Raw genomic sequence first — 144179 nt, forward strand, 5'->3', positions numbered from 1 at the left:
GCAGAGAAGCTCTTGATTATACTCATTACTATAACAACCAATCTCAGCGAATTTTATTTGCCCCGTTAGAGTGTTAGAAGCAGAAAAGCATAGAGGGGTCCCACCTGCAGGGAGGAGCAGACAGGACAGATGACCCAAAATTGACCAACAGGGGTATTCCATCCCATCTGCCCCATGCTCAGTATAAAAACTGAGGGATCAAAGGGTCAACTCTCTTCCTTCAATGGCTGACGTCTGAGGAGGACCCTGTCTGTTCATCTGCCTTTGATGCCAGTTGGTGTGTTCCTGACTCCAACTCTGGAACCCGGTTCCCACTCATCGCTGAGTCCAGCCTGAGACTTCTCCAGTGCCTGCCGGTGATGTCATCCTGGGAACTTAATACGGTTTTGTATATACTGTATTTATTTCATTATTTTCCTTTTTTATTCTATTCTTAATATTTCATGAAAGTAGTTTAGTTTCTTCTAAACTCATAAATCTCTCTTTATCTCTCCCCCTCCTCCCCGTACACAAGAGGCTGGGGGGGGAGCATCTGTCGCCGGCCATTGGGCAATTTGGCCAAAACCACGACAGAGGCTGATAAAGTACCTGCCTTTAACATGATATTTTGGTGTCTCAGAAGTAGGTGGGTTATTTCTCATCCAATCAATAAATTTGGCTTAGAGAGTCCAGGTAGCAAAGAGCTAGATACTCTATCCAATCTATCTGATTCTAGATGAAGTACACCTCAAAGAAATACTCTGCTTTCCAGAGGCTGGCCATTTTTAGTCTATGTCAGGGCTGCCTAACAACGAAGATGAATCAGAAAATGTTTAGGTCATCAGTCTCACCACACTGCAGACATAAGGCAGGTGCAGAGACATTTCAGCTCTCTCAAACTTTGAACACTTCAGAACAAGCCTGGCAACTGGCATTTTATTAAAAAACAGAGATGTCTAGGGAATGTCACTGCTCCTACGGAAAAAAAGTAAGACTTAAACAAAACAAGAAGCTACTTGTTGCCCCCACTGACCTTGTCTATATTCTGCAATAGCTTGAAAAAGGTACATGAATCAGACCACCTATCTCACAGTGATGGGATTTGCAAGTTTCCAAACCTAAATGATTCCCTTTACTAGGTTTTTCCTTCCAGTTATGACTTGGACAGCTAGCGCAGTTATGAAAGTACTAAATTGCATGTGCAAAAGCTGCTAATAAGTGTTTCAATTAATTTTCTGACACTTGAACAACCCCCAAATTTTTATACTGTTGTGCTGCCAGGATCTCAGTGGTGGTCTTACAGCCTATGCAGAAGAGGAAAAATAATGCTAATTTCTTTTTTTCTCCAGAAGCATTTAAGAGTTAATTACCTATGCACAAACTTTGTACTGAGGTGAGTGAAGTGTGACTGCAGCTCTTCTCCTGGGGAATGAGTTAAGACTTTCAAATTATGTTGTAATTTAAATGAATTTCCTCCAAATATAAGTAAAAGCCTTCACCTTTAAAATTTTATGTCCAATATTGAGTACATAAATCAAAGTTTTCCGATGTATTTGTTGTTGCTTGTAACATAAAACTTTAACATTAATATCATCCCTCAGAGTAATATGTATGGGTTGTGTATTGGGCGCAGTCATTGAAGATGTGAAGTATTTTTAGAATGTACGTACTTTTTATATTGGCTTTCTCAATTATCTTTGTTCTTCAGGGCTGATGCAGGGCACTGTAAAATGTTTTAGAGTGATGTACATTACAGAGAAACATCAATTGTCATAAAAAGTATGTAGGTTGATGCTTGAAGGCTTTGGCAGAAGCTGTGAGGAAAATGTATTTTCACGGTCACTGGATCAAGTCAATGGCACTGAGTCTTGCTTCAAATGGCCAAGATGTTACTTAAAAATCCTGGAGCAGCAGCTATTAATCTGTTCAATGTAAGTAAGTTTGCAAAGCAAGTAAGTAAGTTAATGGGCTATACCAATTTTTGAGCACAAAGAGAATAGGTGGCTTTATCTGGAGAGATTTGTGCATCTAATGATACTTTTCGTGCTCAGCTCAAAGTTTTGGGTTGTAGTCTTGTGTTTAGAACTTAATTTTTAAACTCTGGTTAGGAAAAAGAACAGGAAGTGGTTTCAAGGACAAAGAAAAATTTCTGTCCAGGTGACTTCCAACACTTAAAGCCTTCCTCTTGCTAACTGCATTTTGCTTTTTCCATTTTTCTATTGCATTATTCATTCTTAAAAATTGATCTACATTGTCAGGACCTTGAGGACACCAGCAAATGTTAATGGCCCTGAGCAGCCACATCTGGGCCCCCAACCCATACCCCATCCGTGGTCCCAGGATCCCAATTCCGCTCAACCCAGGGCCATGAAGTCCCTGCCCCAGCGATTCTGTAGGATGCAAGTTTCAAGCTCTGCCAAAGCCCTGCCCTCACCACCCTGGTCCTACTGAGCTGGCCTGGACCTGTTGGCTGATGTCCAAGCCTGGCCTTAGCCTGTCCCTGTACCCAGGGAGATGCCTGATGCACTGGCCTTGGAGATGCCCCCAGCTGTCCCCCAGCCTGCCCTGCTCCCTGGCAGTGGGGTGACCCCTGCCTTGTGGGCCCCTGTGGAGACCCTCTGCTGCTCTCACTGCTCAGCCTAAGGGATCTGCTGGCTCCGCTGCACCCTGGCATCCATTATTTCATAACTAAAATTGGAGGCAGAGATGTTAATTTTAGCTGTAGACCAAACAAATATTCACCCATCCGTTACACAGTTATGTGCTCCTATGAATCTTAATGTCTGTCTCTGTAAAGGAAGGCTTTTGTAAGCTGAATGTTTTAAGATACAAACTATGGAGCAGAATGATAAGAAAAATGTAGCTTTGAAATTGCTTAGCAGTTGGAAAGTAATACTTGAGTAAATAAGTGCTTTACTGGTCTTACTTTCAAATGCTTTCTACAAGACATTACCCTGACCATTTTCTAAGAGATTTTGAAAGTAAATCCTATGGTGTATTTGCTATTCAAACAAACAAACAAAATCTCTGTTTTGGCTAGGTGAAAATTTTCCAGTTTATAATACCTTTCTGAATATTTACACACACTTCATTTAATTATCCGGAGCCATCAGTTTTACCAGTAATATACAGAAAAGCAAATTTCTATCGAACTTATAAAAGTCTATTATTTCTTCAGAAATCAATTGTGGTACATTTCTGTATTATGGTCACTCTTTAGAGTGTTGTTACTCTTTAGAGGAAACAGCAGAGCATTTTATTTACAGTTGCTTGCAAGCCTGGACCTAAATGAAGCCCTGCCTTTTCAAGACGCACTGAAAGGGTGCTGAGCGCTGCACTATTAGTAGTCCTGGCACAATGAATCCTCCAGAGAGGCCAAACATAAGAGGAGGGAATTTCCATTTCCATCCTTCAGAACCCGTCTGTATTTGGATTTATTTTCAGATACCTTTGGAAAGCAGAAATACATAGGATGCTATGCTTTTTGGGGAGGATTATTTAATAGGTAAACAAATAGGTTTGGTTTTATGTCCACTCACAGCATTACTATTTTTAGCATTAAGGGCTGGTACTAATCCTTTCATTGTTCATCCTGAAGCTACTTTTTGATTCTAAATCTACTCTGTGCAGAGGGGATCCTTGGAGAGTGTCAATCCTGGCATTCAGCATGTACCTCTGTAGCCTTGTAGATTTTCAATGGTTGGGTTCAATATCAGGACAACCAAGGCCATCTTTGCAACCCTCCCTGAAGCCACAGTGCCAAGATTTCTATTGCAGGCAATGTAATAGATCACATAAAATATTCTTAGCTGCCAAACTATTATAGGTTTTTTTGGGAATTATGCAAAGTTTGAGATAATGTCAAAGTATTTTTCCACTTATGGAATAGAGTCTTTCTCATCTGAGGATCTCAGTGTGCTTAGAAGACATTAATTGAAGACAGGTATAGATCTGAAATAAGCCTAAATGCATTTAAACCTAACACAGTTAAATTTTTTACTAGATTTAGTCTTATTATACAACGGTGTCAAGTTTGTTTCACAGAATATATTTTTCAGGAAGCATTATTGACCAGTATTGGTAATATTTTCATTCTTTCTGGAAGTAGTCTAATACCCTTAATGCTAATTATTTCTCCCTATATACAGAACTACCTTTAGGAAATGAACTCTAATGTGGGAAATAACAGGCTCCAAAAAGATCATTGAATCTGCTCAATTGAAACAGCAAGTGATATTTGACAAACATCCAACATGATCTTTGATCTAGAAAGATTTTCTTAAGAAGGAAGAAATTATATTTCATGAGACTATTAAAGGAAGACTATGTCTCGTTGTGGTATTGATAGCATACGAAGACTTTTTATATGTGTTAAAATCTTGGTGAATATTAGAATAGCTACAACTACAGCTTATTGTTCAGCTTATTGCAAGATTATTGCTTGAAGATGTTACTTGAATTTAGTCTTTAAGTACCTGCAAAAGCATGTGATACCAGAGTATATATATGTGTATATATATATTTCCTCTAAAGGAGGACTACATAACAATGTCCAATAGATGCTAGCCAAGGTCAGTGGAGTTCAAATTTAGGGTGGAAGACATTGTTTTCCAGGTAAGCATGGAACACATACAGGCATCACCGTGCAGAAAGTCAGATCCCTGTGTGTACAAGTGAGAGGACTAGATGAACATGATAGTTTCCTAAAGTGGAGAGGATAGGTAGAGTGGAATAGCGTGCATTGGACTTAATGGAATAAGGTGGCTCGTTCAAAGCTAGCTTTTAAATATACTGCGAGGAAGATGTATAATACAACCACATTTTAAAAATAGTTAGAGTGGGATTACTTACACAGAACTTTGGAACCCAACTGTTAGATGTTTAATTTTCAGCTAGTTACCTTAAGCTCCCTTTGTAGTCCACAGGGGAAAACAGAACTGGACTGTGAGAGAGACTTGCATATAAAATATGCCCAACTTAAAATAAAAGGAAACAACTGCTGCTTCTCTAAAAAATCAGGGTGGAAGGGGTGTTTTTGGTGACCACCTAGGAGTTATGATGCTAACTCTAAAATGATTACATTAGGCTATATGACTAGATTTCTGACTCTTTTCATTTTTATATACTTTCAAAAATTAGTTCTTATCTTATTAAAATAGCATACGCATACCAAGAAGTGACTTGAAATTTTATTCGTAACAATCTTAAACGGCCTTTTTTCTTAGTTCATCAAGTTCTGGCATTTGGGGTTTGTGTTTATTTGCTCATTTCTACATAAAAATTAAAAGTCCACACTACATATAAAATTTTTCAAATGGTTTTTCTTACTGTAGTACCAAATGTCATCACACATGACTTAAATTTCAGTAATTGGCTGGATATTTGAAAAAAGATAAAACATATCTACAAATATTTATACATTTGATAGAAACTATGGGGAATATTAGACACTCATGTTTTTGGAGCAGGCTTGAGAAGGTACATATTTGGCAAGCTTTAGAGTAATTTGAGAAGAAGAAATCATACAATGTTATATTGTTCCTTCCTTTTTCTGGTTTTATACAATCCAGGAGATGAGGCTCTTTTTACCAATTGAAACTACCATTATTTGAAATTTAGTTAGGTTTTGTTTTTAAACAAATTTGTAGCCTTGTAGTATGGATTTTTACTTTATTTTTTCCATTTCATGCTAGTAATAGTTGTGTGTGAACTTTAAACTGAGCATAGCTTTAATTTATAAAGTCATTTTGGAAAGCAGAATACTTGCATCAAATAAAAAACATTCATGTAAGACCAGAAAATGAGACATTGCACATCAGGTCTTTGTCCGTAACCTGCTTCTAAAATATCTCAATCAGAAATTGCCTTTGGATATGTGGATATTTCTCTAACGTTATACAATATTGGAAAAAATACTTAACTAATGCTGGGAGCAGACCAGAGTTTAGGACTTTTCTGTCCTAAACTTTAGTTTCCTCCTTTCTCCAGGCAAGTATGACAGAGAAAATGGTTAATGGTTGATGTAATAAATTTTCATGACACATTAAATTTAAATGACACATTAAAATAATTCTCTAACCACTAGATAGAGAACCATACTTGTCTTAGTCCCAGTGAATCTTGCATTGTTTGATTAAGTATCTTTCAACAGGAAAGATGGAAAATACTAAACTACCCAGGAGTTTGTGATTATGGCCCTCATTTAGGAGGTGTGAGTTATGGTTTTGCTTTTCCTCAGGCTTGCAAGGAGATATGAACTTGTGGCCCCAGCACCATCCCTAATCAATTATTGTAACATTTTATCACAGTTAAATATTTATAGCATTTACACGATACTGCAGTTTTTAATATTTTTAATCATTGTCAGTGTTGTCTTATTGCTGCTGGTCTACAACCAGACATGAACATGACAGTTCCATATAAGAAGTTATATACATACATACACACACATATATATTTATATGAATATGTGTATATGTGTGTAGAGTTACGCAATACGAGCATCATAATTGATTTTGTATTATTTTCTACATCATTGTGTTTGTAACTACGTGTTTACTCACCATTTTGTGAACAACTAAGTATTAAACAAAAATTGCTGGTACTTTGATCACAATAACACAAGGATATTCCTGGAATAAAAAGAAAAATGATATGGGAAAGGTATATGAAAACCCAGAGGATTTATTTCACTTGATGTCAGTTTGACTATATTGGCAGTTAATTTTCTCTGAAAGAAACTTACACTTTCTATATTCTATGTCCCTTTAAAGTCCCTCATATTACCTTTAGCTTTAACTCAAATTGTTGTATCCCGTGTATGTTTTTCACCTCCCTGTCTTTCATTCCTTTTCCCTAAAGATAGATAATTAACATAAAATTAATTCTAATAGAGAATGAAAACATTAACAGCCTTATTGGGCTTTTGCACTAAAAAGAAAAAGCTTTAAAATAAGTTTTTAACACCAAGAACAATACAATAATTAATTCCAATGTGCATCATTTGCTTATTCAAAATACTTCTAAGATGTTACTTATAAAAATGTCTTCATCATTGTAGTGTGAAACACTAATTTTCTACGTTGATAAACAGTTAAAAGTCAGTTCACACCAAGAAATCCAGGGATAAAATTATATAAAGAAGGTCCTTTTGTTTGTGTATGGTAATATCCTTTCTGTTGAGGAACACTGGGAAGTCTGCGTTCAAATACATCTTAACTCAAGTCTTTCTTGCTTTTCCCATTTTTTCCTCAAAAATCTTATAGTGAAATGCTCATCTGTGTTCACTTCTCTGAGTGAATCCTCTAAGATTGTAAACTTTTCCTAAAGGTCCAATACCTTTCCGTCTACCCCATAAATTACAACTCCCTTGTAATGAGTTAGTGTTATAATGAAGACTCACTGGCAATGCTGTGTATTTTAATAGACAAATTACTCTAAATTAAGCTCTAACCATCTGTTCCATTTTCATTTATGACTCTAAAAAGAACATATTTTAAAATTATATCATTTAAAAAGAATGTAAATGATTGAAGTCTGCAGTAAGGCTTCTGCATATTTGTTCATTCAGTGTAGCATACTTATGGTAATAGTGATGTTTCTTCCTTGCTCCAGGCATGTATGAAGGAGAAAGTGGTTAATGCTTGATACAATAAATTTGCAGTTATTATGACGCATTAAGTATGTCAAAAAAGATATTTTACTCCTAGAGAGTTACACTGAATGTAAATCTCTGTATTGGAGCATCCTGATGGGATACCTGGAGGCAAAGCTTTAGCTAATTCTACAACTTGTAGGGGGTTAAGGATATCAGAGACATTAAATGCTGACAACTGTAGTAGTTTTAATATGCTGGGGAAATGGAGCTATTCCATATCACTTTCTGTATTTGTTAACAGTTATGCCACCACCGGGGATCTCACTAGGATTTATAGAGAAAGAACATGCTGATAGCTATTTAGAGGGAAAACAGTAATTTTTTTTTCTCCTGCAGACTCATTCAGTAGTAAATTGTGGTACAGATTGATAGAGCAGCAAGGAAGAGAATAGAAAAGACATGTATTCTTAAAGGATGCAACTGAAAGTCCAAGTAAATCTCTTTTCATCCGATTGCCTCTCTGCTCCATTTGTGTCCTACGTGTTTTAAAAATATTGCATTAAATACTTATATTGATTTCATAAGTGAGATAACTTCATTACTGTTGAATTTGACTTCAAAATAAGCATCAGCAGCCTAAGAATATTTTTCTCGGACTTCGTGTCTGAGACTGTTGTGTGTTGCAATGACTGTTGCAATGGCTGTTGCATTTAATTGGGAAGCCACCTGTGGAAGTGGCTGAGACAAGTATTACCATGCAGAGACACCTTTTCTCCTGCAGGACTGGGGAGGTTTCTGATCTTACTGAAACATAAAACAAGATCAGCTGAAACCAAGAACTGAATCTGACCTGCAGTCTGCCACCATATTCAGCTAAAACATGGCATCAGTCTCACCAGTTTGCAGTGTAAAAGGTAGAAATTTCGCTTGGGCTAAATTATCAGGCTGCCTCTAGAGACAGTGAGACAGGGTTGCTTCTTCTGTGTGTTTTTTAAACAGGATGAATTTCCTTTTGGAAGTGTCACTGTCTATGGAGACAGCCCGTTTGACTGAGGCAGGCCAGATGCTGCGCTGTTAGCTGAAGTTAGACAAGAAGAACGCCAAAGTTAGCATTTACTCATAGCACTCTATTTAACATCTCCTTTTCAATCATTTATAGAATGACATCAATGATTATAAAGGGAACATCTGCTGATGGCTTTAGGAGGTATTAAGTTTGGAATGACTAATTTAGTCATATAATTAACAGAAATATGGTTTGTTTGGCAGAATAGGAAAAACACACTGTAGAGATACTGATGATAATTGTGAAGGCCAGTAATAGAAATCAAAATGTATCACTTTAGTATATTACATGTCTGAGTCTGTCATTCCAAACTAAGTGCCTCTTAAAACCAGATGCTCCCTCTGCAATATTTGATGTGTATTTATAATGGATGGACAAAGGAGATATTACCTCTTTCGTTATCACTAAGCACCAAGGTCAAATTTGGTAAGTAAGCAATGGTTTCAGAGTTTTAATTATGTACAAACTAATTCTGTTTAATTCCTACAGAAATGCATCTGCCTTTTGGGGATTTTCTAGAAGGTAGAATTTTAAAATTGGTCATCTTTTTTCAGGTGTAAGCAGATATAAATTTAAAGTATGTTTTATTTTTAATCTTGTAAATATTAGGAACATAATTCAGGTCTCTGGTTTGGATGAGGGTGTACTGGAAGGATAATAATAGGATGTATATGGCTAGTTTTCACACTGTAGCATAATGAAAATTTAACAAAGATGTTCCTTCTCCAGAATATTAATCACTGGAATTACGAGATAAGTTAATACAGGACAAAAAGTGATTTTCCTCTATCTAAATAAAAAAATGTATTGACCTTTTTTTATTTAAATTATTAAAATTTTTGTTTCCAGAGTCTTCTGAATTTATTGTTTTCCAGTTGCTCATTTATTATTTCATATATGATTTCATTCCATGCCATTCAAATTTATAAACTAATCTTCTAATGCTGAGCACTTTCCAGTATACAGTTAAGAGCTGTAATTAAGGCTGTTTATCTCTGGTTCATTCTTTTCCATTATCCACCCCAGTGTTTGTAGTATTTTGTTTTGCCAGGCATTTAAAATGTATTTTATTTCATGTGTTTTAATTAGGAAAAAATGCTAAGAAACAAATCTTGCATTTGGGAAAAGAAAGGCAGAAACCTTCCCTCCCCTTACTTTTCAGAACTTCCCTATAGATTTTTTTTTGCCAGTTATTTTCACTTTGCAAATCAACTTCTTGTTCAGTGTCATACAACTCCCACTTTTGGCGGATTTCTGACTGTCTGGTACTGTTCCACTCATCCCAGGAGGAATAGATTCATGAGCAGAGCAAAGGTGAGGAGTTGAAAGTTCATGATAAATTAATGTTCTTATATTATTCCATAATTTATACTGTGAATATTACTGCTATCTAGATGGAATATTTTGGTATACATGTGTACATATTCAAAAGAATTACATGGCGGATTTTTTCCTCTGTGCGAGCTGAACTTCTGCTTGCACGGTTCTTTATCATACAGGCTTTCCTGGTGAAAAGGAAATGACTGCAAAAGCGCATTACAAAGGGAGAAAAAGGAAATCAGACATTTTCAAAATTACTGAAATGTTATTATTTTCTTTTCTATAATTTGGTTCACTAGCAATGGTTTAACTATGTAACTTAACATATATTTTTTCTTTAGTGTAAGTTTTCTACCAGCAGAGAAACCAAGTATAATTTTATTTCTGTCTAAATTTTCCATTTGTATTTAGGAGGTGATAAGTTTGGGGCCATAGTGGCTATTACTGTTCCTTTCTGTGCCCTTTGAGAGCTCAAACTATGAAATGAAGCCAAAGCTGCAGCTGCAGCAGCAAATATGCACTTTTTTTAATGAGAAACATCTTGCTGTTTTCCCCTTCCCCCCAGTAAAATTTTGCATAAGATGAAAAATAACACATCATGTTACAAGTAGGCCACAATCTATTAACTTTTAATTTTGTAGTGATAAAATTAAATACAGGTATAACATATTTTTTCATAGATTTTTTCTTTACACCTATTGCATATGTACCATTGCATGTAGTACTATGCATTTAGAAGGAAAACTACCTTCTTCTGTCTTTTCTGTAAGTTAAGTTCTTATTCCTCAGTTTTATATAAATATTTTCAATTTATAGCAATTTTATACACAAGCATCATTCTAATATAAAATTTTGGTGCTATTTCATGTGACACTTTTATATAAACAAAGCTTAGATTCAGTGTACAGTCATGTCAGCGTCATGTACTTCTTCAGTTTTATTAATTCTAACATTCACCCACTGAAGGGGTAATGATTTATTGTGTATGGAAATTCCACAATACCCTATTTTGCTTTGACAGCTGTATTTATTCCAGTGGGTTAATTAATGGGAATCCCAGTTGTTAAGATGATTTTCTGATGTGTTGACAAAACCCAAAGAAATAGCCGACAACTACACACTTTGCTTTCAGGAAAAAAAAAAGTTTTTTTTCCTTTTTTTCCCCTGCTCTTCAGGTATAGAGTACAGGGATTGTCCATTGGAAAGAACAGTGATTCCAGGCAAATCTTTCCATTTTACTTTAAAATCCGTTTTTGTAACAGTTCCTTTTTAAGACTTGTCTATAATATGGCTAAATGAAAAAATCCCCACAAACAAACAGATGAAGCTAAAATAATTCTATTATTTTCTTAGCTGAGTTACTTCCCACAGTGAATTAAGCGATGTGATTAAAGTGAGTAATTTTCTTTCATAGCCTCCTTTATACAGCAATCTATGATCTGAGATGTAGGAATCTTTAATTTAGCAGTTAAAGGCATAGCAAGATACAACTATGGCTAAAAGCAGAAGTCAGAAACATTTAAACTGTCAATTAAATGTAACTTTTAAAAACAGGATGAATCTGACCTTATTTTCGAACATCTCACTATACTGAGGGCAATTAATAATTGACATTCCTTCCCATGGAAAGTGACAAATTCATCATCATTTGGAATATTGAAATCAAAATTAGATGCATTTGAAAAAAATATTCTGCAGCCCAGTCAAAAAGGAAGACTGATAATGTTAATTTATGGTAAAAAGAACAAATAATAATTTCCCAATATGAAATAGCAAGAAATTCTTTGGTGCATATTATTTGGAAGCTGGATAATAAGATTATAGTGGATTCTTCCGGTCTTAACAGCCTGTGGATCTACAAAAAGCTGTTCAAATAATACATGATATGAGTAGAAGCAGGAGATGGAACATTTTGAAATGAAGGATGACATTAAGGAGACAGCCTGGTTTAGCAATTAGTGCATGGAATCACTAGTCAGAAATTCTACATTCTATTCCCATATCTGACGTTGATTAGCAAGTCACATTAGGACTTATTATCAAAAGTCAGATACGCAGCTGATCATCTAATTAAGATCATCATGCTATTAGCATAACTGCATTTGCAAATCATGCATGCAGAGCTTTAGCCTTTGTTTAACCTTGATCTGTGATATGAAAGCGCACTTCTAATTCCATGATTTGAGCAGCTCACAATTTTTAATATGTTTATCCTCATAAGATTCTGTCAAACTGGGCATTATTATTTATCCCCACTTTAAGAAAGTGGAACTGCAGCACAGAAACTTAAGGTTATGATTTTCAAAGATATTTAGGCATTTAGAGATGCAGATAAGCAAATAATAAAATTTTTGTAACTCCCAAAGAATATCACATCCATAAGTCCTATATACATTTTAATGACATTTAATTGCCTAAATCATTTTAGAATTTGGTTCTGCATCTTTTGAGTGTCTACGAAGTCTAAGTCCAAATAGAAACTCTGTCCACATTAGCAAGTAGCACAGACCAACACAAGCAGATTAATAAAATGAAACAGTCTGTACTAAGGATCTGGCATTTGCACAGTTCAGGGGGCTTGAATCCTTGTCAAAGCCCACCTCCTATCTCTTTCATTCAAAAATCCAGTTTGTGTGGGGCTCCAAGACCATTCCACAGTATGGATGAAAGCATGGTAAATGGAAATGATCAGGAAATTTTCTTAAAAAGACCACACCTGAGCTAAAAAGTTAGTGTAGATTTACTCTTTGAATCTTAGAACCAAGCCAATAAGTGTATAAGTAATTGGGTTCCTGTCTTCAAAGGTGTAGAATATTGATGTCCTTGTTTGAAAAGTTAAAATTAATAAACAGATTTGGTCATCTGAAAAGTATGGTAAGATTGTTTTGTAGTAGCGCATTGAAAAGCTGGATAGAAACACCTAAAACTAGCTTGAGAAGGGATATACTTGATTTATGGAATGTTAGACAACTTAACAAAACAAAATACTTAGCACCTGTCCAACTTTGAAAACATTGCTGTATTTTGGGATTATTTTAGTAAATATTCCAAATCTCTCTCGGCCAAGTTTATGAAAGAAAGCAATAATTTTCCATCCACTGTATTGCTCTCACATTTTCATGAATTTTCCATATGATGAGAGAATGAAGGAAGAAATGTCTCATTTCAATGTTACTAAGTATATGAGTAAAACGAAAAACGTTTATGAAATTAAATGCATTTCCATACAATAAGGTGAAAGAGAGATTAAAATTTCAAAGAACAAATATGATTGAGATTTTCAGATGGGTAAATATTTCAAAGGTCTCCTGGAATTAATAAATCCACTAACTGCTGTGTCAGTCTTTCGAATGAATTAATTTTGTCACTCTCGTATTTTCCAGAGAAATATCATGGACAGATAAAAGGTGCTCTACGAACTGATATTTCTAACCTAAATATTTTAATTTTTCCAACTATGAAAAGAACTTTCATCACTCTGCATATGAAAAAAATCACAAAGAAAAACAGTCCATCTGACAACTGCAGATGTACAAGATTTTCTAAGCTATCTAGATTTCTTCCCTTTTTTACTTGTGCTTTGGTAATGCTGACATACTTAAGTAACAAATACACATGGGCATTACTCAAGAGAGGTCAGCAAAGGAATGCTGGAAAAAAAGAAGGTTCGTTGTTAGCCTAATAGCCTCTTCATGCCCTGAAATATTACATCAGAATTAAAAATACAGGATATAAACAACAGATACTGAAAACACCCAAATGAATTGAATAGGGTCAGAGGTTAGTAATGCAACATGAAAAACCTATATGGATTTTAGATGAAAAAAAATACTTCTTTGTATCTGGATTTTATGTATTTATTTATATTTTTTAGGACCCCCGTTATGAGAAAACAATAGTAAGTTTTGAGTATTTTGTTCTCGAGTGAAAAGATGTCTTAATCCATACCCTTTCCCACTCTTTGTCTCTGACTGAAAACTTAGAGCCTTGATGACTTGTACCAAATGCTGTGAATGACTCCAGAGAGCCTTTTTTCACTCTAGAAAATTAAGATACTTCTAGAGATTTTCCAGATGTTATTGCCAAAAGGATTTGTGATATCCTAATATGTCCCTCCAGAGTCTGCTAGTCTGATGGATAAATTGAAGAAGGTAGGCCTATAAAAGCATACTACTTGTCTTTTCTCTCAGTACTGTATATGTGGAAAACCTCAGCTGTCCTTCTAGTATAAGTACTCCCATGCTTATAACACATTTCCATTTACATTATTAGTATAGCTTGGCAGGTAAGTTACAAGGTCCAAACCTAATACTTCACATTACCCTGTGTAAGAAAATATTTTTAACTAAAATAAATATACTTTTCCTTTACAATTGATGAGGATACTTGCAGTTTACTTTTGTTAATTTTACAACATTTACTAGAAATTATTCACATGGTGTCTCTTCCCCTCCAGTTTTAAATTTGTGAAGGCTTCCAGATTTGTGGGCAAGATTTTTTTTTTTTTAAAAAATCACTCTGTTTCTATTTATTAGCCGTATTGACTCTTTTGCTATGCAGAAGTGTGGATCTCTCAACACCTGGGAAATAGAAGGCTACTTATCAACAGCAAGTCTTCCTAGACTGCTTATCTAGATACCTGTTACCTTGGATGCAGTAAAAAAAATTAAAATTTAAAAGACCACATATAATTTTTGTGTTCTTCTAACATAGACTTCTGTTCTAGTTTATCTAGAGAAACACTGTCTCCCTTTTCTGAATACTGAGTGGGTAGGTATAAAAGGTGGGACATTTTATGTGTTCTCCATTCTGATCTCTGAAACTTCTGTCTTCGATTTCACTTGAGAAATGGAAAGACTGGGAAGCGAAATGAAGATATCTACAGATCTTACAACCATTTACTTATGGGGATTTATTTTACCTTTTAATAAATAGTCTTTATCTCTTCAGAAATGTATGGAGCTTATGAATGGCTGTCATAATGCAAAACTTGGAATTGGAAATGTGTTTCATTAAAGGCTGATACAACCCGACATATATCCTAAATGCTAGCAATGGCTTCATAATGGCAGTACAATAGTGGGGTTTAGTGAAAAATCACTATCAATGGCATATGGAAAGTGTCTATAGAAAAACACAGTCATCTTTGACATTTTGGGCATGAACATGAACAACTCGGTGTCTGCCAAGGTATTTGCTACGATGGGTAAAAAATAGTAGAGTAGAATGGATTTTCAAGGGAGCTTCAGAAAGAATTTGCAATGTATCTGAAGGAAACATCCTTTCAAAATGAAAAAGCCTTTCTACAAGAAAATGCTGTGAAGACATGATGAATCTAATTTACCTGTTGAATTTATAGACAACAAGAAACACATGGCAAGATGAAGCAGTGAGCAGTAGGGTATGGACTGATGCATCCACAGGCCACGGTGAATCCCAGCAATGGCAATTACTTTCATGATTAAGAGAAAATTAAGCTGTTAAACTGCAGAAAAGAAGGTTTGGAATTCATCAGTTTTGTGTAGATTATCCTACCTGTCAGATATTTTGAAATCTGAGAGAGCCAATGAACACTGCTGAAAAGAAGAGCTTACAAAAAAGGTGAAGTATGTTTATGGGAGAGCCAATTGTATTACCGAAGGGGTTCACTTCCTGTTTCTCGTTTATTTTCTCCACTAGGATCCAACAGTGGCACATCCCAGAGACTGTCCCTGCTTCAGGTGAGAACTTCAACTCATAATAATGTCACCTTCCTACAAAAACCTACATTCAGTAATAGCCACCACTTTCACTGGGAAGTAGAAACTTTCTAATGTTATGCTTTGTTTTTCATCTGCACAGATTGGAATTAATCTTGTATTTTATTATTTTAGGATTTTATCTTGAATTTTCTTTTTCCTTCTCGTTTGTTTTAAAAGGGTGTGACAGAAGAGTAGTGTGAAAGGCTGCCTCTGCTTTTCCTGGACGTGTCAGTCTGTGTCAGGTGGACGGGGGGGAGGGAAAGGAGAAGATTACAATGTCTGCATGCAGACTGAAAGACTCCTGACAAAGCACATGGCTTCCTTGTTGCAAAGGAGCAGATCTACAGCCAAGTCTCAGAGGTCAAGGAGAGGATACATTCCTAGAGACCCAGAGGGAGACTGTGTGAAGGTTGCTGCGACCCAGGAAGGCAGTGCAAATTGCTGGGCTCCAGAGCATCTGGAAGGAGAGGCTCATTCTGAAAGGAGATAGAAAGCAGGGGGAAGATTTGTTTTCAAAACTTCTATTTATCTCCATCATCCAGAAGATCTGCATTTGCTCTATTTTAAGGGGTTGTCTGTGCTCTAAGAAAACATAGAGATTAGAATTACTTCAGTGTTTTGGGGTATGCTCATTCTACAGATAAGCTTGGTTAGTATTACCTCAAGGCTCAGACTTCCTCAGAGTCACATCAAAACCTCATAAAGGCAAATGTTTATCTATAAGCTTTCTGGGACGGAGGGCCTCTCTTCCTTATATGGAAATGACTACAGAAATATTAGTAAATTATCCCTGGTGTGAGTTATTTGGCCAGTCCTGCTGGTAGACAGAGACAAATAGCTACTATAATGGACTAGAAACCATGGAAAAATAAGCTTGCTTTTCAAACTCCTAAAGTTGATCTAATTAGTGATGACAACTAGTCTCTAGTTAGTACAAGAGATTTGAGAGTATACTTTAATACTGTTTTCTGTTTCCCTCAATTTTTGCCTGCTTTTCTATCTCCAGATGAGAAAATCAAACATTTCAGTTTTCCAAGAAAGCACCTATCATATAAAGGACACTGCAAACAAAGTATTCTTGCTATTCTGTTTAAGACATCATTTCTGTATAAAATCTGTGGTTCAACATTAACAAATTCATAGACATGTGGTCCCCCATACAGTGAGCCAAGTTCTCTGCCGTCCTATATCCTCAAGCAATCCTAATACAATCCAGGAAAATAAATGCATAAACTATAGGACCAAACCCTCAACAAAAGACATTGATCCCTCTGTAAACTGAGCATAAAGCTTTATGCATTTTTGAACCTCCTTCCCTTCCTGTTTTGGGATAACTGACAGTGTTACGGAACACAAACTGCAATCCGGATGCCACATGCTTTGCAGATGCACTGTAACTCACATCCGACCTGCGTGGTCTCTTCTGAGCAAAGCTGTACCACACTCTGCTTTGTTAACATCTGTTATATCACGCCAGCTAGCTGAGATGCCAATGGATTGGTGTAAGAGAGTAAAGGTTGTCAAGAAGTATAATTCTGATTGATTTGCCATGTTTGATGTGACTTTGTTGAGGTGTCACACAAAGAATTTGATATTGTGAAATTATGGGATTCCTGTGATAATGTTTTGGGGTTTGTGATGTAACATGTCCAGACTTACCTTAAAAAATTATTATGCCATTCACAGTAGATTTTACAAACTGTTGTTTTCAGAAATATGCTATTTTATTTTATTATGGTGGAAAAAGGCAGGTCAGACACTCCCGTCATCATTGTAAGCATCTCATGCTAAGAACTGGGAAAGATATAACTACCTGTAAATGCAAGGACGTGCCGGTTTGTATTTATAGCAGTTTTTATAACACAGGGATAATTATTAAAGGAAAAACACTGATATTGTTGCTGGGGATGATCCAAAATTTGGCAGATTGATGCTTCTGAGAGTTCTTTCACTGTTAGCATCAGAGTATCTAATTTGCCAAAAGTTACTTAGCCAAGAGAAGTGTCAAAATCACTATTAAGATAAAGACATCTGCTTCTGCATTAGAACAGCAGGGAAAGCAAATGCTGACGTAGTTTTCAAAATAGCGAACAGAAAAAGTAGGAGATGCAACAGAAAAGAAGTGAACAGAGTATTGGTAACTATCAAAGGTTTGTTAAAAGGAGAAGTCCCAGAGAAAGAGTTCAGGACTTCCAGAAAGGCAGAGTATCCACACTTGAAAAAAGGTAAAAGCCTTTATATCATACTACACTGTGCCATAAACATATAGCACTTGATGAAACAGGGTACCCTTTACAAATTCAATGACAATACTAAATCAGCAGAGAGGCCAACAAGACAAACAATGAATCTGCTCTCCAGGCAGACCTTCATAATCTTGAGGAGGCAGCCAACATCAAAACTTCAACAAGGAGTCCATAGTTCTGCCCCTGGGGCAAAATAACCCCACATGTCAACTCAGGATAGGAACTGACTGGTTGAATAGCAGCAACAGTGAAAAGAACCTGGGGAATACTATGGATGCCAAGCTGAATGAGAGCAAGCAGTGTGCTCTCATCGTGAATAAAGCAAAATGCATACTGGGCTACATCAGGAGTTGCAAGGACAGCAGACCGAGGGAAGTTGTTATGCCTTGTGCTCAACATTGGTGAGGCGACACTGAATACTGTATTCAGTTCTGAGATTCCCAAATTGAGAGGGATATTGAGAGACTGGAGAGGATTTAGTGGAAGGCTATCAAGACAAGCTAGACTAAAATACATGATGTATGAGGAGAGGCTGAGGGGTCTGAGCTTGTTTAGTCCAGTGAAGAGGAGGTCAAGGGCAATCTAATAGCAGCCTCCAATCACTTGAAGGATGCTTCCTGTCAAAGACAGCAAAGCCAAAACTCGGCTTGGTTATGGTAGATGGTGTAGTAAGGGGCAACAGCCACAGATTGCACCTTGGGAGGTTCAATTGGAGGAGGAAAGACTTTTCGACAAGGAGTGTGGTGCAGCACTACAACTGGTTATCCTTGGAGCTGGTGGCAATGTCCACGCCTGGTGCTTTTCCTAACTCAGTTAGACAAAGGCAGAGGCAGCCTGACCTAGCTAGGTGTCAGCCCTGCTTTAAATAAGAGGATGGACAAGAGATCTCCAGAGGTCCTTCCCAACTGGTGTTTCTATGATTCTATAAAATAAATTGACTAAATATTATCCACAAAACATTTAGGAATGAATGTTTGTGCTTAGCACATAGATTTACTGAGTCAAAAATTATCATTAAAGAACATGATTTTACATTCTGTATACATCCAAGATTAGTGTTTAGTTTCCTTTGCTTTTTTTTGAGTGTTTCATTACAGAATATTGAGCCTGTCATTTAGATGAGTAAATCAATGCTTTTAAATTTCTGATTTTGACTGGTCTGGCTTTTTCTCTTGGAGTGATTCTGGAGACTGTTAGAAGTGTGTCATATAATAATGATCAAAAAGGGCTATCCCTGTTCATACAGCAAACTAAATGTGGGGACTGAAAAAGAGAAGAATGTAAATAATCACTGGAGTTTGTCCCCAGTTCTGAGCTTATTTACTCTTAGTTTTAAGGGTAACTGTAATATTTCAATGCAATCTTTTTCCCTTCTAAAAATGCATTTTATTCATAATTATAAAATGTTGTCCAAACACCCGCCAGAGCAGTTTCTCAGAACCCATAACTGATAATGTATTCAGTAAACTGCATTGTAACTTTGAAGAACAGGTTAGGACAAGAAGTGAAGAATAATATCTTTTCTTAATTGAATCTGCAAACAGAATTCAGGGTTGTTAATTAAAATGTGGTCTGGGTAATGGCTTTTCTATTGACAAAAGAAATTACAGTATGAGCTTTACATCTTTTAAAAGAATAGGTCAGATTCCGATTATGTTCACATTGGCATAATCGTAGAGTGTTTCTGTTGATGTTAATTCGTATTTATACCAGTGTTTCAGAATTAAAAATCCATTCAAGCATTTCTAGCAGTACAGTGCAGCCTAGCATGATACTTGACATTGATTTAATTTTAGAAGTAAAAGAAGTAAATGAACAGTACAGCTTCCTGAAATATAAATTGATATAAATTTATCCATAATTTGTAGTTAATGCAGAATGTAATGGAGAAAAGTTAAATTTGTCATCTCATTGTTGAATTCACTTTTTCACTCTAATAATTAATAAATAAAATTAACACTCAGGCACTTGTGATTATTAATAATGCAGAGATCTGAAACAGCAGTAACAATTTCAAGAAATGATACAATCCATTATTTAAACATCAGCTTTCTTACAATTTCAAAATAGCAACCCTTTTTTTTTATATAATTTAACTTTCTGCAATACTGGAAAAATTAGTGATTTAGAAAAAAAATCTTTCATTTTGCACTCCTCTTGCTCTTGTTGAGAACTAAAGGGTGAATAGAACATTTTATTTCATTCATTATTTCTGGAGAAGAGTAAATTTTTTGCTGTAGACAAGAGCTACTGCCCTGTGGTCAGAAACAATAATGTCTTATATGTAATGGTCTTGTTTCTTCAGCTCTGTACTAGCTTAAAGACCTTTTGTGCTCTTGGGTATGTATGTCCTGAAAGTTACTTCTTTTTCTGCTGTCAGAGTTTGTAATTCTGTTGAAAGTTTCTTTATGTGCTTTGAGTTATATTTATAGGCAAGTTACAAAACAATTATTTATATGTGCAGCACAATGTCTCTGTAATAACCTCCCAGTTCCAAATGTCTTAAATGAGGATGGCTGACTATTTGATCCCTTAAGCATAATGATAGGAGTATTGATAATTAAGAATATCCATTTGATAGGGGTTGACTTCACAACATTTATAAAATGCTGTAAAAAAAGGGCCTTGTAATATTACTTATTGTGAGCAGGGCCACAAAAGACTTGAAGTTTCCCATAATAAACTCTGTGGGCATGCATTTAGTTCTCTACAGTATTACTTGTGTTTCATCCAGAGATCCTCCACAAGCACATGAACACTTCTGTGGAAACCGCTGTCATTGATCAATGTATAGACATAGCTGCATGGAGCTTTTCTCAGAACTCAAAAGCAACATAACTGTGTTTGCACAACCCTGTTTCTGAATTAATGATCCCATCTCTCAGTCAAGTAATTAGCTCCATGTTCACCACGTTCATTTAACTTTAGTATCTCTAGTTTTGGAGAGAAATTTGTTGATGCTAACTCAGGAGTTCTGCACTGAATTCCATTGTACAGCGTAGATGCATATTCATGTCATCCAAAGAAATCAGCCCTGCAGTCTCCCCTTTACAAACCTTAATTTTACATTTACATTCCCAGTATTACTTATGAATGAGAAATCACAAATGTGGAGAGAGCCTATGAGATTATTAGACGTGAAAATTTTTTGCTGTTACTTGAAGCATTGGAATAAAATCAGAAACAGATTTTCTTCATAAAATCATAGGACAGTTCAGGTTATAAGGGACATCAGGAGGTCTCTAGTTCAATCTCCTACTCAAAGCAGGGTCAGCTTTGAGATCAGATCAGGTTGCTCAGGGCTTTATGCAGTCTTGTCTTAAAGACTCCAAGGACAGAGACTGCACTGCATCTTTGGGCCAACTGCTCCACTGCTTGACTGTTATGGTGGCGAAAATGCTTTTCTTTATATCCAGTTTGAACCTCTCTTCCTTCAATTTATACCCCCTGTCACTTGTCTACCCAACATTCAGCACTGTGAACAGTCTAGCTCCATCTTCTTGATGACTTTCTTATAGGCACTGGAAGGCTGACATCAGGTTCCCTTGAAAGTCTTCCCTTCTCCAGGCTGAACAAAACTTACTTGGTGGCTGTCTGTTGAACTGACTCAAGTTTATCAATGTCTTTCTTGTATGGAGCGTAAGGGGGGGCACAATACTGGATACAACATTCTAGATGAGGTCTAATGAATGCTGAATGCAATGCTGCAAGTGCCTGACATCTTTACTACATCTAAGATCTTCTTATGCTCTTGAGTGACATAACCTTTTTTTATCAGCTGTCATTAAATTGGAAATTCCTAGTTTTTCTTAGTGTGACTAGATCATATTTATAACCAAGCTGAGGAATAATGGCATAAATATATACTTAAACAAGAGAGTTGTCCTGATTTTCCCATATAATTTCCACTGGGGAAGACGAAAAATATATCTTGGTTACAAAAGTGTGATCTTACTCTGCCAGTGGACCACAACTCCTCATTCCACTGTTACCCTTCAGTCTGTATTGGCTCCTCACCAGTACTGGAGTGGGAAGAAGATATTGTGCTATGGTGGCAAATAATGAAACTTTTACTGAAATAGAGCTACGTGCAGACTGTGATATATGGATGTCTTCCCAGAAAAGATAGATTGATTTTTTACAGTACTTCATTATTCTCATGAATTAAAGATGTAACTATAATAACTCCATAGCTATCATTTAATATATTTAAGACCTTTGAAAAAAATACAAGAGAAATCAACAAAACTGACTGTGAAGCAGGAAATAATACAAGCAAAGAGTGGCCTTGATAGTCACTACCTTAGAAATGTAATTTGGTGGTTGCCAGAGAGATGAAGGACTGACTTTTCAACAAGGCAAAGAAAGCATCAAATTGGTCTTAAGAATGTCAACACTTTGAAAAGTAGCCTTTGTAGTGGTATGAGTAAAATTATTTAGTGTATAAATGTTTCTGCAGTGGAAATTCAATGGTAAACAAGAAGTCCAAATGTTAATGGTACAGGTTCATTTCACTTTACAAATGAAGTGAAAGATATAACAGGAAGATTTGATTTGTTGGAAGATGCAAGCCATATTTTCCACAAAATGAGAACTAATTTTTATTCTTTTAATTATCCTGCTGTAGTTTTCCCCCATTTTCCTCATCCAGTTTTCCATTCTGTTCTTCTTAATCCTTTGTATAGACAGCTATCTTAAATATTCTCCATGATGTAATAGAAAACTTGAATTTATTAAAAAGTTGAATTTATTAAAAAGGGATAAAAATAAAGACAATTCCATTAGCAAAAAAAGGATGTGAGAGGAACAAAGCCCAACAAAAAACCTCTCCACATGGGAAATGGTGGAACAAAAATCTAAAACTGGTGTGTTTACAAGTACAGTAAACTTGAAAACTACCATATTGAAATGACCATGGGGATTTCTACACAGGCTGATGGATGATTCTACACAGAATGATGGAATGAAGCAATACGGTAATTAAAACACTTTTTTTTTACATTCTGTGTGTGCACAATACCACGAAAATATCCTGTCTTGTACCATAATGAAGCTGTAGTACACTATGTGTTAGATTCTCTTCATGGCAGTTTTTGTTTCAGTTAGAGCTTTTCCTGCAAATATCTGAAGTAAATTTAAAAGTCATGCATGCTATACAGCCCAGTGAGCTAATACTGCTGGTGCAGACAGTCCACAGATTAGCACAGTGCTCTGAAAGCTGACCCTCATCCCACAGCTCAGAATAGCAGACTGATGAATGGGTCAAGGAAGCTAGGATTTTTCTGCAGCTCTGTGAGTTTTGGTGGATAGAAAGATAGCATGCCTGAAGGACTGTGGTGAAACAGGTGACTCCCAAGCAATGGATGCACTGACAGATACAATCCCTAGTCTCACTAACCTACGTGTAATCTATGGTTGCACTGCCACTTTCATGTAAATTAAACCCTGTATTGCCACTGACATGGGTGCTCACACCCTCTTCTCTGTTGGGAGCTGCTTGTTCTGCTATGTTTCTTGTGTCAAACAGTGAGTCAATTGAAGGAACTAATTTTACTGAAAGGTAACTTAGAAAGATTTGCTATTAACTGGGTCAGTTCTTCAGTTTGTCTCACTGTGTAGCCATCTTTTACTTGTTTAAAGGAGATGAAAATAAGGTGGGATGCAGAAAAGGGTGGGATTTTAGTATCTTGCAAATTGTTTTGGAAAACAGAAAAGATATGGTTGCTATTGTTGCACAGTTTTTGGGGAACCTAAGCTGTGGGCAGGGGAAGAAGCCCAAAGAGAAGCATAATCTCTGGTCACTGTCATAGAGGACCTTGATTTGTTTATCCAGTGCTGGCCTACATGCTAGGTTTTTCAGTACTAGAAGTGACTAAAATTCAGATGACAGAAGAGCTTTTTGTTGCTGATCTCTGTCATTGTTGTCAATAAAACTGATTTTTCCTTATCCTTTTCCTTATTTTGGCTTGAATTCTCAGTGAGCCCTGAATTAGAAAAAAAAACCAACAAATCACTCCCCCTCCCCAATCCCAAAGCCAACACCATTACAAAGGGAATTTCTAAACTCAAAATACAGAGTGAATTTGCAATTTCCTACTAGCAGGAATATATATATTGATTATAGTCACCAGTGAGAACATCTAATAAAGTCCACTTGGCTTCAGATTCAGCAAAAGATAGAGATGCCTGAATCAGTTACTTATGTGTAGATGATGATTACATGAGAGCTAGGTGTCTGGTCAATGTCAAGCTTATCAATACAGTTCATGGAGACCAGAGAGCTACTCATCAGTTATTCATTTAGTCAAATATAGGTATGGATTAAAGGGTGAGGTGAACAGTTCTGTAGATTCTATCGATTATAATGCCTAGACCTCCATTATATAGTGGCAGTTTACATATGAAATGTATACACTTATTTTAGGTACTTTAATCTGCAAGATAAATTTTTATCCCAACAGATAAATAAAGATTAAAGCTGCCTTCACTACTGTTGTACCATCCAATACTGGGAATGCTTTATTCTCTTATGTAAGTGCTCTATTTTATAAGACCTTCTAAACCAACGCCACAGTTTCTCTATGATAAAATATTCTGCTGCTTGCCACTCTGGCACTAAGATTTTACAATTTAGAGCTCAGAGGGTTTTGACTGAATGTAAACCTTTTGGCATTGCTGAGTGTCCATAATCGTATGTGTATCCATGGTAACTAGGGGAGAGAAAGTATGGGTGTATAATCCTTCTTAAGTAACACAATGTTATGTTTTTCTTGGTAGACAAAGAGATGCTAGCCAGTCATAAGCATATTAAACAGCCTCTGAATATCAAAGTTGCAGATACACTCTTTACCAGCAAAATGGAAATTGTTTTAGAAAAAATTTAGTGTTTGCTAATAGTTCAGGACTACAGATACAAAATTTCTGGAGCTTCTGTTTTGAATAAAGGTGGGCAAACTAACTTCAGATTAATCATTTTAGTTAAATCTCCTTTCTCTTATGGTTTAATAGAAAAATCATGACTAATAATGCCAATCTTGTTGCTTGTCAGAGAAAGGGCTAAATTATTCTCTGACTAATCATAATGGAATTTACACCCTTTCAATGTGCTATATTCCTGTGTGATAGCCTAAACATGTTCATATAAGCATTTCTGTATGGTGTAAATGATTCAAGAATCAACACGATATTGACTGTACTCCTACATTTTTAAGTAGGGCCTTTTTCCTCATTTTCTTGTTCTATTAATTATTTTTGGTTAGTAAAAAATACAGAGTATTTTAGACACGGTTATGACTGTTATTTAAAAGCCAAAAGTATCTGGACACCATTTTTGTTTTATACTTTCCAGATTTCCTCCTGTGAATCTTGGTAAAGCCTGCAGGAACTGTAAGACTGTTCTCTTATTGACACGAAACACCAGAAGTTGCACGCTTCTGCAAATAAAATTAAACAGAAGGTACATTTTGGGATTGATGCTTAAGTAAAAAAGGCTTTGTATGCCTACTCCTAAATAAGCGTACCTGAAGAGACACAAACTTGAAAAAAAAAAGTTATTTTGCTGTAAAAAAGAAAGAATTAGTCCAATTTTATACACAGGTAAAGTGGTTTCTAAATGGAAGAGTTTTTTTCCAATTTTCCATGAGTTTTCAGCTGCTTTCTAATAGGACATACAAACTGAAGGAGGAATGCAAGCATAGGTTCTGATCCCACAGCATTTTTTTTCTCCAGCTGCTGACCCACAGAAATTTGGCATCTGTGGCTTCTCAGCCATGAAAGTAATCCATTGAGTGGAAATCTGGGGTTTTTTTCTGCTTGTGGTTTTTTTTTTTTCTTCCCATGTATAAGATACTAAATTTGGTGTTTTGATGTCCTTCACAATGTCAGACACTGATTATGCTTAACACAGTTTCTATTTAAATAAATAAGATTGGGAGTCCCCAAGTTAGTATTTTCTGACAACATTACTAGGTATGTTTATCTCTCTTTCCCCGCGCCCTTCCGCCATAGGTTTGGAGGAGGGTGGGGAGAGGACAGAAGAGAAGATAATTAAATAAAATTTACTGTCACTGTATTTTGCCAAGAATTTAATTATGAATACAACAAAGAAAAGAATTAGGCTGTAGGTCCTGAAGATTTCAATCTTTCCTGAGAAATCTGTCATAGCAGAGTCCTCATTGAAAACAGGGAAAGGTCCAGTGTAGGAATCACAAGGAAGAAAACCTCCATTCTGGACCAGGATCAGAGAACAAGAATAAGGACTATAATCCAGTTTCCCTGTAAGTATCTGTAGCCTTTGAGAAAATAATCCATTTTCGATTTTTCAAATGAAAATGCTTCAAAGTCTCTCATTACCACACTGGTAAGGTAGTGAAGTAAAAGATATAGACTCGTTGGTATTCCCTTAACTGCATATCTGATGTTGAAGAGCATGATAACCTCAAGAAACTGGAGTAATGGAGCTCTAGAAGAAGGATAAACTGATTAAACAGAATTGTAGAACTGCGAAACTTCTTGGATGCTCAGTGTACAGCATCACGCACTCTTATTCCAAGGGAGAATCAAATATAACTTTTGTGATTTTCATATTTGTTTCTCTGCTCTGTACTTAGAAACCTCAAATGACTTCCCAAGTTAATGACTTCCAACGGTTCAGTTTCTTTTATCATTTACTAAGTTTTTCTTATAATAGCTGTGCCAAATTATGCAGCCTGCATGTATTGTCCTGTTCCTGGATACATTCATAACATGTAGTCATGGAACCAGAATGATCTAGTCTGGTGGTGTGCTTTTTGGCAGTAATTTTTCTTCGAAAGGAAAAGGCTAGTCTGATACATTAAATGGTTCTGTGCTAGATCCAGAGCTCATTGCTTTGTTCTCGTTTTAAGTGTTGCCCTGGAAGTGCCACAGTATGTTTCAATATGTGAAGTTAGCTGGTTCAGTAGTTGTGATGATAAACAACAAAACCTGCTGAAGTTTAAAGCTATTTAATAATAAATAAGCAAGCCTTAAGTAATTTTAACAGTGCTCTGAGCAATATACTTTAAAACTTGTGGGACCTTTGTGTAGTTTTTCTAGAGGGCTGCATGGGCTGGAAAGATCACCCACTCCTGTCATAAGTAGACTCAATTCTCTAAGGAACCTATGGATCTGGAATTCTGTGCATAGGAGGGAGTAAGCTGGATGTAATTCAAATATCATCCTTCAACAAACACTCAAAGCACTGGTATAAATATACCCATGCAGTCTCTTTACTCTTTTTCTTAGTGGAGTCTGGCTCCTGGAACAGAAATAAATTACAGAAAACATCGCATTAACATAGGATGGAGGAAGAGGTCTTGGAAATAAAGGGTGTGTCGATGTCTAGACGGCCTAACCTGCTGCAGAATTCCCATAATCTGTCCAGATATGCAGGAATTGCGGTTATGGGTGCTAAATGTTGAAACTTGCAGTAGATTCCATTTTGCCAGGAGAATAATCGATGGAAATTCCATTCAGACATCCCAGTTTATTCATCTCTTGGCTTTTCTTGTTGATTTACCATGGGGTGCAGGGCAGAAGGGAAGGATAAGTTTCCAGAGAAAGTGCCACAGAGCTCAAAATGATTGTTTGGTAACCCCCTCGTGGTGGACAATAGCGTGTCGCTTAAACTATATACCTATGATGGCCTGGGAGTTTAATCTGAAAAATAACTTGGGGTTTCTTTTCCATATGCTGTACCATCATAGTAGAGATCTGTGGAAGTACTTAAGTGACATTCCTCACAATTGCAAAAGAAGACTCTATGAAAGACTTTCTTCATGGTTCACTGTAAACTTTTGAACTTAACTTCCATTGCTGATCAGCCACAATAGCATTTGTTAATGTTATAGGTATGGCACAAAGCCCTTGATTTCCCCTGTTTGAAAGGTGGTGGAGAAAATAATTTAAAATACATATTATTTCTTAATTGTGTCACTGTATTATGCATAATTTTTCATAGACAATTTTAATAATTTTAGTGATGTAAGCATATGTACTGTGCTACAGAGCATGTATGATTTAACTGTAATAATAAGATTTTTATTTGGGGTTTTTACTCTGAAGACAGCTAAGAAAAGTCTCAGAGCTTCCCAAAACCACTCTTTCCAAAGAAACCACAATGTTACAGAGCCCTTTCATCATCCAGCATACGGTACTGTAGAACACAAAAATATACACTGTACTACTTTAAATTAATTCATATTTGCAGGAGACAGTCTGTGTGAGTATGTGCAATTATGAAATGTAACTTTTTTTTCCTCTTGACTTTTTTAGCTGCCTCACCCCTTTTATTTGAACACATACATATGGTGTGTGAGAGTCAGCAAGCTTTCTGTAAATGTTTGGAAGGAGCATCTGTCAGACAATAAAACTTACAAGAAAACATGCTTCTCATTTAAAGTGTATTCACTAGAACTATTTCAGCGTTGGAATCAGTTCATTTGTATAGCTTGGAGGCATTAATAAGAGCAGAGAACTGTAAAGGCACCAGAAAACTCGAACTGTTACTAAGAATTCAAGGTATTTTTTTAAAGCATTTCGTCTATTCGGCATCACAGTCTTCTGATAGGAACCTGAACCAGTTGACAGATAGGAAACCTCTGATATTCCACCCAAAAAAACTGGAAACAAGAAGATGGCATGCTTTTTGCAAACCTGGAAAGTCTAAAGATTACAATAATTGTTGGACCAAAGGGACCCTCTTCAGGCATAAATAGCAAGACTCCTACTGTCTTCTCTTGCAGACCAACTCAGCTGCCAGCAAAAGCAGGTGCTCTCCCCCTACCAGTGCTCCAGAGGAAATATTTAGTGAGTATTCACAGCTCTTTTTACAAATTAATATATTAATAGCATTTTAGTTATATTTGTGTAGTTTTCTCAAAGAACAAAAGCATTTAAAAATAAGTTTTTAAGGCTGTTATTTTAAACAATTGCTGAAGTTCAACAGTCTGATGCAATTTCCATATTAATTTAAAAGCAAAATTTGCACAATCTATGACAGCAACTTTTTAAATATGTTGGTTTTTACCAAGTGCGTAGCTTAAACAATCTGAAGCAATTACAATGTATTTTTAATGCACAAGTTATGACAGCAAAGTAATTTATATAAATATGAAATGTATTTGACTTAAATGTTATGCCATAAAACAGCCTTTGTAGAACACAAATTTAAAATAAATCATTTCTTTTGGCAAAGTAACCTGCAATTTAATCTTTAGAAGAATAAATATGCCACTAATGTTTTCCACAGAAACAGTTGCTACCCTAATTAATTCAAGATGTGACTCTAATAAGATTTCAAAAGAAAATCAGAAACAGATTTTTCTCAGAGGTAGCATTATGGACAAGGTTAAGATATTTTTATTTTCATTAGAAACACTTGTCCCAGATAGAATTACAGATTTGTAGTATATAGCACGGAAATATCAAATCTGAAAGCATTATAATAATGTTTTTAGAAGCATAACAATTTTTAGTGTTTCAGATACATGCTTTCTTTATGGTTATAATTTACGGTACTTTACGTTTTATTAGGTAACTGTTATTCAATTTGGAGTTTAGAGTGACTAATATGGTTAATGTATTTTTTTCTTTTTGTGTGGAAGGGAATGGAAAACCTGATGGTTGTCTACTGCTCCTGTAAAGTTATCTGGACATTACTTGTAACAATACTAGGTTATGCCAGCACCTTGCCTGTGAGTGATGATTCTATTTGCACAGCAGAGGAACTTGCTAAATACAGCATAATCTTCACAGGGAAATGGAGTCAGACTGCTTTTCCTAAGCAGTATCCACTTTATAGGCCCCCAGCACAGTGGTCATCAATGCTAGGTAAGTGAAGTATGTACAGTTTTAAGAACAGATAAACCGCTCGACCGCTGTGATCTTTTTTTTTTCCTGAATAGTCAATTTTAAGATAAATAATGAAAAAGGAAAAAAATAGCCAAAGTTACTAAAATCGAAATGCAGAAATTGAAGTATCCACAATACTTTCAAAAATCTACAACTGTTTTCAATTGACTTCTGTTTTCAATTGGCTGCAGCTGAAATAAACAGTGATAAGCCAAATGTTTTAGTGTTCACTCAGTTTTATACACATTTTTGTTAACCTCAGAAATAAAGCAGAGAAATTGAAGAAATAGGGAGAATCTAAACCAGACTTTTATGTCATGCCATGTATTCACTCAAATAGGTGTTACTCATAGTTCTGACTACAGCATGTGGAAAAAAAATGAATATGCCAGCAATGGTGTACGTGATTTTGCTGAAAAGGGTGAAGCATGGGTATTAATGAAAGAAATAGAAGAAGCTGGAGAGAAAATTCAGAGTGTACATGGAATCTTCTCTGCTCCTGCCATTTCCAGTGGTACAGGACAAACCTCCACTGAATTAGAAGTGCATTCAAGACATCCCTTAGTAAGTAAATGTACATATTAATTTTAAAAGTTTATTTTATGTCACTAGCACCCAAAATTAAATGTTTGAGTTCTCACTTGTAGGAACAATATAATGTAAAGAGTTACTAAAAAGCATGTCACATTGCAGGGAGCACTGTACAGGTTCTATAAAGTAGAAGAACATAATGACAATTCTTTCAAGAATTTCAAGTTAAAATTAATATGAGCAGGACTGGAGCACATATCAAAGTACGTGATGCAATCCTGATGGATCATTTTGTTTCATTAGGTTTCATTTGTTGTACGAATTGTTCCAAGCCCTGACTGGTTTGTGGGTATTGACAGCCTAAATCTCTGTGAAGGAGACCGCTGGATGGAAGAAGTATCAATAGATCTATTTCCATATGATGCCGGAACTGATAGTGGTTTCACATTTTCCTCCCCAAACTTTGCCACTATTCCACAGGACACAGTTACAGAGGTAGGTGTATATACATATTTTAGCACTTCATACCTGTGTGTTTTGAGTCCTCCCTTTAAAAGATAACTATCATATGACTACACAATAGACTTTTGTGAAACATTTCAGTATTTGAGACTGCTGATGCAGTCCTCTATATATCCTCTCTATATGGATTCATTACATAGCTGGTAACACTACTGGTTTTGTTTATTTTCTGTATCTTTCAAATTTATTAGGTAAATTTATTAGGCTCTAAATTTAAAATATTTTCTGTAAAAGCCGGCTATTTTCATATTATTTTTAACAATTCTTAAAACACCAGGAAAATAAAAATATTCAAAAAAGTCCTGGCGTTACTAAATATGTACCTAAACAGGAAAATTCGTAGTAGTGAATACTGATGTGGGGAGGAGTTTTCAGTTAAAAGCATTTCTGAAACCTGAAACTGTTACATTTGAGGGAAAGGAGCTAAGGGAAAGCAGAGAACTTCTCCATTGTTACTGCAGTGACCCCACTTTCAATCTCTTATGCTTGCTCGGTATTCTAAATGCCTCATACTTTGCTTTTGTCCTTTAAGGGTGGTGGGGAACAGAACATTTTGATTCAAATGTTTTGAATACTATAAGCATTCAGTCAGACCTTTCTTTAAGTCAGTATTTCTAGAGCCAAATGCTGTGTAATGAGTAATGAGAAAGGGAACAGAGAAGCTGGAGAACAATACATTTGGCCTCCTATATCCATATGACAGCTGCTATAGCATACTGAATATTATTATTTAATACTCTCGCATTCTTTCTTGTAGTAACATCCACTTCCCATCAAACCATTCCATACATTACTCTGTTTTCGGTACCTCCCACCGCAGTCCTCTATGCAAAAGCTGGCACAACTCATTGTACCCAGTCTCAAAGCACTCTGCATAAAAATTTTGGGATTACCAGCAGTAGCTGTGCGAACTGAGGTTCACAGAAACTAGTCATATGCATTTCACTTGCCAAAAAGTATTAGCATGATATGTAAACATGATTTTACAGTTATCTTCTTACTAATATGATGTAGTTTCTTTAAGGTTCCCCTTTTTATTTCACAGATCACTTGTTCCTCTCCAAGTCACCCAGCAAACTCATTTTATTATCCCAAACTCAAAATTTTGCCACCTATCGCTCAAGTAACGATGGTGAAATTAAAGAAAAACCAGCTGGGTCTTCCTGCACCTTATCTTAATCTTCCAGCTAAAAGCAATGAAATAATAGACTCTGTCTCAGGTAAGCGATTAGTACTTTGCTATGCTTAATTCTGTTATTTCCATTCATTCAGAAAATATGTGGAAATCTGGCAGGTGATATGGATGAAACAGGTGATCAGGCAGAATATTCTCCCATCTGCATAGGAATAGTTTCCAGACTCACACACGGGAAATAAAACCAGTTGAAGTAAAAGAGAATCCCTGGAAAACTAAGGAAGAGATTTCATATCTGAGCTATGGTTCAAAGGTTTGGGTTATATCCACAGTGAGGGTTACTCAAGCATTAACATAGCATAGATCACTGAATTTTATAAGAAACAAACAACATTTGACCAGAATCAGAGTTCCCAGTTTCTTTGCAACTTTGAAATAAATACTCATCCTTAAGTTTTTACATGACAATGGAGCAAAAGAACTATTATTGTTGTCTCTTTCTGTGTTAGAGGGCTTGGTATTTATGTGCAATAAAAACTAATATAATTCAATTGATTTGGACATATCTGGACAGAAACACACATCCTGACAATAAAAATAATGTTCTCTCTCATTTTTCTTTTCTTAAAAACATTAGTTAATAACCTTGTTTAGGTAGGAAGACATACAAACTACTGACTCAAGTCAGTCTTAAGGGTAATTTTCGAATCTACAAATTAACAAATTCTATATTTGCTCTAAGGGAAAGACAGCAGTTGGACAGTGTCCACTGAGATTTTATCTGTATACTTTTCCAGTGGATTTTTACAAAGTGTAAGAGGAAGCGTTAAGAATAAGAAGACTGACATCCTAAATACTCTTTTAGAGACAGCAATAGGCTAAATCCCCAATGTATTCCTAGAATAGCTGCCATGTTCTAAGAAGAGCTTCTCCAGAACAAGTCTGAAGACGGTATGCCTCTAGCTCTGTGCTAGTCACCTCACTATGCATGATTTATACTTTAATAAGTGCATTTCTTTATCAATTTGTTTAATGTATTTCTCTTAGTAAACAAGACAGATGCAAAGTGAATGCTACTTACCTCATTTTCAGACATATGCCTTTCCCACAACATTTGAAAGGAATATTTGGCCCTTTTTAGGATATAGATTTAAAACAATGCATTTAAAGTATGATATTTAAAAAATAATTTTAAATCATATATACCCACTTTATTGTATATTAACCAGTAAATCAGTCTGTTCAAAACCTATTCCAGAATCAAAAGGACAGATTTAATTACCAGACCGTGTCCTTCCTTCCTACTAGAAACATGGGAATGAATGATCACAACGGAAGTGGTGAGCTCCACTGTAATACCAGAAATTGATACCAGAGGTCACAAATTTAGTACAGCATATAAAGCTGGGTTTGTGCACACATTTTACTCACAAATGCTGTAATACACAGTTTTGATGCAATTTCCTGTGACAAGCAATATTTTAATTTAACCTGCTAAGGAATAATCACCTATATTTTTATGAAAGATATTTTCAAGGGAAGTATACATTATGAAAAGTACTTCAGAGTTGCTGACTTCTTTTCTTGAAGTAAATTAAAACTATATTGAAAATGCTTTTAGTATTTAAAAGCTTCTAGTGACAGGATATCTTTATTGTCAAAGGGAACTGTAGTGTACATACCAAACAATAGCAAGATGATTTAATGATAAAAATAATTGAACTTTTCTTTATTTCTGAAGCAAATTGGAACAAAAGTCAAATGGAATTCGATATGAACAACTACAGGAACAATATCTATCTGCAAAGAAATATAAGTGTACCTAAATAAACCAGAGAAAAGCTTTAATCCCAGTGTTCTTTGTAAGCAATGAAAAGGCAAATGAGTTATAAAATTATAAAACAGTAAATGTTTTCTAATGCAATCTTTTGAATGCAATTATTTTAAGCATAGTTTTCTTTGATTGGAATTCTATATTTTCAATTCAATAAATAACATGCTGCCCTACTGATATAGTACCTCAGAGAGTCTCTAGACTGCAGTAATAATAATGATAATAATATCAGTGGTGATGAGCTTAGGAGCTGAAAACAGACATTTTTATTTATGAGACAACGTATGGATTTTATTAATATCACATGTATTATTATATAAGAAAGGACACTATTTGATCATCATTCCTTAATGCTTTGCCAACTATTTACTTGCCTTAAGCAACAATTTATGTGACGTTACCTTTCTTTTTACTGTATATTGCAGAAACACCACTGGACTGTGAGGTTTCACAATGGTCTTCCTGGGGTCTCTGTAGAGGTCTTTGCAGAAAAACAGGGACCAAGATCAGAACTCGTTTTGTACTTCTTCAGCCTGCCAATAATGGAATGCCTTGTCCAAATCTGGATGAAGAAACAGGCTGTGAACCAGAGAATTGTGTCTGAAATAAAGAAAGGATAATAATTTAGATAATTTAAAAGTAGGATAAGTTTGACTAAATCTAAACTACATATGAGTCAATGTTCCTTATAATTTGTGTATGCTGCATTATTGTGCTGAAAAGGTATATTATACTGGTTTTGAAAGTTGTTTTTTAATATCAAGATTTTGGGGGCGATTAAATTCCTAAGGTTTAGTGTGACAACAGTGTTTGATTATTTACAGACCAAAAAACCCCAAATAAACCCTTGCTATAAATATACTGTAAGTTCTTGGAGTACCCTCTAGTGGTAGAAAATATGACATTTGGAAAGTTTATACTTCATGCATGTAAAAATCTTTCAATCGCAAAATCTAAACTAGTAGCGTTCTTAAATAATGTAATTTGTTGATCTACAGCTATTTATACCTAGACATTAATTTTTTCTCTAAATTATGTTTTTATAATTTATTGGCATTTTTGTTGTCTTTCTAAACGTGTTTAAGATGCATTTCTTCAGAAACTGCTTACATAAATCAGAGTGACCAGATGTTTGCAGTGTGGTTAAGAAAATAATATAACTGAGTAAACTTTTCCTGAGACTTATGAATACATGAAAATGTCTTTCTTTTTCTCTTTTTCTCAGAAGTGAGAATAATATATGTCACGAGGACACTTGGCCAACAGAATTACTAGAAAAAATCAGAAGTGTGGATGCTAGTAGAAAACCTCTGAACTTAATTAAAAATGTTAGCTGAGATTTAAAAACTAACTGACTGCTGGTGTGTGTCCCTCATGAGACAACTGTCTCAAAATTAACACTGTTGACCATAACATAAATTATATCATTGTCTTTATACAGGCAGTAAATGTGTCTGTGTTTGTTTAAATGTGTTTGCTGCTATTTGTGTCATTGTAAACTTTTTACAGAGAAAACAGACCAAGGTTTTAATATTATACAAAACACAGTATGTCAGAAATTGTTGCTGACTGCAAGTTTTAATGCTCAAATAACTTATTTCATAAGTATAACAAAAAACAAAATTTGTATAACAAAAATAAGTATAACAATAACAAAAAATTATAAAATGAGTGTAACGTGGTTTATAAAGACTTGCGGCTATCTACTAGGAAAAGGATTTTGGAATAACACTGTTCAATAGAACATGTTTACAGTCAGCCCACAAAACTTTTACCGCACACTGCAATTTTACAAATATTCAGCACAGATATTGAACAGGAGATGTTGGTGTTGAGTAGGTTCTTTTTGGAATATGCCAAATAACAGAAAATTTATTATGTACTTAAAGGAGCACACTGTATTCTTGTAGGGTTGAAACATTTAAAATGTTCTCTATATTTTTTTCCAGGAGATAAATCTTTCAAAGACCCAAGGATATTTGAAATTTTATCAGGCTAGACTAAGTTGGTCCTGCAAATGCTGATAAACACAGAGTTAGAGCTAAGTATAGGAATTTCTACTTCTTGAACTCTTCAGATTCCCGCTGTTGCCCATTTTTAAAAATTGTTTCACTTACTCTTTTTATTACACCTGGTTTTTTCAGGTTCCACTGTTTCCATTCTATTATGGAAATACTGTTATTACACTACCATTTTCATCTGTTGTGTTTAGTTAATTTCTCCACCTTTTCAGTTTTTTTTCCTTTATTTTTTTATATTATTTTTTAGTCATTCTATACTTTCTTTTCTGCTAAACTTATTTAGAATCATAGAACAGTTTGGGTTGGAAGAGACCTTTAAAGGTCATCTAGTCCAGCCTCCCCTACAATGAGGAGGGGCATCTTCAACTAGATCAGGTTGCTCAGAGTCAATTCCAACCTGACCTTGAATGTTTCCAGGGATGGGGCATCTACCACCTCTCTGGGCAACATGATCCACAGCGTTTCACTACCCTCATTGTCAAAAATGTCTTCCTTATATCTACCCTCTTTTAGTTTAAAGCCATTACCCCTTATCCTATCACAACAGGCCCTGTTAAAATGTTTGTCCCCATCTTTCCTGTAGGCCCCCTTTAAGTACTGAAAGGCCGCAGTAAGGTCTCCCCGGAGCCTTCTCTTCTCCAGGCTGAACAGCACCAACTCTCTCAGCCTGTCCTCATAGGAGAGGTGCTCCATCCCTCTCATCACCTTTGCGGCCCTCCTCTGGACCTGAGTATATATACTATATAGTTATACAGTTATCACCATCATAGAAACCTAGACATCTATTGAAGTATGTATTTAAATATTCTCTGAGGACAGGAACTAATTTCAAATTGATTGATCAACTGGTGACAGTCTAAACTCAATAAAGGTCTTGGGCAGAAAACAGATGCAAGTTAAAATTATGACTTAGGGAAAATAAACCCACAAATCATAAGATATCCTTGGAGGAACCTTCCTGGAAATTCTCTAAACACTACAGTTTTGCTCCTTCAAATGTCCAGAACAACTAAAGGGCTAGGTCCAGTAGAAAGGCATCTGCCTCTGTGATTGTATACATGACTCAAATCTAGGATTTCAGTCCTACAAGATGTGATTTGGTAGTGGAGCAGTCTCAGTGTTTACTCAAACTCCTGAAGTGAAAAGTTTCCTAATGGACACTGAAGGACAAGGGATGAGAGGGAGAGGTGGAGGAGAAGGCGAAGTGAATATGTATAAAGGCAACACACTACAGGAAACTCCAGTTATTGATAAATAATTTTTCTATTTTAGAGTGCTACCATGCATGAATATTCACTGCAGGTTCCTTCAAGCAGAAGTTTCCTATCTAGTTAGTTACTTGGATATGGGTTTTTTTCTAAGTGACTTCAGGAGACCTTGGTAAATATGGCACACTTTAAGGATGCCTTTGTGGCAGTATAATGTTTGGCCATAAATATAGTTCCAGGTATTCCTTTTGCAAACACCATGGATAGAGACATTTTTTGGCAAGAGTGTGGATACAGTGAGTTCTACTGAAGCACATTGTAATGATGGAGCATATTTCTCATAATGTATCTTTATTAAACCGATTAGTGAGGTACATGATCCCTGTGTGGTCATTACTAGGCCTTTGTAGCTTCTACTTTCAGCACAGTCTTGGATTTGTCTTAAAAATTTTGGGACAGCGAAGAAACACAAAGAAGCTCCTCCTTCCTTTTCCCTTACAGCCACAATGCTGTGGTCCTAAATACATGAGATTTAGGGAAGGAAACAGGTAAATTAATTTCTAGGTTAAACTAATCTCAGAAAACACCTTGGGAGGAAACTTGAAATGGATTTGTAAAGAAATTTTTTTTTTGCAAGAACGTTTTATATGAAGAATGAGCTTTGATGCCTTGATTCTTGCAGAACGGAAGACACTGTTAAAGGTAAGTATAGCAGCAAAAAAGTCACCATAGACTTGAACTAAAAAAACTATGAACACAAAATTCAATTCCTATAGCTGAATTGGGTACCTCATTACTGCGAAAAACTAGTTCAGTACCTTCGGGAATTTCAGGACAGTTAGCTGTGAACATATGAAAGCTCTTCCTATTACCTCCTAGTAGGTAGGAATGACAGCTAAAGTTGTGTATATATTTATGCTTTTCTATGGTCTTTGGCTTATCTGCAGATATCCAATAGAGTACCTTGGTGGTTAAGGACTAGGAAAAAAACAAGGGTCCTTTTTATAGATAAGTCAGGATACGGGATGGACTGATGCGATCTACGAATTGAACTGAAGTGAACTGAACTGAACTAAACTGAAAACCTGTCCCTGGTACCACAGCATAAAGGGTGGTTATGTGAGCCTTAGGTGGACGAAAGGAGAGGGCAGACATTTAATGCCACCAAATACTCCAAGATGACTAGGATGGATGCCCAGGGTGTGTGTGTGAAGCAAACTTAATAACTACAGTTTGAAGCCTTGTTCTATGTTGCTAAGTAAATATGCCTTCCCACAACTGAGAAGCTGTATCAGATGGCCAGCTCTATAAGCGTACTGTGTAAGTGGGCCAACTCCAACTGACCGAATCTCGTCCACCAAGCCTGCTATGAAATGTTGTAGGCAACTGTCAAAATGGCAAATGGCAAAGAGTCTGCTGTTAAAGATCATTTTGGGGAGGAACAGTCTTGGATTCATTGAAAAACAGCTCTGATACCCTAGCCACACTGCCTAACTTAAGCATGGTCATGGAAACTAATGTGTGCCTAACTTCTAGAATGGGAGAGAAAGCATATGCCAGCCTTTCTGATCACCGAACAAGAACTGTCCCCATCAGGTTATAACTGGAGTGCGAGCAAAAGATCTGAGAGTACCTCATGGTACTGAAGACAAAAAAGTACATTTAATGATATTCCCAGTCCCAGGTAATTGAAGTACATAGGGAATATCTTATCTGTCATGAATGATCCAACATAATAAAGTTACTCCTACTAGTTCATGGCAATATTTAACATGCTCAGAAAATAACTCTAAGGCACGATACAGCAATTCTGAAGTCAGACAGATCCTGTTTAATAGGGTGTAGTACGCAGAAATTGTATCCATGGTAACTTACAGGTACTGTGAATGCCTGAGACAAAAACCTCTCAATGTGCTGCATGACAATCTGGTCACCTGGAGGCTGACTTATTTTTGTTTGTTTGAAGTCCAGCAGCCCTACTACGTTACCATTTGCTAGCCAAAAGTACAGAAGTAATGTGTTTGTCCCAACTGGTTTGGGCAGGTGAAGGGTAAAGTGGCATCCCCTTGTACTCCTTGTCTTCTACCACTGGAACATGGAATTTTGGAAACCTCAAGTAGCCAATGAAAAGCTGAAAGGATGATTGTTTAAGTAGCTCACAATCTGCAGACAAACCTACACTTCTTGCAGGTATAGTATGGCATGAGAATTTATGCAGGTGCATGTCAGTCAAGATTTCCCTGTGGTGGAAGGGAGAGCCCAATTATATAATGAGATTCTGTATAATCTAACATTATTTCAGATGGATAAATGCTGAAGTAGTAATGGAATCCTAATATCACCCTTGAGACTTCTAAGGATTCAATGGCCATGAGATGCGATTTGTATCCCTCTATCCTTAACCATACGGAGTCAAAGAAAAAGAAGTAATGTTTAAGGAATCAAGGCTCCTCGTCTTTGACAATCTCTTTATCAGTATAGGGATGTTGTATTTTGCTGGAGGTGAGACAATATTTGTGCCAGAACTTCTGTGAAGATACTTCATGCTGTGGAATGAACTGAACTTATGACAGTTGTGAGCCTGTGTTAGTGTTAGGCGAAGACATTTTTATTGAGACAACTTTATAGATACCAGGTGCACTGACGGGTAATAAACCAGCAGACATGAAATAATCCAGTAAGAGTTACCATTGTGAAATTTTGTGTATTTATGCTACAGATATTGAGGATGAATTGCTGTCCATCCTTCTTCCTTGATACTAGGAAAATACATGTTCTTGTGTTATGATGGAGCCAATTCTACAGCTACCAGCACTAGCAGAATGCATCTCCTGCTAAAGCAGATTCTCAGAAGGGCTGCTCAGAAATGGATAGGAAGACCAACAGTTTTATTTACTAATAAGTAAGTGTCACCAAATAACAGTAAATGCAAATGGGACGTTCTATGAGGAAATTAAAAGAAGACTTCAGAGGAGATGTTGGAAAATAAGGGAAAAGGGCTAGTCATGATCCTTCAGTGTGTGCATAGTGTTCAGGATGCAACTTATGCAGCTGAACACTTGACAATTATATAAAACCAGAACATAAAATAAAATCCAACTACCACCTTTTCAAGCAAAATAAATGCTGGTAAAATTCCAGCAAGGAGACAGCGTTTTCCCTGTCTATGGCACCACGTACTGACTATATGGCATGTGTGTGCATACGGTAGCTTATATCCCATACCCTGACGCCAAGATGACAGAACTCTGAAGTGAACTAAGAGGTTCATCAAAGACACATTCAAGGACAGGACTGAACAATTTCATCTGCAAATGCCAGGGGCTGCTGAGGAACATTGGCGGGGTTGGAGCGAGGCAGTGATCAAACTACAGAGTTTTACAACAGGAGTGTAGCAAGCTTCTGAAGGGGAAAACGAGCACAAAGGTGGTTCCACCTTTGGAAAGATCCCATAGGTAGGTCCTCCCTGCTGCAAAATGACGACATATCCTCTCACATTGAGGCAAACCTTTCAGACATGGTGATCTCAATTTACAGGACAAGGAACACTTGAGTGGTAACTGAGCTCATTGTCAGGCATATAGATTGTTTGGTCTATATTAATACAAAGGGTGATAATAAACCCCTTTATCATTATTTAATTTAGACTATAACCTTCTTTAGAGAATTTATTAGGCAGTATGTAAGAGAAAGACATTCTTATGTAAAAAGGTCTTATTCAGAAAATGTTAATTTTATTATTTTTTTCCTGCTGTGTCATATTAATTAGTGTTTCAGACTCTCTTCTTCTTTGTAATTCTTTCAGCAGTTTTATGCAGTCTCTATGGGTTTTGTACAAGTGTATATACATATGTCCAATGATTTAGGTTGGAAATGACAAGATTTCTTAATAAAAGAGGAGCAAAATTCTGGAATAATCACACAGAATAAATGTGAAATATAAGATAACAAGTTCATTTAAGTTGAAAATTGAGCAGTTTATGGAAAGAAATAGCCAATGTGGTTGCTTAGAGTAATCTAGGGAACTGATTTCAAGTACCTGAGAGGTCCTTTGCAGTTTCATATTCTTATATGTGTATAAAATAAAAATTTAATCTAGATGCTGGGAAAGAAGAAAGATTTTACAAGTTATCTTTTTCATGTTATCTCATTCTGCAGAACATACTGTAGTTAGTTATAAAAGTGTAACCACCAGCTGCCTTTTCTCACAGGTTTGTTTTTTTTTCTCCCTGAAAAATACACTGATAAGCAGCAAACAAGGAACGACCACAGGACTACATACATTTGTGAATGGTTACCTTCAAAAGCAGTACAACTGGGATACGTAAAAACCATGAAAAGCCAATTAATAGGATTTCTTATGAACTTTTGGATTTCTTTTTCACTTGCTTTATATTTTCACAGTGGAGAAAGAGAAGAGAAATGTATAATTGAAGACGTTCCCACGGACACATTGGTAATTGGTAGGTACCTATCAATGCTATATGATGATCTAACCTATGCAACAATAAAGATAGCTTGCAATGTAGCAGGAAAATCTATGATTGATAAATATGGTAAAACCATGGTGATAAGAAAGAGCAGACTGAAAAGAAATAAAAAATGTTCTCACACATTGTTTGTATCTATCACATAAAGAAATGCAGGTTTCCAGAGTGCTTAACTGACTAGACAAAGATAAAGAATATCTTCTAATTCTACAACAGTGGAATTGCTGCTTCAATGTGTGCTTCTGTACATTCTGACTGATTTACTCATTCATACCAAAAGATCTGTAACATGGTTTTCCCCATATGAATGAGAGAGTTACTTTTTTGATTAGCACTGGTTTGGAAAGAAGCAACTCAAAATGTCCTAAAGTTCCATTTCACCTGGGATATCACAAGCACATTAAAATAATCTACAAGAGTGTAAACGTAAGTTCAGAAGGGGTAGTAAAAAATAATATATAATCATCTTTTTCATAAATAATGTGATAAACATGAAAGACAATCCTAAAAATGTAGTTTGAATACAGCACACATGCTTTTGGAGGTCTCAGCATGCCTTCTGTATGCTAATCTTGCCAGGGCATTAGGAGTAACCAGAAAGTATCCTTTGTTAATCAAGCACTTTTGTAGTATTCTAGAACATTTTCTAGTGTAGTAAAAACTTATTGCATTTCACACTGTTATAAAGTGCCCCCTGAGAAATTTTAATCGTAAGCACATGAAATACATATATTGTTTTATTTTTAATCATTTATCTTGATATTTTTTTGCTGAAAAATCAATGAAGACGTTTAATATTAAGCTATGTTTTATTTAGCAGATTTTTATCTATATTTTGATTCAGGGAATTACAAAGTACAACGCTGGGATATACATAAACAGGAATTTCTTGAATCTGCTCCTGGATTGGGAATGTTTGTGACTGTCACGACTCCTTCTGCTGAGGTAAATATGCTTTACGAATGTTTCTGTAGGATTTATGAGTTGACTTTTGGGACTGAGAGGCAGCACTATCTAAAAATAATAAACACTTTTGGGGAAAAAGTAAATCTACAGTCTACTGGCTAGTTCAGTGTTTTGATGCTTAAAGGTATGAGAACCTTGGGATATCTTTCAAAGTAAATACAAATTACAATGTTTGATAATGATGTGTGTGCACAATTTTTGCATTACTACTGGATTTGGGAAACTGAGTCATTAAGAATAGCAGGTGACAACTGAGAAAACAGGTTAGATTAAAAAAATGAAAAGTCACTAATTAAGTAAAATAGTACAGAATTTACTCGAGCAGCAGAAAGGAAGGCTGATGATAAACTAACCTGCAAAAATCAAGATTATGATAAAGTTGCATATAGCCATCACGCATAGCAACTGCCTGCGTTGCCATGAGGTCCTCAGCTTTCTCAGCAATGGACCACTTATTTTTGTGCCTAGACAAGGTTTTACCTTTCAAACTTTAAATGCTTTAGAGAGTACTGGGTTTTGTACATTACAGAAATCTATAGCATTTCGATATTCACTGTGAGTTAAAATTGTTTATTTTTCTCTAAATCTATTATGAAATTCGGATAAATTTAATGATATCAGGAGGTTAATTGATTACTTTTTACATGCAATTTACAGTACTGTTTTTTGATTGTTTTATTGATATTTATGATGTACATACCCAACATATATAATATCTAAATTTCAGGTGCTACTGTCAAAATTGTATGGGCCACAAGGAACATTTTCTTTTACATCCCATCTATCTGGGGAGCATATTATCTGTTTACAGTCTAACTCCACAAGATTTGTAGCATTCTCAGGAAGTAAACTGGTAGGTGTATTTCTTAAATATTCTTTGTTTTTTTAGTATTAATTGTTTAAAAATGCAGAGATTGCAAACTAGATTAGAAGTTGGTCTAAATTTAAGCAGATAATTCAACATTTCCAAGTAATTAAAGAAGACAAACCTAAAATTATGACGATGAAGAGACAAAAAGAGTCTGTTCTGATATTTAAGAAGTCAAGAATAAAGAGGCGACTACTAACTATACAGTGATTTAATGTTTGTACAGTGCTTTGAATGTGAAAGATTCTGATCAATGAGAACAACTATTTGGTTCAAGAAGATAAATGCATAAGATTGACTAACACAAACACTTATCATGAAGATATTCCATGTCTTCATGAATTTAGATTGAATTCCTAAAGAAAATTTAACATTTTAATTTTTGAAAGATATTCAAATTAAGAATATATTAGCATACTTGATATTGTGTGCTACCAATGAAGCTGGTCTTAATGCAGATCTTGAAAAAAAAAAAAGTCATTGGAGGTGATATCATGGCTCTAATCTATTTCAACAAACAATTTCATAAACACTGTTTTGAAAATATTATCTATATGCTTCTTCTCAAAAGACAGTTGGACAGGTAAGAATTACTCTCCGGAGGTGCTTTTTTTTCCCAGTTGACTGCAAAAGAGTTATATAACCAGCTAGATATAAATATCTTGTGAATGCATTCAGCGAGGTAGGCCAAATTTCATCCTACATGTATGCTTTGGAAACATGTATATGCCACAGAACAGAGAAGAGTTAACAGTACTGAAGTGGGACTATTACACTGGAATAAGTAGGTGTTATTATGGATTGATTTATGGAAATGAGTGGAAAATTAATCATACACATTGCAAAAGCACTTAGATTCTAATGGTAAAAAAATTTGTGGAGCTCATCAACTAGAGAGGGTAAGGGGGATAAAGCATTTGTTAGTCATAGCTAACTACACACCATGAATGTGATTCTGAGGATACACCAGGAGGTTTATATCTGGTATAGGTGGAGATGCATTAATATAATTTTACATTATGCATGCATGATGTACAGTTCTGGTCATCCTAGTTAAAAGTGAACAGGCATAGGGAAGGATAACATTAATAAAACAAATATTAAATAGGGTGATTTGTTTAGCTTAAGAGCACTCTTAAACTCTTTATAGTTATAGCTGCAGAAATAAAGATCACAAAAGGAAAAAGATTCTTTAGGTAAGTTAAATCTTTAAGTGGTATTCTGTAAGAACCAGATGCAGTGGTCATTATCTGAACCGCTTCAAACCAAAGTTTAATATATTAAAGGACAAAGGCTACCATAGGGTTGTGAGATGTATGTCTGCATGTTCAGTAAGCTAACTCTAAGAGAGATAAAAGGAGATGTGTTCTTCATTTATGGTTGATGTCTGAGTAGACCAAATTTCTATCATGGTAATACCAAGCTCTAAGATTTCCACAGATTATCTGTTTGGCTAAAACTTGATTTTCTCTTAGGTACAAATTGGCTTCTAGGAAAACTTTTCCTATTATTTTTAGTAAAGTTTTTCATTCATGCCAAAATAATCGCAATATTGCAATTCTTTCTATAGGTCTATTGCTTGGCAGGTTTGAGGCATTTTTGATATAAATCACACAATAGTTTATAGGATATTGGGAGGTATTTCATACCAGATAAACCATGTGTGGAGGAAGAAAAAGATACCTTATGGGTGGTCCTTCTTTAATGCCTAATATAAACTGCAAATAATGATGCAGCTGGTTTCCTTCCAGTCTTATATTCCTAACCGTTATTGGAGGAAGCCTAGAAACGCATCTATAAAAAGCTGTCTGCAATACTACTAAAGAATGTAGTTTCTGCAATATTAGGATGAATGTGAAATATGATGAGCAGTCCTAATGGTGCTTATTTTATAAACTAGTTTGGACAAAGAACAGGAAACATTTGCGTGGTGGTTGAATCAACACTAGCATAAAATAATGACCTAACAGTAGTAAAGACTTTAAATTTTTATAATTAATTTAAAGATAAAATTAAAAAACACTTTAAATATCCCATCTGATTCTCATTTTAGGAAGGATTTCTATAAGCTCTTTTCCTGTAATGAGCTTAAAGGGAAATTATCTGTTGTTTCTTTTTTTATAAGGAATTTTGAAAACACAGAAGACACAGTAATGAGAATATTTTTTCTGTTTGCAGCGTATCCATTTGGACATTAGAGTTGGAGAACATTTTTTGGATGAATCTGTTGTTCGAGCCAAAGACAAAGTGAATGAAGTTAACTTTAGACTAGAACATCTAATTGAGCAAGTTCATCACATATCCAAAGAACAAAACTATGAAAGAGTATGTATGTTCCCTAGTGGAACTGTTAAAAATGTTGTACATAGGCTTATTGATTTATAAAGTATTATGAGTTTTATTATTTAATTGCAGTGTTATTTTTAATTAACTCATAAAAATCTATTGGTATTTAACAAATATAGCCTACATTACCTTGCAAAATATTGTTACACTGTAACATAAAAACTAATTAATCACTGTGAACTCATGCTTATAGCAACAGGTGTCATTTTAAACAGGAATTTCTAAATATAGTTTTCTTGCTCAGAGTCAGTAACAGCAGCTGAGCAGGTGGCAGGTACCCTTGCTGGTGATGTTGCCAGCTGTTGTTTCCAGGCTGGTCTGTGTGCATAAGCTTTATTGGAGTGGGTAAGGAAATGACTGAGTGCGTATTTACATATCTCCATGCAGTTAGAAATAAAGCCCTCCTTCAAACAACTGTACCCCCATTGTCTTCACATTTCTATATGTATGCAGGCAGTCAGACAGTGTTTGAAATACATTTGGCTGCAAAAAGTTTCTTGACTGCAATATGGAAGTGACTGTAAACCTAAAAAGGCTTAAGCCTGTGCTAATATATATATATTTATATAATATATAAATAATATAATTAATATTTAAATTATGTAATATATATATATTTCATGAACAAGGGAAAGCTCTGTTTGTCTTTCTGTTTCAGGGTACAGTGTGTCTGCTTCTCAGTTTTGATTTGTAAAGATACCCACCTTATGGATAAGAACAAACTGTCATTGTTACAACATGAAAAAAATGTTTGCTCACTGCTATGCAGAAGAGGGATGCCTGTCTAGTTACCTGGACAGCAGCATGAAACATACAGATGCTAAAACGTAATAATTATGTTTTTCCTTTTTTCTTTAGGAGCGTGAAGAAAAATTTCGGAAGACAAGCGAAGAAACCAACAGCAATATTTTGTGGTGGGCTATTGTACAAACACTAATCCTCATCTCCATTGGAATCTGGCAAATCAAATCTCTCAGAGATTTCTTCATATCTAAGAAGCTTGTTTAAGTCTTAAAAAGTAAATGCACAGATTCAAAAATTGCACACCGTATAACACCTAGGAAAGAAACCCTGCATCTATGAGAAAATTGGTTGTATATAGCTCTCAAGCTCTCTCATCTTCTACTCTGATTCTTACTCTAACTCTGGTTTCTTCATCTATGTCACAAGCTCTGGCATCCCCTTACATTTTACTCTGTGAATCCCATCTTTTATTAGGTTTTTTCCCTCTACAGATGTAAAGCTAAATCTAGAAGAAGGGCTCAGTGACTAAGGCTGCATTTAAGTTCAACTCAGGATTGTTAAATCTAAAATAGAAATCTGAAAAAAGTTTCTGAATATTTTAAATTTCTCTACTTGCTTAGTAATCTTATTCAGTATTATCACGAACAGTTCAGTGTTTGAGACTGACTAGGAGTCAGATATTAGGCAGAGAAACATCTATATCCTCTGCAGTGCTTAATTTGGTGAAAGTGTCTTGGCCTCACCCTATGTATGTGCAATAATACCTACCTTTTCCTCAAATATAATTGTGATTGTTTTCTTTTAAAACATTAAAAGTTTAAGTGGCAGTGGAGCCCACCCTTAAGATTATGATCAGTGGTTGCAGCAATTACCATGGAAGAGAGAGACCCAGACAAACAATTTGGAATTGTACTTACTTTTTACTTCCAGATAAGCCCTAAACATTAGGCTATGGAGCTGAGATCAGACCTCTGCCACAGTTGTTTATGTAAATTATAGTCTTTATGAAGTATACCAAAGTAAACCGAATTACAGGTTTCTTGGTAAACACTGAATTTGTGCCTATATATTTTATTTTAAGTTATACCTACACTAAATTCTTCAGTCTGTTTCTGTGTTGGAAAATTATTTTTAATTATTCAGCAACTGTAACATGACTGTCTAAGGAACTTAACAGTTTTTTCCTTAATCATGTATTTCCATTTCACTTATTGCAGCTTGGTTGAATATATCTTTATGCCTTAATTTAGCTAGTTTATGTATAACTAGCAAGGTAGCTATGGTATCATGCAATTACAAGTAAAAAGCAGTGGTTAAAAACTCAGATAATTAGCTTGACAAAGCAGCAGTAATGTAAAAAGGAGCTGGAGGTGGTTATAACATGACCCATGTCAGCACTTTGTTAACATGTAAAAGCATGAAAACTGAAAAAATTTTTAGAGAGCACTGTGATAGCAGAATATTGTGGTTTGGCTTCCTACTTGTCTTTCCGGACCTTTTGCTAGTCTAAAAGCTAGTGAAAGCTGAAATATCTGTAGGCCAATTATTGTTTTAAAGGCACAGCTTGCTTTCTTTTTTTCTATCTTCTCACCTTTTGTTTTCCTTAGCAAGGAAATGACATTGCCCTTTAAGTTCACTTAGGTTTACAGTACGGGAAAGAAAATACAGCTGTGAGTATGTGAGAATCCATAAAGTTGATACAAAGTAGAGACAAAAAGCAATGTTCTACGACCAAATCAATCAAAATAAAATCTCATAAAGCTACTCACTGAGGTGTGTCCTATATTTTGAAATTTGAAGACTTTAGAATTGTCACTAGAAATGGCAGTAAATAAGTGTTATTAAATTCACTTTTATAGAACACTTACAACATGTCTTGTAATAACATCTTTCATGGTGGGAAAGAAGAAAAGATGTGTTACAACCATATGGCATATGAAGTCTAAGAAGAAAGTTTAATAAAGGGTTGCTACAAGGCTGTGGTTCAGACTTTATCTGATATTTAGTGTAAGGCTCCTAAACACATTGCAATGGCAAACTTAACTCATCTCGCTTACAATACACTTAAGCTTTTAAACCAAAAGGGCAGGCACCATGTCAGAATTTATGCTCCTCAGTATTAATTAGGTCCATACTCAAACCAGCAGTGAGACTTCAGCCTTGACTATAGCTTGAGAGCACTTCATTCTTTATCTATAATAATAATAATAATAATAATAATAATAATAATAATAATAATAATAAAGTATCTTTGCTTTGATGAAATGTTTTCAGTCACCTTCAAGATTTTTAATGAACTCTATAAAGCAGAATCTGAATCACAGCTCTTTTGGGAAGAACTTTGGGGGCAGTAGTCTTTATGTAGTTAAAAGCTCCTCCTATGCAGTCTGTGGCTCTGTCATACTCAGAGCTACAGCTTGCACAGCAAGTAGGTCTGTAAGGGAATTTTCCCTTAAAATTTTCATTGAGGGAAATTAGCAAGCCCTGAGGTTTTTTCAATGTAAAAAATGAAAATCAAAACTCCTTATTTTGCACTTTTTTCCCCACCACAAGAAGCAACAACAAGCCCGTGACAGTAAATTAACAACCTTCCCAAATTCCTGCTTTTAAAAGAGTGAAAAGCCACTGCCGTTTCCACACACCTGCTGTCCCAATGGCAGCCCCTGCTGCACGGCCGGCCACCTCCGAGAGGAGGACAGGGCTCGTGGTGAAGCACCCACCAGAGCCCTGGTGGTTGTTCCAGTTCAGTTGCCCACGTGTGAAGAAGGGAGGGGGAAATCTCAGAGAGGATCCCTTGTGTGGCTGCACTCTCCAGTTTAGTACTGAGATGCCAGAAAATCTCCTTTTTTTGGGGGTGTCAGGGTGAAACTCTGCTGCCCTCAGGCCCCCTGGGTGGTGGTGGGGGGGGGCTGCCACCCCTCCCCTCAGGACCTGGCGCTGCCTCAGAGCGGTGGAACATGGCGGAGGGAGACCTGTAGGCCTCACCCCAAGGGGCGGCAAGGAGGGTTGGCATCTGCTTCAGCCGCCTGCTCCCTGCCAGACCCTCCTGCCCCTCCGCCCCATGGCCGTCCCAGTCTTTTGCAACGTCTGTTTCTGTGAGCCCCACAAGCCCACCCCACGGTTCAGCCTGACAAGCTGCGGCCATGTAATCTGTGAGATCTGCCTCCAGAAAGGTAATGGCTGCTTGCAGGCACAAGCAGCTTGGCCTTCTGCTTCAGTGAGGCAGGCACTGTCAGTGTGCACACATTTGCCTTAACTGTTAGCATTTCTGACTCACTCTGTGGAAAAAAGAAAGGCCTGAGCTTTCCTTTTAGTCAGCCTAATGTTATTGATAAACCTTTTCAATTCTTGCTATTGATTTTCTTTAAATAATAAAACCACCTGTGTCTGTCTCCAGAAGAATCTGGCTGGGGCAATATGGCTTTGAGAACAAGCCTTGGATACAGAAAACTGGTGGCTCCAATAGAAGTTGAATCTGGATGTTTACGATCCATGATTGCATTGTAAAACAAAATAAGATGGCATTCTGTTCTGTCTAATTTTGGAAATAGCATACTTTTTTTTTAGTGAAAGAGCAATTTTCAAAACATGGGATTTGTTTAGGGCAGGTTTTGCTAATGGTCTTAAGATATTTTGAATCTCAGTATTGTCACTGAAACACTAGAACATTTTCAGCAGCATTAGGAGGATTGGAGGTGATGTTTTAAAACATTGTTCTTGTATGTTGTATGCAGTTCCTGAGTCATATTCTGGGACTGCTGTTATGTGCTTAGAGGAAGATCTGTGGAAAAGACAGTGCAATAAGGAAGTTGCTTTTCAAAAGAAAAAAATAGCAAACAAATATCAATGTTTTCCCCTTTGAGGTCATGCTAAATGACTTGGTTTTTGTAAAGGCACACAGAATAAATGATCAACCTGTATTTCAGAATTAAAAGCTTTTGACTAAAAGTTTTCACAGGGTTGCTGTTGAGGAAAGAGGATGATAAAATGCAGCCTCTAAACAGAATTTACAGGCTCCTAGAACCTGAACAACAGCTTTCCTTTCTGCTTTTAATATTGTTTGGCAAAAAAAACCCTGAGACATTATATATTTTTCTGCTGTTAATTCAATAATAGTCATAATAGTCATTAAACCTGATATTAGGTTTAAAATATATTTACTCTTTATTAGTAATAATACTCTATTTATAAACATTGATCCTTAGAATCCTTAGAAAGGAAACAGCTAGCAAAATTATCAATTATAAATGTTATAGTCATATGTATTTACTAGAAATATTCACTAATATGTTTGCAAGTAATCAAAGACACATTTTAAAAAATGATAAAGGGATGTGATGAATTTTTCACTGGGAAAATTCACAAGGAAAAATTATTAATTCTTTGAAGTTAAGGTTTCATGTATTTTATCAAGAGCCAGACTGGGCCCCAATCTAAAAAGTCATATATCTGGTCGACTCTAACTCATTAGTGCACTTAAGCATACATTTAATTAAACCAGGCAAGTAGTCCTATTTAAATCAAAGGAACTAAAAGTCACCTGCATTCAGTGACACTAATGATATTCATAAAATCATTTACATGAATGCTTATTTGCAGGAGTTATACCTGATGACATTCACAGACATTTTCCCTGTGCAACTGTGTGTAATGGTTATAGAAGCAAATTCTTTATTCATGTTTATTTGCGTTTCTTGTATAACCTTCAGATTCCTTCCACAAGCTCCAAACAGAGGTGTAGGCACAAAATTCTATTAAAAATGTATTTGGTATCTATTGAGTTTCATGTATACTTTAAATGTGTCTTTACCTTACAGGCAAAAAAGATGAATGTTTGATCTGTAGAACTCCTTGTCGTACATTATTCCTTTCAAAACAGGTAAATGAAGCTTTAGTATTGTTGTATTACATTAATCTGTAGTTTGCTTAACATCTAAATTATCTACATTACAAAACACTTCTCTCTTGTTTGCCAACTGTGACATGAATATTTACTGAAGATAGGTTGGTATACTTAGATGCTTATGTAATATACAGCTTTTAGTTTTATGGATTTCTTCAAATAAAAGCCTACAGAGACTCTTTAGGTTTTCATATTCTGCTAAATCACTCCAACCTTTTCAAGAAACATGACTGCTACTGTGTAGCATCAGTGACTACTTTCAAAATGTGGAAAAATGTTTATTGACTTTGGCATTTGTACATCAGAAAAAGTGGACTGTAATGAATTATTTCATGTAATGGACTGAATCGAAAATCTGCATGGTGACGCATCAGTGTTTTCAAGTGTATTGGGTTTATTTCCCTGTTTTCTCTGAAGCTTAACTATTTTCCTCATGGCCCTGTGATTAAGAGAGGATCTGAAGTACTGTTGGGAATTCTTGGTATTCACTAGAGAATGAATAACTTTTAATTCCCTTTCTTGAGAAATCATTATAAAGATTTAATTTTCCCATTTCTCCCAGGAACCTTCTTCTCCTTAGCTGATTTTATAAATGGGTTGTGAAAACATTTACATTTTCCTAGACTGATGCCTACCTACAAGACAAGCCTGCCTTACAATGATAGAAGAAAAATACTGAAAGTATTCAATACAGCTAACGCATCAAGTCCTACAAGGCTTTAAGGGAATCATGTATATGAAACAGAGGACAATTTGTAACTAACTCTGAAGCGGTGACCTTGAAGGAGGGCATGATTTCTCTAGATATGTTTAAAACTCAGCTGATGTATCTCTAAATACAGAAATCGCTACATCTACATACTGTATATAAAAAAGTAAAAAAACTGTTACACTATATATCATATTTGTAAACATGGAATCTTGGAGAACTGAAACAGAGTGAAGAAGACAATGCTACCAAAAATAAAAATTTACAACAAACCAACAGAATGTGAACATAATACAAAGGAACAATGCACACAGTAATCAAAGAAAAAAATCCAAAAGCACCTCATAAAACTTCTAAAGGAAGTATTTTAATAAGCTTTCAATATCAGCCTACCCTGGCCGCAAGTTTTGTTATTAACTTCAGTCACATAATAATTTGGGTTGTCAGGGACCTCTGAAGGTCATCTTGTCCAACAACTTGCTCAAAACAAAGCTAATTTTGAAGGTAGATCAGTCTTAAATTGCAGCATTTCAATAGAACTTGGTAATTTGCTACGAAAATACTGAAGGAGTGCAATGACTGGGATACTAACAAAAATATTAGATGTTTCATTAGAACCTGCCACTGCTCTGGAGGCCTGGAAGGAAGCAAATTACCATATTCTTTAAAAAAAAAAACCTTAATGTTGATTGCTTTGCCTTGATTAAGAACAGATAAAATGATTGGAATGATAATTAAAGATGCATATGAAAAAGTCAAGGCTCTATAATTCAGGGACCTGAGTAGAAATATACCTGGTAACCTTTATGAGCTTGCTGCTATGGAAGAATTCCCAATGAGTAGGAGGTCCTATAAATGTGTTAAAACTCCTCATTAAATTGCATATTGGGGCAATCAACATCTACACATTAAATATTCTCGTTTTTACAGTAATGCATGCTTGTCACCTTTGTATCTTCCTTCTATGTCGCACACTCCCCACTTGCTTTTTCCCAGAGGATCGTTAAGTGCTATGATAAATCAGAATCTCACTGTTCATTATTTCAGAATATCACGTTAACATCTGCTACTCCTCCATGCAACAGATAAAATATAAACAGTGTTCCACAAACCTTTATTTTAAAGAGCAACAAACCTGGTGGGTTTTTATTTTTCTCAGATCTGATAGGTTCTTAAAACTTTGTTAGGACCCTAAATAGGTTTCCAGATCTTGCCTCCAATGAATAAATTTTAAGGATGTCAAATGTTTTTTTAAGAATACATTACTTTTTCTAGATGATTGTCTTGTTTGTATTCTCTTTACTTAAAAACTGTGGAGAGACTAGACTGTGCTGTCTATCTGCTTTTCTCTTTCTCGGTCTGCCAGTTCACCCTGTGGAAATTTTTGAACGCTTTGGCTAATGTCAACAAAATTCAAAAAAGCAGAGGAAGTTTCAAATGCAAGTAATTTCCTCCGGTGAGCTCTATAAAAATTAGTAGATGGGGAAAGCAAGGAAAAGCATGTTAGTTCCCCTGGTGAGAGAAGTGCAAGTACAGCTCTTCAATATACAGAAGTGCATTTGCCAGCCACGTGCACAGTTCTACAGTAACCAAACAGTGCATCTTTGTTCAGCTGAATTGCTGTGCAGGACATCGAAGTACCTGATGTCAGAATATGGGGAACAAAAGATATCAACCTGTTGCAAATCCAGGTTGTTGATTTAGCTCTTCACATGATTATTTTTCATACATATGAGACTCAATTCTCTTATTGCTAAAATATGTATAATTATAAGCACATGTTGAAAATAAGTTTGGCAAATGCAGCTGTTATTTAGTCTTGGATATTTGACTATACTAGTGTTATACAATTTTTGGAGCAGGTAAAAATATTGTCTCTCTATATGTTTGTGAATTTCCAAATGGATGAAAGTCTAATTCTTTTTGATTGCAATGCAATATTTTTAATTTAAGCGATAGCACTTATCTTTCTATTTTCTTAGTAACCTAGAAGACTTGCTTCATTCACAGGTGTCCTACTTGTATTTCTTTCAATAATTCACCTTTCTTTAATTTTTCAATTTTTTAAACTTTTTTGAGATTCTTTAGTACTTCTGGGATTAATTTATGTTTTGCCTGAAACAGTTTCAATTTTTTTGATTGGATTTTGGAAGGTGGTTCCTTACATGAAGAATGCCTTTTTTCTGGGACAATCTTCTTTTATTGTCTAAATGTGTTGGGATTGTTTTTGCTTTTTTATTCAACTTTCAGCTAGACATAAACCTACCTTCTTTGTAATTATATTATATTCTAATTATACAATTGCAATATGTGAAAGAGAACCTTACAGTTTACAGTTTACAGGTAGATGTGGGGTTTTTTTATCGAAATGTGATCATTGTTAGTTCTTAGTAATATAGCTATTTTAACTTAGTACTGTAACTAGAGTAACTATTTTGGGGTTGTATTTTGTTTGTTTTTCTTATTAATAAATTAGGAATACATGTAGTCTGGATTAAAGTAGCACTGAACTAAATTGTAGTCTGGATTGAAGTAACACTGAACTAAGTTATCTACATTGATTTGTAGATTTGGATAGGTGTCCAAATGTTACTATCATTCCGAAATTCACTTTATATTTTGTAGCATTTCTTTCTCACTATAGAAAACATATTCTTGAATTAAAATGGTAGCTTAGGTACAGAGCATTTACTCAGCAATTTCTAAAAACACAGATGGCTGTTTGTGAGGCCACATCATGATCTCTGATTAAAATACTTGAAACATTCAACTAGCATTTTGGGGCCTTTTTATTAAGCATTCTGCTGCCCAACAGGCAGGAGAGATAAAGGGAACCCAGTCAGCATTGGAACCCTTCTGAAAAAGGAATTTGAAACAAAACTGTTTATGTGGTGCATCCATGTGTCTGGGCATGGTGAGAACCAAAAAGCCCGGAAAGGGACTGCCAGAAACCTGGCTGTTGGTCTGAAGGTAATGCCTCTTCCAGGGGACCACAACATCTTCCTTGAATGTCCTCTGGAAATTTTTATTGTCTTAGTTACAGTAAGTATATATGTGTGTAATATATTTAAACAAAAGCACAAAGCCTTTCAGATGGTTATAAGGGCATTAAATAAAACTGGGCTTGTTTTCAATTTCTGTATCATCCTACTCTTGATCTATCCATTTTTTATTTGTATACACCAATCAATTTAAGGAACACTTGACAAAATGCTTTATTTAATACAGCTTGCAAATGAAAATGCTAACATTGGTATACTTTCTTTTCTTGGTAGACAAATCCTGATATTCAATCACTGTTCATGGGAATAGATACGTTATGCAAGAAATATTCAAAAGAAATAACACAGGTGAATCTGCCTTATAACTTTTTAACTCTATAAAATAATCAGCAATTTGAACTGATTTTTTATATAAATGGGAAAAATATATGAGTGAATGCTTGAAAATGAATGTATGCCCGTTACGATCTTTACTTCCTTAGTTCCACAGTTTCAAAGTTCTTAAGAAAGCATAAATTATTCATCACGGTCACTGTTCATGTTTTCAAACTCTCTCCAAGGACCACTAGTCTAGTTATTTTAATGATGTAAAATCACTTTCAATGCCATACAATGAAAAATTAGATCTGCCAGAACCTTAAACCTGCCCAGACAGTGTGCCCTAATTATAGCAATAAAAAGTTACACAGTGAAAACCTGAGCTGGCTAAAGCCCTGAGCTGAATGCGCTCACTCTCTCTCTCTTTTTTTTTCTTTTTTTTTTTTTTTAAATCGAAGCAAGCAAGTTACCAAAGATCCCTGATCTCAAAGGTTAGGCATTATTAAAAATACGAACAGCCTAACTCCTAAAAAGTAACAAAAAAACCCCCACACCAAACCAAAACAGGTCTGCTTTTTTCAGAGAGATGCAATAAAGGATTTCAAGGTAAATTTCCTCCCTGCCTTCTGTAAACTCCAGGCAGGATGCCTTCCTTCAGGCTTAGTTTCCAGTCCAGAGCTTTAGTGGCTGACTGGATTAAATGAATATATATAAATTCCCATTGCCTCCTCATTTTTTGCATGTCTTCAGCTTGGACTGAAGAGATATATATCTATATATCTATATCAGACTCAGGATATAGTAACATACATTTGGGACTTCTCCTTGTCCCTCTAACTGAGCATTCAGTGGCAGTTTCAACCACTCCAGGTTGAACTGTATTAGTTCATTCTCCCTCAACCCACCTGCAACCTTCATTCTCACCTCCCTTGGGCTGGTATTTGTTTGATGCTGTGGTGAGCTTGCTTATCCAGCAGAAAAGTAACCCAGGGGAGATCACCTGCTCTCTTCAATGGGGATTATGGATTCACATTTGCTCTTCTCTATGCTTCACAAACTACTCCAAAGCTGAGCGTAGTCTCTTGCCTCAGCACTCTTCCTCCTGAGATGCATAGGTGACACAAGGTAAACAAGAAGTCATCCTGTCCTTCCATAGACACTTTATAAGAGTACGTATGATGATCAGCAATTATTCTGTAAACTGAACAAATCCAGACAGCTATACCACCAATCAAACATGAATACAAACTTCTGCAATGTCACAACATAGCATAGAATCATAGCATGGTTTGGGTTGGAAGGGAGCTTAAAGATCATCTAGTTCCAACTCCCCTGCCATGGGCAGGGACACTTCCCACTAGACCAGGCTGCTCAGAGCCCCATCCAGCCTGGCCTTGTGTCAAAGAAAGGAAAAAGAGGACATGATCTCAAAAGACTAAGGTGGGTTTTCTGCAGCCTGAGATAACCTATAGGAAACATATTGAAGTGTAATTAAGGCATTAAGGTATCTTCAGAACTTCTACCAGCATCAAAAGACATAAGAGCAGTTTGTGCTCTGTTAGGGCAAAAGTTTATCTAATCTAATATCCTGTGACAGCAGTGGGTGCTTTCCTAAGGCTGGCATGTAGTTATATGTCTTCAGTACAGCCTCCTTGCTTTCAACAGTTTGTGGCACTGGGATTTCTCAAGGTGGGGCCTTTGCATTTAAAAGCCTTTGGTGGATATTTTTTCCCAAGTAATTGTCAAGTTGTTTTCTGAATATTCAGCATCTGTCACATACTATAGAAAGGAGGTCCACAGGTTATACACTGTGTGATGATGATTTCCTTTTTCAGGTTTTAACCTGCTACATGCTAGTTTCATTTGGTAGTCTTGAATCCCATTCTAGAGGAAAAAGTAACCATTCCCATGCACTCCTCTGCTAATCATTAGTTTTAGACTGCTAAGACATCCCTTCTTCAACTGTCTTTATTTCAGCCATTAAGACTCATTCTCTATGTGGTCATTCTTTTACTGAAGCTCTTACATACCTCTGATTAGTCTGATTAATCTTAACTATTTCCAGACCTACTATATCCTTTCTTAGATGTTAAGCAGACTCAGGATATAGTAACATATATTTTTTAAAGTGGAATAACGATGTTCCATATTCTATTGCTATTTTAGCCACTTCTAAGATCTGATTTACTTTTTTTGACTGATACTGAGCACCGAATTGACATTTTCACAGATTTCTGCTTTATAGAGCCAAGACCTCATTTCTAGGTGGTGGGAGGCAGCTCAGAGCCATTACTTTCTGAGTGGCTGTTTCTTCCATCAGATCAGACACTTCTGATCCTTAGATGTGTATCCAATGGGAACCTCCCAGGGTCTTCTACAGTGAATAAAAATTAACCATTTCAGTTAGATACTCCGCTATGGATTTATCTTCTCTGACTGTTTCTTCTTGGTTCTTCTTCTTCTTCTTCTTCTTCTTCTTCTTCTTCTCTATCCCCACCATTTTCTGTCAGTTTTCCTACACGTAAGAAAAAAGATTTATTCGTAAGTTATTGCCTGTTGTAATTTATTCTTCAAGCTCTTGTCTTGCCCACCTTGTATGTTTTTACTTTTAACCTGTCATGGTTTATGATCCTCATTTGGACACACGAAGTGCTTACACACCACAAGACAGTGTGTCTAACAATTATTTTTTAATTAACGGGATATTTTTACAAGGCAAGTTATAATTGCCAGTAAGACACATTACTTTTTATGTTGCCATTAATTTTATGTGTTTGCTTAGCACTAATGAATAAGAAACACTGCAGCTAAACTGGTTTTCCAATGTCTTCGCCTTGTTATTGAACGTAGTGTTAAAATATAAATTCAGTGAAATAAATCTACCAACACTAGCGTAGGTCATACTAGATTAAATAAACTTTATAAGACTATCAGTGATAATAGCTTCAAATGTTTTGTTGGACAGGATTTAAAGAAGATATATTAAATACTTACTAAAATAGAGAAAAAAATGTAATGCTGTGAAGTAGATCTTTTCCACCAATTTTTGGTGAGGTTGCATAAATGTAATTAGATGAAGCTTAATATAAGTCTATCTATTTTTAGGTTTCAGGATTTCAAGAAAAACATCGTAAACATTTATTAGCATACCACAGACAAAAGGTAACTCTAATTGTGATTTTCTTATTTTTGTTGCTTATGCTTGCCTTGTTATTTTGGTTTATTTTTTGAAAATATATTCACCTTTTAGTGGAATACTTAGAATAATTTATCAGGATTACCTTATTTCTGTCACTATAAATACCAGCTTTTAATTGTTTAAAATCTGTGAGGACTTTATTAATTATGGTTACTATTATTTAATAAAACAGATTTTAGTTGTGGGGTGACTGAGAATCAATGGAGAGCCAAAGGACAGGGAGAGGAGAAACCAATTCACTGTACGGAGGAAAAAATGGAAAAGGTGGTGAGAGATTGGTACTCAGATGATAAACCTAGAGGAAAAGAAGACTAGGGCTGACCAACTGAATGAGAAGCTTGAGCAAGGGAGAACAAGACTAAGGCTAGTACCCTGAATTAGGGAATGCTCAATAGGAAGACAAATCAAATTAATTATTCTGTTCAGAACAGGTACTGAATTTGTGACTATGCCTTTTCCTCTGTAGGTTAGAAAGAAAATGACTTTTTAATTTCTCAGCTACTTATAAATATTTGATAGAATAGTTGGCTGTTTCATTCATTTCTAAGGACATGTCCAGGTATATTACTTAAAGCTACTTGGCAATACTGGTGAACCAACCCATCAGTAGGTGTCCTGTGTATGAAATCAGAGGCAAACTCATACAGCTGGCCAACTGGCCATTTAGTGGGTGAGGAGAGCATCTGATATGGTTCTCATGGATGGAACAGCTTGGAAATTTAAGGGCTTTGTGGCTCATTCTCCCCTGTTTTCCATTACTGCATTTTGGGATCAGAGCTAGTGTACTGTGTAGTAGGTAGTTCTTTCAAGGTCCTGTCCTTCTGCTTTCAAAGCCAGGCCATGGAGGAATCCTGATTTTATGCCCTCTTTTAATCTATTGTACTGATTCTGGGTGGTAAAACTGAAACCTGTAGGCAAAGTAAAATAAAGCTCTTAACAGAATTTTTCATAAATAGAAATGTTATCTCCAAAGAATCTGTGCAGAGCTTTGATACTTTTTGATGGTAAGTTTCTAAGTTATTTACTCTTAAGATATTCATACTGTAAAGTACTCAAGGATGCAGCTTCACCTAAGGAAGGTGTTTAGGTGACAGTACAGAAACAGCTGAAGTTATAGCTGGTTGCTATTTCAATGCCACACTTTTGGGTGTTTTTCTTGTTCTTTTGTCCATTGTATTTCTATGTTAGTATTTTAAAACTGCTTGCATTGGATCAGGGTCAGAAGAGGTTGGTTGTCTTAAACACCCTATGTGCAGCTATGGCTAGAACTGGTGAGTCTGTTTTGGTGGAGAAATGGTTTGACAGTGAGGCTGAGATGAGCAAGGAAGAGAGGAGTTTGCCTGTGCAATGATATACCCATCTCCTTCCTGTGAGTTTCAGTTAGCCATGCTCCCTCTTTCAGGGCTACTGGGAGGGAGTCTGGAGGAGCTGGGGAAGGCTAGATCGCAGCTGGCAGAGGCACACAGGATGAGAGTGGGAGTAGATGCTCACACTCAGGGTTATAATCTCTGTCTGAGTCTTCCTGCCCCTGGCTTTGAGATGAAGGTGAGTGGAAACAGGATGGAGCAAGAATGATTCACAGTAAAAACAGTCTGGCAAATGGCAATGACCCCCGGGGAGATGAGGAAGCACAAATCTACCCTTTCACACAAGTGCTTCTTCCTGCCACCTTCCACTTTGAAGGTCTTGGCCTTTGGGAAAGGTGAAGTACTGCATAAGGAAATTGACAACCAGGTTTTCATGCTTGGCTGTCTTGTTTGTTGTCCCCTTTCATACTATATCTGGTATGTCATCCTTGTCACTGTCAACCAACAGCTCTAATGACCTAGGTAGAAGCATCTATGTTGCTGTTTATGTGAGTTGTATGGATACTGGAGATGGTGTGGGCACTTGATGTCAGTATTTCTGGCAAGTCTAGACCCCATGTTGTTCTAGGACCCAAAGATATTGAAAACTAAATAGTTATTCACCTTCTTTAAGACATACTGGCCTTAAAATGTTCCAGTCTTACAGAGTGACAGGGTAAAGTACATTGTTCCTGACATCTCTGCTGGTCACTTTCTTAATCAAACCTAGCTGTCATCAGGAAAAAGAAAAAGGAAAAATACAAAAATCAGGTCTTATGTAAGTTAGATTTTTTCTTTAATCTGTTTTGCAGAGTTTCACGCCTCCCACAAACAATATGATTTTATAAAGGTGTATCAGATAATGTTATTAAAGAATTCAAATAATATTGTGAGGAGAAGCATGAAAAGTTAACAAGCAAATTCATAACTTGCTTCAAAGCAAAGCATGAATAGTGTGAAGTAGTGAAGAACTGAGGTCACACAGTGGAAATTAAGGATAAAATACAGATGCAGTATTGAGGCTATCTAGTAGGTTTTTACATCCTCCATAAAATATAATGTATGATCATGTAATAAAAGACTGTAAAAAAAAATACATATACTAGGGAGCTCACCTAATGTTCTTGACCTTAGTGTTCTTCAGTTTTGCAAGCTCATAAGATACTTCAATGGAGGTATTTTTTGTTGTGTCTATAAAGGAATAGGAAATACTTTTCACATAAGCTTATTACAAATAGATACCCCAAAGAACTGAATAAATTTTGAATCGTAAATGAGAAATATGGGAACATGGTATTTGGTATTTTGTAAAGTTATTGGTATCTTTTCCGGATAATTCCATATGAAATGCAACATAACTTTTATATCAGATATTGAAAAGAAGAAGAAAAATAAAAGCACACTATTTACACTATTTTTAAGCACTTTTCTTAGTGTTCATTTACCCAATATTACCAACACACTTCTTAACAAAAGGTAATCAAAGTAAGTCTGTAACTGCCAAAAAGAATCATAACTTTTCCAGACTGACTGTTCAATGGATCCATATAACAGCTATAGTTTTGCCCCAGTAAATCTGGAATAGCAATGATATCTAAGATTATAACCCATAGAAAACAGCCTTTCAACACTTTAGATTACTTGTTGTATGAAAATTAAATTGTATATCCCACAAATAGATTTTGTTTAAATCTTTGATTATCTCACAGACAGTAAAGTTGGAGGAATCTCTCAAGAAAGTAACACAACAAATGCATCAGATGCAACGGTAAGAAGTTTAATGCAGAAAAAGTAAATGAGAAATAGTCTCTGTAATCAGACAACAGTAAGTTCAATTGATAAAACAATAAAAAATCATGCTTTCTTTGCCTTTCTCATATATTGTGCTGTATAAATAGAAGAAGCATATTTTTAAGAAATAAATGAACACTGATTTCTGTCATCTGGTCCATTTTCTTTACATTAATCAAGCCTGTCAGGAAGGAATCCCTTTATCTTTAGATTCAAGTCAATAGTTACTCTGAAAATGAACTTTTAGCAATGTATTTTTTGGGATGAAGTAAACATCATATAGATTTCGGTTTTAATTTTTTTCTTTGCATTTACATGTACGTGTTTGTTTTTTTTTCAATGGGCTTTCCAGCATCAGCCTGGGATGTACTAAGATATCTTTCCTAGTATCTAGTCCATTAACAAAATTACCAGAGTTTTGTAAAATGATTCTCATCTCTGTGTTTCTAGTAAAAATCAACTTCTTGGCTCAAATTAGTCTTTTTTCACAAACATATCAAACAGATAGGCAAGAGGTAGCTCATTGTTATCCTCCTGCTTATTGACTGATACATCTTAATCTTTTCATCCCTAAGTGCACTTTGCGGTATTACTTTTCATTTCATTAAATTTTATTTCAATAATTTGTTTGAAAAGATCACACTTTTTAAATCGTTATGTAGTTCTCAATATTGATGTAACTTCTACCTTGAGAACTTTCTGTCTTCAGATTTCACAAGCTACGGACTATCCTTGAGTCATTAAGGAATATATTAAACAGGATCAGTAGCAAAAATAAACTGAAGAGGACATCTCTAATAACATTTGTGCAGTCTCTTGATGCTTTTTTGTTGTTATTTCCCTTTTAATATTCTCTTATCTCTGCTTTAAAGTCCATGTGGCCTATACGGCACTCTAATGTTAAAATTGAATTAACACAGAAAACTGTATTATCTTACTACTGTTTAAAAAAAATCTGCTTACCAGAACATAAAACAAAACAAACCCAAAGATATTAGGTTGATCTACAGTGATCCACCTATGGTGAGATTATTACATTTTCCATATCACCTTTGTTTCCGTGTGCTATTTTATTCTTCCCAGTTTCTAAGATTTCAAGAACTACTGGGAAAAAAACCTAACAGGCTTGATCTGCTTTTCCCTTTCAGTGAATGCAGCTATTAAGAGTATTTAGCGTATAGTTACAGTGTACTACTCCCTATAGATCCATCTTCTTGAGAGAAGCCCTTCATGAATGCCACTTTACAAATACCAGTGATCAAGAATGCTGAAATCTCCTTAATAAGACAGTTCATGAAGCCAGCAATATAATTGCAGAATGTTGTTGATCTTTTATTGCTTTTCTGTGTTTTTTCAGTATAGACTTTCTTTTGACTTTGACATGCACATAATACTGTATTGTGCTCTTTTATGGTTCTTGGTGTAATGTAACTGAGAGAAAAACAATATGTAGGAAACTAGGTATGTGGTGGATTATTATAGTTTATATATTTCTATCCACTGCCTCCTTTTCTTTGTCTGCATCTCAAATAAGTAACATCTTGGTTGTACCAAATACAGGATTCTTACCGAATTTCAGTTTTTTCAGAGTTCTACCCAGAGAGAGTGACCTAGGTCTTCTCCTTGCATGCCCAGTAGACATATTCCTCCTATTTAAGGTCATTGGCAAAGGTATCAGTTTTACATAGCTGTTGGTGAATAGTATTAATGTGCCAACATTTCTTTTGATAACTAAATTTTTTAAAGTTCAGGAAATGTATACATTGAAATGAAGATTTTTGGTCAACTATAGTTAATAATTGTACTTTAACATCAGTTGTTCCATAAAGTACTTTGCCATAATGTTATCCTAAATTGATATTGTTGGGCATGTAATGACTGATACAGACATTATGAGAAGTTAATAGCTTCTCAAATAGATTGTTATTTTGCTTCATGGCAAATAGTATCATGTTAAAACCAGCTATTTGTGGATAAAATGCTTTGATCTTGTGCTTTATTGACCAGTCAGACAAATGAACAAACCAAATCAGCTTTCAATTTATATCTGTTCTTTCTTCTGTTTCCCCTTTAGTATGAAACCACCTGAACAAACTACACAAATACCATTTTCCAGTACAAGTAGAAATCCACTTTCCAGTAAGAAGTGTTGGTTTAAGATACTAACTATGGAATACATATCACTGGATATAGCTATGTTCTAATATTAAATTTATTAATGACTTTAGTTCCTTCAAGACAACTGAATGGTTATTCTTCATGTTCTCTTCATCCTGCTCATCCTTCCACTTCTGAAATGTAGGTACAAATTTGTTAATTGTCAATGAAAATCTTAACAGTGACGACATGCTGATATTTTATACACAAAGCCTTTTTTTAGTAGATATTTTACACACAACGCCATTTTTTGGTAGTAAGTTTAAAATAAGTATATTTTCAGTTTTTTTTCTTTTTTTTTTTTTTGCAAACAGTGTAAGTAAGAAAGAACTGTGCAGGGTCTTATCTGTCCAAGTGTACATAATAACTACTTATATAGATTGCCTTTGTACTTACTGGAAAAAATTCTAAGGCATGACACACCTTATTCTAGAGACTTTCTGGATAGATAGATAGATTGATTAATTAGTGAGGAACTCTTCCCATTGACTGTAGGGAAAAACTAAATGACTTGAGCAGACACCTATACGTATATCATAGTTGTCTAAAGTCAGATGGGATGAACTCCAGTGAGGCTCATTAAATTTTAAATAAGTTGAACATACAGCTTGCTCAAGCTAAATGATTTTTATACCTGTGACTGTGACTTTATTTTTTTTTAAATAAAATTTCAGAATGCCCTTGTCGTGGAGACAAGTGACAAGTATATAAATCTGCATATTTATTCTGAGTTAAATACAAGACTAACAATGCTAGTCATAAAATAATTTTCTCTGTAAATGTCTAAACCAAAGCTCAGAATCAATCAATAGATTTTTCTTACTGAAAGATGGTTTTGGAACAAGTCCTAAATACTTATACGTGTTATGCGTGATATATTATGCTTTTCCATTATTAGTCAAATTTAACATGAGAATATATCGTAATTTTAGTCTTTATAATGAATGTATTATTATTACAATGTCATAATTATTTTGACTTTTATTGTAAGAATGGAGTCAATGGAGATTGATTCTGTACCTTCACCAATGAGGAAAGTAAGTGGGTTTTTTTTGTATATGTGTTTATATATATATAATGTATAGATAAATATATATGATTTTGATTTCTTCCGCTCTGCTAATACTGCAAAAAACTGGATATCCCACACACACTTCAAAACAATTCTTATGTACATGCTTTTTTCAGCTATGCTTGATGATTAGTAGAAGTCAGATGCTCCCCAAAAGGGAACCAAAAGAAAATAAATCACAACGTTGATTTCTGGAATTATACTCTCCACATGCCATATACAGGCTTTTAAACCTCTGATGGTAAATTAAATGGCACATTCTTGAAATCTCAGCATGTTATAAAAAATATTGTTACTATTTCAAAAATAAATGTTGCTAATGCATGAAACTGAGAGCTGCAATTGAATTTAAGTTCTAATATATTAAGGAATGGAAATATATGTAAGATTTCCACCTTCACCAGACCTCAGGTAGGTGTCTGCAGTGCAGATCTATGCTAGCATCTTAGGTTTCCTTTATAACCTAAGGATTCCTAATATCCATAGGTATAACCTATAGATTAGTATGTGTGATTCATCTCATTCTGAAGGACACTTATTGGTCTCATTCCTGTTTCTCTTCCTTGACCATAAAAAGAATTTCAGGGGATAAGGCTGGATGTAAATGCTGTAATTGCAGAGTTACAAGAGGTGGACCACTTGGCACTCTTGACTTCACATCACACTGTTTCTCAAAACATTCCTGAAATTTCATTTGTGATAGATAAGAGGGGTTTTTTTAGCCACAAATGAAGCCAGTCATTATCTTTCACCTTTCATAAACAATTTTGCTTGCTGCTTGACCCGGTGATCTTGCTTCTATGTTCAAGGGCATAAACATATGTATATTATCTTCATATGTAAAGAAAAAGCTAGGGTAGAAGCCAATGGTCAGAAAGCAGTGTTATAACCTGATATTTGAGTAGGGAATTGCAAGCTTTGAATGACATCTCTAAGATGAGAATGAAGGCAGAAGCTTTTCTCTACATTAGTATTCTGATTAGGAGAGGTAACATCCAGGAACAGATGGAATCTCAGCACAGAAAATTACTTATGTGTCCAATATTTTTATTATCTGAATGTGACAAAGAGGTCTTCTTGGGATAAAGCTAAAATACACATGCTTTTACCCCCCTGTAGATCTCTAAAAAATAGTAACTTAATTCTAAAATTTTGTGTTTTAGTGCTATAAACAAAACTGGCAGCAGAGAGCACCAGAAATCTGCAGACTTTATAAACCTAAAAAATGTAACACTGTTGCTTAAAATGCCTTAATATACTTATTGTCTTAATTATTTAAATGCCTTAACATACTTATTACACTGTAATTAATACCTTGCCATTCATTTAGCCTGATACACCAACTGGCCCAACAAGATTATCATTAATAACTCCACCACAAGATGGACGTATGGGTGAGTAAAAATAAAGTTTGTAACTGGGTAACATTTGTATTATATTAAGAGGATAAATAATTTAAAATTAGCAATTTACTGAGCAAACCTGGATTGTGTTGAGGTATAAGGAACTTATCATGTAGACATCAATCCAGCAGATGGGAAATGGCTATAAATGAAGAATGAAATCAGCTTTTCTAGTACTGACCTACTCTGTTCTGTGAATAATTACTTGTAATCAAAATGATTTTTGCCGAGCAATCATAGTCAACAGTTGCAAAGAAAGTACTGTAATGATGTATATGGTTGAATGAACAGGAATACTTGCAATATGTATTGTTGACCCTCTATTATCCTTCATAATGATACTTGTTTATAGTTACCAGAGATTAACATTGTCCGTAATGCCATATTAAAATCACATGATGAAAAAGGGGTAAACTAAAAGGAAGTTACAAAAGTATTTCATAACAAAAGTGAGGTAATTAAGTTGGGATCAATAATTTCTTTAGAAAGGGGATTTTTTTTTTCACCATATCATTGTGATAGGGTATAAGTCATTTTACCTGCCTGTACTTCCTTTTGTTCCTAGGCTGTTGCAGAGCTTGCGTAATACTCTAATGTAAATGAGAAAAGAATAACAGACTACTGAAATTAGTGCAGTCACCTTGAGTACTGTTTATTCATGAGGACTTTCCCAGAATTCCTAATGCTTTGCACATCTACCATTCATGTGTCCCATTATTGGTTTTACATTTGGTGTGTTTCTGGAACAGCCCAGGCAGTCTTTCAGATGACTTCAGCAGTTAATAGAATCCACCTCAAGCCACACAAGGAGCTTGTCTTGGGTTTTTACATGGTGTAAATGTCCCAAAGCAAAGGCAAATGCAATTGCAATACAATTGTAATGAAGGAGAAAAAAATGCTTCTTGTATGTTATGTCTGATTTATATGTTCAGATCCTTCCTAAATGTGTGCTTGCTTATAAATTTATGGATAACAAGATAGTGACAGTTGAGGTTAACTGGTTTTTATTGTGTCTAAAGATAAATAGATGTTTAATTAGATAGTAAAATTATGTGTAGAACAATTATGTGTTCAGCACTTTTCAGAATCGACCCATAAAGTTTTGCAGTGGACAAAGCTGAATGAATCAAAACCTACTTGCAAAAGTAAGGGCAAGTACACACAATGATTTTATGGTGCACTAAAGAAAGTTTCCTTCTCAGAGATGGAGGCGGCAAAAAAGAATAGCTGAAGAACTGGAGCACCTCAGCAGAGCTATCTTGATAGTCTAATGATAGTCTAATAAATAAGAGAAGGTGAAAGAAACCAACATATATGTTCAACTTGAAAAAGATTTGCAGGAATGGTACAATATGATGTTTTTGTGACAGCTAATCTCTATGTAGGTTTAATCTATTGAGACAAAGACAATTTTTCACCTTTACCCTCTGTTGGTGTATTGCTGAGGAATTTTGATAGCTTTCATTTTTGCGGGATCTTCCAGCAAGAGGTACTGGAAGACAACTTGTGCTTCAGCAAATGTCTTGTCTGTGCTAAATTGTAAAACCACATTATTAATTTTTTTGGGCTATTTCAATACTTTCTCAAGTGACACGGTGTCTTTATTTTGTCAGCCAGTTCCTTATCTTTCATTGTCTATTTTAATTGTGCACCATTTTAAATTCTTGAATAAACCAATCATGAATTTATCCCAAATAATGCAATTAAAGTACTAATATTTGCTTCCAAAGTTATCTCTTAAGTAAAATAGGTAATTCATGTTCTGTTTTCAAAAATTCGATTCTTACAGGTAGTGTATCCTACAGAAGTTCTCAGTCATCTGGAATAATGTCAGGTCAAAATAGTAGAGCAGGATCCACAAGGTAATTAAATATATTTTCAAGATGTTACTGTCTCTTATGACAGACTGAAGTTTCTGTTGTCTGGCCTTTATTAATCTGTAAGTTTAAAGGTTATATTATATGTCTGAAGAAATGTTATTGTGCAGGCTTGATATCACCTATATGAATGTGTGTGTTATTGATGGAATGTTTTATTTTGAAATCACTTTCTTCAAAAATGTGCAGAGATAATCTGAGCTCCTGTAGCTGTTGACATCTACAGTCATGGTACTTTTATACAGAGAGTAGTAATTTTATAGTAAGAAAGTACAACAACATGTCTGCTTTATAATTCTCCTCAAAATCAGAGATGACAACACAATATCTACACAAGAGCTATTCTCTGAATAACCTGAACATCTTCATGCAGCATGTACCATGTGTTTCAGGTTTTTCATTTAAACATTGAAAATGTCTCAAATGATGAGAATTTGTTCTGTCCTTCTGCTTTTTAAAATATGTAAAAATCCTAAAGAAGTAAAAATCTGCTAAGGAATATGTAGAGTATAATAATTTATAGCATTTTCTATAAAAAAATTAAAATATTAGCACTATGAAATTAATTTTCTAACTACAAAATTAAAATATTAGCACTATTTTCTATTTTAAAAAATAAAATATTAGCACTATGAATTGAAGTGTTTTGTACTATTGTACTCTTGTATTATGAAAGTAGCCTCAAATCATGTTCATGAATTAATTTCATTAACAGATCCACACCTATAAGACTACCACATACTGGTACACCATCATCTGGATCACAAAGTAATAGAAGGGGGTCATGGGCTACTTCTGATTTCAGAACACCTCAGTTGTATCCATTTACATCACCTTCCCCACAGTCATCTGTAACAAGACAGCCAATCACCATCTCTGGACTTCTGCAAAGACAACACTTAGGCAAGTATATTTTATAAAATAACAAAATTTAACACATAACATATACTTATTACTTATTTACTGGAGAACAGTAAATAAGAAATAAATTAAGCAATACAAAAGTGGTATTTCAAAATTGGAAGTAGGCTATGGGCAAAATATGAAAATTGTTGATGTTTATGATCAGTATTTTGCCCTAGTCTTCTGTGCAATAGAATATCTGCTGTGAAAATGCATTCTTGCTTCACCTAAGAATGGTATTTAGATCTGATAATGTCCATAATTGTTTTCTAGAAAAAACACCAATTCTACATAATGCAAAGCATATAATAACTTGGCAAAAACTAATCTTTCAACAAATCTCAAGTAAGGAGTAGAGAAAATAAAAACATGAATGGATCTTACAGATCTAGCTGTTTAGATGCCCACATAAATGTCCGCAAGTGACAGTGAAAAGGGAGATAGTCCAGGGTATTCTTTGTTGAGTGCAGCATAGAGAGCAGGCCTGCATAGAGAGCAGGCCAAAAGTAGGCAGGAATTGCACTGGGGCAGATTAATTAATAAAATCATAGAATCGTACAATCCTAGAGTCATAGAATCATAGAACAGCCCAGGTGGGAAGGCATCTTGAAAGATCACCTGGCCCAGCCTATGGGAAAGGGAGCCTAGATGAGATTATCTAGCACCCTGACCAATCACCTCTTGGAAACCTAATTCTTCATATTGCAGAGTTTACATCACAAGTGAAATCTTAGTTATTTACATTAAAAGGATAATTCAGCTATAAAGCATTTTTCAGTCCATACTAATAAATGTAACTTTTCTATTCCAAGAGTAATGCATCCCAAGCAGTTTTGAATTGATGAAACTTCATGAATCCAAAATAAAAATATTTTGGGAAATTCACTCGTACTCAAGTTATGAATGCTTATAGCTTGTGGAAGCTTACATAGTAATTGTTTTTCCTGTGAAATTTCTGGACAGTGATATAGCATGTGCAATAAGGCATGAACCTGATAGAATCTGTAAATAAAGTAGTAAAAATCAAAGTTAAAAAAAAAGACCTATATTGAACTTAAGTATTAGTTGTCTTTTAGCTATATGTTTACAAGTTAATTGCGGTTCATATGCAGAACAATGCTTTGGACCTTCGCTTGTGTAGCTGAAATTGGAATATGGCAAAAATGTTTTTATGGAAAGAGAAACCTACTTCTTTTATATAAATACAAAGGAGCATATTTATATTCATAAAAGGAGTTATACAAAAGTTCTCATCAAAATGTATGGATTTTATTTTTAGTTTTTAATAGTTTTTATTTTCTGTCTTCCTTGAATAAGTTCTCAAAATAATTTACATGAATAAAAATTTCCTTTAGTCTGACTAAATTTTTTTCCATTTGTACTTGTATTCTTATTCTAGGATCAACTAATTTTGGAGGACATTCAACAGAAAGATAAGCAAACATCTGTGAATTGTTTTGGCCAATAAACATCTGGAGAAGCCCTACACAGTCTTTGGATATCAAAGTATTTGTAATTTGCATAAAATGTCAAATTGGCATAAAACAGCTAACTGTTCAGCATGAATAGTGCATTTGAAACAGCACTGATCTCGCTGATTAACATGTACAGTAGTTTTAAACAAGAGTACAAAATCCTCCTGCTGTTTTTAGAAATTTTTGGCTTAAAATACATTGTATAAATAAACAGCCTTTACTAACTAAGTGTTAAGACAAAACATGATTATATATTCAATGAGCATTTCCTGCTGTAAATGCATTGAGCTGCAGCAGAACTCTATTTTTAAATGGTCACACATGTACAGTATTAGAGATGACCCCCAGTCCTAAAAAAAATTTAATTTATGGATTTTTGATTACAGAATTCCAAATTTTGGTTCTTACTCAATAGTCACTTTTTGTTTGCATTGTTGAAAGGGGCAGGGTTTGAGGGATGTTACAGTCTAGAAGGCTCTGCCAAGCTCATAATACCTTATCTATTCCACACTCCAAGAAGTCTAACATTTGATTTAGGTAGTAGTGATTTCTTCCCAAAATGGAATGAAATGGGAGAACTGGGAGGAAGAGACAAAATACAGTGGAGACTACCTTTACTGTCACACAGGAATAGCAACTGGAGACTCTGAATGAACGGTGACAGAATGCAACCTTTTTCTTTTAAGAATGACTCTTAAGTTGAAATTCCCACCATTACAATGTATGTCTGGCAAATTTTTGGTATGACTGAGTCATCAAATATACACCTTTGTTTTGTTTTGGCCCTAACTTTACCTGGACTATTTAAAAAAACACCAAAACCTAAAAGCTATTTTTTTGAGATAAAGTCACCTGAGTACATGATAAGTTTCTTTTGGGTTGAAATGTTTTGCTTGACCTAAAAGAAAAGTTAGAACAGAAAGAGGACTATGAAGGAGTTTTTTTGTGATGCTGAGACAAATTGTTAATTCACCCAGAAAACAGAAGATTGAATGGTTGTTCTTACTGTCTCTGAATTTAATTTCATTGTTTTTACATCATCTCCTTAGCTAGCTACTGCAATGAGTTTTAATTGGCAAGTGTGCCCTTGAATGAGAGTGAAATAGATGGAGAAGCGCCTGTTTGGTGAACATCTCTGGAGCAGGGACTTCCATAACAAATTTTACGTTTCACATTTCCCTTATTTCAATGTAAAACTGGTTTTACTTTTTTCCATGGGAAAGGTTGTGTGTTTTCTCCTCCCCCAAATTCTTATCATTCCAATTTTCGATGGGATTTCTAGGTAAATTGCCTTTCAAGCAAAATTCCATTTGAAAGATTTAGTTTTACAATATCAGAGACATATACAAGTAAAAAAGTGTGATGTAACTTTTTAAAATTCCTACTCTCCTTTAGTTCCAGATGAGACAGGATGGCTTGAAAAATGAGGCTGGTAAAATATGATTACCAGCTTCCACATTAATTGTGCCCCAATGGTTTTCTGTTTGTTTGGATCACAAGACGGTATTCTTTCTAATTTCTATTCTATCACACTGCAGTCATCATCCAAGTCTGCAAAGTCATACTATAACTTTTATAATTGCTGAAAGCTGCATTCTACAATCAGGTGAAATATCTGGGTTTCATTACTTTTGTTTCTCTCCTCCTCCAACCCCGTCACTTGCATGGTGGTAAATGAAAGCAGAATTTGAGGATGGTAAAGCTGCAAAGTTGTGCATACTAATGGGACTTGTCTGAAGGTTCACTGTAAGGAATCATATAGGAAGGGGCCATATTTGCTAGTTCTACAGAACTAACAATAACAAAAAATGCACATTCAAGGATGGGAATAAGTATATCCAGAGAGCCAAATGATTTCTGTATTGCTGCTCGCTACAGTGGTTTCCACGCAAATTCAGTAATGTCTTCAAGGCTCTGGTAATCTTCACCAGTTCACCTTTTCTGTGGTAAAAGCTCAACACAGGCAGAGGATGTTTTATGGCCGTAGGTTGAGAAGAGAACTTGTACCATCACATCAATAAAGAAAAGATGTATGGTATAAAAACAGGTATTTATATTATTTTACCTTTGCTTTGAACTACTTGGTAATATCTAGTAATGTCTCCTACTTAACAGGTACTACCTAACCTATTTGAGCCCACAGTCCAATCCTGAATGAAAAAAAATGCTCACTCATCTTTGGAGATGTTACAGCTTTGAAACACATTTTGAAGGGAAAATGGAATGTATTTTGAGTAAAAAAAAAAAAGGCACAGGAGCTATACATGCTGAGGAGAAAAATCTTTGAATGACACCCCCTTGCTTCCCCATTAATAGAAAATGAAAATTTTGAAAATATAAGTTAATGAACTGACTGTAATGTGAAATTTTTCAAAACTTAGATATAAGTGGTTCTCATATAATGCTAAACAATTGCTAGAAAAAGATAATTAAAAAGAAAAAAAGCCATTTGAGGAATGTAATTTGCCAAGTTCAATGCTTTTATAATTAGTTCAAAAAAAGTTAAAACTACATAATTCAGTATTTTCTTCTTTAAGAAGAGGAGAAAGAATAAAAGCAACGTTTCCTCTATCTGCTGATAAGCACAAAGGTTTCTATATTCATCTTTTAGGCATCCATCTTCACCGAATTTTTCTTGCTTTCACAAGGAATTGGCGTCCTGTAATCTATACAGAAATTTGCAGTACACTAATGATACACCAGAGGGTGCTAACTTACCTCTAAACAAATTCAGTCACACCCCTCTTTTGGGTAAATGGAATAAAATCTGTGCTATTCTGGCCTTTTCCGTTTGGAATTTATATAGAAAAACTACCGATAATAAAAGAAGGGCAACAAAGTGGTGTAAAGTCTGAAATAAACATCAGAAAAGCATCAGGAGATGAACAACAAAGGAGAGGGACTGAATGAATTAAACTTGAAGTTAAAAGAGTAATTCAGATAACAGTAGTTCACAAATAGGTGAAAGGTAAAAATGGAAGCGGGGATTAGTCATCCTGGTGGGACAAGCAGTAGTGGTTTGAAGGAAGAAATTATTTAGACTTGATATTGGGAAACTTTCTTAACAGGGTACTTTGGCAGCGCAGTAGTCCCTTGGGATAGGGTCAATGCACCATCACAGTGGGTATTCAAGACTTCAGACTCAGGATGCCGGTGCTAAAGCTGTCATGTATACCTTTAGGAAACACAGAGAATGAGCTGGCCCCAAGTTCTTTTCTGTGTTTCTGTCTGCAGCTTTCTGGCTTTAAGTCATAAGATGGCACTAATTGATCTTTTGCAGTTTTCTGGGAGAGAACACAAAAGTATATATTTCACTACAAGGGTGTTTCGTGCACAAACAAACAATAGCGTAAGATTTTATTACAAGTCAGAATCATGCTAGTCATGCAATGGGGTCACCACTAATGCTGAAGGTATCCTCTTGTTTGCATTATCATTGCCAACTTCAGCTTCATTTCACAGTCATCACTTCTCTTAGTCCCAAGGTGACTCTTATACCATATAAGGTAGCATCATCTCTATTTATTGCTTTGTAATACAAAGGAAGTCTGTTGCAGACAAATGCTTAGTCTGTTAGACATAATACCTGATACTTGCCAAGTAGCGTTTTCTACAATTGTGCCAATTAAAATGTGAAATTGCTACCACTTATTTTTGAACTCTCATGTTCTGGCAGACAGGAAAGAATGCCATAACTCATCAAGATGCAGCACTGTCAGCTTATCTGTGATAGTTCTAATTTTCCTCTAGAATTTAACCTGCTCCTGACCTGAGGAAATGCAATTTGATAATTCTCTCCTTCTGTGGTCTCTGTGTCAAAAGTGCCAACATACTTCAGTCTGTAGATCAGCTTTGTGTGCCTCTGGAGCACATGCTGTTTCTGATGGTGAGACATGTGCCGTTGTGCCAGACTCTTCCTACAAATCTCTTCTGTGCAGACAGAAACATCCGTGCGGATAGGAGGGTGCTGCTTGTGTCCCTGCTGTGAGCATTTGGGGGTTCTTTAATATTACACCTTTAGGATTTCTAGCTACCCTGTCAGCTCCAGCAAGCTTTAGCACTATACAATCATTAAAACATCTGCATCGCTAGAACCCCTGACTGCTACAACATTTTGCAGGGAAAACTGCCTGATTTGCACCACTGTACACGAGTGCCCTTCATAACAAAAGGATCAGCTTGCTGAATGCCTTCATGGAGAAGGTTAGTTATGTCCTGCCTCCAGGATCCTTCGGCTGGTGTACTCCATGAGTTCTGGTCAGCTTTTCCCTCAATTATGCCTAAAGCCCTGATACTTTCTCCCTTGGAAAGATACTGAACATTTGCCCTGGACACATGAGAGTTCAGTAGTACCAGGGACTGGAGCGGCCGCTGCCTGGAGCGGATAAGGGAAGAACTTTGTTGGGACAAAGTGCTATTTGTGTGGTGACAAGGTGGGGAAGGACGTGACTGTGTGTGTTAAAGGCTTTTCAGTATTAGGAGTTGGTGAACAAGCTGTGTTATCAAGTTACTCACAATTTATCACCAGCAAAAGAGGAAAACTCTTTCTATCTACAAATGAAAACAGTTTCTTTCCTTTTCTACATGGGATGTGGGAAAGGTCCCTCACAGCCCTGCCCATAGCAAACAGCAGTCCCCCGACCTTGCTGCCCTAGAGCTATTCAGAAGCCCCCAAAGCTTGAAAAGAGGCTCTTCTATATCCTGGTCCAGCTTGCAATACTCTGAAACCAGGCACTTACCCCAGCAGTGCTGCCAAGGCCCACATGCAAAATACCTCTGCAGAAGATCAACAATGCTGAGAGAACCCACTTTAATTCTGGCACTCTAGAGAGTCACCACATGCAAGCGGTATTTTGTCCTAACCAACGCAGTGCCTCTCAAGTAAAAGCATACAACACATTTCCTCTCAGGGCAGCTTCCATAACGAGATCAAGGGCCGTCTATCCCTGTGTGAAGGCATCTGGATGAAACAACACAAAAGAGAAGAGGAAATCAGTCCCACTAGACATTCCTACAGGCTTTTTCTGGCTCCTGCCTTAACCGAGCACACGTTTTAAGCATGTTTGACACCCTTGCCCAGCTCAGTGTTGAGCCAAACAGAAGCTGACTTTGGAGATGGTCTAAGTACATCTGCGTCTTCATGCATTTGGCTGTACAGAATACGGTGAAAAAACATTTCAGTCATCTCCGGCTCCTCTGAACTCAACTTATTTGAAACAGGCAGGACAGAGGTCCCAGAGTAACAGTGGGAGACAATGGGCAAGGCTTTGTAGGATGGGAGTAAAGAACAGATGGGCCATTTGGGATTATCCAGTCCAGTCTTAACTATGTTTTTGACCTATATTTGCAAACAGGACCCAGCCTGGGAGGGGGACAACTCTCTGTGGGTTGGCTGTTTTGTTAGCAGTTGCCTGTAACATGGGAGCGTTATAAATTGGGGGCGGTGCAGGGGAGGGGCAGGAAAGCCCATCTGGGAGATAGAGGGAGAGATAAAAGGAAGAAGAACAAAAGCAGCCAGGAGCATCAAGGACTGTTTTTAACGTAAAAAACCTCATTCCAGTCTTACTCAGCTTTTCTCCTTGTGTGTACTCAGATGTTCATGCATGTTCACCCTTCTGCTGCTACCCGTGCAATGTTAGTGGTGGATTGATCCTGAAAGGCCTTTAAAGCAAGGAGAGACTGTGGAATACCTAAAGGAGAGCCAGTTAATGATCCTGGTCAAGACTTTTGCTGTTTTGTGCTTTGATATCATTCTTCTTGGAATGGATATGCAGACCTCGATTTCCTTATTTATTTCCTTCATTGTAAGCTCTGAAATGGTCATTTCCAGCATCCTATGTATTTATTTCCCCTTCTATGAGAATCTCTGCAGTATCTAGTAATGGCTAGCAGTTCTTTTACAAATTATGCAGCTTTTCTAACTAAGGAATAAATAGATACAGGGGTAAGAAGCAAGGCCAATAAGCTTCATAATGAAGAGGACTTGCACGTTTTCACGAGCATAGTGCTAACCGTTAATTCTAACAGCATTTCACAGCTTACCAATGAGTCTATACTGTGGGTAAAAGTAACATAGCCTAGTAATGTTACAGCATCATACATTAAATCTCTGTTGAAACGTAAAAAGAGAGCTCTAACTTGTGTATGTGAAATTACCAAGTTTGCAGATTATTAGTGTGAACGTAAAAAAGTTTCTAGCACAGCATACGGTAAATACATTAGTGCTATATTCCAGAAAGCATCATTTTCCCAAGCTGTAGGTCTTACTGACATATGTGGTAGAAAGGCTAGTTCTGCCAATTGTCTGCTTCCTTCATATCCTCTGATTTTGGTGCAAGTTTAAAGTAATATGCTTAATAGCCTTACTCTAGTATTTTGAAAAATTGCAATACTATCTATCTGTGTGGAAAGTCACATATCAATGACATTTGGTTGGCACAGTGGGTTTTGAGAAAAATGGCAAGGGAAACAGTTGGCACTGAGTTATGAGAAAAAATGTATCAGAAAGCGTGAGTCTGTATGCAGTAAACTCACATTTTATTTGCACATATATCACTTTGTCAGGGTTTTCAGTAGTTCTTCTGGAAAATGTGTAAATGAAATATAAAGCAGCTTTTACATATAGTAAGGATTTTTCCTTTAACCTAACTGGTGTTCTCACAACCTACGCCATCTACAATATGCTGGGTAGTACAGTATTGCCCTCCTAAAAGAATTATGTGAGCCCCCAAAGTAATTTCTTTGTTAAAGAGCCCATCCATTCACATTTTGCAGGACACGTATGAGTCAGGGGCGGACGTGTGTATGCACAGGCTGAATGACTGCTACCTTGCCATGGATGGACATGGACATGGTGGATCTGTATCTTCACTTGGTCATGCAAATATTGATGCCGCGGTTGCACATTTAGAGGAAAGCTGCTGTATATTTCCAGTTCATTTGGAAATTAGCAAGCCACACCCCAGCCACCATCCCTCTCCTTCGCACCATAAATCACAGCCAGCTATTAATAATAATGCTAAGGCGTCAGACTGCTGAAGCCTTTTGCACGCTGAATGAGACAGGAGCCTTTTGGGGATTCAGGAATAAGGAGTTCAGAGTCTCACTGGTGAGCTTTTGGCATTTGTAAGGATGTGTGGATGGGGCAGAAAGTTGTTTCCGTGACGACGTATGGAAATCTCTTTGGAGTCCTTGCATGGTGGTGCCCCTGCGCTTCTCCTCCCATAACACTCAGAGTGATTTTCCTACAGCCTATGATTAATTGTTTTAACACTTTGGCAGTGAAATCTGCTCCACACATCCTGGCGCTGTAACTCAGACCAAGGGGTGACTTCTTAAGTATTTCTCATATGTGCGAACATTTTAATGCATCGCAACTCAAGCCCTCTTTCTTTGGGGCAATCTTTGTTTCAAACTACTCTTGCCTTAAAACTCTTACCTTGGTTGTTGTTGATGGAGCTACAAATATTACCACTAAAGATACGAGCTATAAAACAAATGTCACAAATGTACGTACTCTGTATATAAAGTACGTGCACATTGAAAGCCTTCCCATTGTTTGCAATGGATAATTCGTACACTGCTCCTTGAGAATCAGTTGAGAAAGATATAAATCAGAAAATCGGCTCCCTACAATATGCTCTTGAGGTAATTGCAAATTTTCTACATTGATTGTTAATATGGCAAGAGAGTGTTTAAGGGGACAAAAAAAGGGTTGGACAGAAGGGAATAGCTCTTGTAAGACTCAGCTGTGCCTGTCAGAACTGTTAAAAGAGTAATAGATTTTGTTAGGCAATAAACTGGAATCCCTGCCGTGCTTCATTTAGTTTCCAAAATTCAGAAATGCGACCTGTTTCCAAAAAATTAATTAGCTTGTGAGTGAACTAAAAAGCACGGAAGTTTATGTAGAGTGCTTTGGAGCTGTCTTGTGATATGCTAATTGATCTTTTATTTTAGCTGAATTACCATTCAACAGTGTTGAACTACTTGAATAGACCATATGTAAATTCATATTACCACATAGATCGCATTTAATGAGATACTGCTGCACTAGCTATGTATTTTCCCCAACTTTACGTAGTGTTTAACCCGCATTCTTTATACCTCAAGACAGTGAAAATTGTGACTATTCAGGGAATACAACGTCTTATGTTTTCCTTTTAAGCCGTAATAGGCAGATCCTGAAAGGGCATATGGACACAAGCACGGCTAAAGCCGAGCCAGTGGGCACGGGACAAAGAGCCGGGCGCCCAGCAGTGAATTTACTCCAGCGAAGACTGGCAGCAAACAGCTCGTGAGCCAGTCGTCTTGTACTCACACGCTGAATATACAACCAAGCAGGGCAGAAGTGATATATGAGCCCAACCATCTGAGTGGGACAGAATTTTATTCTTCATGAAGCTTTTTGGGCAGAGGTGCCTGGAATATAACTATTTGCTGCCAACAATTACTTTTAAAATAGAGCGACAAGTCTCGTTTACACTGAAGGGAGAGAAACAGTTTCTATGAAAGTCAAGCAGGGGCGAGACGCCGCGGGCCATGCTCACAATTCCTACCCACATCCCAGGTTTCGGTGGTTTAAAGCAAGATACGTGCATGTATTTTGCCAAATAATTTCATAAAAAATCAAACTTCTGGCAATCAGATTGTTATAACTGGGAAGGTAACAAATACAACAATTAGTAGGGGTTATGTTTGAATTCTTTTCTGTAAACCTGATATTATTGTTTTGGCAATACCAAATATATCTTCAACGTCTGATTATTTAGTCTAAAAATAATATTAAAAAAAAAGACCACTCACTTTAACTTTACAATTTATTTAGAAAAGTCAGACAAAACGTTACAGTAAATGGTAGTAGCTACATATATCCTTTCTTGGGGTCCCAGTTATGCCTCATTATGCTGTTCTGTCGTAAATATTTATGTGACATATAACTCCGATATTTTTAAAAGAATTCTCAGTGATTTTCCAGTAAACATTATGTGCAAACTGGGAGAGGAGAGACAACACTTATTTGTTCACCACTGAGGGAAAGCCACCAGCTGGATGCAGTGGTTTTCAGGCACCAGAGTAGCCCGATGGGCTGGTGATAGTAAAAATCCATGCCTGTGCAGCTCGGTCATAACAGACATGCAAGAATCCACTCCACCATCAAGGTTGCTTTGCCTTGAGGAGCCCGGGATGTCTAATTAGCTGTGAACTCTCTCTGAACTTTTCCTTCAGCTTAATGCTACATTGTGTAGCCTTCCCAGCGTCTAATAAGGGTGAAATCGCACTGCAGCACTAATCTAATTCAGGTAAAAACAAACAAAGCAGGAGATAGCCGTCTGCTGCAGGCCAGCCTTTTATTAGTTCCTGTACTCAAAGAGGTGCTTGTTCATTTAACCCAAAATAGCCCTTTTTGTCTAGTACTTAGTTTAAAAGCAAGCAGCAAATCGTTTGCGGTATTGATTTGTGACCCGGCCTAGGAAAGTTAGGTGTGCAGGCTCTATGCCCGGAACTAGCACTGCTCTTTATGAGGTTTTCAGCAACAGAACTGGTTTTTGGTGAAAACGAGTGAAATGATAGGTGATTTTTTAAAAAATCATGTTCATTGAAAAATATGTGGGCTTTTCATATTTTTTCCTGCTTGCCACCCAAAAAAGGAAGATCATAAACACAAAATGTTTTACCTGAAATAGTATATTCTTAGTCAGACGACAGTAAAACAGGTATCCTGGCTGCCTCCTCTCCCATTTTTTTCTTCCTGGGAGAGCAAGTGGAGGTAAGAAAGCCAGGACGTCACATTGCGACGCTTGGCCAAAGAACAACCCACCCCCCCTGCTGCACCTAAGCAGGTTCAATAGAAGAACAGCTGCTCACCGAGTTCCCAGAGGGCTGAGGTGGCATCTTTTTCTTGGGTAGCGCTGGATTTTGCTTCTAAGGATGTCCATATAACATAAATAGGGAACTGGATTCAATCATTTTTTTTCAGAAGCAAATTAAAACTTTCTCTCGTTGCTTCTACATCCATGAAAACATGGTGGGATCAAATTAAAGCAACATACATGAAAAATAAAAATATATTTGTTATTAACATAAACAGCATTTCTGGACTAATTTTCATATCTAATCCGATGTTAAACTTTTCCAATCCATGGGCCTCTTTCTATGCAGCACAAAGTGAGATCTTAGTATCTCACTGAAGGAAATTACCTTGTTTTCATTGCTGTTGATTTAATCCCGTGAAATTTCCAATATTCAGTACAGCAGGACAGAGCTAGTGTGAAAGCAGCTGCAACCTCCCCCAAACCCTTTACACAACACAAAATATGGACCTGCAGTCGGGTGCAAATCTGAATACAGCTTGCAAACCCTGCAATGAATGGGAACTGCATTTCCTTGTGGCAGTGGCAGAGATAACAGGGCTGAGTTGATGTAAAAGCAAAAGGCACTCTAAATAATGAACTGCTGAGTAAGAGCAAAGTTGGGATTACAGTACATACCTTATGGCTATCAGCAAGCAATACAGTGAATGGAAATGGTCTCTGAAAAATGCATTCAATCAGGGAAATTGCCCCACCTGTAGCTCATTAACAGGATTAAGTCCTGATACAAAGTGACAGTCAGTAATATTTGTTTAGGCAAAATGCTCGCTCTCTTTGTAGTTTTTGGCATATCCAGCTGGCTTTAACAATATGGATCTGAGACAGCTAGTGTAGCTTTAATGTTAAATTAGCCAGGGTTAAGAGCTTGCCAAGGCCAGGCAGAAACAAAGTGCTCTTTTTTGCAAAGTTGGCACATGGGGCCGGTATCATTTCAGTAGCACCCATGTGGTAGGTACTTCATTTCCCGCACCCACAGCAGCATTGTTCCAGGTATTAGGCATCATTTTGTCACCAGAGCTGCATGCTACTGCAGCGTGAGGGAGATCATGCTCGCTGGGGCCCAGCAAACCACGTAAACATCCCATCGCTTTTGGGAAAAGTTCCTCTGTGCTTGCTGGCGCTTGGAGCAGCTGAGCAAGAGGGGAAACCCAAAGCTCAGGCCTTTGTTTAGAAGAAACTCACGCTGCAGAAATCTGAGGTCTGTGCTGAAATCTAAACAAGAGATAAAGGCTCAAGCCCTCAGCTGGTAAAAATTAGTGCCGCTACTGTGAACTTCTGGAGCTGCTGCTGCAGTTTAGTTTATTGTAAGACAGCTGGAGTGTGGTCTGCAGCGTGTAACTGATTCATTGCTGCGTCCTTCCAGCTCCGTGCAGAGGAACCGCTGCTGGAGAGGCGTCTCACGCTCCAGTGCTTGCTAAATATGGCTGGTGGTCTGGATTTAGCTTCGGAAAATAAATATCAGAAGTTGTTATAACAGTTGTTACATTGCTGTTTTAAAATGAGGCGGATCATGGTTTATCTCCCTTTTTGTATTTGGAGGCTAAGGTCTGTATTTATGGATGTTAGATGGCAGAGTTTGGGTCAGTGTGTATAGGGAAATTATTTGTGTGTCCCTGTACAACAGCATAGCATCCAAAGTGCAGAAATGTGTTTGTTATTAGTAATGAGTACCTTCCTTTCTAAATGCAACTACTGCATGGCATTCCCTTGCTTCTGGTGCTGCCACCCCAGTACTGTGATGCCCAAGGACAGCATAAACATCTGCTTGCACTGACAAAATAATATGGAACTAAAGCAAAAAAAAAATACGTTTCTCATTCTCCATTATTAATTGCGATGCATCTTTTTCAGAGCTTAATCTAATACCTAGGCCTGGTGCCTTACGAAGACATTTTCTTTGGAGGTTACCCTAAACCTGCTCATTTGCACCTATTTTTCTGCAGCAGCTGGTGTAAGAGCCTGGAGTTGGAGCCGGAGCAGCCACAGCAGCCACCGTGCTTCTCTCCAGGAGTGCTGCAGTGCTTACGCCTTTGGGGTCATCCAGCCCAGTGATGCTTAAGGTAATCTGGGTTTGAGAACTGTGATTATTGTGTTTAAGAGAAATCAACATAAAACTGTAACATTCTGCAAAGTTAGAACATGATATACTAATATATATACCCTGATAAAATGTGAAGTAAACATGGTAATGTAAAATCTATAACCTGCTATGAACTTTGGCATTAAAGGGGCAGAAAATGCTGGAAAAGCTTGCTCTTGTCACAGCTTAGTGAAATCCTAATGAATAAGAATCAGGCACACGAGATAAAAGGAGCACTGTTGAAAAAAGGGAAGACTGATATGTTCAAAAAGTTTGATCAAAAAGCAGCGTGTAGTACTTGCCAGAGAGGAGGCTGAGGTAGATATGTGAATCAAGCTGCACCAAATCTTTACAAGACAGATTTGTTTGTGCCTATTGTTCTAGCACAGAAAGCAAATGGGCAATACAGCTAGATGAGGCACCAGAGTCTGTCATCACTTATAGTCAGAACAAGGCCATGGATAATAGACTATAATGCAATCTAAGTAGCACTGCTATGAAACCAGAGTAATTTCATTTAGATCAGAGGATTCAGTTTGTGTGGTATAGACTTATGAATATAATAATTCTTTGTCATGACAGATTAGCCTGCCAATGTACCGCAGCCCTCTGGGCTTTTACAGAAATGCCATCCTCAGTTACACATTTTGTTTTAGTCTGTGCCCTGTGATATGTATTAGATTTGAGATATATATGAGCCACTAAAGACAGAACTGAAATCCCTAAATCCAGTATAGTCTCAGAGATCATAACATAAGCTGCCCAAAACAACAAAAGTAATTGTACCATTAACTCAGAGGATATAGGTGATCATAAGTAGTTTTTTGAACAAGTAGGAAATAGTCATGAAAGGCCCAAGGAACTGGCAAGAATTATCCCTATTGCAGGAGAACGTCTATAGTCAGCCAATGAAACTAGCATCTTTCTTGTAGTAAACTATGTTTTAGAGTGCTGGAGAATAGTGATTCCACACACATTCATTCTTACATGTGGGAAGCAAGTAGGAAACAGAGAAAATTTCCTTCTCCACCCACTAGAAATGTCCTATTCCAGATCCTGCAGGAGTTAAAAAGATCACAGTTTCTCTTCCCTTGCTTTTGTTATCTCTATTTTGTGTTAGCAATCATTAAGCAAGATGTAGACATTGTGCATCTCCTTTTGCGTGTGTACAGTCTCATACTGTCAAATAGGAAATGAAATGATTCCTCTTTCTAGGCTGAAATATTCCAGCAGGAACAATGGCTGTTGTCAACCGAAGAAGATAATTCTCTCTGTTCTTCGCAAGCTCACACCATCCATATCTGAAAACATTCACCTGTTTTTCAGACACACCATCACTCTCTAAATGAACTTTCCTCTTTCAGTCATCTCTTCGTTTGGAAGGTGGTGCTCAGAAATAGTATTGTGAATGGGACCATGTTGCTTAAAGTATCTAGACTAACCTTCACAAGTATGACATAGACTGGCACAGATGTTTGCATTGCATGTTCTTCAAGATGCTTAGAAGCATTTTAAATGACCTTAGACTGCAGGCCAAGTGTGCTTTAAGGTACCTCCACAATCCTGGTGCTGACCAGAGCAGGGATGTTTGTGGATCTTGCTTTGGCTTCCTTTCAATCCGTGTGCCAGGGTCTTCTTCCTAGAGGCTAGAAAATGAGGGCAAACTGGGAGACAGTGGCATAAAGAGGTGGGGAGTAGAGATTTATTCCTATTGTACTCCTTATATTGGAGCTGAGATGTAACTAGAGCTCATACTCAGAATTAGAGCCCAAAAATTTCTCCAGGTTCCTGCAGTTCATGCTCAACCCTGGTTACTCCGTTCTTAATATGGAGAGAGAGACATCATGAAATGTAAGCTGACATTTCTCAGCAGTGCCTTTCTTTGGAGTGTCAAATCAATTCATGGTTTAGAGTTTTTTACTGAAGTATAAGGAAACCACTAATGCCCATATTCATGTTTTATCATTGCAATTGTCCAAAGGTTTTATATCTGTGGAAAATATATGGAAAAAAAATCTTGAGGGACCTACAGCATGCATAGAAAAGAAGCCAGATTGATTTATTTAGCTACTGCGTGTTGGATCATCGAATAGAAACTTGATAGTAGCACAGGAACATAGTAACATCTTTTTAACTTGTTTTTATTCCATGTATTTTAACTCCACAGAGATTCAGGATACAGTCACTGTGACCCACAAGTGTAGTTAGTTCTCAGCTTGTAATGAGTATGTGAAAAAAAGCATTTGTCTCCTTTGCCAAGATTCACTTGCATTCATGGCGTATGGAGCTGAACTTTTCCCGTTCTCTTTTCTGGCCAAAAAAGCATTGGATCAAACTTATATCTGGTGTAACAGTGCTGATTTCAGTTACTTCAGCAATGAATAAGACCCATAGCTTATTTTTAGGACAGATAACGATACCAGTGAAACAATACTGACGACTGTAAGTTTGGCTCACATTAATAGATTAAATGTGGGTAGATGCAAACAGATGGCATTGGTTGCTTTGTCACTTCCTGGCAGAGCTGGCCTCATTAAAACAGCAATTTTGCTGAAGCTTTTGTGCCTGTGATTAAAGTTGCCAAAACTTTTAAATAGGCAGAGTTTCAAAGTGATAGTTGGGATGGTTTCCAAATGTATCTGGCATAGTACAGCACTCCATATTAGACTTGTAAAGCTGGATGTTTTTGAGAATAAAGGAGATCTTTCATTTACCCAATAGGCACTTTTATCATTTCATATGTCATTTGTTGTATTTGTGAGAATGTTTGTTTCCCTCCAAAGAAAACAGTCGGTGGGATGTAAGGAAGATTTAGTAAACAGTATGCTAGATGGCTGAAACATCACTGCCGCTTCTCTGAGCTGTCAGAAACAGAACAGGGCAAAAATATTCTCACAAATGAAAATTCACAAAGGAATATGGAAGAGAGGGAGAGACGAGTATTTGGAAAACCGAGTACAACTTTTGCTGCTGCGCGGTAATGCAGAGAGATGACAATTACCAGCTTTTATTGAAACTGCAATTTGCTTCTTTTGCGGCGAGAGGTGGTGCTGCTGGCGGGAAGAGCAACGCTCTTCTCAGGTTGAATTCATGGGTATTTGCAAAAGCATTAGTATTTATTACCCAAAGGAAGCGTGGCTTCCAGCACTGCACCGGCACTGCACCGGCACTCCTGCAAGATGCCTTAAGCACAGAGCTCTGGTGCAACCATGAGCAAATTATTTAAGCTGGTTTTTTTCACTGTCAAGGTGGTTTTACTTTTTTATGGGGGAGGCAGAGTTATTCTGGAGCTAGAGGATATAAAATTGTCTGAAGATTAGTTGCTGTAGGATGCTAAAAAAATAAAACTACCTGCTAGTGGCTGTAAAATGGATAGCTATAAGGGTAGAGGAGAATAGAAGTGGTCTGACATTTATGAGTTGAGGCTGGAGCTGAAAGATGTTACATTAGCGGAAAATATTTTGTCTACCTGTAATTTCGAGCAAGTTAAAAATGGACAGGTTACTTTTTGGTGGTGATTAGCAGACTAAAGCCTTGGTCTGATGGTGGGAGGTACTGAATGAAAACTTAGTGGAAAACTTATTTGACATTTGGAGAAATTAACCCAATCTCCTTTAGGCCTCAAATATATAGCGAACGTATATAGCCTCGGTTCCAAGGATATTATAAACAGGCCACATAGAAAACCCTGAAGTCTGATATACGGTATCTGGCTTTAGGAAGGAGATTGTGCTTGCACATGTGCTGCGTCTATTGTAGTTAATGACATATGAGAAACACAGTTTTAATGGGTTCACAGATTATTTATTACGGGAGCAGAACATCATAAATTTGATCACCAGATCCTACTAATTTGCCAAAATATGTAAGAAACACATTGATGTAATTGTGTTTGTGTTGTATTCACTCGTGTGGAATAGTTTAATTTATATTTATGGGAAATTTCCATTCAAAGGCAAATCATGCAACAGTATGTGCTTCTGTGCATACATGTACAAGATCTTACAGAGACATGCAAAATTCTACTACAAAATACTGGTGTCTCCAGGGGAAAAAAAGGACTAGTTTACAATTACAGATTACAAACTATTTAAAAATTGGCTGTGTTTCTGCAAATTTATAGAAAAATATTGTCCCAACAATAAAAGTAGAAACTAACAAAATATCTAACGAGAATTTATTCCAGTGATTCATTAACACTGGTCCTGGAGAAGTGAAGATCAGTTTGTCAGATGTAATTCTGTCCCATCATATTGTTTGACCCGTCTTCTAAACAAGAAGTCAAGAGCAGCTCAGCATGAGGGAGCTTCTAAGAACTCTGAAACTTTCCTATATTTACAAATAAAATCAGAGAGTGATTCTAATTGTAACGTGAAAGGGACCAATAGTGTCGGTGAAAGGCAGTTTGGTACTGAAATGACACATTCTCACAGCGCTGTGTTTTTGTAACAAAGATGAAATCATTCATGAATAGCAAAACCATCTCCAGTTTTAAACTGAAAGCAAGAATCCCATTCAAATTAGTGTAATGAGCTGTCAGTAATAGATAGTCTCATGAGATTATTATTTTAGCTCTTTTCAGGAGGATCTGGCTGGAGAAGGGGCTGGAGGAAGGAACTCAACCAAGCTGTGCAAAACCTCTTAGTTCCATGCAGTGAGTGATACTTACATCCAATTCCTTCCTGCTTTTGCAACGGAAGTTGCGAATTATTTGAAACAGCTTAAGGAAAAACTATGGTGTCTTCAGGAAAGACCTCATGCTCTCCTCAGGTGGGATGTTATTTCCTTTCGCTCCCTCAAAGTAATTTAACTAGTTTACTGGATAAGTATTGCACAAAATGATGGCACACAGGGTGTTTTCCCCAAGAGAGGAACACATTGTAACGCAACAACATATAATCAATCTTGCTACTGATGAATTCCCAGCTCGTTTTCCATGACTGATTTTCACGAGCAGCCGCATTGGATTCTCCTTTTCTTCACATGAGGAATTTGCAGTATTTTCTTTCTGATAAGAAAAAGATGGGAACTCAGACAGATTCAGATGGTTCAGGGATCTCAGGTCTAGGTGTGATCAACTGGGTCTTGGGCCTACATTTCAAAGCTGTTTGGCAGCTTACGCTGTCATGATATCCAACAGCCACTAAATGCCCATGGCAAGAATTATGCCCACGTGTTGTCAACAGCGCAGTCTGCTTCCAGATTTCATGAAGGAGAAGGAAGTGTTCATTTTGTTCATCAAAAGCCAAAAGTCTGACTCTAGCAGAGATGCAGCTCTCGATGTGACTCCAAGTCGCTGTCTCCTTATGGGGCTGTGCATAGCCCTGATCTTGGATCCAGGCTTGGTCTTGTGTTGAGAAGGTGGCAGGTTACAAGGTGCAGATGACCTGCTCATCTTTCCATTGAATTTTCTTGAAAGTTATGCACTGGATGAAAACCACAAAGAACTATCTGATGAGTTATAAGAGGTCATAGATGAGATATGATTCCCTTACTATTTGGCTCCAAAAAAATATGAAAGTACTAGCAATTAGGGAGCTGACCGTCATCTCAGATGGCTCCAGGGAAAGAAGCACCAGGAACACAGTAACATTTCTCAATGATCACTGGAAACCGTAAGCCCTGTCACAAAATTTGAAGACCTGAAGGATTTCTTTGAGTATTAGGGCGGAAACCCTTAGCCTGAAACTGCTACCCAAGTAGCTGGCTACCCTCCTTGTACTTATGTGTGTGCACAAAGGTATGGATGTATATGTTCAGATTTCTGAATTCCAGTTTATGTCATGGGTCTTGAACAAATGTTTGGGCTATTCTATGTGAAAATATGAATTGAGAATTAGGAGAAAGAAGGATTTAGTTCTGCAAATAACTACAAATAAATACAGCTAAAAAACAGACCAGAAAGGAGAGAAAGAGAAGCTGAAAGACCATTTTCAGTGCTCCTTCAGACCTCAAAGGCCCCTCAGTGTAGGAACGCTGTGCTTCCGTTGGTCTTTGACAGCAAACATCCCTTGATCTTTGTGGTGTTTTGTTAGGCTGCTATTTTAGACGTGTAGTATTCCAGGAAAAAGAATGGTCCAATAACCAGACTTTCTTACATCCTCTTTCCTAGAAAATATGATGGTTCTTTTGACACATGGTTGTGGTTACCAGCAGCTATTATACACTGGTTTTATTGAGTGCATTTTTAAATGACTGACTGAGTTCAGAGTAAGCCTCTGTGTTGTCCCTGCTTACAAACAGAGAGTTTATTAGTCTGTGCAAGTAGATTCCATGTTTAAACTCTTTTCTATCTGATTTTTTGGGAGCAGAAGGGACAGATGCCCATCAGCAGCATTTCAGGGACGTTAAAAGACAGCTACATAAGGGATGGGTTGTGTCTCCACCTTCCTTTGACCAGGCATAACCATGGCTTGCCAAACAAACACAAAAAATGCATTGTAGTCTGCCCAAAATAAAAACATTTGCTAATGGGGAAATAGAGCCCTTGGTGGAAAAAATGAGACTCAGAAACAGCAGTCAACTGTATAAAAGCTTTAATCTGTCACTATTCTGGTGTGACAATGTTCCAGGTCTAAAAGACAGGTGGAATACTGGTTGTTTGGAAATGCCATCCCCTCAGTGACTTGCTGGTTTCTGCTAAACAAGAAACAACCTTGCTCCACCCAAAAAGCCCCTCTGCTTTGTAATCATATCAGCCAGAGTGCTGCAGAATTTTTTTTGACACTGTTGGGCCCTTGAAGAAAAGTGTGCATTAAACAAAATCCTGATCTTGGCGGGGTACGGTGGTGCAATTTCTCCTCACCCCAGCTTAAAAAAATGTGAGAGGTGAGCAATGACCAATGTAAGGAAGCCACAGCTGGTCTAAATTAGCTTCCACGACCAGTGTAGCAAGTGCCAGATACAATGGTCTAGCCCAGCTGCTTTACACTGCTGTTCCAGTGATCCTAAACCTCGTATTTTTAAGCTAGTGTAGGTGCTTTGCGTCACTGTAGCATTATAAAGCCACTAGTGTACACCAATGAATAGGAAATCCACCTCCCGAGCACCTAGACACTTACTTTATTCAGAGAAATCCCTGCCTTGAGCAGTATTCCTCTTTATGAGGATTCCTTTCTAGGTGGGTTGACTTTCATAGGAAGTGAAACATTTTTTCCAGGTTCACTTCCATTTATTTCTATGCAGGGGAGAGGGCATCCAAAGCAACTTTGCAATAACGTGCATATTAAGTCCTTGTTCATACAAAGGCCCTTATACATGCTGGGGGAAGTCTAAAGAGCTAAAAATGGATGTAATCCCTCTCTAAATTGCCAGAACAGTGCAAAGGGCCTCAGTGTAAATAAAAATCAGGGGATAGCTGGCAAATTTGTGTTTCAAGATGTTCCTTCCCAGAAGAAGCCTTTGCTCTGCTGAAAGCACCAGAAGAGGAGAGCTTGGAAGAAAATCAAGAGGGCAAAGGAAAGAGAAGAAAAGAAACATTTTATAGATCAATATCCCTGTCAAAGGCAAATATTTTCTCCTGTTTTGTCTGGCACACACAGTTTTGGAGGGGATATTTTTAGAATATGTTACATGAATTTTTGATTACCTTAAGAGATTTATTTTCTGCCAAAACAAAGGCATCGTATTTCTCTAACCAGAATGTGGCACTTATTGTGAGGAGGGCCAAATCTTGCACATAATCATTGAGGTCATATGCAAATAAAAGGCACCATACTTTGTGTAAATTCCCATTTTAGCTGTTCTTATAATATATCTCATTTATAATACTGTAACTATTTTATGAAAAGCTCTCTGGGACTAGACCATTAAACCGTAACCAGCCTATTTTCCTTCAGCTCCTGCTGAGGAACTGCCTTCAAGGAATACTTTGTGATTTAAAAATTAAAAAAAATAAAAAAATTGAAATGCTTTTTAGCCCTTTAGTTTGAACCCATCTTTTAAATGCAGTAATATCAGTAACATCTTGTTCACCTGCCGCTATCATGGTCCAATGCAGCAGTGATGGTATCTGTGGGGTGGGAGAAGCAGGAAGAGGTCCCTGTGCTGGTTATTCTTGTCCTTCAAGTGACAAAACACTACCGTGTGCTGCAAAAAAGGGGGTACCACAGCTCTGCTAATCCCTCCGTACAGCCAGTGCTTTTCTGTACTCACCATTTTATCAATCCCCATTCCGTCTCCTTCCTCTTGTCTCCCCTGCCCCAGCCTTCATCAGATTTCCTTTTTTGTCTTTTCTCTGGAAAAAACATTTGTCTGGCATGTTGAAAGACTCGTGGGAAGTGTATTGTCTCATGTATTTGTACATGAGGAGGCCAAGGCAGGGGCTGGTGCGTTATAACAATATTTCTTGTATGTAAGTACTGTAATTAGGGTATGGGATGTAACGCTTACTAAGGGTATATTCCAATTCCACTGCTAGGCTAAAAGGAATTCATATTAGGCCTAAAGACATTCAGATTACTGTCCCTGCTAACTCTTTCTGCAATCATACATTACAAAGCTTCCCACTGTTATTCTGAGCCATCTTGTTCTGGCCACTTACTGACATCAAGCAAAAGAAAGTACTTCAACAGGGCAATTAAAAGCAGCTTTTTTGTGTAATTTCAAGCAAATGATTGCCTGTTTTAAAGCTGTACCCAAAATCTCTCTCTTTTTTTTCCGTGCAATAATAGGCCTAGATGAGAGTGGTGGGAAGATTTTGCACACTTGGTATTTTCTGTCTCTTCCTTCCTTTCTGCACAAAATCTTGTAAATGTTTTTTATAGCTACCTGCCATCTCTGCTTTGTCTTTTGGATGCTATTTCCAAAATCCCCACTTCAGAAATATCTCCCCACCCATACCCCTCTGCTGCCTTGGTTCTTGCCAAATTGCAGACCCTTATTTAAGCCACACTCTTCCCCCAGACCTGGACCTGGTCCTTAGTCCTTATCTGAATGACAGGGATCAGCAAATTATTTTTCACGTCAGCCTGCCCAGGCTGCCAGCTCTTCCAGTCATCACTGGCCTCTTGTTTCAACAGAACTGACAATAAAGAAGTTCTGGCTATTCCACTGTAACAGATAAAAATCTTTATTTCATGAATAACAGTAAGAAAACCACTAGGTGATGTCAAACACTTCCAGGAGAGTGAAAAGAAACTCTGTCTGAATGACTTGAATGACAGATCCACTTTCTTCGCGAGGCAGACAAAACATACTGCGCTGGTGCCATATGGAAGCTGCTCAAAATCATCTCCCTGTTGCAAGGCCATCCACTGCCTTCCTCCCTTGCTCCAATCCCTTCTTACACAGACAGTGGTCACGAAGCATGGCAGAAATTATTTTATATAGGTAATTGCTACTGTTGTCCTCTGGGAAAAAATTGTGAATTATTTTCCTGACGTGATCTGAAGGCAAAGACAACTGACCCCTCTTCTGGTAATATACCTTCTGTCCCTTATCATTAGCATAGCATAGCATAGCATAGCATAGAATAGAATAGAATAGAATATTTTGGTTGGAAAGGACCTACAACGATCGTCTTGTTCAACTGCCTGACCAATTCAGGGATGACCAAAAGTTAAAGCCTGTTGTTAAGGTCATTATCCAAATGCCTCTTAAACACTGACAGGGTTGGGGCATGCACTGTCATTTTCTGAGTCACACCCTCTTTCTGTTTTCCTTGCTTTCCAGCCATAGACAGCGTGGCAAAGAATTTAGGGCATCTGAGAATATCCTTATTATCTTCCCCTAAGTGCAGTCATTTTGCTCAAGGGACAAAGAATTAAAGGACAAAGGTTTTCCTTGTGTGCAGCTGCAGACAACCATGTCCTACCAATGTGAGATTACAGACCCTTTCCACAGTGGTAATAAATCCTCCAAGTCAATTGGATGAAGAGAGCACCTGAACTTGATAATAGCGCATGGTGCTACACAGAGCCCTGAGAGCCTCGTGACATGCAGGACATGTCCAGTGTGTTTCCAGTCATCAGATCCGATATTTATGCCACTTACTTACTTTGTAAATGCTAATGAAGAAAAAAACCCCTCTCACTGCATGAGGTTCCCTTTCAATACCGCCCCACATTTGCATGCAGACACTGTCTGACTTCAGCTTGTAATAGATACCAAATTGTCTAAATTAATCTTCACTACAAAGCCACTCTCTTCTGTTTCTCAAGCATCCCTTTCCTTTACTGACCACCATCAGAACTGCTCTTTCACCAAAAGGAAAGAAATAAGCACTAATTTTACAGAATTCAGGCACAAGCACTGGCGTTGCAGCAGAACATTATTCACTAACTCAAGCAGTGCAAACTGTTTACGTTTGAACCAGCAGTTAAATCCTTCTGGGGAGTTTAGTACAGAATTACATCCCCAATGCAGAATTTTTAGCTTTCCAGTAGAAAGTCTTCTGCTTTCTGTAACATTGTGTTGTTTTGCAGCCTAGTTTCTAAGGAATATTTTCCTTTTTTTAGTCCTATTCAGCTCTAAAAGGCTTTGCCATAAGTATTAGGAGTTCTAAGTGATTCCAAGACTGCTGCTGATCCTCTTTGAGAATGTGTCAGTGTGAGTCTCTGAAGGTGCAGGTTGTCACTGCTCTATGTCAAAGGAGACTGGAGGATCATAGTTTGGATTCATCTGAGGTTGCTCCTGTGCTGTCTCTCAGCACCTGCACACAGCTTTTGTTGCCTACAGGCCTGCACAATGTTACCACCAAAGAAAGATAGCTCTAAACATTAGATATGTACTTCAAGAAAGAAGACTATGTTTTTCCATTACCTTACTGCGATGTCTCAGTGCTGTTTCTTCCTAGAACAGGATGGCTCGAGGGGCTTGTTGAAAGATACAATTTTCTTTTCCAAGTCCAGCGAAATCCAGCCGAGCCTGATAATAAATGCAAATGGTATTTAGGCTGTTGTCCCATTCAAAATGAGATGATTAGCCTCCATTCTGTCCTCAGTTACCAGGTGTTCACATTACATAGCTGTACGGCATTGGTCTCAGCAGAGTTATTAAAAACAGACAATCCCCTCTTTCCTTAGCAATGATCTACAGGTCAATGCAGTGGCATGGGATTGGAGGGATGTGGGGACTGATGAAGCTTTCTGTCCAGTTGAGCAGTTATATCTCCTTTTCTTTATATCTCCAGCTGCTGTATACAGAGGTGGATTCCTGGCTGAAAACTACCTAGGGTTTTGGCTGAGCAATTTCCAGAGTTCAGAATTACAAGCCACTCCAATATTTCTCTGGAGTATCATACTCACACGAGCTGAAAGAATTAAGCCTCCACATTTTACCAGACCTTCCTGAGGAGCGCTGGGAAGAAACGACTCACAGGAAGGTACTAACTCCTCTGTCTCCTTCCCTCTGCATCTGCATCCACCTCCATTTTTCATTGTCCACGATGACTTCTCCAGCCTCATACAGCTGGCATAGGCATTTTCAATAACTGTGACTAACGAATGAATTCCCTGAATTTTCTTCCTTGCAGAAGGCTTTCTTCTAGGGCTAGATCCATTCTCCTAGTTGTGCCTAATCCAGTTTCAGGTGGGCTTTAAAAGGTCTCTTTGACTGGGCATTGCAGGCCCCATACTCTGTGTAGTAATCTCTCCAGGTGCTTGGGATTTTGGGGTGGTTGAATGGGTGTATATATTGGTTTTTTTACTTTGGCACATAAAAAGGCACCTGAACTACAAAGATTTCTTTTATTTATAAATTAATCCTTTACTTAGGAAAGTGTTTCTCCTTTTCTAATGATGAGGAGGCTATTTGTCCCAGTCACAATCTCATTTTCTTTCTGTTTTGGAACATTTTTCTGTTTTAGAATTAGTGTGTCTGACATGTGTGCTATTTGCAATTCATTTATTATCTTATGAAAGCTATTCCTCCAGTTTGTTATTGTTTCCCTCCCAGTGGCTCACAGACACCCCTTTGTAGAGTGCATGTAATAGATTTTGGCAAAACTTTGACTTTTTTTCAAAACTTCATTCTGTAATTTAGCTTTCTCAAAGACACTCCAATATTCTGCTGCCATTTCAGCTGTATGAGGTGATGTTGATTAACAGTGATAGGTGTAAAGTTCATGCTAGGCAGTTATTCAGCTCTTCCATTTCTACATATTTGGTGTATGACATGACCTTTCCATCTAGTTGCCTTGCAAAAAGTCTGTTGTTCTCAAAACTTCTTCCTTTGGCTAGGAAAACAGAATATTCCTTCCCATGAGCTCTTCAGCAGATGCCATTTCTTGGAAGATCTCATTTAAGGCAAGAAAACTGTCTTCGTCACATCTTATTTTTGTGGGGTTACACCCATGTTTAGGTACTGATGTAGTTCTTGAGATGTTAAGGAGCTCATGCTTTCTGCTTACGTAAAACCAACATGGGATCTCTGAGGTGGGTCCAGTGTGCTGGCTTGTTGGTACCTGTGTGCCTACATGCATTGTGCACCATTATAGCTCTTCAGGAGCTGTGGTAAAACTTCCACGTGAAGCAGAATTTCATTTACAAAGAAATTTCTGAAAAGACTTAGAAAAATCACCTCTCAAATATATATTATTTTCCAAAAGATCTGGGTAATTTTTTTTTTAATGGAATAGCTGGCCCTATATAATTTGGATATTTCAGCTAAATTCACCAAAGAATTGCAATCAGTTAATATTTGGGGGACTATTTCAACATGCAAGCATTCTGATGGAGCAATTAATTCCATCCCAATGGTGAATCTCAACCTAAAACTGCCTATTGTTGCCTTCTGACTGTCTAGGAAACTTTAGGCAGTAGCTTAAATGTAGATATTCACAGTGTAAATGTGTGGTTACAGGGAATAAGTCCCAGTTGAGCCAGCCAATGGTAAAACAGGGGCTTTTTGTTCAAGAGGCTTTAACAGCACATAACAAGATCCCAGGACCTTACACATTTTGTTGAAAAAAGTCACAGGAAGAGACAAATTGGGACAGACGGGGTTAAAAAAGTTATTCAAGGTCATTTAGCAGCTTAATGGCAGGGCCGAAAGCAGAGCAAGGTCAGTGCTTCATTCTCCAAACCAAAACGCTTCCCCTAATTATTTGTGAAGTTCCTTGGCACTAGGCAGGACTGAAAGAGGGGAAAGGCAGCCCACGCTGCGAAGGACTGAACACAGAGGAAACAGGATGCAGCGTCAAAGAGCTGAATGACTTCATGGTGATCTTTTGGCCCATTGTTAGTTTCTCTTCATAGGCATTTTGAAAGGAATAACTTGTTAAAAGGGACTTGAACAAGGTAGAGATGTAAACAGAGACACTGGCAGGGTGCTTTAGGTACACAAGCAACAGAGAAGAGCGACACAAGGAGGTGAAGGGAGCAGCAAACTGTACCATGAGGAAAGGAGTGAAGGAGAGAATGATGGTAAATTTGGAAATGAATGGTCCAAATATGTATAGCAAACACAGGGAGCAATTGGGTTGTTTCCATGTTAACCATAGTTAAGATCATGAAGATTAGAGGAAACTACAACTCTAAATGGTCCTCCAAAGGCAGAACCCCTGTAATTCCTGGTCCTTTGGATTGTCCTCCAAAGCCACAATCCCTGCAATTCCTGCAGGTTCAGAACTGACCTTGCCACCTATACAACGACATGAAGTCAATACTATTCTTTGAAAACCCTTCAGCTGCAGACTGGCTAGTATCTCGGCATGATCTGACTATATCAGGCCTTTCTAAATGTTTAGATTGAGTACTTCATATATTTTACATAACATGCAGTATTGCAAGAATATTTTCTTCAAGATGGTTGGAAAAAATGCATCTGCAGAGTAGGGTTCTGCGCATTTCTGCTGTGAGAAACACTGTCGGAGGAGAGTACAGAGTGGGAGCCCGTGACATGATTTTGAAACTGAAATGTAGGAATCCAAAATAGTCTCCAGTAGAATTTACTGGAGAATTCTGGATTTACATCCAGAAGCCACAATTATACACATGGAAAATGATTAATTCCCTCTCCCTCTCCATGATGCTGGCACTAGGCTTTGTTGTGTGATTTCTGAGCACCTTCACATCCAGCAGCACAGGACTGGCCCAGGTTTAGCACTAGTGAAGTTCTCTTTAGAGAAGCAAGTAACTTAAATATGAGCTCAGAAGAAAATCCAGTTAAAAATATATTCAAAGGTGTTAAACAGGAAATAATAATCAAAATATTATTCTAATCTCTTCCTTGCTGTGCTTTAGCAATGGAAACTTATTTCTCTGTGCCTGGTATTTTCTTTTGTTAGTTGTACTCACAATTACAGGGAGAAAAACTTGTTCTTGTATGTATTCCCCAAGAATATGTACTGTCTGCATGTAAATAGTGATCCAGTTTTGAATAGAATAGAATAGAATAGAATAGAATAGAATAGAATAGAATAGAATAGAAAGAACAGAACAGAAATTTCAGTTGGAAGGGACAATGATCATCTTGTCCAACTGCCTGACCAATTCAGAGCAGACCAAAAGTTAAAGCATATTAAGGGCATTGTCCAAATGCCTCTTAAACACTGACAGGCTTGGGGCATCAACCAGCTCCCTAGAAAGCCTGTTCCAGTATTTGACCACCTGCTTGGTAAAGAAATGCTTCCTAATATCCAGTCTGAACCTCCCCTGGCACAGCTTTGAACCATTCCCATGCATCCTATCACTGGATACCAGGGAGACGAGCTCAGCACCTCCCTCTCCACTTCCCCTCCTCAGGAAGCTGTAGAGAGCCATGACGTTGCCCCTCAGCCTCCTTTTCTCCAAGCTAGACAAGCTCAGAGACCTCATCTGCTCCTCATAGGACATTCCTTCCACCCCTTTCACCAGTTTTGTTGCCCTCCTCTGGACAAATTCAAGTACCGGAACATCCTCCTTAAGTTGTGGGGCCCAAAACTGCACACAGTGTTGAAGGTGAGGTTGCACCAACGCTAAATAGAGTGAGATAATCACCTCTTTCACTGGCTGGTAAGAATAAAGAGAACATTTCCTTACCTTCAAGAAGATGCAAGAAAAGTGAAAGATAGCCTGTCCTTTCTGCTCTAGGCTTGGTTATCTAGATGAGCAGAAGGGAAGAGGAGTAGGTCTAACGACACAGGGCAGCACCTGATCAGCCTGTCTCCCCTTCCCCTTGATCTTTTCCCTTGTTCTGCAGAGCAATAGCTATGACTGGGCCTCCGTCCCTGTTCAAGCTGAGATGGGTGGAAATTCTGGAGAAGCACATTAAAGTCCTTAAAATCTATGCAGACAAAATTTATGGGCGGAAAAAGCAGACGTGTGTGGGGAAATGCAGACGCTTGGTGGACCTGTGGCTTGTTGCAACACAAAGAATCATTCCTCACTAGTGCACAAACCAACATCTGTTTAACAGCTTCTGTCCATGACGTCATTTCTGAGCCTAGTATCCAAAGCATTAGCTGTTTTGGTTAGCTGTTGTACACGCCCATTAGGGTACTCAGTTCTTGTCCCTGAGGAGGTACAATTTGAACAGGAAAGAGAAGGGGTCAGGATTCAGATTAAACATGGTGGGAGTTAGATAATAGCAGGTGAAAAAAACTCTGCAAGAAGTAAGGGATTGGCTGCCTGTGAGGACTATGATGGCTGGGGGTGCTCCCAGTGCTGGTACCTTGCTTGGATTTCAGTTTTGTCTCGTCTCTACCCTGTGTGAGCTGAAAGGGTAGATGAGGAGAAAGCAGTGCAGACCAAAACCTTGACTAAGGGATGAACAGCTCCAAACTTTGAATCAACTCTGAGCCATGAGTGCTGTTTTAATCCAAGGCTTTTTAAGAAAATTAAAGGAGGTCTTGGGAGACAATGTTGGAAGAGATTTCAAAGTGTTTTATCCTACAGCCCATTCCTCTAAGGCAGGATCAGTTGTTCTCATAGACAGTTAAATCATTCCTGCCTCAGCTGTTTATGAGAGCCCCCAGTAATGGAGGTTTCACAGATTCTTGGACAAGATCCCCTAGCACAAATTCAATCACATCAGAAGAGAGTCTCCCCCAATAGCCAACCTGAAGTTGTCTTAGTGCTGTTGAAACCAATTACTCCTTGTCCTATTATCAGTGGACATGAAGAACTGTTTTTCTTTTTCTCCTCTGCAGCTACTTTGTAAGTTTATGTTGCTTCACCTCAGTCTTCTTGTGTGAAGACTAAACAAACCCTATTTCTGTACTCTCCTCAGCAGTTGTCTTTTCTACAGGTCTGACTGGGATTTTTATTCTTCTCTGGACACGCACAATTGGTCCAGTTGGTAAAACTGGTTTAGGAAACAGAATAAAGCAGATGATATCTTGATATATGCTTAGGACAATAATGGATTAAACATTAAGAAAAGAAAGTAGATTAAAGAAGTCAATACAAAAAAACCCCTTCCTGACCACCTCTCCTCCTGCCCAGACATGCTGTGTACTTCCATGCAGCTCAGTTGATCCTTCTCCTTTTACTTCAGCAGCTGTGACGTTTGTCAGCCCTTTTGTGGCAATTACTTTAATTCCCTGGAATCAAAGCACCTGCCAGAGAAGTGGCTTGTTTTACAAAATCAAGGCCTATTGAAACATTTTAAGGAAAACAGTTGTTTCATTCTGTAAAGATACAGATCTTGTCTTGAGTCAAGGAGAGAAGATAAAGGGGGAAAGTTTGACATTTGACTTCAGTCTGGAATGCAGGTAAAGGCTTGAAATATAAACTCCAAGATGAACAGATTTCATTAAGATATTTTAAACTACTGTCCTTCTTTTCCTTATTTATTTGTAACTGTGAAAGAAAGACAAATAGCCTTATCTTTTCCATTGGACACAAAAAAAAACAAGCTGGCAGCTTTTGCTGAGAAAGTCTGAGTGACTTTGATGGCTACCATGAAAGTGTGTTGGTCTGTTTGATCTTTTGTTGACTAACTGCAGGTTTGGGGATGTTACAATACATGTTTACATAATGTAGGTTAGCTGCAAAGCCTCACCTCGGGTGAAAAGACACATCTGGTTTTAGAAGCAAGCTAGGTCAGGATAAAAAGAAAAAGAAGCTACAGAACAAGTTATGAAGTTTCAAATGTAACGTATGGGTTATATGGCCAGCATACAAAAAGACGAAAAGGCTGTATACCATCAGAAAAGAGTGCAAATAAACTGGGATTTGATGGGATCCCTTGTAGTTTGAAGCCAACTGAGTGTTCAGTATAGAGCCAAAAAGCATTCCCTTTGAGGGTTATTTGTTAAAGAGAAAAGCTAATACAAAAATCATCACCTATGTCCTAGACTAATCCTTCTCCTCAGGAAAATTTGCTTTTAAAGTTCCTTTCTCATTGCCCTGTCCCAGACCCAGCCTGCTCCCACCAGCTAGATTTTCTAATGCTGATGCTGGGACTGAAACCATTAGTGCCCTGGGAAGTAACCACGAGTATCCGTGACCTGGATGCATGCAACTAAAATGTCCAGCCACCCTGTGGCACCACTGTGTTCAGCTATGGACAACAACTCAGTAACATGGATGGAGGGCTAGATTCCCAGAAAAGTCATGTGGCATTGTAGGACATGACCATTAGGTGCTTTTGCTGCTTCAGGGAGGTCAGTCTCCTGGCCTAACTGATGCATGTGGGCCTGTAGGCACCTAAGAACTGGATTCACAGGCGCCAGAAATATAATCGAAGTAAAACTTCTAATAGAACAAAGTGCGAAGGACAGAGACAGTCCTTAAGCCTTGTTCACAATAGTCTCTGTAATGCTCTCTCTGTAAAGGAACAAAACTCTTAATTGAGCATCTACAATGCAATTTCTACAATAGCAAGAAACTTTGCAGAAAAGGAATGGATTTCTCCAAGGGATTGCTGCTGAGGTTCTTACCTCCACACATGATGTGGTTCAGGGCGGTTATTTCCATTTAGGTGTAGTCTGGTCTTCTGCACAGAAAGGCCCCACCAGGCATGGACTGAAGCGATGTCCAGATGATGTAGTCTGGGACCCTCACGCTCCTATAGGAGAACATCTGGGGTCTCTACAGCAGACATTTTGGTTTGTCTCCTACAAAAGGAATCTGGTACACTAAGACTTCTCCATAAACTGAGTAACCTCTGTGAACTCTGCCGTAAAGGCAGTGATGGGGGGTTGCTTCAGAACTGCACAACTGCTCCAAACCAAAATACTAATGAAACACAGCCAAAGTTTACAGAAAGAAAGAGGGGTGAGACCACTTCTCTTTAAAGCACAGAATGTCCCTTGAAACCACAGTGGTGAGGGCTCTTGCCAAGGACTATGAGTTCAAGTTGCCCCCCTGCCTGAGGTAAACCATCTTGATATCACACTGCTTGACAATAAGTGCCATTACCTCCATGCTTTGGTCATGCTTTGAACTGGAAATCAGTTCAAGCCATTATTCCATATCGACTATAATGCATTGTTGTTACTTCTTGGACAGCTGATGCCATGGAAGAGCACCTAATGGGCCACTAGGTCTGCTTCATGGCTTTCAATTAACCACAACTTTTTGAGGATGCAACCTTTTCCATTGACTCTAGAAGACCTTTGGATTTGGGCCTGACTTGCTGAAATAACCAAGAGAAAATACTCTGATTTTTGCAGTGTTGATTTTAAACCACAACTGCTGATTATATAGAATTTTATCATAATTGGTAAAATCTTGTTTTTCAGTGTCTTTGTGCTATATTGAGTATTTTGTGGAAATAAACTGTCTGTTGGTCTATTCATAAAAACAACAATTAAATTTTACTGTGTTTTTTGGAGGAAAAGTGAGATTTAAGAGATCTTGTATAGTTTGTCCGTGATTCATCCTGAAAACTTGTTATGCAAGTGGTGACAAACTATGCTGATAAACAGAGAGAGACAAGGAACAATTTTCCAGTTGTGAAGAAGGTTATTTTCAAATTTACTGTATGAAGATGAATGCAGTGCTCTTAGCTCAATGGAGATGGCTCCCCTCCAGCCGAAACATTCATTAAACTCCATACAGACACTGTCTTGTTTGTCTTTTGGGAAAACCATCTAGGAGCTTGTCAGAATGAGAACTGCCTATGTCATTCTAAAATTTCAGCTTGATCTGTGGGCTAATACATGTTACCCCTTTTTAGGATGCTCTGCCTAAATTCAAGTATTTCATTCTTTTTTTTTCAACCGCCAAGGACAGCAAAAGCTCCCCACAAAATTTGTTATAGAAGTGCCTGTAATTCAGCTTAGGAGGCAGGTGCTGTAGAGAAATGTGCTATTAGTGGAGATGTGCACACAGTTCTGTATTTCTGACATTCCCAAGACAGCAAAGGGCATATACAGAGGTGACGGGGGGACAGGTGAGAGGGTGGAATCTGCAAAGACTTTTTAATGAACACTGGTTTTTGTTTCCCTGGTGGGTTGAGTTTAAATGTTGCTCAGATGAATTTTTGGCAAGATAGTTGTTATCTTGTTGAGTAAACACTTGGAGGAGCAGTTACATCAATGGGAAAACATTTGACATCACTGTGAGAGGTTTCAGCGGTCCCAAAAGACACACCAAGGAGTGGGCACAAAATGAACACTCAGCAAAAACCCTGAGAAGTATTTAGTTAAGCTAATTACATGATATGGATATTTTACAATTGAAGAATGAGCAGTAATGCCCGGAAATCATTGAATAATGAGGGAACCAGCAAAAGAGCTGTTAAATACAGAATATTTCTTAATTTTACTAGAATTTTTTTAATATAAACTCCTCAACAGAGTCATAATTGTCTGCAAGAGAATTCAGAGTGCCTTGGCTCTGCTTTCCCATTGCTACGCCTGGCTGAAAGTGGAAAATACACCTTACTGTGAACAAGGATTTCTCTGAATACACAAATTTGTGTGAATTCACTCACATCTATAACTAGCTTTCATGGTGAAAATACAATTTCTTTTCATGAAACAAAGTCTTGTTGCCTGAGGCATGAAGACAGTTTTCAGATTACATTTCATAATTCAGTCTGCAGTAGACTGGGTTTGACCGTGAGGACCCTCGTGGGGACCATTTTTGTCTCCGTATCCTGTGGGCTCTCTCCTCTGGGCAGCAACTATTTATTCAGCTTCCAAAATAAGCGAGGAAGGAAGAGATAGGACCAGTTCCCTGAGCTGAAAATGCCCAACTGATGGATTATGAACAGGGGAACTCATTTCTGCCTACTGCTCTCATTGGATTTCCAGCTTGCTGCCTTGCCCAAAATGTAATACATTCTTAGCAATTGCAAAAAATGCATCAGAAAACACCGTTTAAATTAGGCTCAGTTATGGCTTTGAAAATAAAACATATCTTACACTAGCTCAGCTGCAGTCTTCTCTTCCCTTGCAAAGCGCAGAGTATGCAAGGGCTCTGATACCAGTTTTTCTTATAGCAGATTTATCCCAAAACACTCCCACTGATACCAGTAGATTTACTGTGATGAGCATCTGTTTTAATGGCCTGAACCAAAGCCTGTTCAAATCAACGAGGAAACTCACCTGACTTCAGTGAGCTCTGGTATAAGGCCTAAAAGAGACATCATGGGAGTTCCTGAGCCTTTTAGGTGTTATTTACAGTGGTCTGCTGCTAGGGGAGCACTAAATCACAAAGTTATTTGTTGGGAATTTAAATGGCAATCTGCTATGCTGCTGCCACAGCTACAATACCTTTTCTGTTGCAATGATTCATGACAGGTTAAGGGAGCATATGTAATGGAAATATGCTTTATTGTGTTCTGTCACTTGTCAAGACTTATAAGCACAACATTTTTATTTTGCGCTATTCTCACTTTATTTTGACTGATGTCTATATGCAGAACTGATGAGAGTGTATCTTTATATACAAAAATATCACCAGATGACCTCCTCATCTTAAAATTGAGCATATTTTTCATTTAAAGGCTGATCCTACTTACCTCTCTCAGCCCCTGTAACTCGAAAAAGGAATGCAGCACAAGACTTTTCCAGGACCCCGTGGCCAGACTGCTATGGAACGGGAAGGGGGCAATCAGCCTTGTGAAAGGGTTTGTGTAACTACAAAAAAGGGACATGTTTAGGCTCCAAGAGCAAAAATCTTCAATGTGTGGGATGTTCCCACACCACTCCTGCTGTGCTGCTGCTCCTTGAGCCTTTTTCAGAACTCTCCAGTGTTTTCCAAAGGATTTTTCACTCCCGAGTCCTAGCCCCAGGACATTGTTTCCTGACCCCATGCTTGCAGTTGCATTTCCAAGTGGACAAAGCTACCACAAGCTGCTCTTCAGGCAAGGTTTGCTCAGTCCTGTTGTTATCTGCCTAATCCAGGCAGGGAACACGTTGCAGTGCTGTTCCCGGGACTGAGAGCTGGTGTGAAGAACGTCATTGTCCAGGAACCCAGTGGGTGCAGGGAATGAGGCAATGTGTCTTGCCTGCCAGAGACAGGCTGGTGGGCAGGATCTCTGCATGCTCTGCAGGACGCTGCTGTGAACATCACCAGCTTCACATTTTTCTCAGTAAGTAGTGAGCTAGTGCAAACTGCACTGCAGTATTGTAACTTAAAGGAGCCCCGGAGTGATGCACAGCCCTGCAAGTGTATTGGAAAAATGTGCGTTGAGCCCAGGGAGTGGGAGCAGTGGCCATTTGCCTGAGGCTTGTATTTCAAACTGAGTTTATCCATGTCTTTGAGTATATCTTCAGAGATGGGACTAGAGCAGCCCAGTTAACCATCGTCTTGATGCTGAATTACTGTAGTGCTGTGGCATGTAGTGCTAGACCTGGTGAGCCATGGGTTGAGTTTTATTGGACTCTGTCCTCATCAACAGACAAAAGGGCTTCCAGGCTCCACTGAAAGTCTGTGATTTTCATGGCTGTCTCTGCTGAGATTCCCATATGGCAACACGAGCGATAGCATGGTTTATGTGTTACCGGCTAAAGTTGTGCTGTACCTTGGAGTCGACTCAAACACAAAATACCCCATGATGATAACTGTCATCAGACACCTTCAGCACAGACTCTGCGTTCGACCTAATGCAAGACCTTGTTCTGGAGTCACCCCACCAAAGAACTCAAGTAAGTGGGCAAAAAACATCAACCATTTGCTTAAAAAAGGAAAAAGCAGCTTATTGTCAAACTCCAGGCCATGTGTAAAAGTTCAGACATAATTTCTTCCCTTACTGGTTTGCTTTCACCTGCCTCACATCATCTACTCTTCCCCAGCTTTATGAAAAACATGTGTCAGATATATCTAAAGTGTGTGTGTGTGGAGGGGGGGACGGGGAGCCAGGCTCAACCCCTTGTTAGCAGCCTTGTGGCTGTCAAACTCAGCCGGAGGATTGTCAGCTCCCTCTCGTGGGTAGAGGAGCACTAAACGGTACAGACTGGTGTTTCCGAGGCAGCTGCATGTTCCATGTCAGACCTGATTTATTGCCCAATGGTTTATCTTTGTACATGACAGCATCCACAAAGGATGAAAAGGTATTTGTGAGCATACACATCTGTGCTGGCTTGCACATACATGTGCATGAATGTATTCACCGTGGACAAAGCAAGCAAAGCCCAGGCCTCAGCTTGTGTGAAGAAGATCTGGTCTGTTCTACCCTTCTGGTTTTTGGCAGATCATCTGTTTTAGTTCGCTTGTTTTTAAAACTTGTCTCAAGGACGGACAGGGGAGTAGCAGTGCCCCGACTGCTGCAGCCTCCATGGGTGCTGCCAGCTTTACTGGGTGCTGCAGCGAGGCTTTGCCCCAGCCCTTGGGGTGCCCTTCCCAGGCTGTGGGTAAGACCCAACGTCAGAGCAGGAGCACATTGGGATGGTGGGCTGGCAGTGTCGCCCAGACAGCTCTGACAGTGGCATCCAACGCACCCTCAGCAAAGGCCCTGCTCAGCATTAAGCATCAGCAGGGGTGGCAGCAACCGTGAGATGCCTGCTACCACTCAGACATGCCTCTTAGCAAGCGAGTGGGAGCACTATCTGGTATTACCTTGGATTCCAAATGTGCTAGAGGTTTACCAAAAGAAGGTTTACCAAGTTTGTCTTCCTGTGGCTCAGAAACACCTGTGCATGCCCTTTGCCTCACCTAAAGCTGGATGAAGCTTTGTGGACGCAGCTCTTTTCTTCAGTGTGCAAATGGGGATTGCTCACAGAAGATATTCCTGGGACACTCCCCCTTCTCCAGGTGGTGTTATATCCAAACTCTTTTGACACTAATGATTACGCTTGGAAGCGATGCTTTATCTCTGGCATTTATAAAGTGCTGCTAAAAGGATGGTGGTCAGGAGGCTGCATGATTTTTGGCCTTCTGGTGGTGGTTGTAGGTCAAGATGTGGTCTCTAAAGTCCCAGCCGCTCCTCCAATTTAGCTGATTATAGGAGATAAACTTTGTGCTTTATTTGGGGCTGACAAGGCATCAGAAATCTAGATCACAATATACGAAATATTTTTTTCAGGTTGATTTTTCCACACAAACAGTTGATTTTATCACCTCTTTGGTGATCTTAATGGGAATATTTGTTAATATCCACAATTCCCACAGCTTCCCAGAACCTAAGAGCACTTTTCATGTTGGGAAGCATAGACCTAAGCAGTAAGTTCAGGGATGAGGAGGGTGGAAGAATCCCTTAGATCTCCTACTGCCAAATACTAGAGAAAATTCAGGTTGTTACAGCTCAGAATCATTGGATCACAGACTCCAAAAAGTTCTAATTCATAAAATATTGATAGTCCTAAAATAGAGATTTGTAGACCGAACTTTTACCATAGGTGCTCTGATTTTTCTTCCTTCTCAAATCAGGTGGTCAATTTGGGGGTAAGATCTAACAAGGTGTGGAGACCCCCTTGAGCAAATGCTCTTAACTCCTAACAACATGAGGGGAAATCAGGAGACACAGCAGAGTGCCTGAGGTGCAAAGAATTTTCCAGGAGAAGGTACAGGTAAAGAAGAGGGGAAAAAAAATCTCATGGGAACCACTGTCAAATACAATGGAATTTCAGGGTCCATAGCCTTTTGTCATTATAGTGTGGATTTATGCCCAAAGCCTGTGCTTGTGTACGGTGCCAGCTTTTAAGCTAGATAAGGAATGTGGTGCAAATGCTAATGCCATATTTCTACTGAAGCAAAACTTGGACATAATGTTTCCCTGACAGGTGATCAAAACATCTCAGCAACTATCAAACTCCGTTTCCTACTGTCAGAAGTAACTGTGTTATCTAGACTGGGAGCTATTAACACTATGTTATTGCACTGCCATTCACAGAGCCCAAGGGAGGATGTTTTTTTTCCTTAAATTGCAATCCGTCAGGCGTGAATGAAGATCTTTATCGGCCGAAAGATAACAGCTGATGTCTTCCCTCCTGCTCTCAGACAGGGAAAGTAATATCCTACATAATGGAACAAGGGAGCCGTAGTAGGTCTAGCGAGAATGAAGAGAGAAGGGAGTAGATTGTGTTTCAGGTGTAAGTGTTGAGCTATTATGTTTCATGGAGTAACGATGTCCTACCCTGTAAGACAGAGTAGAAAGAGGCTTTTTATTCTGCCCTCGGGGGCACGCCAGGGCTGTAATCGCATTCCCATTGTGTGGAGGGACCAGGGGATGCCGAAGCCACAATCTGTTTTCCCACTTCAATTTATCTACCAGAAAGGGAAAAGCTAACACTCTGATAGTCAAGACAAGCCTTTTTGAATGTAGTATTTGTTTTGGCTGGTAGAAGTAGCCCCAGTTAACTAAAATGGCAGAGTTATTACAGAGCCACAGGAATGGGGTGGGCAGGGCACGTCTTATTTCAGTCAAGGCTGGTCTTTGAATAACCAGCTCCTGTAGTGTTTATGGAGTGGTCTTTAATAATTTTTGTTTCTGGAGTGGGTGAAAATTGTGCTTTTAAGTTTCTGGGGATTCACTGGAAGAGCTGCAATCAATGGTACTTGTACCGTTTGGCTCCTCATATCCCCACCCTGGGAGAGAGTCATACTGCTGCTGAATTTATCATTGTCTTAACAGTCATGGGGAAGCTGAATGAACAGTAAATTTGGACCATGACAAGTCAACACCATGGGCCCTGCATTGATCACAGCTCAGAAAGATGCACTTGGGGTGGCTTTGGAATAGCTCAGGTGTCCTAGCAATGTCACCACAGCAGGCTGGAGGTCTGAGGGAGCTCACAATCTTGCTACTCTGCTTCCTAAGTAGGTTTTGATGTCTTTCCTGAGCTGTGTGCAGCTGTTGCTGCATGGCTAAAGAAGACAAGTCATCAACAATACAGTGGACACAGACAACAACTGGTGTCAGAAAAGTCTCACATGGTTCACATGGGTGAAGGAGAGAAGTGTGAATAACCTGGGTTAGCAGAAAGGACTGTAGTATATCAATGACATTTTTCTGCCTTTCCACTCCAAATCTTGCCAGATGCCCCAAATACAATGAACATCGCTGCCGAAGCACTGCTTGCATGTTCACACTCCAAGTTGCGTCTGTGCAACTACTAAAAGATTTTTTCAGATATTTCTTTCTCTACTTGTGGCACGACTAGTGAATTCTTCCACTGAATTGATATCAAAGAGAAGGTTGTGGTTTTCCTCACAAAGGAAGTGATATAAGAATGAGAACTTGCTCTTCCCCATAATACGATGAAAGGCTGAAGTCAGGTTAGTGCATTACTTCAAAACAGAAAGCTTTCTTTTTGCTCTCTGAAACACTTTACAGTTACCTTTTGCTGTAATTTACCTGTAAAATTACCTTTACCTGTAATTTGAAACCCCTGTTCACCCACCTACTCACTCACTAAAATGAGGCACAGCTAAATGGTGCCTCATTCTGAACGGGAACACAAAAATGTGTTTCTCTAAAAGTGAGAGAGCCAACATGTCCACGGTCACCTCACAGGGGTGAGAACAGCCGTATCCTGCTTTGCAGGCTTTGGCCTTTCATCCGTCTTTAACGAAGACCTTAGAAAAACTGCTTTGAATGCTAAATATGACCTAAAGTAGACATGGGAGAAATGTGCAGGCAAAGAGATTTCATTCAAGGAGATGTGGAAAACTCTGGTAGGTTGTCTATGCAAGTTTCTGTTGGTGCTACTGCAGGGGGTCCTTTTTCATTACATTACCTTAAGATTATGCAGTGAAAATGGGTTGCATCCAGGATGATCTCTGCAAGACGGATGCTCTCAGGCTATCACCTGGTGGTACCTTCAGCCTGTTTGCACATAAATAAATGAGCAAAGACTGCAGGGTTGATTACAGAGGGTGACGTGTGGTTCAGTTGTCTAATTTTTGTGCCTGCTGTACTGCTCTCACATGCACTATAGTCTAAGTGGAGGGTAAAAAAAAAATCTGTTTACATTTAAAAATTCATCACCTCAACAGTTTGACAGATGGTTTTGGAGGCCACCTTTTATACGGTGCTTCTTAAGACTTGTCAGGTGCTGCTTCTTCTGTTTCAACCCTTTCCACCCTGCTTTCATCCCGCATTCCCTATGATTAACATTGTAGCTACATTGCCAGACATGTAAATGCTATTTTCCATTAAGGTTGCCGTGTTACCAAATAAGTGCAAGTTTGAAGGAGGAACGTGAATTTAATTCCAGTGAGACAGATGTTTCTGTTACGAGGAATTAGCACTCAGGGCTTCCTTTCTCTTACTCAAAACAAATAGCAGCGTTGCTAGCACTCTTCTGTAATTAGTATGTGCTTACTCTGTACATTCTTTGTGCTAAAACTTTTACACATTAGGGATTGTGTCATTTTTCTGTTTTGGAGTATTGTTTAATAGAGCAAAAAAGGTCGCTTGCCAATAACTGCTTGTAATTTCTTAAATAAATAAATTAAATTAATTTCTTAAGTAAATTCGGGGCTCTTCAAAAAGGGGTGAAAAGTCTTCTGAATCCAAGACGTTAGATGATCTGAAGTCTACATAGCTGGAGGAGTCTACAGAGCTATTCCTGTGGCAGACATAGGCATCTGCTCCAGGGCAGCTGAATCACTTGTTGCGCTCCTTTGTGCTGATGGCACCTCTGCCTGGCCTGTAAAGGAAGCCTGAGCTCTTGATTCACATATAGACGTCTATGTTGCACACCTAAATTAGGTGTCTTAACCCATGAGCTGAATTCCCTCTTGGTGGAATTATTTGGCTATTTCAGTGACGGGACTTTTGCAGAGCAGAAGGGTGCTGAGACAACCAGACAGGACCAGCAGAGGTGACAAGGGATGTCCTGGAGACCTGCGCCCGTCTGGGATGGCAGCTGGAGACCAGCTGGGCAGTGCAAGAGCGTCTCGAGTGACACAAATGCCAATGTTTTGGCAGTGGAATGGAGTGCCAGGTGTCTACTGTCAGTGGGAAAAATTAACCTCTAGAGATGCTTGTCTCTGCTGTGCATGGCTAGAGTCTAGATGGCCAGCTTAGATTAAACTTCCAGCTTTTAGCCAGTGAAATGAATTTCACTTTATGAAAAATTGGAGTGCTAATGGCTCAAATGTGTAATTTATATTTGCATTGTAGAGCCACTTAGCAGACCAGCCAAGATAGTTCCATTCTACTGGGGTGTCCACAAATAAAAAATGAGTGTTTTCTTTATCTAAACAAAAGCTCAAATACATTTTTATATGCACACGCACACTCAAGAAAAATGAGGAACCACTGTAGTCTTCATCCTAGAGGTTCAGAACTGAAACAGAGAGGAGTGAAGTGATTTGCCTAGAGTGACACAGAAAACCTAGGACAGGACAAAGAACTTCATGTGGCTTTCCTGTCCTTGGTTCCACGTCTTAATCACAAAACTGTTTTTTCTTTTCTTAAAATAACAGAATTCTTAAAGCAAAATCTGTATATAAATCTTGCCTGAGTAAATGCCTGTTCTCTACAAACCACACTCAACTACCCACGTTAGGCTTCTAAAAATAGATGGCTGATAAGAGAGCCTTTTCCTTTAATGGCCTTATATGTAACATGGAAAATGCAAAATTGTGCATAAATTACATGTTTTTGAGCCTTGATTTCAATTGAATGTTTTAGATTTAATGAAGAGGAGTCTGATATATGACACTGATATATGTGCAGTGCCATGACAATCCGTGATAAACAGAAGTAAGCAGTAACTAACCTCAAAGAACATGGCCTGAAAATCTTTTGTAACAAAAGCAAGTACATGGCTTTATTCTGGCAGGATGCTGTGCACTGAGCAACCCCAGCTTTTTGAAAAATATGTGCAAGGGTCACCTCGAAAAAGTGTTGGATTAGTATCTTTTTATTGCAGCAGATCATCAGGCCCTGTTCTTTGAGGTGCTTATGAATTTTATCATGCTTTTCATTTGAATTAATTTGAATTTGAGGCATCACAACACCCATCACCTTAATCCTTCGGGCTCTTCTCTGCTAGAGTCTCAGTAAGACAGTCAAAGGCTTGTGAGGTCATGTAGCTTTCTATCAAAGGGGACAGACTTCCCATTGTATTTTAATGGAGTTTTTAGTACTTCACTCACAAGGTGGTATACGGGTAGAGAAACATACATTGGGAAGATATCTGTGATAATGGAAACTTTACCTGCCTAACACTGGAATTTTTTCCCAAGTCTAGAATTGACTGTAGCAGACCTTAACCCTAATGTTTTGTGAACTCTGGTGTGAAACCTGAGGTCCACAAAAGTCAATGGCAGAAGAGCATTGACTTTGGTCAGGCTGATTTTTTGCCCCAGGGCTCTCAAGGGAATAATTTCCCTGGTACTATTTATGGTTCTGCCAATGATGTGATATCTGTGTTGTATGTGCATGTGTGGGCAGCCCAAAGCTACCCTGTCCTTTCTTAGTGCCAAAATGCATTGCAAACACATTGTTGTTGAGTTGCTTGTTATCAATCACCTCTTTGTCTTTCTTCCCTGTTCTTCTTCCCTTAATTGCTTTCCTGCTTTCTCCTTTCTACTGATATAATTTAAAAAATTGTGGAGAATTGCCCCATTTCTCTAAAAAAGCAAGCATGGTGAAGAAGCTTTTCTTTAGGAAGATATAATGTTCTCTGGTGCAAAAGACCCTAATGTGCCCTATTTTTAAAATACTGGCACAGACTGCTAAAGGGATCTTTCAATATATCCTGGCATGTAGTGGATGCTTAGCACTCATTTCCTCTCGTGAATCTAAGTATCAAACCCAGATGATGAAAGTTTAATCCTTTGGCACAGGTACTGCACATTGCATCTTTCAACACAATGGAGCCCATTTTCTATGGAGAAGAGGCAGTGAAAAATGCATTGCACGGGACTTCAGCACAGGTTTTGGGGTGGAAAATGGGAAAGGTTAGAAAAGGTGCAGTTTCTGCAAATTAAGTTCCATCTCCAAGATACACATCTAGCAGGCCAAGGCATTGCTTAGCAAAAGAAGTAGAGTGCCTTAAAGCCATCTGCACAATTTCTTAAAACTTTGCTTCCCTGATGGATAACAGATGGAGGAGGAAATTTATAAGTAAAAGATTAGAGCAACTCTGCTTATAAACAGGAGTACTAATCACTCTGCCTTTGCCCTGGAGACCAGATTTAATCTCAGGGTTTAACTTAATGCAACTGTCTTGTTTCTGCTGCCAACTGAGAATGTTCAAATACTCCCATGATAAGAGATACTTTGGGATGATACAAAGCTAAACGTTGCTTGGCAATTGATGATCCAGCATTTAATCAATGATTACACTCAACATAACACGGTGGAATAATGGACCGGGTAATTTGCGCATTCAACATTTGTCATCTCCCAGTGTTTAAATCTATCCGCCCAATAGTTCTCCACTGCATTTGTGTTGTCTCAATAGCACCTGCACTTTGTACTCTCACTTGATGGTTTTATTCAGCAACCTTCTAAAACACTGAATTGAAAAGTGAGACCTCTGAACATGTTGGGAATAAGGCATGGGGCAGGGGATTTGCTGCAGGAGAGGTCTTTGGTATCTTCTTGCCCTTGGGAAGAAATCTCTGTGCACAATGTAGGGGGTAGTGTGTAAAAACCAGGGGTCGGTGGTCTCATGAGATGTCTCTGACAATAGCCTTTGCCGAGAGCTGTGGTGGAACAACAGCTGCTCATGTCCCAGCACACAACAGGCTGTATAAGACAGCTAAACTTTGCACCCTACACACCTATATTTCCATTCCTCTTAGCATAAACTATTAGGTAGTAGATTTTCCACTCTCTATTTTCTATTTCTATACCCCAGTTTTTGTGCTGTGTTCTGGAGCATTGGGTAAAAGAACAAAGGCAGTGCAATTAGACCTATGATGAGAATTGATTTTTCAATTTACTGCTTGAAGTGGAAATTAAAAAGGAAAATTGTCCCAGTCTGATCTGAAATGAAAACATATTCATTTTCTCATGGAAAATAAACCAACCACGGTGCCTGCTGTATCCCTGCTAAAACAAAGTACCTCCAGGCTAAACAGAAGAAATCTATTCAGAATGGAAATTTTTGTTTTGTTCCTTGTTTCAGGTAGCTTTTTAGATGTTAGGTGCTTACATACCTAAACTCGATTTCACAGCACAACAAAAATTGAAATAGTCCATCTTGAAAAAACCATAGTTGTTGTGATATTTTCTCCTGGACTCCCTCTTGCCATGTGTTGGAGAGCTGACCTGAGTTTACTCCTTTATTGCAAGAGAGGGTTTACACACAATACACACACACACAATGCACAAATAGAGAGAGAGGTGTCTACGCTTTGAAAGATGCTGAAGTCTTGCCCTTCTTTTAGTATTTTCTGATAGTTCATGTAGATGACTCCCTGCTTGGCTTGTCAGCTTCTGCAAACTCATTTTTCCTTTCTGTGATATGGGATATCCTAGGCACCTGGGCACATGGTGCCTAAAAATTAGAAGCTGCAGCACAGGTTGGCAACATCTGAGTCTGTTGATTAATCAAGTGCTTATTAAAAACAGCTTATCTAAACTTTAGAGGTTTTGTGATGAATAAGCGTGAGGTTCCCCTTTGCCAATTAGGAGAATAAATAGAACTGAGGACACGGTATTACAGAGAGCTGGGGCAATTGGTGAAACACACATTTAAGGAACCCAAACCCTTCTTTGCCCCCTAGAAATAATATCCCTGCTTAGCTGATCAAAATAAAAGGAATTTGTGTGGTCTCTGGTCATTCTGTGTATGAATAATAACTTACTCCCTTTTTGCATTTTTTGTTTGGTTAATTGGAGAAACAAAGGGTTAGGGATCATCATCCAGGACTGTGTAAGAATGTGGCCATTCAAGTCTTTTCAAGCTCATTTGACTGGAACCAAAAGAAACAGAAACAAAATTCTCTGTGTCACGAAAATAGCTGTCCTGGTATAAGATACAACAGAAGGACAGGCTGCAATGTGAGCATGCCCTTTTTTATTTTAGACAACAGGGTCTACACCTTAGGGGAAAAAACCTCACCAATAAGTGTCAGCAAGACCATGCATCTTATTTGACTCTTGAAAATACACAACTCCCTCACACAAACTCGTGGGAAAGTGGATGCCAGTAGTTGTGTTGCTCATGGAATGAGTTACTTTCAAGAAGATTCGGAATGAATTAAAATTTTGGGCGTGTTTCCTGAAGATTGGCAACATTTGACTAACGGAGAATGGTTCATTGGTTATGCTATCCACTGGTGCTGACAAACCTTTAAACTTTTATCTGTTTGCTGGTTTGCTTGCTGCTTAAAGGACAGTTCCAGAATAGACTGGGATGTCTCTGAAAGTAAAAGGCAAGGGAAAACAGATTAAATCTCCATGTTACAAAGCCATGGTACAATCTAGGCTGGAGGTCTGCACGGATTAAAGGAGATGTGTTCCCCCTTGTAAGCCAGAAGCTAATGAGCACACCCTTGAGACCTTTGTCTCTGGAAAAAGGATACAATTTTAGTAAGATAATTTATTAATAGTAAGTGCATATCTCACTGCTAAGGATCTCAAACACCTCTTTATCAGGTAAGTTTCCACATCCAGTGAAGGGAACATTGGAGGTTTTTCTTTTTTGGAATAATGAAAACGTGTGTAAATATCTGACTAAAACATTCCCTTTCTAGATTTGGGAGAAAAAAAAAAAAAAGGAAAAAAATCCCAGCAAACCCCAAGTATGTCTTTGATAATCATGTTTATACAGAGTCTGAACACTAGTAGTTTTGTAAGAGAGATTTTCTTTTTCTGGACTACTTCTGGCTTGCACATTTTCTCCTTTTATGAAGTGTGGTTCTTTTAGACATCCTGGCCTCATAAAAGTGGCTTATTTAGAACAGACCTGGCCATCTGGGGCTGCTTTGCTATAGGCTAAGCTTAACTTATTAAGTATTGTCGTCCAAAGACAAACAAAGAGGCTACTAATGCGTTTTTGGCCTATTCTGTGTATTTCTTATTCTGTGAGCAATAAAAAGAAAAAAAGAAGGAAGGAAATAAAAACAGAATGAGTTGTCTGGAATTTGCCTGCTTTAGGATGAGCTAAATTGAGTTTGTGGAGGTGTTCAGCTTAGTTTGCCTGCTGAGGGGAAAGAGGGAAAGGGGGAAGAAGAGTATTTTCAAGTGTCTGCTGAAAACTCACCCAAAAATATCTTGCCTGTGAGTACAGAAAGGGTGAGTTACCACATCTGCTGTGGCATGTTTGACTTAAATACTTCTCAGCATCTGGAGCAGTAATGGCTGTTTAAAGGAGAGTGTTGAAACTGGGATGTCAGTCGTCTTCTCAGCAACAAAACAAATTCCCCTTAGTGCTGCAACCCTTGGATGGCATGGAAAAGTGATTGTTACGGGAGCTTAAACAGCACTTAACTGGGTATTAGTGTAACTCCTGGGGAGCTGAGTGTTTTTAATGAGAGGAAGTAATTTCTCACAGCTTCAGGTGGCTTTCAATCACCTTATTCTCTCTTCAAGATCAGTCACTGAGATTTAGACCCCAAATATCCAAGGAAGCACCAATGTGATTTTACCTAGAGAGATCCTGGGCAATCACTGCAGACCCTGATGGCAAGGCCACAAGCAGAACTGGGGACCGATTGCATCAGTTCACCTCTTTCTCCTCTTCTTTGAGGGACAATAGTTATATCCATCTTTCTCAATGTGCAGGCACTAGTTCAGACATTATAACTTAGAAACACAGTTCTTTCTAGGTAGGAAGAAATAAAACAGGAGGTATCCTGCAGTCCAACATCTACTCTCTGGAGACAGGGGCAACTCAGGTCTCCAGAAGGGAGTGCCAGAGATGTCTCACTGCACATAGGTAAAGTAAACTGCTTATTGCAAGAGTTTTCTCCTCTCCTGGAACAGCCACAAGTTGTTGCTTAGTTTGGATCAGGGAGTTTTAAGAGCTTTTTTGGATATTTTTACTAAGAAAATGGCCCAAGTATATCTTGTTCAGAATACCACCCAAGTTGTTCATCTTTTTACTTCACAATAGACTTTTGGCCTTTGAGGTGCTAAAGTCAATTATGATTCACACTAGTGATATGGAAGACATTGCGGAAGTGTAAAATTGTATATATTTATGTGGTTATCTGAGTTCAGGCACTGTATATAGACACCCAAGCATCGAAATCCAGTTTGGATCTGGTCTGAAATATATTTTTCCCTGAATCTTATCAGGATTGCAGACATAAAATTCCTTCATTTCTGCTGGGACCTCCATGTTTCTTGCTGCTCTCCCACATTCCCTGGGAGTCTTTCACAACTATTCAGAAATAAGGTACCACCTCCTGCTGAAGTGACCTTGGTAAAAAATATCTTTTGAGAGAAATGAATTGCTTAGCCCTAATGAACACCCCCCTTGTCTGAACCTTTATTGTCTTCAGGAAGTGGCAGGATTCTGGAAGGAAAGTATCTGCTGTTGGTGTGTGGTTGCAGCTTAATATGCTATGCCTGAAATAAAACACTGAGGGAAGATTTCTTTCCGCTGTCTCATTGTGGAGGAAGAGTTTTTGAAAAAGCTAAAGACAATACTGAGATTAGGCTGCTGTTGTTTCAGCTCAGTGGCAGACGTTGAAGCTTTGGCTGAAAGCCCATCGACAGGACCAGATGTTTTAGTCTTGCACTTCCTCTGCAATGGGAAATAATGAAAACTGAGCCTTGTAAATGAAACGGGACTTTGCTGATTTAATTCGTTTGTCGTGTTATTGTGATTCATATAATCAGAAAATCTCTGCCAGGGGTTCAGACCAGCAAACAGGAGCTCATAAGGGAGCTGCTAATGGGATTTCACAGGTGCCCTACCATCTTGTTTTCACTTCTCATATGTCATCTTTACTAGCTCCCACCCTGAGAAACCTATGGGAATCTATCAATTTTCCAAAGGCAGGTGCTTTCTGGGAATTCATTTGCTGTGATGTGTGAGATACAACCCTTTCTCTTTTACAAACCAGTCCATAAGAGCTCATGGAGAACTTGAATTCAAAGCGCAATGCTCAGAGAAGCTGATTGCCTTCCCAGAGGTCTGTCCTGGGTGTGATGTGGAGCATCATCACTGTGCTACCTGGAGACTTGAGTAACGCTTCATCTATTTTAGCTCTGATTTATCCCACCTGACTTACCAGACTGTCCTCTGTGCACAGTGCAGAGAGACACCTTCAGGTGTGACTGAGACATTTTTTGTGGGGAAATCCTCTTTAGGAAGTGTCCTTCTCTGTGTTGGCTATGTAAGGAGTTGGGGCAGCTCTGAGTGTCTTCTCAAAGCAGGATGAACTCGGGGCCAACCGTTCTCAACAAAATATGTGCACTCTTTTTTTTCCCCCTGCTCTTCTGTGCACCTGAATCTAAACAGCTTGCTTTCTCCTATAGACTGTACTCTAGCACACTGGATATTTTCATAAAGTGACCAACACCCCTCTGAGCATGAGAAACTATGTGCAGTGGGTTTAAGCATCTTTCTTTTCAAATACAGCCAAACAAAGGAAGTACTAAAGGTCATTGAAAACAGAGCTGGCATTGCAAAAATCCCTGCATTTTCCCTCAGAACATTGTTTATAATTTGCCATGACTTACTGGGCGTTGTTGAAATTAAAGCTAGAAGGAGTCATCACGACCACCTGGTATGATATCTCTGCACTCAGTTTTGCCCAGAGGCTTCTGCATTGGAATATTTCCCTGCCAGGAGCATCAGCAATGCTGCTTCCAGGCCCCGAGTCCCACCAGCCTGAGGCTGTCTGCCATCCCCAGTGCTGACACTTTCTACAAACCCAGAAATTCGGCACAAAGAGCTTGAACATCCTAGAGCAACAACAGCAAAAGCAACAGAGGGCCATCATAAATAACTGAAACATAACATAAAAGAAAAATATGATAGAGGAAGAGAGAAAAATATCATATTAAAACTTCATACTTAGCAGCAGTCAAGGAAATTTCCTTAACAAATGAACATTGGAAACAAGATGAAATGTATATACTGTTTTTCCACTGAGAAAGAATAGTTATATTTTTTTTGCTTTCATTTTTGTAGTTTTATATCTATTTCACTGTGTGTTAAAATAGGGGTTTAAATACAACATATTTCTCAGAAAGCCAGATTTTTACAGTTTGTACTATCGTAAGAGAATAAAAAAAAATTCCAGTGCTTCACTCCTATTAAACATAGTTGGAAACCTGTATCTACTTAATGGAGTCAAATAATATCCTAAAAATATGCCTCAAAATATCCAAAATACTAAAAACTTGAAATAGAGGCCATAAAATGTAACAGATTTGAAAGAGGGAAAGAGCTGTAAATGAAAACCAGAGAAGAAAGTCTACAATAACGGTGTATGACCATCCACAAAGCCAAGCTCTGTCAAATGTTAACCAGTTCAATCTAACAGGCTGCCACTTGTGATCCTAAGCTCAGTAGCTTAGATGAGTTATTGGAAAGTATGCTCTGATTAAGGTCTGGTTTATGGTAGGTATGAAGAATGGGATTTTTCTCAAACCTTTAGCTCTCTTCCCATAAACCTTCAGCTGGCTTCAGTAGCTGCAGAGTTCGGTGGAAACTGAGGCTTTTGAAAATCTCCCCAAAAATGTTTTGTATCTGTGTGTATTTGCTTACAATTGATATTTTGAAAGGGAGGATGCTGAAGAAAGGCTCAGTCACTGAGGCGCTGGCGTTCCCCTATTCTGCGTGCAGCAGGGTGGCAGAGTCATATTCAGTATAGCAAAAAAGAAGATGGGACACAAATTCTTCCATTAACTATTTTTACAGAAGTGTGTAAATGTGTGCTATGATTATGTTCCTCTTTACAATTGCTTGCTTTCCTAAACACGTCTGCTTGGAATTTGTTCGTGAGACATCCTGAGCTTCTGTGGAGTCCCGTTAGGTCCAATGAGAAATGACGTGCTTGAAGGGAGTTTTTCTCCTGGATGTCAACACAAAGGCTCTTAGATGGAAGCAATTTGGTTGTGTAAATGTTATCATGTGTCCTGCACTGTAGGCACTATCATAATCAAAATTCATTAATAATAAATAGCAACACAGAATTTGATAATCAACATTGCCAGTTTCCCAAGGCATTTTGGGAAAGGAGGGTAGAAAGCATAGATTGATCAGCCTTCCAGTTACATATTTTAAGACAAGAAGGAGCCATATTTGTTTCTCCTCTGCACTTTGTCATGACAGAGCCGTCATATTTCACTGAGAAACTTCTACAGGCAGCTAAGTGCCTTGTTTGCCTGAAGCTGAGAGTATCTGGGGGATGCTTCAGGAGATGGGGACCGACCATTTCCCCTGGCAATTTGTTTCTTCAGACTCACCCACTCTGTTAGATAATTGTTACGTATTTCTTGTTGGGATGTCTTTGCCTTTGATTTTCAGTCTTACCATGCTATGTTAAAAAGCCTTTTGATATCTGATATATACCGTCTCTAAAGAAAAAGTCTAGTCTTTTTGACACTGAAATCATATCCTCCCTTGATCTTTTTGGAACTTCAGAGAGTGAGTGCCTGACATTTCTCTGTAAGGCACATTTTCCCAGGTCTCCAACCATCAAGACCTGTGTGTATCTCTATGCTTTATTTTTGAGAATGTGGTATTCAAAACATGTGCCCAAGATTTGGTATTACACCTCGTGCAATAATGTGCTTCTGTACACACAGACCTGTACATGCGTATGTAGAAAAACAGCAAGCTAAGTCACAGAATGTGTTAAGGACATAAAGATGAAAGGAACATCTTTGTACCTGTAACAGATTGCCCATTAACTCTTTAGCCTTAGAAAATATTTTTTTCTTCCATCTAAATCTAGTAAAGCTGGGTAAAAAGACATCAGGCACTGTTCATTGTTACAGAAATAAAAAAAAATGAACTTTGTCACATTCTTTTCCCCCAACAATTTAGGTACTTTTATGACTTGCATCTTTCCACTCTTCTTCTCCCCAAGCAATTTACTTAAATGACGTTTTGGCAGCTTGTGGTATAATCAAACGTTTTATTCAAATGGCTGACAAACAGTTGGGAGAAAATGTGCCATTGTTAAATATTTTATATGCTAATGTTTTCCTGAAGAGCTGGGCACCTGCCTGCTGGAGTCCTCTGTGGTTCCCAGGAGATGTCCACAAAAACAGGAATCAGACTGCTGATTAAGCAACATTTAAATAACAGAAATAAAATCCTCACATTTTCTCATTGCATTTCAAAGAAATAAAGAAGGCCATAAAACTGTCCTCATCACAGTAAGCTAACCCCATGTGTGGGAACATTATGCTGATTCTTACACACAATACGGGTTAGAACATTATTGAAAATTGCAAAGCCATTTACATCCTGTCTGGCAAACAAAATGCTGCGTTTTTCTTCTTAATGTAATCTAAAACATTCCAAAACACAGACAAATATAATGGAAACACTGACAAGCCTTTACTCACAGTGTCACTGAGACATCATCGATGATTTAACTGCAACTACAAGTGATTAAATACACCGCTTCTATTTCTCATGGCACGGTATTTCTATAATGTTGCACATAGGGACACACTGGCATGTGTAAAATTTTGTCCCTACTAAGTGAATGTCAGGATGAAAGTAATTTCTTCTATACACCACTGTAAGAGACATGATTCTTCTTGGCAAACAGAGGAGCAGCAAGGCTGAGTGCGGGATGTAACTTTACCTCCATTAAAAGCTTTAATTAGACACATCCCGGAATACTGTGTCGGTCTTTAGTATCTATATTCTAGTATGAGATGGGAGAGAGGTCAGGGGGGAAAAAGAGATTTTATTGCAGCAAAATTTATTTCACAGCCAAAGAAAATATTTTGTAATGAGGGATTTATGAAGCAAGTTCTTAGGTTATCAGAAGATTGAAAATAAAGGTCAAGAGATGAATCAGTTTTAGTCTGTAAGTTCTTTCACACAGAGAAAAGTACCAAGACCAACGGTCCCTCCATTCTTATGGAAGAGGCATGATCAAGCTGAAGCCAGACATATTTTTATGGAAGAACAATTAAACTTTGGGAAAATTTCCCATGAGAAGTGACTGGATTCTCCACCTCCTGCCATTCTTGGGAAGTATTTTATGCCAGTGTCTGCAGCCAAACGCATGTCATTGGACTCACCTGTGGAACAAGAGAACAAGCATCCATGTCACATGGAGACACAGGTACAACCCATGTTCTGCTCTCAAAACCCACAAATGACAAGTCAGTAGCAAACTTACTGCCTCTGCGTAGATGCAACAGTTTCAAGTCATGATGGTGACTCCAATGGGGTGTCCAAATCAAATTTAGGTTTATGCTCATGGTCTTTTAAGGGGCTTGTTTTAATTTTTTAATATAGTCATCAAATATATCTCAAGAGAATTTTTCTGACGCACAAGACTTAAACAAGCACCCTACTCCTTCATGCATTTATGGATTAACTTCAACGCAGGGCAAAGCCTGCTACATTTCATTTGTCAGCTTTTCACTGAACAAGAGCAACCCCTACACCCAATGAATACATCTTCATTCTTGATGTAAGGACTTCTGCGGCGGCTGAGGCAATGGAAGACAGAAATCCACAATGACCTGTTTATTCAGTAGGAGAACAGTAATTTCTTTCTGTCAGTAACAGAAACAGAAAATCTTTGTAAGTATACACGTATACAAGGCAACTGCTTCCAACCGAGCAGCTTGAGTGCCAATATTTAGAGATGGTACACAGGGCTGCCTTTTATAAGTCTGTTAAAACACCGATGACTCTCCTAAATAAGGCTGTTATTTTGGCTACAAGATCTAATTAGAAAAATTGGCTGGGCAATGAGTGGGATACTCATCTGATTTCTAGATATGAATAGGGAGAAACTATAGCTCAGAAGAAAATACCCATGGAAGTGTCTGCACTTTGAAAGTGTCTCTTCTATTTAAATAGTCATAGCACTTTGAAAAGTGTTGGACCAGTGTCATACAAGCAGTTTTCCATGTGTCTGCCTGGGATACTCCTAGACTTCACAATTTCAAACAAGCAAACAACGTTGAAAATTGGATCCTTATTCCCTTTTGCATCTGCTGGAAAAAACAAATAGATAAACTGAAGTGGACCTTAAAATGACAAAAGAGGTCTTGTCAAAGGGACTGTAGTATCTCTTTTTCCACTTTCCAGTCTGTGATCAAGGGAAGCTTCCTGGCTGTGGAGTAACGTATGGCTTGTAGCACAGGCACACCAGCAAAAGACTGCAATGCGCAGCTGCTAAATGGGATTTTCAAGTTAAATAGACAAGACAAGCTGGTGGGGGGGAGTGCTGTCTTTGTGGTTTACACACAGGAACTGAGGCAGAGAGGATGGTTTGTCCCAGGTGATAGCAATGGCTGTGACCTATCTGGGGTGCAAATACAAACCAGAACCAGGTGCCTGCAGCATGGGTCAGATGGGCTTGTAGCCTTGGCTCTCTGCAGACTTGATCTTCAGCTTGAATGTGTTATCCAGGTCTGCTGTGTGTGGGAGATGGCTCCAGAGGGTAAGTCTTTCCCCTCCCTCGATCCCACCCCACCGCTTGAGATGGGTAGCTCATCCATGACCTCATGAGCAAGTGATGAAGACAAACCCCCACCCAGCACCTTCTTTTGCGGTTTCACTTAACACTTGCTGGTTCCTAAATCGCTGGGTGTTTGTGCTGTGACGCTGGGGAGCTCCAGGGCAGGTGAGGGGAGGCAGAAGAAGGTTTACATGGATCAGCTGTGCTGGTATGACACTGAGAAATGGTTGGGACAAGCCATGCTATCGCTGTGGAGAGATATCATGGAGCAGTGCTAGCTCGGAGGTGTTGCCCTGTGGTCTAGACACAGCCTGCATTTGCTCGGACATGGTGCAGATGAGGGAAAACTCCTGGTTACATCAGACTAAAACCTCAGAAATCCTTAAAAGTTCAGTCATAGTGAATTGAAATACTTATGTGGAATTTGGCCCTATACTTTCCATGTTTGCAAGCAAACATTGTGCACAGCAGTTTTATTCACGCACATTGATTCTGAAGTTGAGTTGAACAGTTGCACAAATATGTTCTTATTACGAATGTGATATGCACTGCAGGCCACAGCGAAAAAATATGCTGTTTGAGAGACCACTTTTTGAAAACGTGGGCACGTGTGTATAACTTGGCTGAAAGATCACTAAGGCGTTGATACAATAACCACTATAAACATTTGAAAGGTGTCAACATCAAGGTCTAAATTTTACCCACAGATGCCAGCACAATGTTTTCATTGATTAGCTGTTCTGTAATATAAGCCTGTGTGTGGAAAATGTGTGTTAAAAAGAGTCTTATACAGATCATGCCAGGATTTCACTTCCCCTGCTTTGTTGTATCAGTCTGAGCTGACTAAAAGCCCTGGAAGTTTGCAGATGTTTTTATTACAAGTTAAAATCAGGAGCTTATTGTAAAAAATAAAAGAATTAAAAAATTTCTGGACTGACTGAGGCTTAGAACAGGATCATTATTTGGGTCCATCATTTCCTGGATAATATTCCCCTTTTGATTAGCAGGTCAGCAAGCAGTTTTAACTACCATAACACTCATTCAGGGTGTTAATACTCCTTATATGTGGACCCTGAACTGGAGGTTATTCTCTGTCTAGTGAGCCACTTTCATTGTGTACGTGTACTCAAACATCTTCTCCTGAGAACACTTACAAATTTCAAATGTTTGCAATTCATGCATGTAAGCCTGGTTTGATGCTGTGCATCTTTGTAACACCCGTATGTACAAAAAATCACCCGTCACGTTTATGGCAGAGGTGGGAGCACAGGTCAGATCTTCTGATCCTGCGGTCTTATGTTCCAACTCAATAAAGCAGTTCGCACATGCTGCCTCGTTTTATCATGGAAAAGGTTCCTGTTAGTCCCATTAACTTTGTGAGGGTAATTCTGTGTTTGAAGTTAGCCAAGTGCCATATCTAATGGAAATAGGTCTTCAACTGTTGTTAATTATTTTCAGGCTGTGATGCTCACACATATCCTCACCATTAATAAAAAGCATTTTCCATGGAAAATGCTTCCCACATGCACATAATTAACGCCTCTTCTGTTAAAAAAGAATTGGTCAGATAAATTTTAAAGGGACAAAGTCCGGTTGAAATAGATTCCAAAATCAGTACTTTTCACAGAGGACGGTCAGTTACTTGCCTATTAGAAAAAAAATCATTAAAATATTACAAAAGAATTAAAACTTTCCATTTGGACATTTAGAAATAAAGTCCACTACCCTTTTATGTTGAAACATGTTTTTATTTTGAATTTTTTTACTTTGCATACCAGTAGCCTTTAAAAGTTGAACTTAAATGATTTATTTTTTTTTTAAATGAAATATTTCAGTGAACTAAAGAGATCACTTTTGAGATAATTTCTCCTTCATGTAGAATCTTGAAATATTTGGGGTTTTGCTCTGATTTGGGCAGAAGCGTGTCTGGAATTTCCAAGTTTCTTCAAAAACTGGAAGTCTGGAGCTTCTGTTTCCATGCAACTTTATTACAAAATTACTTAGTAAAGCCCAGAGAAAGGAACCAATGCATTTTTTCAGTTCAGTTTCTGTTTGAACTGAGCCATGACTGAAGCTATTCCAGGTCAAATTGAACAAAACTTCAGAATAATGGTTTTGGTTCAAGAAAAAAAAAAAGAGATTCAAACCATTTTTTTTGTTTAAATCTGCTCCCTAAAGAACAAAAAAACCCTTACTAATAATTGTAGTGCTGTCAGCCAACAATGATTTCCATCTAGTCTTATGAAACTGTAGGTTAGGCTGAACTAAGCTCATCCAGCCTGTTTAATCTATTCAGCATTGAAATTACGTTGTTAAAATAAAAATATTTAAGGATTGGTTTCTTTGGGCTGTTTTTTTGTTTCTTTGTTTTGTGTTGTTCTATTTTACAGCAGTGAATACATCCACAGATTTGTACCGCGCAGAAAGGGTGTCCACATTTTACATGCACAGGAAATATTCCATAAAAGCATTTAATTAGGTTATGAACAGTCCAAAGGTTGTTAATGTTTGCCCTGTAGATGACGGGCTTCCTTTGTTCGCAAGACCTTGATGTGGAAATCGTTTTGACCCTGTTGAGAATAATGGTAGTGATATTTTGTTAAAGGTATTGGCACAGGGACAGAATAGAGGCGGCCTTTTATGGAGCCGTGTCTTGCTGGTGAGTGGCAGAGTGACGTGCGGTGGGTGACCGGGTCTGACTTGTCCTGGAGAGCATCAAGTGCTCTGCAAAGGGACGAAGAACCCACGGGCAGCTGCAGGTGGATGCAAAACGAGAACTGCAGACTGCAAACCTGCTCAAATCACAGTAGCAGGCTTTAATTTAACAGGCTCCTTTGAGCAAAGTTATTTGTCTGTTAGCAAGGAAATTCTCAGCTGGCGTCCAGGTGACACCACGTTGTGCCACACCAGAGAAAACCCCAGGTAGGTCCCCAGCGGCCTCTGTATTTTGAGATGCAGGAGACAAACTGGTTTTGGCATTTTTATGTGTGCTGTGTGTTCTTGCAGTTTGTTTTATTACCCTTGGAAGTGCCTCACCTTCCCATAAAAAGCAGAGCTCCCTGGGCTTTGTGCACGTGTTGTAGGAGAGCGAGAACATCACCGTCAAGCACTTCTGCAGCCTCTGTGCCCAGCAAGGGTTTCCTGCTAAAACTGCAAGCTTACACACCAGTGGGAACCGTGGTTCTGGTCCCACCATACCACCATACCCTGGGGCACTGTCCTACCCACACTCCTGGGGCTGTTTATTCGGTGGGACCTAAGGTAATGTTATAGGTGTTGTGGATGCCGTAGGTACTCTGAGATGTGTGAAAAGATGGTACCACATTCTGTGTTCATATTTAGCCCAAAAGAAGTAGAAGACCTTTCCTAATCATTAGAGCAGTGAGAATAGCCTTCTAGTTAGAGTAAAATAGACAAAAGGCCAAAACAGTCTGCAAATGAAGCACAAGTGGAGGATAGTGTACGTGACTTGGTCCTGTGTCAGGGCATGAGTGAACAAATTCCCTTGCACTTTTGTGCAAGATGAGGATAACCTGGTGGATATCTGTTATGGCTGGCTGTAGGGGCTGAAATCTCTGATGGGTGGTGTCAGGGTAGTAATGCTGAGATGATGTCACATCTAACAACAGCTGGGTGCAAACCTAGGTGTGGAACTAGCATTTGCAGGGTTTTTTTTAAGCACTTGAATGTGGTAATTCCAGATTTCTTTCTAGACCTCCAGTCTTCCTTTCTACATCTCTGCGTACTGCAGCAGGTATCTGAAAATGATGCCACTCACCATATAGTACATCACTACGTCTGAATCTGTCCAGCCAGCAGGCAACCCAGTCCTTATAAACAGAAACGCATTCAGAGAGGAATATTAGCCTCTTTCCAAGATTAAATGTGCAATTAAAATGCTGGTTTCAGTTTGTATTTTGTTCTGGGGTTAAACTCCACAATTAAATGTGGTGTATTCTTTAAGTAAGCACAAAGACTGGGCAAACGTGTTCTGAGGAGCAATAATGCCTGGAAATAATTGCTGTTCCTGGGGAGAAACTGAGAGCTTGCTGTACTTCTAAGGACCAGAAATAGCAGGGACACTGGCAAATGTAGTAGGAGAAAATACTTATGCTGCCTTGGGGGAGAGGGGAAGGTGGCCTCTTAAATCCCTTCCTACTCTTTATTTCTGTGACTCATCCAGACCTGCCTGTAATGGGCTGTTGCATCGCCACATTGTTAGTTTAACTTCTTTGTATCCTGAACAGCCAGTGGGTCGGTAAAAGAAGCTCTTTGTGCCTTTGGTGGGAGAGAATGGCACAGGGGTTGTTCTTGGAAGAGGCCCAGGGAAAGTATAGGGTGAGGAGGGAGAAGGGAGTGAAAAAAAGCCCCAGAAAAGGGAAAAAAGGAAAAGAAAAAAGGTGTCTGTTTCACAAACCCTGACCTTCAGCAGAACTGCCATTTCCTGAGACTGCACATAATGTACCGACCGGCAGCGTTCACAGGCCTGGCAAAGAGGGATGGAGCCAGACATTGACACCGACGCAGAGCTGGCTTCCCTGGGCCCCAGGGAAAAGCTGACGGGTGGCCAGGTCAATGAGTACCTGATCCTGTCTTTACCACGAAGAGCAGCGCAAGCTGAGCAGTAATGCTTGGCTTGGCTTGAAGTGGAAGGAGGAGCCACGTGCAATAACCATTGGCTTTCACACGAGAGTCTGAAATTGCAGCATTTCCAGCAGCTGTGTTGTCTTTGAAACATGTTGTAAACAGGCAAGTGTGTTGCTGAATAAAACTTACCCTATCTAATTACTACATCTCCCAATGAGGTGAGCCCTTGGAGAGCGGTTTGGACCTTCCTTCTCTGGTAAGCTTTTTGTTCTCTGGTGCTTCATGGGTAAATGTGCTGCTGAGAGAAGGAAACAGGTCAAATTGCTTGGAGTATAGAGAAAATCTGGGGATATTCCAAGAGGAACTGCCAAGTCAGATGGGGACCATCTTTCTGGTAACGGAGTCCAAGTGGGGAATAGTCAGGGAGGAGCCTTATCAGTTCAGAATAACTGTATTCTCTCTGCTTCAGGGAACAATGCGTTTATTTGGGTCAGCGACAGCACTGCTAACACTGGGAAGGAAAGGTGGGAGGGAATGGCGGCATGCCACGTTCCAACAGCCTTTCTTCGGTGCCAACAATGGACAATAGTGGATTTTTATCACCAACAGTTTTCCTGGAAAACTTCAAGGGATGTATTTCAGATTAGATAGAAACAAGTCTTGAAATCTTATAGAAATTGAAAGCTTCAAGGCTGAGAGTGAACTGGGGTTATGATTACGGAACAAACATTACCCTCAGAAAGACAATGGAGCCAGCAGCTGTTGCATCTTAAGGGCAGCTAGGTCTTTCTTTCCTCCTGCAGACACTGGGCACAATAATGTGCTAGAACAAGAAACTGAGGGGAATATAATCAGAAAGATCTCTTCTTTCTTCCTCTGACTGTTTCACAGAAATGTGTTGCTTTTCTACATAAAAACGGAACACTGTTTTGAGGAAGGGACGCAGGCCTCATCTTTCCTAGTGTCTGGAGGTACTGAACAGTGAGGTCCCTCCAGAACGTGAGGTGTCTGTGTTCCAGTTCCAGCTCTGACTCAGAAAAGACAAACTCCTCATTACTTGCAAGACAAAGCAAACAGAGAATAGTTCAGATGTCTTCCATGTTCTGTATTTTTCCTTTTAGTGTGAATCCTACATTTTTCCGTGGCTCAAACTAATGGTGAACATCTGCTTGGCTAAGATATCTGGGACACTGCAGGAGAGAGGGAAACATTTGAGAAGCGTCATAATCTACATCAATCATATATATAGTGTTGCTGTGTTGTTCTTCCGTAGTTTATGCCAAACTTCTCACCAAAACCCTCCAGAAATTGAATGGATACACCCAAAAGGTGGGAACCTTTCACAGCTTCTGGGTCTTAGGCCGCACTTACCACATCCTCACTATGGATTAGAAAGAGACATGGGTTCATACGTGTCTGACTGTCTGCCCTGGTTTCCAGATGAGGGTAATATGGGTAACTAGGCAACTCAGAATGGCAAAATGCTGTGGAGCTCACTCTCCCTGCAGCTGAGACACAGCCAAAGTCAGCGTAGACAGAGGCTTGCGAATTGCCATTGGCACAGATATGCTAATTGTTATAGCACCAAAAGATGGGTATGTCTCTAAATGACAGATGGGAATTTGCCTGTTCCTTCCTGTATTCCTCTCCTCAAATAAGAGAGAGTTCTCTCCTCAGTTAAAGCCTTAATAAGCTGTTTCTTCAGGTGAAAGACTCTGTATGTATGGATCTTTTGCCTCATGATTCCAGGATGCCTGGACAAATGAAGCTTGATGAGAGGCAAAGTTATTTTTCTGTTTGTTTTCCAAGTGTGTTGAATTGTTAGTACTGTGTTAGCAGTGCGTTGGGTCAGTAAATCAGTTTTGGCTTTAGTTTGTCTGAACAGTTCTGCAGCTAATAAGTCATGTCTCCAGTCAATCGTTTGGCCAAAGCTATTAGTGGGTTGACATATGTCTGTGAGAATGACTAAGAAGGGTGGACAGTAGCCTACAGATCAGGGCACTCAGATGGGATGGGGAAGATCTGGGGTCCAGACCTTACTTTCTTTTAGGCCATATAACTCTTGCCTGTCAGACTTTATTGCAGCACAGGTTCAATAGGACATATGTAGCATGAACTCTTTTTCCCTATCAGCCAGACTGTTCTGTGTCTTGACAGCTCCTGCCAAGAGGAAGATGTTGATTGGAGTTAGTAAGTTTGGTGAGAAAACTAAATTTCGTAAAATAAAATATATTCTCTGCCATGGACTAGGTGTTGAGTTTTTTCTTAGAGATGTTTAGTTTTGTTCTTACTTGGGGTTGTGCACGTGGCTTTGACACCTAAGTCAGCAGAGATCAATCACCCAGACCCTCAACACGTAGGGAGAGGTAGAAGTTCGAACATGGGTGTGTATTTAACACCTCCTGTTAGCTCTAGGCTGTTCCCTGTTGTACGTGTTGATCTTCCGGGGTCCTAACTCCAAAGGGACCAATGATTTTACCCTGAATTCATCTGTGATGCCCCACTGTTCATTAATAGTGTTTCCATTATCCAAGTTTGAGTTTCAGCGCCCCTTTAGTCTGCCTGAGCTGTGCAACATCATGTCACCATGCCTGGTCTCCTCAGGTACTCATGGAGATGCTCCGAGCTGTGCTTTTGTCACTGTGCTACCTTTGCCCAAGCACTGCATTTCAGCTGACATTTGTGCCAGCTAAACCAGACCAAAAATATACAGCTCAGTATCCTGATTTAGGTCCCCTGGCACTCCTGTGCCATTGCATGCTAAGGAGAACCGGTGTTGTGCCAGGCTACAGCCAGAGGCTGGGCACAGCAGATCAGTCCTCATGCCTGACTGCAGTTCCAGGCTGCTCCCACCAGTGAGTCCTGCTGGCTCAACAGCCAAATCATAAATCATATTTCGGCGCAGCTTTCATCTCCAAAACACATAATAAACATTAATCTTAACATCCCTGTTAAGTACCAGTAGGTTCAATGGTCAAAATTTAATAACTTGCAGACATTCTATTATCCAAGACAGCAGCTTCCCACTGTGCAGAACTGAAAATAACCTGGCACATAGATGATGATATTTATCGCATCGGTGTTACCTTATGAGGCAGATCCTGATGAATGTCTTGGCACATGCATCAGTTTGGTGGCAGCATTCAGAATTCTGTCCCATGTCCAGAGTATTAAAACCAGGTGCTCAAGTATGTGAAAGCTGAATTGGTGAGAAAATTATAATAAAAAAAAGACTTTTCGGGTTTTTTATACACTACAGAGGTAGACTAGATTTTTGCTCGTGATTTAAGCAGCAAAAATCCACTGATGTCATGCAGTATTACATCTAGAAAGGCTGTTGTTCATGACTAAAGGAAAGCCATAACACCAGAAGTCAATCTGGGTAAGTGTAGCTGAACGCCAGTGTTCAGGTTGGTCATCCTGTGAGGCTGAAGTCTGATCTAAATCAATTCAGGTCATTGTGCAGCATCATGTGCAGCAGTTGTCTTTAGTGAGGGAGAGACCAGACACTTCTCTGTAGCTAAAATAGATTTTGATACCAGATGTAGAAACCCATCCCAGACAAAAGTCCACAAAAAAGGGGTTTCAACACTCGCTGGATTGCAAAATGTTAGCCAGCTGGATTTTTGCTCACATCAGGCTAACTAGCTGCTTTGAAAACCATTACTTCTTTGATCCCAGTCCTAGCAATACTCTTGGACCTCTGCTGTACAATGAGCTCGAGGTCAGTAAAACATTTTTCAGTTGTGGTGGAAGCATTTAAATTGGAATTTGTTAAATCAGGGGCACAATTCCACAGGTAGAAATTGAACTCTACGTGTGACATTTCTCTTCTTATTACACTTTACAATATTAAATTGTGCAGGTTTTTACTTCCATTAAAAACAAGTTGCCAGATTTAGAATTTTGCTACTTTGAAGTCCTTCTTTTATTCTCCCCCAAAGGGCTTTAACTTTCAGACATGGTTATCCTTAAAAATATATTTTTAATGTTGGTTTTGAAACCTTACAAAGGATATGGCATTGGAGAAATTCAGGATGGAATGACTTTCTCAAGGGCAACAGTCAGGGAACAGCAAAATATCTCAATTTTTCTTCCACCCCCGCATTTCCCTTCAGTTTCCAGTATCTTTATTTGGCTGTCAGCTTTTTCTACCTCCTGTACAGAGTTTAATACTCAACTTTTTGGTAAGCTTTTCTTAGGATTAGTTTCTACTGAAACTGGTTCCAGAGGATTTGCCTGTTCCCAGCAGCAATCTGAGTTAGCAACACCTGTGGCTGCTCCTTTGCAAACATAATCATAGTTAACGTGTTAGAGCAACATTCCTAAAATATTGAAAAGCAAGCCAAACTCTCATGGATCAAAATGTGATTTGTAATGGATAAGACCAGTGAAGTCTAACTGTGAGACCATAGAAATAGGAAAGACACTTTGCTACACCTGGGTGCTCATTGATAGCAGCAGGGAGAAGGACAGGCTATGGAGAAAATCTCCTTAGAGCAGTCAGTTTGGTTTTGTATCTTTACTTTGTGGAGAGCTTCAGCGTTCCCCACTGTGGGAAATGCGCAATGGGAGAAACAAAGAGAACCCAAGGGGATGTTTACAGACCTTCCACCTACATGGTCAGTCACAGGAGAGGACATAGACGTGTCTCTTACTGCACTGGTCTTGGAGTCCATGTAAAAGGCATCGGTCATTGCAAGGATATCCACACAGCAGTCTGCCATCTCTAATGCTACTCTTATTCCCTCCCCCTCAACCATACAGTGCCTTCAAATCTTATTCCAGCTCCTTCTACACGTTAAGAGGACACAAGACCAGGGCTGATCATCACCTTGCTTGCATTACCCTCCATCTTCAGTGAATAGAATAATCTGTCATTCTGGTTCTCTCGTAGGTTATCCTGGCTTAGGCCCAACATTCTTGCTTCTGCTGGAAGTGTGAATACGACTGTCGTGGAAATGGCCAGGCAAAAAGCAACTGGAACATATGTGTTTGTGAGCCAAGGCATGTCCTTCTACACAGCCTGGAAAGTTTCGAGCACCATCGATGACATAACCATAAAGTCAGTGAGAGAAGACAGGAACTGCCATGCACCTCTGGAGTGTTTCACAATGATCAGCCCCAAGCAGAGCCCTCCCTTGCAGAGGCCTCAGTGCCTGTGCCCATTGGAAGACAACCTGGTAGGAAACTTAATTGGAAAGTTCTTACTGCCACCTTTCCTTCCATTTCCTTATTCCTGACAGCCCTTAAATCCTCAGCGGAAGTTGGAAACTTGCTTTAGAATGATCTACTAAGTGACAGCTAAATCCCCCTGTCTCTTTGCAGTTACCACTATCATTTTCTATGCAGTATTTATGGAAAAAAAAATGATACAAAAGGTTTCTGATTACACCAACACAGAAGAAGAAACATTTATACATGGATGTAATTTCTTTTTCTTTTAAGATGAAATAAGGTTCTAGAGGTATATAATTTTAAATTGTTTTAAATTCCCCCAGGTAACATTTAGAGGGGAAGGACTTTGCCTGGTGCAAGTTCTCAGTTGTGAGATGTCTTTACAGACTTGTAGTGTATTAGCATATTTTTGTTCTTTTAAAAATAAATTTTTCCGTTAGCTGAAACTAACCCTCAATTCTGAGCGCAGCATCTCTGCTTCTGAGACTTACCAAATCAAATTTATTTTCAAAGCCAAAAGTCATGTGTAAAATCTCCTTCTATATCCAATTTTCCTTTCTCTTTTTATCCTCCTCAGCAAAGATCTAACAGACAAGTCTTTTGGTCTTTGCATTGTTTGACATGCACAAGGTGGCACATGTAGAACTGTCCCTTTTATCTTGGCAGTCCTTCAAAGTCTGGACTGTTCTCTGACTTCATGTAAAGTTTAAGTCAGAAGTAAATATGCCAGTAAGTATGCCTCACCTGATGGGCTAATGATTTTGAGGGGTGGAATGGTTTTTCTCACGGTGTTTTCTCTTGCTTGATTTCTTGTTCTGAGATGTCACAGATCCCAGGGGCCCCACTTGAATACGGGGCTTTGAGTTTTGCAAACTCACTGTGATACTAAATATGGCAAGAAGTGCTAACAGAAGAATCAGCTTAAAACTGTGCAGAAGTAATTTAGCAGAGAAGGCTTACATTATTCACATTGTGCTTTCTACAAAGGTCCTTCATAGGTGTGATGTGATTATTATCAATATTTTTCGCTTACTTGGATATCTGCAATGCATCTCTTCTGCATGCTCAAGACAGTTTTTTATACATGCAGGAAGTGGAGAGGTTGCTGAGCTGCCAGTTTGCTCACATCTCTGTCTAGTCTGTTATAAATATCCTGATTTGTCCTTGGTGTTTTTGAATTGATCCACCACAATTGTGCAATGCCTGGAGTGAGATTTTTATGCTTGATTAAGTGTTTGAGCTACTGAGTGATACAGAAAATGAGGAGAGTAAGAGAACTGAATAACATCGGGTACACAAGAGTCTGCACAAAAGGAAAAGGTGGAACGCAGGTGTTTGAGGGATGGGAGTGCAAGCAGAGAGACTGAGGAAGAAAACAAAACATCAGAATTTTGCACTTGGAAGAGAAGCTATAGAAACCACATGGGAAGGAAGAAGGAGAGGAAGGGTGCAGTGTTAGGGTGAGGTTAGATGTAGATGGAGTTGTGCCTGAAGATTTGTGAAGAGTTGTCCTCTATGAGTACCAGAAGCAGATAGAGCCTTGGGAAAGCCAAAGGCTGTTGCTCCAAACCAGAGGAAAAGGCCTCCTGTTATGTACCAGGCACAATCCCTATTCTTTAAGGGACAATGTAGTGCCATCCTCCCACCACAGCAGAACTGCAGGAGATATGCTACTCCTATTCCGAGGATGTCTCCTGCATGTCTCTGAGGACTGGTATGGTGAGCAAAGTGGTCCCACTGCCACCAACCTGCTGATTCACAGGAAGATGGGGCTATGGTTCTGCTTGCCCCAGGTCTATTTTGGGTGCCCTGTCTTGCAAAGGGATAGAAAAGGGGTTTGTCCTGGGAGAATAATAGCACCTTGGTAGTATTCCTTGCTGTCCATGATTCAGTCAATAACTATGCTTACTTAAATGGCTTGGTATGTGGATGGAGCAGGGATTTTCCCTAAAAACCACTCACTAAACTGCATATCCTGGATGCTAAGTACAAAAAATACCCACTAGTATTTTTCACTGCCCAATAAAAGATGTAAAATTGCCCTTTAAGAGAGAAAGAACTGGAGTGAGAGCGCATATGAACAATTTTCTTCATCAAAACTGACCTTTGCTTTCTGCCAAAGCTAGTAAGGGGATCTTCCAGAAAAAAGTCAAATGAGTCTCCCTGACAGTAAAAGTAAATGCAACTATTGTTACGAAGAATTGCACCGGGATCCAACTGCAATTGTTCAGAGAAATGACAGTGAGTCAGTCTCAAGGAAACCAGTCTGAATGAGTTTAGGGGTTTGTAGAGTGACACCCTGGTCCTTATCATTCCAGATATTATCAACACTCGAGGAAATTAGTGGCTGTTTTATATTCTTCTTATAAAGACTCTGAGGTTATGATTGTGTTGGTTGGATTATTATCTAAGGAACAATAGTCAAGATTCCTTTTCCTCTTTAAGACTCAATCAGTGCAGAAATACTGGCAACTTTATAAGATAGTTGCAAAAAAAAAAAAAAAAAGTCGGTCCTAATATAAATTCATTGTGTCCATTCTAGATAAAGTCTCAGCATGCTTTAACATACACTCAAAATAGCTGACTGACTGACTTATAATATAACTGCTCATCCCAAGCCTTTGACCATTGAACTCTCCCCCCAGATGGAAGCATGAAAATGACAATGCCGATCTGTCTTTTTGCCATGTCCTCAATTACCATTACCCACCATCCAGAATGAGTGGCATTTTCAACTATTGACAACAGTCCCCATCAGACCGCATGAACTGGCTAACAAGGAATTCCAAAACTTCCTGATTCACAACCACCATCTCAGAGAGCATGAGGAAATTCTTCTGATAAATTACCATCCTTAAATGCCTTGTAGATAAACAAACACCTTATGGCACCTTTACACAAGACAGTTGACAAATAACTGAGTGAAAAGGCAGTGAGTACATTCAGATGACGTTTCCATCAGTTTTTCAGAAGCGAAACGAGGGACTTCTTCACCTTTAGCTTACAAATGACAAATACAGATACAACAAAGTGGTGGATTTAACCTCTGAGTAAGTATGTGTTAATTTCAATTCCTGAGAGTGGCTGCATTAAACTGTTCTTGACAGAATTTAATAGGAATTTTGGACATTGTACATTAATAAATAAGTACTACCTTTGTTATTTTAAGTGCAGTGGTTTTCCTTAGTTGAGAAAAACTGGCTCTCTGGCTTGATTTATATGATGCTATGTTAAAAAAGGTAGTAATGATATGTGTGTTATTCATGTACTTGGAAGTCGCAAAGGATTTTAAATATATCTTGACACGTATGCTCATAAATTGTGTCTAAGGTAGACATTTTGGCAAACTGGATATGGAATTAATGTTCTTGAGACTTCCAAACACCATTGATCAAAAATACTTTCAAAACTCCAGAGTTCCAAACTGATTTCTTTTGAACCTGCATGTGTGGTCAGTGCACCATCTATCAAATTGTCTTCAGCTTGGAGATGTAGTTCATGGGCCCAGGCTGTGTTTCAGTGCAAATTCTTCCCATCGCAAAGGCTTGTTTTCATCAGCTTGAGATGGAGCCGTTGAGGGTGAGTCTCTAATGAAGCAATATAAAGAGTGAAACATGAGTGAGTACAGAGCTCAGCGTTCCAAATGTGCGTGTGTTTATGAGTTTCTCAGTGATGACCTTTTTACACTCGATCTAATGTGTGAAATGCAAAGGCTTTTGCAAACAGCATGTTTACTTTAATCAGTGAGCCACACGGATTCCATGGGGTGGATTTGGAAAGATGCTCTTGAGAAGATTTGGAGAGGCAGAATCAAATACAGCAGTGGGCTGAGAGCAGGATTCTGGTTTTACTTCCCTCTCTGTATATGGGCTTAACCCCTCTGGACCTTCTTCTACAAATGGCCTGTACTTGTTAATATTAGAGACTGTTTCAGGCACCAAGAGTAATTTTTTCTTACTGTCTGTACTGTGCCGACAGCTGTTGTAGCCTTCAGCTAAGAGTGCAATCCCAATAAACATCATTGCATTCTGGTCTATGCAGCTAGCCCAAGTGGAGGCCACAAAGGTTATTTTTCTTAGGAAAAGCAGATGGCAACCCAAAATTTCTTTGGCAGAAAGCATTATTCCGGATGCAGCAGCAACAAAACTGGAGACTGTTCCCTTGCTTGCCATTCCAAGGCCTTTCCAGGCCAGTCTCCTTCCCAGAATGTGTCCTTGATATCTCTCCAGGTGCGCTGCACGGGCTTCCTTACCTACTGTCTTTTTGATGCTTTCTCCAGCCGGATATTTCCATATTTTGGAGACCAGAGTGTTACTGGTCCTCGCTGCTCACCTCCATACCACAGCATGTTTCCACTGCAATTTAGAGAAGATAGAGGTTTAATTATTTAAAATGGGCTTTACTTCTTTTTTTTTTCCCTACAAGGCCCTTCTAGCTCTCACTGATCTGACCACATCTCATTCAAAAGTTCTTCTTGCCCGATTATCTTTTCAGCATGTGGAAAGGATCTTTCTGTGTATCTCTGATGGCTCTCCGTTGTTCCTGTAAAATCTGCTCTGTTTGGTTCTGGAGATAATTTCTTTCTAGTACAACTGTTTCAGTCTCTGAAATGATACTCCTTGGTTCTTGTGGTAGAAATCTGAACTAGTCCTATGACATCTTTTTGGAAGACCCCGTGGCATTCAGAACAGTCTTCCAAACTTTATTCAGCCTGTTCTTCTTCATAGCTCGGCCCACACCAAGTAAAATACCTCTTCTAAAAGTTCCTTCTTTGAATGTGTGGGAAACCTTTTATAAACTGAAAATATCTTCTTCAGCAGAAACGATCATTTTTTCAGTTTTGCCGTGTAGAAGGCTTGTACAAGATACACACTTCTGTGTTTCTTTTCAGGAGCCACATATGAGAATTTATGAAGGACCTGGGTTTACGCAGCACTGTGGAAAGTGCTGTGATATATTTGACTGTCTTTTTGGAGTGTTTTTTCTATTCAAAGGAATGGAATATGCTGTTCCCAGTCTTTTTTGGGAGGTTTGATGCACGTAACAAGATGAACTGTTATTGAACCGTACTGCTACACGATCAGGTTGCTGGTGCCGAGGCAAGAGTGGGATTTCTAGATTCACAGAATCTAATAAACCAGACAAAACACTTTGAATTCAAAGTTTAAAAGGCTCAGGGGCATCTCCAGTATTAGTGTACCTGTGTTTCTATATTTCTTTCAAGGAGCACACATGCTAGTGCTTATGGTGCAAGGACAGTGTTAATATATGAACAGAAAGAAATGGGAGTAGGATTTGATTTACTGCAGGGAAGTAAATTTCCCAAGAAGAGCTTTTTACTTTACCTGGCAGTGCCAAAGTCTGTATCACATTTTTCTCCACAACTTGTATGTAAAGTCAAAACCCTAGGTAAGCCAAAAACTCCACAGAAAACTGTGTATTGTTGAGCTGATTCTTCTAGAGAGCCTCTGTTTTCTTTCTGTAAGAGATTTCTCCCTCCCACTGGGTTTCATAGCAAATATCTTTTTAAACTAACTTACATTTCTTTGCACTTACTTTCCTATTGACAGCCTGCTTGCTTTGCCATCAGAGAGCAGTAGTGAAAATAGCAAGTTCTGCTCAAAGACTTCAAGAAGCTCCGTGGTATTATCTGGGTTTAAAAAAATAGTCTGACAGTGGCAGGCTTGGCCATCCAAAACCTGCTCCAGAGGCCTCCCAGATGGGACAGGCTCTTTCCTAAGGGTGAAAAGCTGTCACTTTAAATTGCTACAGGTCCTGTTCTGGTGTATTTTCCTCTCATTTGGGGCATTTTCCATTTTTAAGACCAACACAATACAACAGACAGGGTGTCCCCCATTCCTAAACATGAACAGGAATCCTGTACCGTTCCCTTTACCTGTACCAGGTAAAGTTTCTATGCTTCAGGCTGAATTGACCCCTGCTGCTAGTTCAAGTCAGTGCCTTCCTCAAGTTTCATTTCCCTCTGTCCAGCTCCCTGGGTAGAAGAGAAGCTTCCACTGAAGACACATGATGCTCTGTCTAGCCAGCCAGAGATATATAACAGTGTTGGCCATGAAACAAAGAAATTTCATAACAATAACTTCTATCTGGTCCGTTTCCTGAATTTTGTGTGTTTGCCAATTTTTCTCCTCTCTCCTTAAAAAAATAAAGAAACAAAAAATTTGAGTTTCATTGTTTCCCTGTTAGCTCAGAAAAACCATGAGCCAAGTTAGAATCCCTTAGCTTTAGACGTGCCGGTGATGGAGCAGTCCATCAGGGCTCATGGATACCATGATCCAGCCTACACTCAACAGCGTGCCCTCCTCCTGCTGGGAGACTGGAAAGCTGGAGCACCACAACAACTTCTTTCATGTCCTGAGATATCCTGGGCCTTTCTTCTCTGGCTTAAGAGGCATGTTTGAGTTCAGGCAAGCTTCCCTGTGCTACTCTTGTATGCCTTGCAATCTTTCTCTGAATCTAAGCCCACGTAAGAAGAGATTGCACAAGTCTCCTTGGACTTTCTCCCTGTTATTTAAGGTCGTCTTCTCTCGTGCTTTCCATCCAGCTGGAACCTGTTGTCTGTCCAGTTCAGACTAGCGGCAGATCTAGATGAGCAGTACAGTAGGTATGTTGTGTACGACTTTCAAAGCAGGGTGCTCAGGGTGATCCTTTTTGTACTGGGACATAAAACCCCCAACCAGCTTTCTGGGGTGTGAGATGGGCTGATTTGGCCTTCACAAAAGGCTGTCACTAAGCTGACACATGCCTTCTCTCCTGTTTGGTGTTCCCAAATAGAAACTGGAGTAGATAGAACCACCAATGTCCTCTCTGTGAAAGTCCTTTAGGTGATATGAGTCCACATTTCATTTATTTAGCAAACTGAGGGGTTTTGTTTGTTTGTTTGTTTTTTTCTTTTCAGCTCCTTAAGCCCTTGTTTCAGCTGAAATGTCTTAGTAAATTCCAGTTGAAAGAGGCCTCCTTTTTTTATGAGAAGCTTTGTGAACCATCATACCCCATTGCTCAGCATTATGTTGATTCATTACTGAGTGCAATTTGGAAGTCCCTAAAAAACTGGCTGCCAGAATCTCTGACAGCAGAGCAGAGGCAGAAGAATCACCTTATAAGGTTTTTTTTAACACTTTTGCCCTAAACTTCTAATATTGACCATTGTTAAAGAAAGGATACTGTGCTACATGAACCTTTAGTTTGTCTTGGTGCAGTTCTTTAAAGTCATTTTCTATCTACTGGTTGAAATTATATTTGCTTTAGCAGGGTTTTTCAATCTGCTCAGACACACTTCCTGCTGCCCCCAAAGACCTGGTCATATTTCTGTCTTTTCTGAGAAGCTATGGAATTTTGACTCAGTTCCTTTTTAGAGGGCTCCAACAATTGTTTAGATCTTGTTTTAATTATTTTCTGGCCTTTGTTGAGTTTTGTGAGTACCTCCATTATTTGTACCAGTTTGATTGCAGATATCAGATCAGCCTTTCTCTCCTGGGAAACTTGATTCCTCCGTTGACATTTTCCTGCCCTGTAACCCATATTTTTGGTGTGCAAGATTGTTTTCACTGGAAGGAGAAAATAGTGACAGATATTTCTTGAATGCCATAATGTTTGCTTGTGGACACCGTTCACGGAGACCTGCCGCAATGACCTAGGAGTCAGTGTCCTTGCTCATAATGCCATTTTTCTTCTCCAGTAATTCTACCCCTTTTTGGTGTTTTAATTTTATAGGTGTTTTTTCTGTTGTTTTCTACCTGCAACTGGTTATTTCTGTCACTTGTGCAGACACATACAGGTCTACCAAGGCATGAGCAGTGTTTACGGTGTGTATTTAGTTCCCAGACAAACCATCGAAGACCGCTTAATTGATAGATCAGCTGTGTCATGTGGATTAGTTATGAACTAACTTCTGTTGTTAAACAAATGAGCCTTTTTTTCTGCTCTTTCAGTTAACCTTAATAAATGGCTGTTACCAGGTCCATCGGCTTTAGAGAGGTTTCAAAATGTCCATATACAAAAGATACTACCCTTTGAAGCATTGAGTCTTCCAGCAGAATAATGGGAGAGATTTGTGGTCTATGCTAAGCTTTCATCCAGATTTATTTGGTCTCTGATAGTCTCTTAGGCATAATATGCCTTATTTTCCCATTTTGAGGTACTGAGCAGTAATAAACTGTAGTCAGTCATAAAGCTACAGATATTAGTGTCCATGAAGTGTATTTGGGTCCCTTACTGCAATCAGTCTAGAAATGCAAAACTAAATTAATTAATCAGAATGGTGACAGGCACATTTTGTAGGTTGCAAGCAGTCTTTTTTTAATTTTCATTGTCTTTGAACTGGAGGAGACACTCTGCAGACTTCAGAGGTGACCTCTTCTTTCTGAGCCTTCAAATCGTTCCCTGTTGAGCTTGTGGGAAAACAGTTCTGCAATGTTGCTTCATGTGGAAGAAGTAGAGTCAGAGAGACAGATTTGAGAGAGTGGCCTTAGCGTGTCTTTCCCACTCCATATTTTATTTTTTTTTTCTCCGTTCTAGATAGGTAGGATAATTATGTAGCTGTCAAAAAAGGAAAGAGTTAAAACAATTCATCTAGGCACAAGGTGAACAACAATGTGATTAAATGCACAACTGGAGGAGTTTAGAAATTTGGAATTATCGCCTTTTGTGAAAATGTGAGTGTATATTCGTGGGGTAGGGAAACCAGGGTGTGTTCCCTCAGTAGTGTTTTCTCATGTGCCAACAAGAATAAAAATAAACTAATATATGGCTATTTTTCTAATGTCAACAGGAATTCTATTAAAATTTCCACCCTTGTGCTGACCTGAGGATTTGGACAGCTGAGTGCTGCTCCTTTGCCGCCAGAGATTTTGCAGAAAAGATGTGGTGTAACTTCCCACCAGGTCAGTGTTGCTCTGCTCACGCAGCCAAGTTCTTGCTGCTCACCCGTTCATCTGTTGGCACCGGCATGGGCTCCCCTCCGTGCTGCGTCTCTGGGGTCAGCACGACCTGGACTGGGGCTGCAAAGGCAGCTCCTGGCTACGCCTGCCCCTTGGCCCCAAACAGGCCCTTTGTCATTACAGCTGATGTTTTTTCTGCTTTAACCTGGCAGGCCCTTCTCTTGGTGAATCTTGTCTCTTGACCCTTGTTCTCTGCTCGCTTGGTCTGAACAGACGTTGTTTTGCTAATGAGCGATGGACTATGGTTTTTTGCCTCCAGCTCGCTGATAGCTCTGGTTCCACCCTTAATGCCCTGCTTGAGGCTCTAAACTTCCCCTCTAGCCCCTTTCCTCTCTCCTGTGAATGTTTTAGATCCCGTTCCATTTATTTATTTCCAGATTTTCAGTTTTATGTCTTTTCCTTCTTCTAGGCTGTTCTCTTCTTCCGAACTGTAAACTATTTCTTTTCCTTTACTGTTCCCTTTTGCTTCTTCAAGTGAACAAGGGCTCACTCACCCATCTGTTCTGGGGATGGCTCTGAAACATCTTTCTTTCTCCTCCAGAATTATCTTCTGAAGGAAACTGGCTCTGAACTGACACTGACCTTTTCCCAAGGGGCCGGGACACATGTTTGGATTTCAGTCCTTTTCTTGCTTTTTCTTTCAGTGATGTTTCTTGTGGTAATATCTCCCAAAATACAGACAAGTTTTTCTAAACTGGCTTCCCAAATTGTTCTCAGATATAAATTATGTGTCCTAAAACTCACAAGTCATTAGTAATTGAAGGAACTTTCGGCATGTAAAAAATGGTGTTTAAAGGCTGAGAGGAATCTGGCAGAACATTATTGCTCTACCTTTCCAAATGTTGCAGGATATTCTTGGCTTATTGCATATTATATAACAGAGTCTTTAAGCACAGATTATCTTTAGAAAGAAAGTCAGTGATTATTGTCAAACTGCAGTGATGAATTAGCTGAAGCTGATGAGATGTGTTTGCAAAAGGAACTGACGAAGAGAAGTGAGAAGTAGCCAGCCTGTTTTGGGAATAACAACGTTCTTAAAGATAAGTAAATAATACGTGTGATCCCACATTTACTGTTCTCTTGGAATGACTCTTCTGACTTCAGAATAAACAGAAACTTTGTTTACATTATGGCTGTCTGCTTTTCATAGGGCTAACTAAGTACTTCTGCCTGTCGGTATAGCAAAGTGGTTGGCCAAAACTGGGGCCACGGCAAGATAAAATATCTTTGGTTTTCTCTTGGAAGTCCTGCCATACAAGCAATGTCTGACTGATGGAGTCAGTGTAACTCATGTTCTTTCTAGAACTCCTACTGGCACCAGAAGGCGGCCAATATTAGGAGCACGGTTAAAGGAGCAGACTTTTTATGCCTTGGTTTGCTCATGCATTTTAAATAGGTGCTGCTTCTGAGCACTAAGATTTTAGTCTTCAAAAAGAATAAAAGAATATGTCTTGGATGAACAATATCATGCTCCTTGGAGGGATATTTGTGCACCCCACTCTGACTTCAAAAAATTCTTTTAAAAGGGAGAATACTATACTTGATTTCTTACTTGACTTATCATTAGAGGCTTATGATTTCTGGGAGGAGTAAATTATAACCTGCTTCTTTTGTGAATATTTAACGTACAGGTTAAATATGAGTCAAGCCAAAACTCCCATTCCTGCTGGTGAGATTTTGCCCTTTTTGTAGCTAGCAGCTTTCCAAAGAATGTGGTGGATTCTCCATTGCTTATAGTCTTTAAATCATGTTGAATATCTTTCCGAGAAAGATGCCCTGCGTCAACCGCAACTTATTGGAACTGATTTAGGAATTGCTGGGCAATCTCCTCTGGGCCATGCTCTGCAGATGTCAGAGAAGGTGACTGCAAAGTTTCCATATGATCTTAAAATCTACAAATACACAGCTGATCTTTGAAATACCAGGGTCTTAAAAAAGTTTTTTTTTCTTCAGGGAGGTTTTAAGATCTTTGATGTGCTAATGATCAGAGTAGTCTGGCTAGATGATAAATCTCAGATGAAAGAAGTCGATGGTGAGTTAAGACTTCTTTCTCACCTCTACCTGGGAGCTATGGCACATCTTAGTAACTTCCTTAATAAACAGTATGTGTGTTCATGGGTTTGGGCATGATTTTAATTACAGCTCAGCAGGAAGCTGTTTTCCTATTTTATGAAAGATCTCTTGATTTTTCAAAATGCTGCATGGAGTTGAAATCACACCAGCCTTTCAACCCTTCCAGCTTAAAGCCCAGTGTTTCGGGCTCTGGGACTATAATGCCATGTTCTTATTTTGGGTCAGACGGAGCAGGAGACTGACCTTTTTTCTTCCAAATCTTTCTGAAAGACTTGGGCTGGGGACTATGGACTGTTCCCTAGTCCATCTCCTTCTCATTTTGAATAGCAGCTCTATCCTGGACCTTGAAACTTTCCCTGAGGAAACTGGACAGTGCTTTCTGGTGGAAATGTCACTTCTGACAAGTTGATATTCCTTGGCAAACACCTTCCTCCTCAAATAGTAAAATACTTTGTCAGAAAATTCATGTCCAAGTCTAATGCAACGATGGCGAAAAAAGCTACACTCCGATATAGAGAGAGCTTACTTAGAGCTGTGATGCTTTAAGAATCTCAAATGTTTTGTGGACCACCAGAGATAATAAATTATAGCAATTGTGAAGGCCAAGAGGAGAACACTATCCCATAGAATACAAATTGTTTGTTCTCTTTTAAGTGTTCAGAAGTTTTTTAGTGAATATATTTACATACTTTTAAATCAGAATTTTCTGTCAATGCTAGTGTATACATAGGGGGAAAAAAAAAAACCAAAACATTTTCTTCTCAAAATCAGATTTATTAAGTGTAAACAAATGTCCTTCCCAGTCTGTCTGAAGCTGGCAGTGCTAAATTTTAACTTTGCAGAAAGTATTTAATGTAATGTGTGTAAATATTATGTTAAAGGTTTCATGTCCTGTTTTGAACAGTGGCAAAAATTTCCTTTCAGCCTTTACGTTTTCCACTAATTTCTTTCATATTAAATCAGAGCAGGCTAAAAAAACTGCTGATCAGATCTTTAGTGAACTG

At 38.3% G+C, this 144179-nt stretch overlaps 3 protein-coding genes and 1 long non-coding RNA gene across 4 annotated transcripts; all 4 read left to right on the plus strand.

Annotated features, from left to right (window-relative positions):
* The first annotated feature begins 9873 nt into the window (after positions 1–9873).
* LOC128910152 (uncharacterized) lies at positions 9874–18137 on the plus strand. Its single transcript, XR_008466621.1, has 3 exons — positions 9874–9956; positions 15642–15682; positions 15881–18137. It is a non-coding gene; the product is annotated as an uncharacterized LOC128910152 (long non-coding RNA).
* A 10270-nt stretch (positions 18138–28407) lies between these two features.
* LOC128910150 (spondin-2-like) lies at positions 28408–35311 on the plus strand. The gene is made up of 6 exons (XM_054203068.1): positions 28408–28776; positions 29574–29799; positions 30161–30384; positions 30655–30846; positions 31919–32093; positions 34268–35311. The coding sequence occupies exons 1-6, from the start codon at positions 28609–28611 to the stop codon at positions 34444–34446; spliced, it is 1164 nt and encodes a 387-aa protein (XP_054059043.1). The 5' UTR covers positions 28408–28608; the 3' UTR covers positions 34447–35311.
* Positions 35312–41210: 5899 nt separating this feature from the next.
* Positions 41211–46749, plus strand: LOC128910314 (transmembrane emp24 domain-containing protein 11-like). The gene is given in 6 exon segments (XM_054203371.1): positions 41211–41343; positions 41346–41534; positions 42406–42506; positions 43255–43380; positions 45574–45720; positions 46600–46749. Coding segments are annotated over 6 exon segments (846 nt in total).
* A 2797-nt stretch (positions 46750–49546) lies between these two features.
* On the plus strand, positions 49547–70602 carry RNF212 (ring finger protein 212). Its single transcript, XM_054204249.1, has 12 exons — positions 49547–49658; positions 51303–51364; positions 55373–55447; positions 58523–58579; positions 61672–61730; positions 63828–63892; positions 63982–64051; positions 64902–64947; positions 66313–66376; positions 68175–68247; positions 68978–69165; positions 70565–70602. Exons 1-12 carry the CDS (start codon positions 49547–49549, stop codon positions 70600–70602), a joined length of 909 nt encoding a protein of 302 aa, XP_054060224.1.
* The last annotated feature ends 73577 nt before the right edge of the window (positions 70603–144179 follow it).

This window comes from Rissa tridactyla, chromosome 5 (assembly GCF_028500815.1).
Source record: "Rissa tridactyla isolate bRisTri1 chromosome 5, bRisTri1.patW.cur.20221130, whole genome shotgun sequence".
In the NCBI taxonomy this organism is placed as follows: Eukaryota; Metazoa; Chordata; class Aves; order Charadriiformes; family Laridae; genus Rissa; species Rissa tridactyla.

Excerpts from the sequence above, each read along its gene's own strand:
- LOC128910150 (XM_054203068.1), top strand. The coding sequence starts at position 28,609 with ATGCTTTTTGCAAACCTGGAAAGTCTAAAGATTACAATAATTGTTGGA. Across the intron at positions 30,385-30,654 it reads TGCATTCAAGACATCCCTTA|GTTTCATTTGTTGTACGAAT; the intron begins GTAAGTAAATGT and ends TTGTTTCATTAG. Across the intron at positions 30,847-31,918 it reads CACAGGACACAGTTACAGAG|ATCACTTGTTCCTCTCCAAG; the intron begins GTAGGTGTATAT and ends TTTATTTCACAG.
- RNF212 (XM_054204249.1), top strand. The coding sequence starts at position 49,547 with ATGGCCGTCCCAGTCTTTTGCAACGTCTGTTTCTGTGAGCCCCACAAG. Across the intron at positions 49,659-51,302 it reads TGAGATCTGCCTCCAGAAAG|GCAAAAAAGATGAATGTTTG; the intron begins GTAATGGCTGCT and ends TTTACCTTACAG. Across the intron at positions 55,448-58,522 it reads ATTCAAAAGAAATAACACAG|GTTTCAGGATTTCAAGAAAA; the intron begins GTGAATCTGCCT and ends ATCTATTTTTAG.